The following is a 129,578-nucleotide window of genomic DNA, read 5'->3' on the forward strand; positions in this document are numbered from 1 at the left end:
TAAAAAGGACTCCTAATGCAAATAGGATTCTCAAATTATCACAAAATTTATATAAATGTCAATTAATGAAGACTCCTAATTTAACTAGGTTTCCTAGTTACACAAGGAAACCTACTCTAAATAGGACTCTCGATAATTTTTGTGTTTTTCAACCTGTTTTAGCACCAAAATGCAACCAACGCCACCATAGACTCCTAACTCGACTAAACGATTCAATACTACGACAATAAGAGCTAAGCAAAGTACAACTGAAGGTAAAAATATGTTAAGAACGTCGCACAAAATGCTCATATCAACTAGTCTGGGCAACAGATAGGGTATTTGAAGGGCGGCTTGAGATGTGCTATCAGAGATGGGTTGATCTCTACACATAGGAGGATATTGGTGCCCATAGTGAAATTTTGGGTACCCAGAGGCAGAAAAGGATTTCTGTTGTTTTGGTTTTTTGTCTTCTTTTGCAATTTTTTTTGGTTTTCTTCAACAATTTCTTTTTTTGTAGAAGGATTTTTTTTTTAGAAATTAGGGTTATTGGCTATCAAGCCACATGGTTAAAATTGCGTACTGATAACGTATTCTAGGAGAATGTAAAATGCATAAGAATAGAGAGAAACATAATTTTTATTCATTGATAAGGGAGCTTTTATATAAGCATTACATCAACATACTGTAGAATTAGAATATATATATATATATATATATATATATCATTGCTTATCTAAATTATTTTATACTAATTAAAACAAAATACACTAAGATACTACGAAGAGTAATTCTCTTACAACATAAACAACTTTTTATTCAAGTTATATGCATGTCTTTAACAGTTCAACCATGGATATCATCACCTCGGGCAAATCAAGAAAACGATATAATGTATGCTTAGCATGATAATTCAATTGGAGCTAATGTATGTCCTGCATAGCCTTTGAATTGGAGCTCATAGGAGTTCAGTGGTAACCAATTGGAGCTGGAGATTCCTTAAGTTCACGTCCATTATAATGTATGTCCTGCTAAGTAATTCAATTGTATCAATTAGTATCCAAATAAAAATATATAGAACCTTAGGAAAAGCAGTTGCCCAAAACCTTGAAGAACGACATCGTATTGCTAGAGTGATGGTATCTTCAGTCTTACCGAAGCAAAGTGATTGACATCTCGGTGGTGAGCCTCGTCTGCCCTAACAACCGTAACAACATCTCTCAAGTTGGAGTTGGGTGGTAGCTGCCAATAATCAATAGCAATTGCTGGAGCTGGAACATTCTCGATGTTTCCTTTGTCCAATTCCTTGAGGAACTCAGTATACGAGTGAATTGCTTCTTCCTCAAGGTACCCAACCATTCTATGAGCAAACTTGGGTGAAATCATATATCCCAGGAAGTATGCATTGAAGAAAACACCTTGGACTGCAAGGACGAGTGCACGCTCGTACCACCTGGGTTTGGAAACTTCCATGAAGGTCATGAGATGCATACGCTCGTTCTCGGCTTCTTCTAGAAGAGCTTTGATCCAACCGCCGCTGTGCTCGAATCGCCTGAGCGATTTGCAGTGCAGCAGCATCCCTCCTACCATCCCAGGCACTGCTGCCACTGTCTCCAGCATCATTGCCCTGCACCCATATCGCCTCTGCGGAACAAGTGCTTAGCATATTAAACATAACTACGTATGGACCTAAAATTTACAAATCGACAATCAGATTTGAATGTTGATAATACCTGGAAGAACAGGTCGGTAGGCCATCGGAGAGACTTGATAGTCCAGTAGGCCATTTTATCCATCAAAGTTGTTGGCAAGTGATGCTTGTGGAGATCTATGGAGGTGTCTGCTTTGTAAGTCTCCCGTGGCTTAGAATTCATAATATTAGAGGTTAGTTACGAACTAATTTCAAAGAAGATATAATAAGGAAAATGTTTTGGTGCAACAATATTAAATCTGACGTCATAAGCATATATGTGGCATGCCATGTCTAATTATTATCGCAAAATTTCATTTTTAAATAAAATGACAATCATATCCTTGTAAATAATTTAATTTTAGGAGTTTTTATTTATATCTCCCAAAATAGCACTTAAACCTCTTTCTTTCCAACTTTATTTTCACTTTTCTAATGCATGTGAAATTATCAAAAAGACATATAAGAATGAAAAAAGGAAAAAAAAACAAAAGAATTCCAACCTGCCTATTTTAAACTAGAGAATATAAATAACTTTTTTCCTTTTTTGTCAATCCTTTATTTATTTTAGCAAAACCCCAATTTGGAATAAGAAATTGAATAACATGATTTAATTAATTTTATTTTTTTATTGTTAAAAAATACAATAAACATTATTATTAATCTTCATGTATCAATTGAAAAGTTACATATAATTTTTGATAAACTTTGGTTAGGATCTGGGAGAAAACATTGTTTAATAGATGTTAGAATTTTTTGAGTTGCTTTTATTATTTGGTGAGTTTCAAATCAATGAATGAAAAAAATAGAACAATATTATTAATTATGAATTTAGGAGTGAAAGAGAAAATTAATTTGAGAAGATAGATTTATTGGATTATGTAATTATTAAGAATTTTCGAGTTTTTTATATAATTGAATAAAATTAGAATTGGAAAGATATTAGTATTAATGAATAGTAGATTTATTTGGTATCTAATAATGATATATTGATTATAGGCATTTTTAGAAAAATATGGAGGTCTAAATAGCATTTTAAGTATTTATAAAAGTAAAAATGAGTTCTACTAAATGAGAATGTCCAAATACCGTTTTGAAGGTATGAATAGAAGCTCCTTTTAATTTTTTATCTTTTATTTATTAAAAATGATTTCAGCAATAATTAAAGGATAATTAATTATCAAAACAAAAGAATCTTACTAAAAAGTTTTCATCTAATTGAATTGGTCAATTACCTTTGAATTTGTTTATCCTCCTAATTCATGACTTCCCTTTTTTATTTTATTTACATATACGAATTTTATTAATAAATTTTATTTTGAAAATATTTTTGCACACACAAAGATATATATATATATATATATATATATATTTCAAGCATATTTTCATAAATATTATTTTTTAAATAATATTTTAAAAGCATTATCGTGATGAAAAAAAGAAATGATAAAAAAATCATAAAAATATAATTTTTATAATAATTTAGAGTCATTAAATTAACAAGAATAATTATATTTTTATTTAAAAATAATATTTTATAATTATTTTAATCGTGCACGACACATATGATTAAATTGTGGCGCCCGCTCATATACCAATCGGTCAAAATCGACATATATTAGTAACAAACTAACGTACTCTGAAGCAATTCCATTGCCATTCAGTACCGTCTTCCTTGGTAATCTTGTTTGGTCCTACACCCCAGTAGCTGGTAATCATCTTCTCTTCATCATCCTTCTTACTACCACTGTGTCCGGCAACCGAGACAGTGGAGTTGCTACGATCAGCCTCCTCCTCCTGCTTCTCCGGATGGCCGAGGGCCAGAGTGGTAGCATTGCGGACCCTCTGACCGGGGTAGATGATGCTGCCGTAATTCCAAATTACGCCCGCGGCCGCATCCCTTGAAGGAATAATTACAGAGGACAAATATTTTGCCACCAACACATTAGTGGTAGCAGCTGTGCCCGAGGAGAAGAGACGCGCACTTGCTACGTGCGCTGCCGACATCGCCATGTGCCTGTACGCTTGCGTGCGAGTCACCGCCATCATCTTGACCAATATATACCTGATAGATCGATGGTCTCAAAAACAATGACAGAGAAAAAAGGGGAGATCGCTTTTCTTGTTTGTTTAGAAGTTTGGTTTTCAGGGTTTAAGGCTTTTTGTGTGGACTTCAGAATCGGCTCTCTAGGGTTTATATATTGAACCGACTATGTTGATTCCTAGTTGGCAAGGATCGGGTGATGATGGTGACTTGTATGATAATTGAGACACGTACTTGATGTCTATCGTTTAGGCTGCTTGTAGCCTAAATCGCCGTCCTTTCTTATATCGATCAAACGATCACAATATGGCGGAGGCCAGAGAGCTCTACGAAGGTTCTAGATGTTCTAGATAAGAGCACGAAGTAGTACTAAAAAAGTAGTACTAAGATTCAGAATTTCTTGGTATATTCGAGACAAACACTTAGCCAAATTGGCTACGTGATGCAATAGTTAAAGGTACAAATTGGCCAACTAGTTAATAATCAGACATATCTTTCACTCTTTTCCTCCTTTTGTCCTTACCATATTGCTGGACGAAGGTACTTTGAGCCCGCCTTTGTTTAAACTTTGGCTCTGGCCGGCTTTCTTTGACTTTGAGGAACCCGTTGTCTTTGTTCTTCTACCTGCAAATTTTTTTGGCGAGTTTCCGATACATTCAATCTAATTTGACCCAAAAAAAGAAGAAGAATCCGTTTTGACCAAATGTCCAATTTTTGCTCAAAACTTGACCAAACCAATTATAATAGCCGAGTTCAATGACTCATCATGAAAAGTCTAAAATACCCACACAATATGATTTATTGAAACCACTCTCTTGGATGTCAATAATTTAGTCTGATGAGTGTGTACGGTGGTCGGAGTCCCGCGATCGTTCCCCAGAGTCCAACAGTTAATGATTGGTATTTGGCGATCGGCCGCCGGCGTCCGACGAACAATGCTGGAATCCGATGACAGTCGCTGGAGTTCGACGGGTGATCGGAGCTCAGAGTCCAACAGTTAATGATTGGTATTTGGCGATTGGCCGCCGGCGTCCGACGAATAATGCTGGAATCTGATGACAGTCGCTGGAGTTCGACAGGTGATCGGAGCTCGGAGTCCAACAAGGTTCTGGTAACGTGTGTTCTCTCATGAATTCTCTCTATGTGTTTAAGTAAATAAGGGTAAAATTATTTCAAAAATATACAAAACCATAATTTTTGTACTATTTGGTCAAATAGGGTTAGATCCTCTTAGTGTGTATGATCACATTTTGAATTGTATCATTATAATGGGCAACAAAGGGCCCAAATTAGTATCAAATTGTCATTTTCAATCTAAACATTCAAGACAATAGCGTCCCGTACGTTCAGCTAATACTTTCTTAGTCAACATATTATTTTGACGAGTGTAGATATGTACATATTTGAGTTATTTCTCAACCACGTATTGTATCCGGTGGCGTAAGTTTAGTAGATATACCAGTACAATACATATTGGGAATTCCGGTTTATATGTTTGGTGTTACAATCTCAAAAAAATGTTACATATCTCAACAAATGTGGTTTATACCCTATACGATAGTATACAATGCCAGTTTTCTTTTTAGATATGTGACATTTTTTTTTTGAATTGCAACATCTCTAATGACAACACATGATGTCATAATGTTGCTATTGCCCAATATTGTAATAATTATCTCATGTCATAGCGAGTTTTATAGGTACACATGCATCATTATTACGTACATTGACGATTGCGAGGGTACTTGTGCGTCATTTAGGTCATTATCTGACTAGTAGTTTACAGCTTTTGATGGTTATTAATTCTGACTACAAGGCCCTTCGGTTCCCATGCTCCAAATCATGCGACCTTATCTGCTGCTTGACTGCTTGCTGGCTTGCATTTGTCTTGTTGCCCCCACAAGATAAGGGGGATGTATTCAAATTTCACTGACCTTTTATAACCCACAGACTCATGGATTCTGTGGATTGTTTGAACTCCATACAAACGTCAACAGATTTATTTGGATTCTTATGTATTTTATCAGAAAAATTTGTTTGGATTTATGAGATAAGTTCGATACAACAGGGCCGCAAAAATACTTATGTCTACATTTCCATATTTCATTAACAATTTTAGCTGTAAAATTGTACATCCATTCAAATATACTACACCAGCATGGGTCAGCTGGAAGCCAAATTTCAAAAGGTAACTAGCGTAGCAAGAATTACAGCTCCAAAAAAATATACAAGACTACACAGAGTGCCAATACAATGCCTACATATACATCCTCCTAGTCCACAATAATTATCTTCCACTGTAAGGCCATGGTTCTCCCCATGCGTAAAATGAGACAAACATGAACTGAGTGATAGATTGCTCTCCGCAAAACATTTCGAGGCTAGGTAAAAGAAGCAAATCCTGTTTCAGGAGAAAAAAAATTGTACGAGATACATATGTGATGTTTATAAGAAAGTTAAAGCAGGTCCCGGCAATGCCGGCACGAGAATCTATCATATCCCTGAAATAATCATCTTCACATGATTGACAAAACATAAATGTACCCATATCAAGAAATAGGGGGCAAAAAAAGATTAGAGAAACTTAAAGAAACTGAGAGTTTTTATTTGCCTTACCATTTGTCTCCTAAAAAAGTAATGAAAATGCCAAAAGAGGCAAAATCAATATAAAACTGGAAAAAGAAGAAAAAAATCACATATAGATCATACAAATCCCAGGTCCCTGCATTACAAGCTAAGCATGATAATGTCGAGAACTAAGATATAACTGCCGGCAAGAATTCCATTAACATAATCAAGTATAAAGCAGGCTATCCTCTATTAGCATCCAGTAGAACAAAAATGTTATCTGACAGATCATATCAAGATATGGGAGGGAGCTATCTATATATTGTCTTCAATTCTCACAAAACTTACAACTCGCTCTTCTAGTGATCCTGCCATTGGTCGGCTTTCTACTCTATTGGTCCTTTTCAAAATTGTTCTTCCTTGACAGTTCTCATAATAGCATATATATATATATATAGCAAAAATGTCAATTTGCATCCTAAATTTAGCCATAATTGTCATTTTACACCTCAAATTTGCATTTAAGTCAATTTACCTTCTAAACTTGGTCAAAATTGCCGATTTGCACCTCATCCGTTAAATTTAATGTTTTCCATCCAATTTTAAGTCACATGTCATGCATTTGAGGGGCAGTATTGTCATTATATAATTATTCATATTTAATAATGAAATAAATTAATAAAATTACTTAAGAGAAACACTTGCTACTATATTTTATTATTATTTTTGAAACATAAATTAATAAATTTTACGTGATATGATATGTTAAAAGATATTAGAAAAATATAAATAAACACATACAAAATGAAAAATAAATGTGTACATATAAAAAATATATATATACACAATACACTATATTTGAATGAGTGGGTAGGTTGAATATAGGGGTGGGCACGGGACGGGATGGGACGGGATGAAGCTCATTCCAAGTCCCGTCCCACTCTTTTGAATCGGGACGGGATCGGGATGAGACGAGGGTTTTTAAGAATGCATCTCACTCGGGATTAATCCCGGTTGGGACAGGACATGATCGGGACGGGAGAAATCCCACCTTCCTATGAAGTTAAATAAAAACCTATATTTTTACTTTTTCATTAACAAAGTAACATTCAATAATGAAATTTTAATTAAAAAAATACATATTATGTTCAAAATATTATAATTTACCATTATTATTTGAGTTAATATAATTTTGGAGTTATTAAGAACATAAATTAGTTTCATTTTGATACAAATATATAAGAATTTTTAAGTTTTCATTAAAGGTGGGACGGGACGGGACGAAACGGGATATAAATTATTCGTCCCACGTCCAATCCCACTATTATGAAACGGGACGGGATCGGGACGGAACGAACGTTTTTAAACCTCTGTCCCGTCTCGTCCCTTTGAATTTCGGGACGGGATCGGGATTTCCATTTTTTTATGCCCACCCCTAGTTGAATATATAATTCAAAGTAAGGCTAAGTATGTAGAAAAAAGATGTAAATAAATAATTTGATTAAAAAAATAATCTTTTTTTTTTGTAAGCGTAGAAAGGACCAACATCCTCCTACGAAAATTTATTGAAAGGAAAAAAGATACAAAGAGGAATAAAAAATAACAAACACAATTATCCATCAACCAACTAAGAAACTGTTAACGAAAACGAAAATTAGGAAATCCTAATCGATCTTTATTACAGTGACTTATATAAGAATATTTATTTGTTTTTAAGAAAAATATAAATAGAAAATGACAACAATACCCCTCATGTGTATGACATGTGATGCAAAATTGGATAGAAACAGTTAAATTTAACGGATGGGGTGCAAATCGGCAATTTTTAACAAGTTTAGGAGGTAAATTGACTCAAATGCAAGTTCATGGTGCAAATTGACAATTTCAGCCAAATTTGGGGTGTATTTCGGCAATTTTGCCATATATATATATATATATATTTGTCAGTCTGGTAATTTAAATGAATAGAAAAAATAAAGAGAAAAGGAAACATTGGATTAGGGTTCCCAATGGAAACTCACACCTTTAAAACGAAAAGAGCATATCAAGCATGGTGTTTCAGACTTGATCAAGGCATTAGCTTTCTAATATAGTTACCCCTATTCAACAGTGTGCCACTCAAATGGATCCACAGGTACCCCTATTCAACAACACAATTAGATAAGTAAACATAAAGATTACTATTCTCTATCGTCATATATAGAGTTGAAATTCTTAGGAACTTTTCTCAATCAACAAGCAAAATACATTACACAAAGACCCAAAATTTGAACTTATTTAACTATTATAGTACTAAATCTAATCTCAAATTTCTCAATAGCATTTGGATCTAAAATCAGAAAAGAACCAACCCATATCTCATCTTGAGTTTCATGAATTGGTTATTACCTTTTTTTAGGGTTTTAGGGTTTTCCTCCGCCGCTCAGTCGTTCAACAAATTTGGGGCTGAATGATTGATGGTCAGAATGAAGAGAAAGATCAATCGATTAGAGACAGGAGAAAGATCAAGATGCTAGATGTGGTTCGTTCGTTAGTCTCGTTCTTTTCATCTTCGCTCAAAATGGAGAGAAACGAAGTACGTCAAAATCTCATGTCTCGACAGCATATTTCTGATTGAGTTTGTTATTTATATCAAGAACCTTAAAATCCTTCATCTTGTGAGTGTGTTGTCTTCATTTGTTCTATAGTATGAGATAATTCAAAGTTATACTAGAGAGTCTGGTGCAGTTACTAATTTTCGTAAAAAGCTAAACATGCTCTTTAAATTAGCTTAAAAGTTATAATAGAGATTCTGCTGAAAATTCTCTTAGAAGATATGTACCAGACTTGCTACGAGTCATTTTCACAGTTTTTATCTATAACTATCTCCATTTTGTTTTGGATCAGTTCTTAACATTCATAAAATTATCTCAAGGCAAATGGACGAGTCTTAGGGGGTGTGTTCAATTAGGAGTTTGTTAGATTTTTTTTAATTTTATAAATCTATAGGTATTCAATTTAGATTTTAAAAAGTCTTTTGAAATCAATTTTGATTTAAAAAAGTCATTCTAAATCTTAAGGTATTCCAAAAACTCAATGACTGTAATGGTGTGTTTGAATGAGGGAAAGAAAGAGAGAATTTAATTGAAAGTTGTTCCGGGAGAATTACTATTCTACCCTTGTGTGTGTCTTAGCCTAATAGGTTTCCTGTTAGGAGATAGATTAGCATCTCCGTAATAGATTAGGACCCCGAATCCTACCGGATTGTGGTTTTGTAATGCCTATATATAGGCCCCCATATCATTCAATAATACACAATTATTTCATCCTGAAACACGTTATCAGCACGTTGCTCTAAAACCCTGAACTTTTAGAGCCCTAGAAATTTTTTTTCTCTTATCCACCGCCGGCCACCGTCGTCTCTGGCCTCCGACATCTTCCCGTCGACGTTCCTCGTCGGCGCAGCCCCTCCCCGCAGCCCCCCCTGCAGCCCCGCGCGCAGCCCCTGCATGCTGCCCCCGCAGCCCCGCGCGCAGCCCCTGCATGCTGCCCCCGCAGCCCCGCGCGCAGCCCCTGCATGCTACCCCCGCAGCCCCGCACGCTGCCCTGCCCTGCAGCCCCCGCAACGCAGCCCTGCACGCACGCACGCACCCCTGCTGCCCCCGCATTGCAGCCGCACGCAGCCAGCCCCGCACGCAGATTCTGCCCTGCAGCCCCTGTGACCCCCCCTGCTGCCCCTGCACGCAGCCCCGCAGGGTATCCTCCGCATTCGCTCCGCAAAAACATCTTTTTGCCCCGAAAAACCCCGCATCAGAGGATTCAAAATTGCTCCTCCCGCATATATACGCAATGAACGCGAACTGCACAAGCAAACTCTTCGCTCAAGAGAAGCTACTCCCGTCTTCTCTACCCTTTTGGGCCTTTAAATTATTTCTCTTTTTTCCTTTTTCTTTTCCTATTGCTTATTAAATCATTTATTTGCACGTTTTCGTTTTCTAACTATGTTTCGCGTGCTTGCATAGGAAAAGTGATTACTCGTCGTACTATGGTGATGACATTCATGCCGAGATGGACGATACTTTTGCCATCTACATACGATTCCGATCGTATCCTCCCAAGATTTTTATGTCATCGGACGAAGATCGAAAAAGGAATTCAACAAGCAACTTCATGCATGACGATCGATTTGCAGAGTAATTTACTTATATGCGGTCTATTTGGCAGACCAACAAGTATGTTTTTCTTAAAGTTGCTGCTTTTGAAGATATATATATAAATTATCGAGCGCTATTAGCCTTTTTCATGTCTTCTTTTCCGGCCTTTCTTATAACGCCGATGAGACCAAAGAGGGATATGATTCCCCTCTTGGTCGACGTTTTTCGTGTGACGGTCCTGGGGGAGTCACGTTATTATTTAAAAAGGAAGATATCGATTTCATGTGGTCGCCTGAGTGCACCGCTGTTTTGGGTGCGATCATGAGAATCGCCGATATGCATCGATTATTTTGTGACCATATACATCACAACCCTTCTAATTCCGGTTACATACTTGAATATTTCGATTATTCGAAACCTATACGACCCTCGTTTCTTATGGATGCGTCGCCATCGCGACTGTTATTTGAATGTTTGAGTTTTCTTAAACTCATGTCTATAAACGATAATCCCAAGGTCTACGTACTCATTTATTTGAGTTGATTCATTACTCTGATGCAGCACTATTTGTTGACAAAAGATCCCAAAAATAAAGAATTCTATGGGACACACTTAAAGTGATTTAATGAACGTCTATGACGTTGTATTATCAGAGTTGACCTTGATGCATACTCCACATCCAAGACACGCTTGCCATTTTTGGCACATGTATCTATTTCTTGAGGGAATTTTGGAGATGGAAACGTAACATTCTTCCATTCTCAAGTAAGCACATTTTTGAGCCTCAGGCTAAGGCTCCGCCCAATCCGATATGCAAGATTTTGTTGCTACAGACTTTTGATTAGTCAATCTATTTTGACTATGTCTTCTGCTTACTATTTTTCAAGTATGACGTTGGCATTGCCATGATTATTGCTCGACTTTAGCTTAAGTCGTCTATTGGAATTGGAAGCTTGTTTGTGTTGTATTAAATATTGGCATATTCTATAAAATTTCTCGTCTTTCTTGGACTCGTGAGAATTTTATTTGCCTTGGCTTAGCATGCATGGTCAACGTTTACAACTCACGTGGTTTTTAAATTGGCCGCTTTTGGGTTACATGGGACCCCAATAGCATTACATTGTGATTTTGGACTTTGATGTCGTTTTTTCCGGTTACTGTTCCGGCGTTTCCGGAACGTTTTACCGGCGTATTCGCCGCCTTCCGGCCATTTGCCGGCGTTTCCGGCACCGCCATCCGGTTCTGGACGGCGTTCCCTGTCGGACCTGAAGTTACGGCCTCCATACCGGCCAGATCCGGCCACCGCCGACCGGATTTCCGGCAATCGGTACCGCCGGCTTCCGACGAGTTTTTCTGACGTTTTTTTCGTCGTTTCTCGTCATTTTTCCGGCATATCTCAGCAGTTCTTGCTGCCATGTTTTCCTAGTCCAAAATTCACCCGGTTTTGAGTAAATTTGACATGGTTTTCCGGTTAATTTTCCGGTTTTCTCCAAGTCGTTTCATAGCTCAAATGATTTTATTATTATTGGTGACCACCCGCACCAATTGGATGGCTTTTACCACCCAAATTGTTTGGTATTCAACTGCTCCAATACCATGTTTTTCCAAGTCTTGAGTTGAAGAATGTAGTTCTATTGCCATGTGATACATTCGATGGGATTGCCATTTGTTTCAATCCCCTCTCTTACAATATCCTACGGCGTATTGTGTAGAGAAGTTCACCGCGTCGTTGACTCTCTTAATCTTCATTTTGAGATTGTCCCGCCGTGAAATCGAGTGTCTTGCTAATTGCGTAACCACCCACACTGTCCTACGGCGCAGGTAGTTGTTTTACGGATCTCGTGCGGAGATTGTGTTCTATATCTTCGTGCCTTGCTAAGTTTTAAAGGCCATACATGCCAATGATGGATTTTCATCTTGATATTTGTGTTAAGAATGGAGAGGAATAAATCTGTCAGATTTTATTGACAGTATCTTTTTCAAGCTTCGACAGTAGCTTTGTTAGCCTGCAGACATCGTTTTGCTTGCCTGCAGCAGTAGCTTTATGTAACTCAAGATTCTTTGAATCATGGGTTCGGTTTTACTGTCTTCTCGGTTTTGACATGATCGTTTTTTGGTCATTTTGAACAAGATATGATGATTCGAGTTCTTTGAAATTCACATTATCATCTATTTTTCATGTTCACGAAGCGATTGGAGGACCACCTCACCCATGCTCCACACGATGAGGCCGAGCCTATCCATGCCATGCACGGTGAGGCCGAGCCTGCCTATTTCGGCGGCTCCATGGCATTAAGGCCGTCGGTGGCGGCATCCCCTCCTTCACAGGAGCTTGTGATGCCTCCCGTGTCTTCTAATGCCTCCATGACAATCTCTGATGCCCATCGCTCATTTTGCAAAGCTTGTTCTTTTGCTAGATTTCAAGTAAGTCCTTATTTGCTAAGGCTCCAACCGAGAACATTCTATTCTTACGAAGTATTTAAGGTGACATTAGTGGACCATATCCAACCGAATACGGACATTTTTCGGTATTTTTATGGTATAGGTTAAGAGCATCGACGCGTTGGTCACACGTCGTTTTGCTTTCCACAAGAAACGCTGCATTCGCTAAAGTTTTTAGCTATGATCATCATCCTAAGGGCTCACCACCCTTCTTATCCTCTCAAATCTATTTGAATGGATACCGTTGGAAAGTTCACCCCCACGACTTTGATGATTTCGTTTTGCATGTCTACTGGGATCGTCGTTGAACATATTATTCCTCATGTTCATTCACTGCACGATCTCGCAGAGCTCGGACTTGGTTATGGGTACTAACCTGCCGATTTTTGCATGGGGATATGTAATGATGTTGCATGCAACGACACTTATTCGTTTCAGACCCACAACTTGCCAAGAGTTTAGTGCGTACCAGATGGTCACTGGATACGGTCCCAACGTTCTTTTCACTAACGCTTATTTGGTTAAAGTTATTTATGGTGCCTATATTGTAGTTATCTCAATGGGTCTACTTGAAACGATTAAGTATTCTGGTTGGTTATGATTTATGAATCACCAACACTTGTCCGCTATTTCCAATCTACAACCGTTGATCTCTATCCTGCGATATTAGCAGACGGTCACTTTGATGAGACATACTTCCCGTCGTTAGGGGGAGATATGGAATGCTCCCATTCTGGTTTTAACGCCAGGAATTGACGTGGTGTGTCACTATGTCTCATTAAGATCCCGCACTACTCAAAGTCTGCAAATGTGCAACGCATTATCGACCTCCAGAAAGTCAAAGATTCGATGCTCAATGACTTTACCGATATTGCGAAAGTGACGAGATCGCACATAAATGCTGTGATGTGCCGGTAAGGTTGGGACTCTCAGAATATGAGAGAATTTCATATGACCTGGTCCTAGCACCGTTGGCACCATCCCTGACAGTGGGAAGGAAGCCGGCGATGGCACCATCGTACGCTGTGGTGTTGTCGGCGCCCGTCGCATTGCACCACAGAACAAGGGCGGCAAACGCAAAGATGGACTACTAAGGGTCATAGCTTCGGTCTTGGCTCCTGCCTAGATGAGGGGGAGACCATTATTCTCTAGAATCAAATCTAGAAAGAAGCGAAGTGCGTAGGCACAAGTATTTCGCCCATCATCAAGAGATATCCTCTAAACAAGTGTATCAACTAAGTTTCTGTGGGACACTACAGACTCATTTTGTTGATGTTAGAGAAGAATAGAACTCTCACGAATTGATCGTATACAGCGCGCGCGTGTGTTTAATGTATTGATCTCCCATGATTGATGATGTATTCGCTTATGCTCTTATTCCGTTGTAAAGCATCAACGATGAGCAACTTGACCGAAGTGGAAAGAATCAATACATGCTGAACTAGACTTGTTATGTTGGTCGTTGTTCGTAAGTGTAATGAGAAAGATGAAGTCATGCAATATATGCAGGACTTATGGCGCAAAGATTGTCTCATTATCCTAGTATTGAGTACGATGAGTTATATTCTCTCGTTATGGACATAATTGCTTTCCGCTACTTGATCAGTAGTAGTGTCCATGAAAACTGATTTGCAGCATATAATAGTGGTCATAGAATATCTGTAAAGGGATCTTGACGCAGATATGAGAGTGCCCGAGGGACTTTAAATGCCTCCATACCACGGAGAGCTTATGTAATCAGATTGTGACGTTCGAGAGAACGTAGTACAATCGGTTGCAAGAACTCATACCCATATGTGTTCATATGAAGCTAATTCTTGATTCTCTATTCCGTCTAAGTATAGATGATGAAGAGATTCAATGAGCTATACATTCATACATGTTAGTGTTGTTGGGACACTATTGCTTTTATTATGACGTGATTAACTATGCGCCTATGCATTGTCATTGGACTTGCATTGCTTCTTTGACATGGGTTTAGTTCTACACTTAGTGAACCAACACAAATCCTATCCACACCAATGCCGCCAGCAGCTCCAGCAACATCAACGTACTCCTTGGTGTAGCAGTTGACACTGGTAGCGTAGAGGATGCGTACGGTTCCGTCTTGGACCAAAATCAGTCCTTCATTGGTCGATTCCCCCATTCTTTTTGCGAGAGACACATTAAATGTGACAAATCAGAATCTGTCCAGTTTCGTAGGTCAACTTCAACGAGACCTACATGACAGCTCGCTCGATGAAATATGGTGAAATTGGTACCGTTGGAAAGTTCTATGTGTCTACTTTCCAAGGACATCAACCATTCGTTCATAGCTATCATCTTGAGTGAGTTATGGCCGTTTTAGCAAAGTAGGGCAGTCCTGTCCGGAAATGTGCAAGTCAGTCAACTTCGACAGAGCATTGTGAACTGCTCCGATCGGATGAGGTTGTGAACCTTATGTCACTAGAAAGTCACGGGTGTCTACTTTTCAGAACATTTGACGGTTTGCTGATACCTATTTTGACGAAGAAGTTATGGCCGTTTAAGTGAGTAAAGGTCATTCTACCCGAGAATCTGATTTTCATTGCAAACTCTTGTTTTGAGTTGTTATGCAATCTTGTTTCCTAAGATCTAAATTTGGCTAAGTATAGCATGTATGATCTAAGGATGTGTGACTAGATTAATGATTAATCATTAGCCCAAGGCTACGTTTGAGAAGCATGTAATGAACGTTGTATACGTTGTTTTTGTACTCTATGATTATGGCACTAATCAGGGGGAGTTGTTTCGTAGACTTCAGGGGGAGTCTAGCTCACATGATGCTATCAAATGTAGACGGTGCGTTGTGCTCTTTTTCCCTTCGATCAAGCTTTTGTTTTTACTCAAGAGGTTTTTATTTTGCTTGACAAGGTTTTTACCGAGGCAACGATGTGTGCACCATGCAATCTAGGCATGCGACACAAGGGGGAGTGTTCCGGGAGAATTACTATTCTACCCTTGTGTGTGTCTTAGCCTAATAGGTTTCCTGTTAGGAGATAGATTAGCATCTCCGTAATAGATTAGGACTCCGAATCCTACGGGATTGTGGTTTTGTAATGCCTATATATAGGCCCCCATATCATTCAATAATACACAATTATTTCATCCTGAAACAAAAGTGAGATTTTATAATTTTAAATGACAAATATCTAGTTTGAGAATTATAAATTAGAAATTCTAGATTTATGTGGAAAATAAAAATAAGAAATTCATTGTTTAAATTCCCCACAAAATAGATGTCATTTACAAATTCTTTTAGTGTTCAATTATCTTTTTAGAAAAATACTCTTTTTATATTTCATTTCTTTAATTTATTTCAAATTTTCTTAATCTATCACAAATTTTAAATTCCACATAAATATACAACTAAACAGTAGAATTCATGATTATTAATGGATTTTAAGATGTCTCATTTATAAATTTTTATGAATTGTATCTCTATTACTATAAATCCAGCACCAAAATCTTCATCAAATTGTGAACTACTAATTTTACTCTTATCTAATTTTATTTTCACACATAGATAGAAGGACAATTATATAAAATATAAATGTTTTATCAATGTGTTTTCCCAAAACTATCATTCATAACAAATAAAATTATATAAAAAAATGGGTTGTCAAGAATAAAAAATACACTTCAAATTAAATTTTGTAAACCTGTACCACTGTACGATGTGATTAAAACACGTGTATCTCACGGACATGAGACTAGTAATTTATTTATTCATGCACCATTAAGCTTCTGGCCAAAATAAAAAAAATTTAGCGCCAACGTCGGGGGCCCAGCTCAAAATTTTCCGCACAGTTTTACCAAGAAATAACATACTCTCTCTCTCTCTCTCTCTCTCTCTCTCTCTCTCTCTCTCTCTCTCTCTCTCTCTCTCTCTCTCTCTCCTCCGAACGATTCCAAGACTCAACTCCGGCTCGTCCGATATGGAGAATCTCATCTTGCTTGTCAAAAAAATCCAGAGAGCATGCACAGCCTTCGGCGATCACGGCGATGAGAGGCAATGCCGACTCTGTGGGTCTCCCTCCCCGCCATCACCGTCATCGACGGCCAGGTTCGATCTCCCGATTCACATTTCCGTCTTACAATTTCAATCCTCCATTTTCTCATTTCCGAATTCCTTTTCTATGCTTTGCGTAGAGCACCGGGAAGTCGTCGGTGCTTGAGAGCATCGTCGACAAAGACTTCCTACCTCGCGGCTCCGGTAATCTCCTCATTCCTAATCTCACAAAAACGACGTCGCTTTCTGTTTTCATTTTCATTTCTAGCTCGGAATTGAATGGAGGCCTGGAATTGCATGCACGAATTGTGACGCGGCGTCCGCTTGTGTTGTAGCTGCATAAGATCGACGATGGGAGAGAGTACGCTGATTTTACGCACCTTCCGAGGAAGAGGTTCACCAATTTCTATACACTTTTTTTAGGGGTGCCATTGAAATTGTTAGACTTTGGTAGTTTATGGTTACTTGTAGAGTGATGTTGATGTCATTCTTTCAATGTAGCTGATGTTACTCCCGTTAGGCAGGAAATATCTAACGAGACTGATAGAGAGACCGGCAGGTTCAAGGCGATTTCGAGTGTGCCAATTCATCTCAGTACCTTCTCCCCTAATGGTGAGATTTCTCATATTATCATATATTTTTTGGCATAAATGCCGATTTGCACCTTAAACTTGGCTGAAATTGTTAATTTGCACCCCGAACTTGCATTTGAGTCAATTTACCTCCTAAACTTGGTAAAAATTGCCGATTTACACCCCGAACTTGTATTTGAGTCAATTTACCTCCTAAACTTGGTAAAAATTGCCGATTTGCACCCCATCCGTTAAATTTAACTGTTTCTATCCAATTTTACGTCACATGTCATGCATTTAAGGGGTAGTATTGTCATTATATATTTATTCATATTGAGTAATGAAATAAATTAATAAAATTACTTAAGAGGAACACTTGCTACAATGTTTGTTTTTTCGAAACATGTTATTGATTTATATATTTATTATTTTATGTGATATGGTATGTTAAAAGATATTAAAAAATATATAAATAAATAAATTGAAAATTAAAAATAAATGTGTGTTCCGAGAGAATTACGATTCTATCATTGTGTGTGTCTTAGCCTTATTAGGTTTCCTGGTAGAGATAGATTCGCATCTCTGTAATAGATTAGGACTCAGAATCATACGGGATTGTGGTTATGTAATGCCTATATATTGGCCTCATTATCAATCAATAACCGGTTACGTTATGTTCTATTACGTTGTTATTATTCTCGTTTTGTTCATCCTCCAACAATGTGTACATATAAAAATATATTTATACACAACACACTATATTTGAATGGATGGATATATTGAATATATAATTCAAAGTAAATAATTTGATTAACAAAATAATCCTCATTTTAAACAATATTTTTATTTGTTTTTAAGAAAAATATAAATAGAAAATGACAACATTACCCCTCATGTGCATGACATGTGACGCAAAATTGGATAAAAGCAGTTCAATTTAACGGATGTGGTGCAAATCGGCAATTTTTACCAAGTTTAGGATGTAAATTGACCCAAATACAAGTTCGGGGTGTAAATCGGCAATTTTTACCAAGTTTAGGAGGTAAATTGACTCAAATGCAAGTTCATGGTGCAAATTGACAATTTCAGCCAAATTTGGGGTGCAAATCGGCATTTATGCCTATATTTTTTGGTAAATTATAAAAAGTACCATCTCTTAACTTATATTAGAAAAAAATCACTACTTATGAATTAATTATAAAAAAATCATCACATTTAAGTGAAAATTATAAAAAGGTCAACAAAATTAGAAAAAAGTCATTTTAAAAATATTTTATGGACTATTTTGTCCTTTCTTACTTTTTTTTTCATTCTTTTTTTAATTTCGGTCATAACTTTCTCGTCCGGCGATAGATTTTGATGAAATTGGTACCGTTAAAAAGATCTTGCTCCCCTCTTTCATTTGATATACTACCCACTCCAAATCAACCAACCGTATAAGGCGCAACAACCATCGCAAAGGGTTGCCGCCATCAATGGCGGTGCTTCAAGCAATTCCGGCGAAACCGAAGCTCAAGATTCCCTAATTCCTGCTATTCTCTTCATTCTGAGCATACTTATACCAATCACATTTTAATTTTAACAAAATTTTGCATATTTCCACATTTCCTCTCGGCATGCCACACCTATTGTCACAACACATGTCACATGCGCTGTCACAGACACTGTCACAAGCGTTGTCACAGAACCTGTCACACTATCTATTTACACTAACTGTCACACCCACTGTCACAACTACTATCACACTACATATTACACTAACTGTCACACCCACTGTCACACATACTGTCACAACCACTGTCACACACATTGTCCTTGTCACAACCCTTGTCACAACCACTGTCACAACTTCTGTCACACTACCTGTCACACTACCTGTCACACTACATGTCACAACCCCTGTCACAACCTCTGTCACAAGCAATATCACACTATGTTGTGAAAAGAATAAGAAGAAGGAGAAGAAGAAGAAGAAGAAGAAGAAGAAGAAGAATGACTAGAAATAACAAACCTTTGTTTCTTGTTATGTGGTCTTGAACTTCTCAAATCAACTAATACGATCCACATATCGACACTTATATTGTTATACAGAACACCACCAGTCACCTTACCTATCATATTGTCTGTCACACTACCTGTCACAACACAAAGCTAGTGTGACTGGTAGTGTGACGAGTAGTGTGATAGGTAGTGTGACAGACAATGTGACAGGTAAATTGATAGTCACACTATCAACCACACTACCAATCTTACTTGTCACACAAACATTGTTCATGAATTTAAACACATATTACAATGAGCCACCAAACATGCATGGATTCATCATCATCATCATCATCCACCCACCGAGCCACTCTTTATAACCACTATTCCTCTCCCCCTCGTAACTCCTATCTCTTTATGTCTCTCTTTTCGAGGCCTTCACTTCTCTCTCTTCTGGGTCTTCAACCAAATATTGTTTCTACAATAAATAGTAGCAGCACAACCAACATTTTCTCTGATATGCATCAGTAGCAGCATAACACAACCCCCATCTTCTCTTATCTGGTATGGTTCCAAGCTAAATTCAATTCAAATTTGAAATCTCAATACTGATCCGATCAGTATGTTATTACCTAACTCATTGTTCATAACCTATCGTCACTGATGATCCAGATTCCGGGTCGAATCACCGGTGGCGCGGTGCATGGAGGCTGCCAATAGCGAGAAGCGAGGCGGCGATGCTGTGGAGCCGAAATCAGATAGGATGGAGCCGGATTCCCGTGAAGAAGCTCGGTGGCGATGCGGTGGAACCGAAGTCGCCAGATTGTGTGGTGTGCCTCAGTGCTTGAGGTCGGGGTCGAGAGAGAGAGGAAAAAGTTAGAGAGGAAAATTTTTAACCAGTGGCATCGTGTAAATTTTGTCAAATTCATGGGCAACGGTATAAGAGTTTTGGGAAAGTGACCATTTTATAATTTGTAATCTTTCGGTGACTATTTTATAATTAAATAGGCATAAATTGACCTTTTTATGAGAAGTCCTATATTTTTTTACAGCATTTTGCTGAGTTGAATAACTTCAAAATTCAGGCAATTAGGGTCATATCGCTCATATGTATATGTGACTCCTTGCAAGCATTGCTGGTATAGATGCTTAATTTCACCATTTTTGATGAAGCACTGAGGATGTTGATAGATATCATGGACATTAGGATGTAGGACTTCGCTAGCTAGGACATCTCAAATTTAGGCAATCGCATCTCGAACGAGGAGTCTAGTTTGTTACAACTTACAAGAATATTTACAAGTAGATATTAGACTGTGTCGTAGACTCCTGCGAGTTCTTTGTGGGAAAACTATATGAATGATTCATTCGAGATGCACAAATTATAGACCCTGCTATAATAAACCACAAGGTTGGAGATGGCTTTTGAAATTGTAATTGTGATTGAAGAATTCTTTGTGGTTGTTCCTTGTGCCTAGATTTCACTGTTTCATGTACTTCTCACATCGCTATCATTTTATCTGCTTTATTTATTTTTATTATTTGTTTGCACTTGGCAGTTGTGAACTTGACACAAGTAGATCTTCCTGGACTGACAAAGGTAGCTGTTGGTGAGTTACATTCCTCAAAAAAATTGCGTGTGCTACTATTGTTACGCACTCTTGGCACCTTACATGAATTAAACTTACGTTGTGTTATTGTGATGGTCTTGTAGAGGGTCAGCCAGAGAGCATAGTGCCGGACATTAAGGACATGGTTAGGGGCTTGGGCTTCATTGACAAAGTACTTTATGCAAACAGTGAAGAATATCTACAAAAAACAGGTTATGAGATTGCATAATAATGGATGTGCTGGTTTGGTTCCTCTATGATTATATGTGAGCGTTTCCTATGTATGATAAACATGCTAAGATATAGGAAAGATGGAGATAAAAATTTGGAGCAAGAGTTGATAGGAACAATAGTTTAATTATGTGTAAGAGGCTTAGCCGCTTAGGGCTACTGATGGTTAACAGAGATTTTTACATTTGTACAGTGTAATATAAGCAGATGCCTGACTCATCATTTATCTTCAAGTGATTGTTTGTTTCTTACCAAATTGCTCCTTTTGACTGTATCATTCTGGTCATTTCCCCTGCCAACCAAGATCTTGCTACGTCTGATGCAATTAAGATTTCTCGTGAAGTAGATCCCAAAGGTAAACTTATGAACACTGTTCTTACGAACAATATCCTGAATTTTGATATATGAGGTAGCTAAAATATTGTGGGTGGAATAATGTACTTCCTCAGACTAACATATTATACTTATAAGATAATAGGGTGCAGTTCAGGAATTTAAAAAGTTGAAAATTGCAAGGGTAAACTCTGTTGATGTGAAGATAAAGATAATCTCAGCTGAGGTGAATGCAAGCCGAACTGTACATATTTCAAAAATGTTACTCTGGATAATTTTTTCAAACGGTTGTTTGCATGGAAGTATCATCGGAAAGGTGATTACTACTGTAAAAGCCTCGTATGTTTGTTCTGTTGGTTCTCACTTTTGTTGGTTTTGTACATATTTCTCACATCACATGTGTCCTGGACTTTGGTAAAAGAAAAAGGTCAAAGCGTGAGCTTCTATCTATGTTTGTGGACATAACAAGAATTTTGACAGCAACGCAGGGCATTGCGTTTGATGTGGTTCATTTTATGTCACATAAATTGAAAAATGTTACGCGGTTATATTCAAATGATAGTGTGCATGCTGTTTGAGAGTTGCAAATTGCTCCTATTAGGGTTCATCTTCCTCTTGTGACCGTACATTGGCTTTAAGTTGTTTGTATTATGATTCATCAGGGGAGAGGACATTTGGAGTTCTCACAAAGATTGATCTCATGGACAAGGGTACAAATGCAGTTGATGTAAATGTTGTTATAAGCCCCTTTAGATTTTAGTAGTTATTCGTGATATAACCAAAGAAAAGTAAACATAAACACACTAAAAATTATAGTGGTTCAGTCGAAGCCTACCTCCACTTAGATCTCTCTTGAGAGATTTACTAGTACTGAAGAATTTAGGTACAAGTACTTATTGCAGACCTTAACCCCTCTTTGTCTAGTTCCTATCTCTCTATCACCCTTTATTCTCTTAAGGATATCTGTCTCACTATCTAAAACCCCATGCAGCCTTATTTATATCAATAGGGGTTGCCGATACAATATGGACTAGGATTATTAAACCTAACAAAAATCCTAAAAGAATATTGGAAGATATACTCTCCTAAAACATATAGAAAAGCTGTGCTAACTTCTTTCATTTCTAAACCTGGATTTAATTAGTGAATCCTAACTCTCTAGCATGTATTAACGAGCCAAAAACACAACAATCTCCACCTTGGTGAGTTGATACCAAATGATTGCTGCAATCTTCATGATGTCTTGCATCTCTTGAAGTAACCCTGAACAAACCTCCAAGATCATTCACCTTGGCAATACTCCTCTTGCCTCATCGCACCTCAAGTGAGGAGGTGCTCCACCACAACTCAGCATATTGTGATACTAATATATCCAGAAACTGGTTTGGTTAGACAATCTGGTGCATTGTCATTTGTGTGAACTTTCTCCACAATAATATATCCAGCTTGTATCCAATCTCTGATCCGATGATAGCAAACATCAATGTGCTTTGTCCTTGCATGAAACACTTGATTCTTCGCCAAATGTATGGCACTTTGGTTGTCACACTTCACTACCACACCTTCCTGGTGAATACCAAACTGACCTGCCAGACCATTCAACCAAATAGCTTCCTTAGAAGCTTCTGTCAACACCATATACTCTGCCTCAGTAGTATATAAAGTTGTAACCTCTTGAAGATTTGCTTTTCAGCTCATAGGCCCTCCACCATAAGTGAAAACATAACCTGTTGTAGACCTTCTTCTATCTAAGTCTCCTATAAAATCAGAGTCAACAAAACCAGCCACACATGCTTCTTGTTGTTTTCTTTCAAACTTGATTCCAAACTGCCTCGTTCTCTTTAAGTACCTCAGAATCCACTTCACTGCTTCCCAATGACGATTTCCCGTATTTGACATGTACTTAGAGACAACACTCAATGCTTGAGCTAAATCTGGTCTTGTGCATATCATTGCATACATGAGACACACTACTGCATTAGTATATGGAACATTCTTCATCGCATCAATCTCCTTCTGATTTGATAGCCTATGCTCTGCCCTCAGCCGAAAGTGTGCAGCTAATGGGGTAGAAACAACCAAAGCTTCATCCATGTTGAACCGTTCAAGTACCTTCATAATGTACTTCTCTTATGACAGCCATATTTCACTTGTGTTTCTATCCCTTCTTATTTCAATTCCAAGGATCTTCTGTGCAGCTCCTAGATCTTTCATGTCAAATTCAGCCCCCAACTTTCCTTAAGTTTCTGAATTTTCAACATATCCTTGCATGTAATCAGCATGTCATCTACATACAGTAGTAGTAGAATTACCTCCCCATCTTCGAATACATGGTAGTAAACGCAACAGTTATATTGACACCTTGTGTAGCCTATCTTCAGCATGTATGTGTTGAAATGCTTGTACCACTGCCTTGGTGATTGCTTGACTCCATATATGGACTTCTTTAGTCGACAAACCAGATTCTCTTTCCCTGTTTCGACAAAACCCTCCGGCTGCGACATATAAATGTCTTCTTTGAGATCCCCATGAAGAAACACAGTTTTAACATCCATCTGCTCAATCTCTATATCATACTGAGCTGCTATAGACAACAACAACCATATTGAAATGTGTTTGACGACCGGAGAGAAAATCTTGTCATCCACTCCCTCTTTCTGTGAATACCCTTTTGCCACCAGGCGTGCTTTTTACTTTATGGCATCATCTTCGTGTATTCCTTCTTTCTTCCTAAACACCCACTTTCAGCCAACAAGTTTTCTTTCTTTGGGTCTAGGAACCAGCTCCCACACAGAATTCTTATGCAGAGATTCTATCTCTTCTCCCATAGCATTAATCCAACCATCCCTTTCTTTGCTTTCTATAGCTTCTTGATAAGTAGTTGGATCACCTTGACTTACGGTCAGAGCATGACTCATATCTTCTTATGTTTCGAATCCGTATCGTTGTACCTTCTTTAAATTCCTCTTTGGTTTGTCAAGTGCTATGACTCTCCTCACTGGTTCAGGTTCTTGTGGGATGAGAGGATTTTGACCCTTACGTGGGGACTGCTCCACCTAAGCCCTAATTGGTGACTGTTGTTGCTGCTCTGGTTCTTCAATGACTACTTGATCATTCTCTACTTGCTCCACCTGAGGTTGAGAATCTTCAACTGATCGTTTAGCTAATGATATTTCGATTGCTTCTTCATCTTTTTCAGCAATAGTCATCTTTCTCCTCCTTGCTATTAGCTTCTACATTTAACGACATAATCTTCTCATCAGAAACAACGTCCCTTCTGAGCACCCTTTTCTCGTTGATTATATCCCACAACTTATAACCTCTTACTTTTCTATGAAAATCAATAAACACACATTCAAGTGACTTTGGTTCCAGCTTGGTTCTTTCATCCTTGGGAATATGCGCAAAGGTGCTTCATCCAAACACTCTCAAGTTGGAATAATCAACTGGTTTTCCATACCATACCTCTTTTGCATACTTGAAGTTAATAGCCTTTTGAAGGTGATCGATTAATCAAGTAACAAGCATGATTAAGCGATGCTGCCCAAAACTCTTCATGCAACCTTGCATGAAGCCTCATGCTTCTTTCTCTCTCCAAGAGAGTTTTGTTCAACTTCTCTGCAACACCGTTTTGCTGGGGAGTTTTCTTAACAGCAAAGTGTCTTGTAATAACTTCATCCTTGTAGAATTGTAAGAACTGATTACTTCTATATTCACCTCTATTGTCGCTTCTCTCAACACTTTGATTTTCCTGCCTGTTTGGTTCTCGATTTCAGCCTTCCACTCCTTGAACTTCGGAAAGACCTCATCTTTTGTCTTCATAAAGTAAACCAAAACCTTCCTTGAAAAATCATCTATGAAAGAGACAAAGTATTTGGCCTTACCCAACGATTTTGTTGATGCAGGCCCCCAAACATCTGTGTGAATATAGTCTAATGCTCCTTTGAATTTGTTTTCACTGCTGCTCACTTTGAATGATACCTTGGTCTGTTTACCGAGTATGCAATACTTGTAGAAGTCAAGGCTGCAACTCGTTATGCCTTCTAGCTCATCTTGCTTGTGTAATTCTTGCAGCCCCCTTTGACTCATGTGCCCTAGCCGTCTGTGCCAGAGCTCAGTCTTGTCTTCTTCCGTACAAAGTGATGCTCCACCTACTATTGTAGAACCTGTGAGTTTATACATATAATCAGGTTGCAACACACCTTTCATGTAGACCATCTGACCCTTTCCAACTTTGAGCACTCCATTGTTACCATTATGCCACAATCCTTCCCTATCCAATAAACTTAGAGAAATCAGATTTCTGCTCAAATGTGGAATGTGTCTGACCTTGCCCAATGTCCTGACAATGTCATCATACATTGATATCTTTACTGTATCGATTCCCATGATTCTACTTGGTGAATCATTCTCCATCAAAACTGATCTGTTGTCCCTCTCTTCATATGTGACAAACCAATCTCTGTGTGCACACATGTGAAATGTGCAGGCTGTGTCCAAGGTCTAATGTCTAGGCGCGCGGGAGCTGGTTGAGATTGCAAGGAGTTCTCCATCATCGCTAGCATTCCCAATAACGACATTGGCTGACTGGGAGCTTCCTCCAAGCATCTGCGCCTTCTTCTCCTTCCATTGTTTGCAATTTATTTTCCAGTGGTCGGGTGAACTACATACGAACAACCATCATTCTTCTTTTCTTTGTCTTTTCCCTTGGATTTAGACATGCCCTTTTCTTCAAATCCACCACCTTTACTCTTAGACCTTCCTCTCTCCTTCCCTCTGAAACTCAGTGCTCGTGCTTGGGAATTATCTTCTTCCCTCTGCATCCTGACATATTGTTTTAGGTTCTCACACACTCCTGCAAGTGTGATGGTCTCTTTGTTGAATATCATGGTGGTCTTGAAGTGTTTGAATGATGATGACAAAGACTGTAGCAGCATCATAGCCGAGTCCTCATCTCCTATCTTTGCTCCAACCTTCTCTAAGTTAATTATGCAGTTCTGAAACTTGGATATATGATCAATAAGATCATCATTTTCCTACATCTTGAGGCCAAAGAGTTGTTCTTTCAAGAGTAGCTTGCTGATGATGGTTGTACCCATATAAACGCTTTGCAGTTTGTCCCATGCCTGCTTTGCTGTCAGCTCCTCTCCGATCTGAAGCACAACATTATTAGCAAGATGTAACTCAATGCAGCTCTTTGCTATCTTATACTTTTTTTCCCAATCTGCATCAGACATTGTTGTAGGCTTTGATTCTTCAAGAGCTACATCAACCTTATGCTAGATCAAAACGTTCCTCATCTTCCTCTGCCAATGTGTGAAGTTGTCCTTGCCATTGAATAGCTTTATGGACGATCTCATCTCTCCTGCCTCAGCCATTCCTTTGCCAATCGACATCGCAAAATAAACCAGCTCTTGATACCACGTGTTGTTATAAGCACCTTTAGATCTTAATAGTTATTCACGATATAAGCAAAGAAAAGTAAACCGAAACACACTAAGGTTATAGTGGTTCAGCCGAAGCCTACCTCCACTGTGATCTCTCTTGAGGGATTTACTAGTACTAAAGAATTTAGGTACAACCCTGCAACCATATTTATATCAATAGGGGTTACCGATACAATATGGACTAAGATTACTAAACCTAACACAAATTCTAATAGAATATTGGAAGATATACTCTCCTAAAACATATAGAAAAGTTGTGCTAACTTCTTTCCTTTCTAAACCTGGATTTGATTAGTGAATCCTAACTCTCCAGCATGTATCAACGAGCTAAAAACACAACAGTAAATTTGCTTCGGTGATGTTTTTTAGCTTTATTTGCTCCGGTTGTCCTATTTAAGTTTCTCATTTTCCATTGATCTCTTTACTTTACATCTAGATTTTGGAAGGAAGATCATATAAACTACAATTCCCTTGGATTGGTGTTGTCAATCGCTCCCAAGCTGATATAAACAAGAGTGTTGATATGATTGCTGCTAGGCAGAGGGAGCGTGAATATTTTGCAAATAGCTCCGAGTACAAGCATTTTGCTAACAAGATGGGATCTGAGCATTTAGGAAGGGTGTTGTCTAAGGTATGTAGATTTGTTCTCATTACTTAGTGCATTATTTTTGTTCCACTACTTTACTGAAGTTTCATGAACAGCTACTTGTGAAGATTATACAATCACTGAAATATAAGATGGGTTTTCACTTTTCAATTAATAATAGTTTGGCAGCACTAACTTTTTTCTTTTTTGCTTCACCAAAAGATTCTTATATGACACTAAAATGTGATCAAACTTTCAGCATTTGGAAGTTGTCATCAAGTCCCGAATTCTAGGCCTTTAGTCTCTTATAAGCAAAACTTTAGGTGAACTGGAAGCAGAAGTCAGCTGACTGGGAAAGCCCATTGTTGCTGATATTGGTGTAAGTTACAGATGCACATAGCACCGCTGATCTCATATTTTTTTTCCCCTTCCAATTGATGTAACCATAAATCAGAGGATTGTACATATTACTGTTTGATGTTTTCATTAAATTGGTTGATCATGTGAAATGCAGGGAAAATTGTATGTAATAATGGAAATCTCTCATACTTTTGATCAGATATTCAAAGAACATCTTGATGGCATGTATGCATTCTTTTGTAGTTGCGTTATGTGATTGATTTAAATTATTTTCTCATCTAATGTTGACTTCTTTATTAAACATTAGGCTGATGATATAAAATTAGGTCTACAAGCGCTCTGGTGGTTATAAAGTTTACAGTGTGTTCGACAATCAATTTCCAGCTTCTTTGAAGAGATTGCATTCGACAAGTATCTCACAATGGAAAACATTCGAAAGTTAATTACTGAGGCAGATGGATATCAACCTCATTTAATTGCTCTTGAACAAGGATATCGTCGTCTCATTGAATCTGCACTAATATCTATCAAAGGTCCTGCAGAGGCAGCTCTTGATGTTGTATGCTTCCTAAATTTATCTGTGATCTCCCTATGAATTTAAATGGAGGAATTTTTTTTCCCATTATCTAAATTTATAACTAAATTTTTTTACGTGCCTAATTAGTTTCAACCTGTGCAAAACAGTGCACATGTGTTGTACGGTTCAGTGAAATGTTTTTCTGAAAGGATATGAGTAATGACTTTTGTGTTTGTATTCTGGACAAAACCTTTTTATCCAAAGCTTCCAGTGTTGTTACTCCTGCTGTTTCAGTGACATCATAAAATGCCCCATGTATCCTCTTCAGATTATTTTGCTTGATATCTTATTTCCTTGAAATTTCAGGTTTATGCCATATTGAAGGAGTTGTCTCAGTAGTCTATCAGTGCGACCTCGATCTTCCTAAACATACTAAAAATATCTAAGAGGCTATTATCTATTCATTATACCTAAATTGTTTTCTTCTTGGATGAAATATCCTACATTTCTTTAATTCTCTAATTATAATGCGATATTTTTCCTGTGGTGTGTTGGAACTAAAGCAGTATCCCACTTTAAGAGTGGAAATTGGGAATGCAGCATTTGAATAACTGGATAGGATGAAAGAAGAAAGCAAGAGAGCAACTATGCAGCTAGTCGATATGGAATGTGGTTATCTGACTGTTGAATTTTTCCGCAAGCTTATTGAAGTATGGTAGCAGTAGTATGGTGGTGTGGTGCAATGGTGGAGTGATCTTCACTCTTCTTCACTGATTTCATGGATCTTGGTTTTCAGCATGGCTGCTTAGGGTTTGGTTTACCTAATGCTTTACCTTATCATGGTAAAGCATGCTTTGTAATTGTTAGAGTATGTTGTGCATAATAGTGCTCTAGTTTTGTGTATAAATACACAACCTTTGTACTCAGTTTAGATTATCAATCAATATACTCAAGAGAGAAAACTGCTCCATATGCTTGTATTCATGCCTATGGAATTCTACATGGTATCAAAGCAGGAACTTTAGTGTCCTGCCTTTGCTTATCTTCTCTTCTCTTCTTGTTTTCTTTTCGTGTTGATTGAAATTTTTCTTTAGTTTCAAAATGTCTGGAAGCTCTTCATCAGTTGAGGAAAACCCTTTTGGTTCATCTGGCATATTAACTCTAATATGGCTAGTTCTTCTGAAGCTGATCCAAACACATCTCAGCGATTATGCTCAACCTTGTTAACTCCATTCAACTATCTTAACTATTCTAGGGTAGTTACCTTCACAATTGTTGGTAAGTCAAGGCTTGGTTTCATTAATGACAATTCTCCCATGCCAGAAGAAGGATATGAGGCTTATGATGTCTGGATGGGCAAGGATCAGCAGGTGCAATCATGGCTACTGAATTCCATGGAGCCTTGTGTAGCTGAGATTTTCAGCTATTCTGGAACTGCCTTGGATATCTGGAACAATGTCAAGGAGATGTATGGCAACCAGAACAACTCAGTTCGAGTATTTCAACTCAAGAAGGAGATAGCCAACCTGGAGCAAGAAGATGTTTCATTTGTCCAGTATCTTGGAAAACTCACAGCTAAGTGGAATGAGTTATCTCTCTATCTTCCGCATACCACTGATACTCTGATTCTGGCGAAAATGGCTGAAGAGGATAAGATTTTCCAACTTTTGGCCAATCTCAATGCTGATTATGAGGATCTAAGGAGTCACATTCGTATGAACTAGGAGCTGCCATCTTTCAAGTCAGTATGTGCTACTGTTCAGAGAGAGGAACTTCGCAGGAAAGTTATGAATGCTGAAATCAACACCAACATGTCAAACTCAATGGCTTATGTTGCCAATCAACAATCATCTACTGAGGTTATAAACTTCCAAGGGAAGTCAAAAAATTTTAAATGCACTCATTGTAATGCAACTAACCATGTGGTAGAAACTTGTTGGATATTACATCCTGAGTTAAAAGCCAAGTTTATGAAGGAAAGAGAGAGCAAGAAAAATCAAAAGAATTGGACCAGTCCATTTCACAAGCCTAATGTGGCTACTAGTGTGGCTTCATCTTCTTCCACTGCTTCTGAGGGTTTGATTGACTTCACTACTAATCCTACTAGTCTACTCAATGAGTTTGCAACTTATATGCAACAGAAACAAAGCAAGGGTGGCAATAATAATGGAAAAAAATCCACATACAGCTCTCCTTGGCAAGTTTGCGGGTTTTTTGGCTCAGACAAACATGGTAAAAGACAGTGATATTCTAGGTATCATGAAATCTTTTAAGACTGTCATTGATATTAATAGTGAGCATGATTATTGGGTTATTGATTCAGGAGCCACATATCATATGACAAATTATTCTAAAAATTTTCAAGATTTTGAAAAAATGTCATCCTTTGTATCTGTTGCAAATGGGAAGGGTGCTCAAGTTTTAGGAAAAGGAAAATTAGATTTTTTCTTAGAAAATATCAAATCTGAAGCTTTATTCATTCCATCATTTCCTTTTCAATTACTCTATGTTGGTAAAATCACTAAGCTTCTAAATTGTCTAGTCATTTTCTCTCCTTTTGGTGTCATTTTCCAGGATATCACCACCAAGAAGAAGATTGGTGAAGGGTTCTTTCTGAATGGCTTGTATTATCTGTCAAAAAAGTTACAAGCCTTCCAAGTCAGATCTAGCAGTGTCTCAGATCTCCAGCTTTGGCATCAGAGATTAGCTCATCCCTCAGACAAAGTATTGTCTATTTTGTTTCCATCTTTCAATCAAGGAGTCAAGCACTGTGATGTGTGTTATCAGTCCACGTTTTCTAGATTACCTTTCAATTTCTCTGTGTCTAGAGCTTGTAATCCATTTGAAATCATCCATTTTGATATTTGGGGACCTATTAAGCAGTCCTTTGATGGTTTCAAGTACTTTGTAATTTTTGTTGATGATTTTACAAGGATTACTTGGTTGTATCTCCTAAAACACAAGAGTGAAATCTATGAAATATTTAAGAATTTTCATAATCTTATTCTCACTCAATTTTCATCAAAAATCAAAATCCTTAGATATGATAATGACTCAGAATACATGTCTCGAAACATGGCTAATTTTTTGGGGCTGCATGGAATTATTCATCAAACAAGTTGTGTTGGTACACCACAGCAGAATGACATAACAGAAAGAAAAATAGGGATTTACTTGAAAAGAATAGAGCTATAATGTTTCATGCCAACCTGCCTAAGAAATATTGGTCACAAGCTATTCTTACTGCTACTTATCTCATAAACAGACTTCCAAGCAGGGTTTTAAAAGCCAAGTCATCTTTGAAAGTTCTTAAAAATAGAAAAATTGATCTCTCACACTTGAAGGTGTTTGGTTGTGTGTGCTATGTTCATGTTCAGTCCAATCACAGAGATAAGTTAGATCCAAGAGCAGTAAAATGAATTTTCTTAGGTTATTCTTCTACTCATGATGGATATTGATGTTACAATCCTTTAACAAGGAAAATGGTAGTATCAAGAGATGTTAAGTTTGAGGAATCCATGAATTATTTTTCAGAGAAAATCCAGATTCCTAGTCAGGGAGAGAATTATAGTGATATATTTTCTTTCCTAAATGTGAGCACAACAATTGAAGAAAATGCAGACAACTCAGTTATTTCAGCAGAATTTATCTCCACGGATTCTACTCCTGACAATCCTGTAGGTCATGACACTGATGATTTTTCTGGTAATAATGATAGATCTTTGCATATTGATACTACATATGTTGTTGGTCTAGATGAGCATGTGCACCATTCCCCAGCTCCAGTTCAGCCTAGGAGAAATCCTCCTCGAACTCGGAATCCTCTTGTGAAAATGATATATTATGTGCCTTACACTTCAAAATATCCCATTTCAGATTATGTGAGTTACAACAGCATGTCATCAAATTTCTGTGCTTATCTCAGCAACCTACATAGTCTTCATAAACCTTAAAATTTTGAGGAAACATGTCAGCATGAAAATCGGAAGCAAGCAATGGAAACTGAACTCTCAGCTCTTGAAGACAATCAGACTTGGAGCATTGTTCAGCTTCCTAAAGGGAAGAAAGAAGTTGGTTGTCGATGGATTTATAAAAATAAATTAAATGCAGATGGTTCTTTGGAAAGGCACAAAGCCAGACTAGTGGCTAGAGGATTCACTCAAACATATGGAGTAGATTATAAAGAGAATTTTGTACCAGTAGCAAAAATGAATACAGTGAGAGTTCTATTATCTGTTGCAGTCAACAAGAACTGGTCTCTTCATCAAATGGATGTGAAAAATCTATTTTTGCATGGAGAATTGCAAGAAGAAGTGTACATAAAATTGCCTCCATGTCACTTACATGCTAATATTGATCCTAACTTGGTATGCAGGCTGCATAAAGCCATTTATGGCTTAAAACTCATCCTTATTTGTCTGAAATGATGATCATGGAAAATTGGTTGTTCTCATTTATGTGGATGATTTAATTGTCACATGTGATAATGTTGAAGAAATTGTTGCTCTCAAATAGTCACTTCTGTCAAAATTTGCCATGAAGGATCTTGGTGCTCTTAAATATTTTCTCGGCATAGAAATGGCTACTTCATCTAAAGGCTTGTTTCTAGCCAAAGGAAATATGTTTTAGACTTGCTTGCAGAGGTAGAAGTGACAGATTGCAAACCTGCTCGCACACCTCTTGATAGCAAAATCATGTTTGACACTCCTGGTGAGGCTCTCTCCAATATCAGCTCTTATCAACGACTGGTTGGAAGATTGATTTACCTCACCATAACCAGGCCTGACATCTCATTTGCTGTAAGTATTGTGTCTCAGTTCATGCATGCTCTTACATCTTTTCATTTGAGCATTGTGAAACGCATTCTGAGGTACTTAAAGGGATCGGTTGGCAGAGGCATTATATTCAGGAACAATGGTCATACAAGCATTTCAGCTTATGTTGATATAGATTGGGCTGGTAATGTTATTGATAGAAAAAGTACAACTGGTTTATGTACATTTGTTGGTGGAAATTTAGTAACTTGGAGGAGTAAGAAACAAAGTGTTGTTGCTCGCTCAAGTGCAGAGGCAGAATATAGAACTATGGCCTCTGCAGTCTGTGAAATGATTTGGTTAAAAGGTCTCCTCGGTGATCTGGGATTCCCTTGTCAAGTGCCAATGTCCTTTCACTGTGACAATCAATCTGCCATGCACATTGCCTCAAATCCAGTCTTCCATGAGCGCACTAAACATATTGAAGTTAATTGCCACTATGTTTGAAATCAGGTCCAGTCTCTAGTCCTTACCACTTTTATACTAAGAGTGAAGATCAACTTGCAGACGTCTTCACAAAGTCTTTATCCTCTGCTCGATTTCTCTCTATTCTTGGCAAACCGGGATCTACAAACCTCCTAGATCCAGCTTGAGGGGGAGTATTGAAGTATGGTAGCAGTAGTATGGTGGTGTGGTGCAATGGTTGAGTGATCTTCACTCTTCTTCACTGATTTCATGGATTTTGGTTTTCGGCATGGCTGCTTAGGGTTTGGTTTACCTAATGCTTTACCTTAGCATGGTAAAGCATGCTGTGTAATTGTTAGAGTATGTTGTGCATAATAGTGCTCTAGTTTTGTGTATAAATACGCAACTTTTTTACTTAGTTTAGATTATCAATCAATATACTCAAGAGAGAAAACTGCACCATATGCTTGTATTCATGCCTATGGAATTCTACAAAGCTTCCTAAGGATATTGAGAAGGGGGGAAATCCAACACACTCACTTTTCGATAGATATAACGACTCGTATCTTCGGCAGGTTGGTAAGTATTACTTAAAATTCATATTAAACAACCTCAATGATCTCCTTTGTCTCATCATTCTAACAACCCTTGTATACTTGATTTAAATTTTACTGATACTGATGTTGGCTCAATTTACATTACATCACCTGCTAATTTGAGTTACAAATGATGTGTAATAGTATCGTTTGATGTTTGAAGTCAGCGACTTCATTCACTTTTTCTCATCTTTTGTCTCTTGAAATAAACAGGTTTCAATGTGTTAAACTATGTGAACTTGGTGTGCTCAAGTTTAATGAGTGCCATTCCAAAGTCTATTGTCTACTGTCAAGTACGAGAGGCCAAACGCAGCTTACTCGATCATTTTTTTGCAGAGCTGGGTTCAAAGGAGGTGAGTTGAATGGAGAGAGAGAGAGAGAGAGAGAGAGAGAGAGAGAGAGAGAGAGAGAGAGGAATGTAGCTGCTTAGTTGAACTATGCTAAATGAAATGTACTGTTATAAAATTTTGCAGAAAGGACACAGTTGTCTAAGATGTTAGATGAGGATCCGGCAGTGATGCAGCGTCGCACCAGCATTGCGAGGAGGCTAGAGTTGTACAGAAGTGCTCAGGCAGAGATTGATGCCGTTGCGTGGGGCAAGTAATAAGTCGAGGTTGCAATTAATTGTCAGGTTTTCTCATTTTCTTAGGAGAATGGGGATTGGGGAGATAGCTGTAGTTATATGGTAGCAGTGACATTGTTTTGATTCATCAATTACCATTTCTTCCTGCATTACCATTACGAAAGAATGAGGTTAGTAGGTTAGCTTTTTTTGTCACGGCATCGCTGAGGTAGCAAACTTTTGGATCATTTCTAAAGATGATCAGCTCGATCTGTTTGGAGGTTGTTCCGATTCCAGATTCATCTTAAGAACCCAATTTAATTGGGTGGTTCGGACGTTCGGTGCTACAACACCTGACATAGAACAAGATTAAAGGCAGGAGCATAATTCAAACATAAAAGACCATATACTGGTAAAAGAGGGTTCATCCCGATTTACAAAGGCACTTTTCAAATCAAAGAAATGGCCGCAAGAAATTTGACATTTGAAGTCCCCAAAAGAGCCAAAACCGAACACTCAAAACTCGATCTCAGAAGCAGTATCATGTAGACCAAGCAAGCGCATCCGACCAGCAAGAGCTGCAAAATTGAGAAAGTTGATAAGAAAAATGTGTATGAACATCGGTTCACAACCAAAGAAACACCCAAAAAAAGATTAACAGCATACAAAATTACCATGAGAAAAAGACAGCAGATCACATATACAACTCTCGTTCAAGCAGCTCTCGTTCAGCCATGTACCACGACAATGCATGAGGAATGATTTGCTTTCGAATAGCAATGCTAAAGATCACAACCACCAGCATGTCATTTCCATCAAAACCCATAGATGAATACAGCATAATTAATTGTATGGAGCATTAAAATTTAAAACAAAAGAGAGTACCCAATCATATAATCCATTGGTAGCGGCCCTCCTTTGAGTGGGACTTTGAGTTCATCCTGTACATCACATCCATCAAACAAAAATTAATTGAAGCCTTTGATCTCATCATTACATTAACTACATTCAACACCAAGACCAAGAACTTACAGCTTCTTCGTCAAAGGTAAAAACCCCTTTATAAGTTACTGTTTCGAAGAAGTTGAAGAAGCTTTGGCACTTCTCTATAGCTCTGACAGACTCAGATTTGTGCATGCTTACATCAAGAAGTTTTTCTGTCAGGCATTGATCGTCATGCCATTCAATATCCGTCCTACATAATACCATACAAACTTGATCAGTAAAAAAAAAGAGAGAGAACAAGACATAAAATCAACAAGAGAGGAACTAGAATTACCCAATGTTTTAAAACGCGAAGGCGTACCTCAAAGCGTTTTAATTTGAGACGTAAAAAGCGTAAATCTTACTATATAAAAATAATAAACAAACTTATTTAAATGTAATTATTATTCGTATATATATCACTTCAAGAATACCTTATAAAATATAACAATTGTTATGCATACATATAATATAATAAGTAAAGTAGTAAAAGTCTAGAACCATACAATTCAACAAATTTACCAACATAACTTGAGATCAAAGTTCTAAAGTCTCAAAATTCAACAACCAAATATAAAGAACAATTATTAAAATATGCTTCATGCTTCAAAATCATCATCTTCATCAACTAGGAAATTCAAATCAATGATATCTCATAACTTGTAACTATCAGTCTTAGTTATCGTATAATTCAATTACCTCCTTGTCTCATCCTTCATTCCTACATGCTCGTCTCACTCAACTCCAGAACGAAAATTTTACTTGGCTCATGACACGGTAAATTTCAGAACATGCTCTCTCTCATTACTGAACTGTGAACATACCTCACTTTACCACACCTCATCAAAAATATATGCTTATCCAACCTTAAACCATACCTAATTAAACTAATGCAAAATACATGTTGCTTACATGTATAGAACAAATGAAGCAAAGTTCAATCAACTTCAATGCGACAATACGTAACATACGTCCTGTAGCTTAGCTAGGTGCGAATTTCATTCTACATTCTAACTCTAATCAGATTCAACAACCTAATATATAAAAATACCTATTCAGTTAATAACACTATTATCTTGTCCCTCCTTTGGCTTAACAACGCTTGTTTAGTTGAGAACTTAGGATCAAACAGAGCAATACAGTGTGTGCTCACTATTCACAACTCACAACATTGTGTGCTCACTAGCCACAACTCACAACAACTAGCTCTCCAGAACCCTAGCTAGTACTTTTTTTTCTTTCGAAATAAAGAAATTCATTGATAATAGGCAAAGCCAAGAGCCTAGAATATCAAAAGACTATGGCCCCAAATATACACAATTACACATGCCTCTTACTTTTATACACAATCTCATATCAGTATATGCAAATAAAAGAATGCTTGGAGTGGCTTCGGATAAGAGAGGCTCAAGTTAAAGCAATTTGTATCATACCTTCAAAACCAATAACAGATCAATCAAACAAAACTCCTGAAGAATAATAACATATCGATCAAGCAAAACTCTAGAAGAACAAGAACAAGTCGATCAAACAAAACTCCAGAAGAACAAGAACATATCGATCTGGATTCAGCAACTCTGCGATAAGGCTTTGCGGTGTGGTTACTTCAATAGATCATCGATTTAATTATGCGATGCGGTCCGAGAGTCTCCTCTTATGTTCTCTTTATTTTGATATTTTCCTTAATCATCCAAAACGACACCGTTTTGGGTCTTTTACGTTTAAAAAAAAAAACTGAGAACGCGCACAAATGCGCGTTTTTTTACGTTTTTTGCGGCTTAATGTGTGCCTCTACACTTTTTTCAGAAAATGCTACTCTCTTTCGACTAAGGCTTCAGTTTTTTAAAACATTGGAATTACCCATTTGATTTCAGCACCACAAAGGTGTTATCACTAGTCACCTCAAAAGTTTAGAAAGGACTACATTTTTAAAGAAAGGAGTATCACGAAAGACAAATTCAAGCTTGAATCCTCTCGGATCTGGTATCCTGTGACACCTAATATCACTGAGATGACAGAGAGCCGGGACATCACGGTCTGACACCTTCCTAGCAGCAACCTGATTTGCCTGGAGCGCAGTAACCCAGAAGCCAGCCAGTCCCTCTTCTACATTACATTACAAAAGCCATCATTACTCACAAATCACAATTCCAGTGAAGGAGTTAAAAGATAGAACTGGGCTTCTGAGGGGTACTTGTAATCGGTTTTGAATATCCTCCTCCATTAACAATATCGCATCTCACTTCATAGAAGGGCTCAAAGTGATCCTTCTCGTATTGTGCTTCCCATTTAGATTTCTCTGCAAACAAGTTCTTTTTCAACTCATCCTGCAAAATAAATATCATCAAGTCGAGAATATGAGATATGAGACTGTTACTAGAGGAGGAAGATATGAAAGAAGAGAAATACCTGGCTGCGGCCAGACTGATTCTTCCAGTACTCGTCGACCCATTTCTGTTTCTCCTCTTTAAATATCTTTTCCTCTTTTTGAAATTTCAGTTGTAAGCGCTTCAAATCGATTTGGCGTGCCTTAATGTTCTGAAAAATGAGACCAAAATCAATAAATCACAACCGAAAAGATATATTTGTTCAACCTTGATGATAAGGAAACTTACCAAGGAAAATTTATAGGAAGGTTTCCAGTACTCGTAGTAAATACGGTACTTTTTATGACTATCCCAGTCGAACCCGTCGTCGAACAAATCAGGAAGGATGGGTTTAGGAAGCTCCCGGACCTGCTCCTGCTCGGTTATCAACTTTTTTGATGCGCCGCCGGGATATGGATCGGGAACGTTGAAGGAAACTGTTTTCCTCTTGCACTCAATTGTTGTCATGTTTCACAAACAATGGCAAACACTAACTGAAAATTTTGCTCTTTATACCCATATATGGCAAAAATCGAAAATTTTGGGCTTTTAAACAGTTTGGTAAGGATGGTAGGAACCACAGGGATACCAGTTTTCTCTAGGAGATCAATGTTATTACTTTATTTATCTTCCAAAAAGCACACCCATATGCACAGATGCACCTTTAGAGTTAAATTTTCCGGGAATATATAATTGTACCTGGCCTAAAATAGCTTTGATAATCAAAATATGATGTCGAATCCTTGCAAGCATGTTAGCCCGTCCCTCTATCAAGAAGAAATAATTTTCTGATCATACTAAGTAACTTAATTCTATTGACTTAATGAGAATATATATATCTCATATAGGAAAATGAGACCTAACATGTGAGTTTATACGAGTTTAGACTATTATGATCCATACATTGTTATTTGGTTTTCGATGTGAACCTTAAATTATTTTATCATGATATCAAAATCAGCTTACCACGTGTGAACACATACTCCACGTTATCTAAAACTGTTGTCCACATGTGTGGCTTGAAAATTTACAACACGTGCAGGGGTGTGTTGAGAATATACATCCGACATTGAAAAATGAGACTTTCTTTATCAAATTTTACGTACAGTCTAGATCAATAGACACATAACTCTCTCAACGCGAATGAGTTTTTATCATAGAATCATGAATTAATGAGTAATCTCAATATCATATTTATATGCACAAGAATTATGAGTGATCTTGGTTACACGTACTCGGGGTACGTTTACTTAATGGGAGTGGAATTGAAAGATCAATCCCTGATTCCGGATTCCTTCATTCTAATCCTTTGTTTTTCTTTGCTGTCATTTTTTCCTAAGTAGCATCAAAGAGATTTTCTATATTGTAGAAGAAACTCATTTTCAAATACGAGACATCAATATTATAGATGATTGTATTTCATCTCCAATTATTGATCTTTTGGCCCTTCATAGTATTTTCATGTATCTCTTTTCTTTCACGCGTATCTATTGAGACATAATAAGAGGCTTCTGATCTACACCTTTCATTTGATACAACAAACTCTCGAAGATCAGATGGTAATTGATTTGGCTGAAAATTTACATAATTTAACGACTCATAAGATCTAAATAGAGTGCCAATGTGTAACCAAAGAACACATTTCTGGATTTCTTGAGAATTCAGACGTACTCTCTATAAAGAGTCCTCAAACCATCTGATAACCAAAGAACACATATCTAGTTTTCTTGAGAACTCAGACGTACTCTCTGCTATTTAGAATGGCTTTGTAGTACCTGTTTTATTCTTGTAACCAGTATATTCCAGAAACAAGCAGATACAACAAGTAGAACCAGACAAGCTCTAGCTCTTATTATGATGAATTATTCACACAATAAACAAGAAAGTAAACGCGTTACTTTTCACCTTTTAAGAACTTTAAGGTTTTAAAAAAGGGAAAAAGGAACAGATGCTGTGTTTGTGTACCACAAAAAGAAAGAAAAAGAAAGAAGTAATGGTCACGCTCCAGCATACATAAATATGTGCATACGAAAGGAGGAGGTCCCTTTTGGATATAAAGAAGGGCATAACTTTTGAACCACTCATATGTCTCACCCCGCAACCACTCCATAGCTACGAAGCTTTCCTCTTCATTTTGGTTTTCTTAAAGATGTGGACGAGGGGGCGACAATATTGGAGACATTTGTTTCATAAAGTTGTAGGCAACAGTCTGATATGGTTCATAATTGTAAAATACGAGTGCAATCGTGAAACAAGAATTCTCCATCATGAAGTTTTTAATGACTTGAATGAGAAATTTGGGACGTCAAGGGTTTTGCAAGAGTTGTTCGTGCAGTAGATGGTTCACTCTCTTTGTGATTTCTATGTAATTTCTTGAACAATGTCTCCAACCCATTAGTCTTGCACATGTTATAACTACATTGGCTCAACACCACCGAAGTGACTCAACCATAAAAAATTAAACATTATGTGATTCCACTTACGATTGAAGATTCGGCGGAATGAAACTCACACACCCTTATTTGTACATTAACATGCACTGTTTCTTCGATAGTAGCATGATTGCCAAATAAAAGCCCAGTAATGATATATTTCAAGAAAATCGTCAAAACTCGTAATTGAAAACAAATAAGACATTGGAACACAACTATTAGTACATTTTTAATCAAAAAAACAAACCAACTATGAAGATGAAGCAACTTTATATTTAGATCACAATGAACCCACCTTGATTTATACCCTAGTGTGTGTCTACCGTTACTCTCCTTTCCATTTCTTCCAGCAGCCACCCATTAAAGCTCCAAAAGCCTGCAACTGTTCTCACCCGCCATCTCTCCAAACCCACCCTGGTTCTCATCTTTTACTATACTTGTACGGCCACGATCCAACCAATATCCCAAATCCAAATCCAAAGGGCAGGAGACGACGTCAAACACCCCAACTGGTACGTAACGGACTCTTATTAAAACCTTCCTCCCTTGAAAAAGCTATGGCTTGGCAGCAAGGCACCAGCTTTTATCTTTTATTTTCTTCCTTCCACTCTCTTTACGACTCTCCCCCACCATTTCTGCTCCCAACCTAAAGTCTCCGCTCTTTTCTTCTCCCCCCCCCCTTTATTGCTCTCCCAGATTTCCAAATCTGATCCAATCCTATCTGAATTTTCTATGGCCAACTCCGCACCGGAGGTTTCTAAACGCAGAAGGTCGACTCCGAATCAGCAGCCCCTCCTGCCCGGACTCCCCGATCACATAGCCCAGGCAATTCTCTCTCGAGTCGACCCGGCTTCTTTGTACTCCGTCTGCCGCTCGTGGCGGCGCGTCCCCTACACGCGCCACTTCCCTCCTTTCCTGTCCCTGTATGTTCTCTTGTCTTCCAAGTCTTCGAACTCGATCGAGTTCCACCACTTCGACCCTGTTTCCTCCAAGTGGCGGGCTCTTCCCTCCACTCCGCCGGACCCGCCTCTCCGCCTGTCTATCCGCCACCCGGCGTTCATATCCCGCAACCTCCCCATCCAGTCCGTCTCCGCATCCGGCAGCCTGGTCCTCCTCGCCGCCACCACTCATAATTTCCACCCTGCTCTGTCCAGGCCGCTCATTTTCGATCCCGACAGCGGCCGATGGCTGTTTGGGCCCCCACTCACCAGTCCTCGCCGCTGGTGCGCGGCTGGGGCGCTGAGAGGCGTGGTGTACGCGGCGAGTGGGATCGGATCCCACTTCTCGGTGGACGTAGCTCGCTCAGTCGAGAAGTGGGACCTAACTAACGTGAAGAGCAATAGTCCGACCAGTAGTACCGGCCGGAGTGGGAACGAGTGGTCGGGATGGGAATGGGAGAGAGTGAGCTCCCTAAAAGACGGCAGGTTCAGCAGAGACGCGATCGACGCCGTGGGCTGGAGAGGGAAGCTTTGCATGGTGAACGTGAAAGGCGACGCCCTCAAGGACGGCGTGGTCTACGACGCAGAGAAGGACAAGTGGCAGGACATGCCGGAGGGGATGATCGCCGGCTGGACAGGTCCCGTGGCGGCGATGGACGAGGACGTGATGTACGTGGTGGAAGAGGGCAAGGGAGCTTTGAGAAGGTACGTTCCGGAGAGGGACACATGGCATAAGGTTGTGGAGTCGGAAAGTCTCAAAGGAGCGGATCAGATTGCGGCAGGTGGCGGAAGAGTTTGTGTGGTGTGCCGCGGCCGGATTGTGGTGGTGGACGTGGCGGCGGCGCTGCCGAGAATATGGGATGTGGAGACGCCACGGGGGCTGGAGGCGGTGGCGGTCCATATCTTGCCGAGAATGAGTCAGCTGGTTTGATATTTTTACCAATATTTTATTTTCTAATGCAAAATTTTTATTCTTTAGTGTGTTCTGGATATTGGTTTTTTATTCATAATATCATGGGGGCGCCAATTCTTTAATTGATTAAAGCCGAAAGTGAGAATTTGTCGAATTAGGGGAGAAGAAGTGGATGCAAATAAGACAGGAGTGCAGTGGTTGGGTGCTGTTTCTTTAGTGATAATGTCATGTGGGGGAAGATGTTGAGATTTGGATACAACTGGGGAAGGTCAGAACGTGTGGCTTTAGAGTAGAGTATTGATTATTAAAGCCAAAGTGTGACCAGATCAGAGAAATAAATGGGACTAGGAGTTAGGAAGAGGGAGATATTCTATATACATGCTTCCAGTTTTCACCTTTTTATCGTGTCACCAGAGACCATGACCATGAGTATGGACAAGAGCAAATGCTGCCCTCTAGCGAAGCAGTCTTCCTTGCAGATAGGATCATAGGAATTTCCTCTCTTAACTTTTAGTTTTCTTCCATTGTAACCAAAAATAAAAAGGGAAGAAGCGGAGGAAAGTAGATGTCGGAGGGGGGAGAGAAGTCGCCGGTCTGAAGTGCTTCATGTTTTTTTTTCTTTATGGAGTAGAGAAGTGTGTTTACAATCATGAAGCAGTGTCCAAAATGCATCGTGGGATTCTTAACCATTCAGAATTATGTGTAGGATTAAATGCCAGGGCTACTTATCGGTGTGCTACGCTATTACATGGTACGTCTTGGGGTGTGAGAGATAGAAATACATTAGGCATAGTTTGAATCAGAAGTTCAGAACCTTAATGCCGTCAATCAGATCATAGTTTGATCCACAGAATGCAATGTTGGTAAGTTCCTGTTGACGATCAGTATGCACTTCCGCATTACTAGCCTGCATTATTTGTTGCAGCTCCAAACCTCCAAACCTTTTTTGAATGCCAAGAGCTTAAGATATTTGGCAGATCATACATAGTGGCAAGTATGCATTAAGTTGCCTTTGTCATCACGAACAACTCATCCCCTACCTCCAATAACAACATTATGTTTGCCTGTGGACGCCGGCTTCTATTTAGGATTGATAGTCGGCGTTTAGCTCATATACAAACCTTGTCAATGCGGAGTTAAGATTGAATATCATTATACCAATCCTCCTTCATGCTTTGTGAGACACTCTCGCTCCTTCTCAAGTTAAGCCTAACAAATCATTTTCATGATCTGAAATTCTACCCCAAGTGAACACATGCCCTCAAGCAGCGTAGATTGTCATGATCACTGCTCAAGTGATAGGAACTCTTAATTTGGGTCGAAATGGTAGAAAAGCTAAAATCCTGAACCATGTATCATATGAATGCTCAAGTCCCAAGTTATCTCCCTAGGCATACTATGATCTATTAAGCTTCAGGTCATCCGTGTGGGTGGTAGATCGAAGACTAAGCATGTTGAGATATGAAGTAGCAAAACTACAATAAAATGTTATTCGAATGGGACAATTTTTATAGCGTGAGTCAACTAACATAAATAACTGTAGACACAAGTATTTTTCCAAGTGCTACGCCACCTGACGTAGGAAACCAAGTTCTCACTCGTTCATTTTAAAGCTAGTCCAATGAGCGGTCCGTATCTCACTTTAGTTCTATCAAAATTAAAACATTCATTAATCCTTATTTAACTATTGTCACATCAAGCAGTGTATGGCTATTGTTATGAACACAGATCAATGCTCAAGTGATGTAGATAAGTAGATAAGGTTTAAGTAGGGGAGAAATGGTAGGAACTTCAGTCGCTAAGGGATTGATATCATTCACTTCCATTCCTGCTAGAACTACACAAAAAGCTGACGTCTTAACGCCCCTGCTACTGGTTTACTAATGTGCAGCCTTTCTTCGGATTAGAAGATTTGAGGTTCCCGGTTACCCACAACTAATGTGCAGAGAATTTTGAATTGCGAGGTAACAGTTCTGAGGCATGTATCAGTCATATACAAATAGCCATATTCCGGTGTTTATGCCCACCTTAACAAGACGTAGAAAACCAATATCGAAAGAGGAAATCTGTGGAATCATGAGATCAAGTTTCATTATAGAGGAAGTCCAGTAAAGTACGTAACCGTCTTGTCACAGACTCACAGTGAGTAGTTTTCATACTGGAAGAACGGAGAACGGAGTCCAGTAGGGCAGTAGAGTAACTTCGCTTCACGTCGCTTGTCACAAGACGTAGAAACAAGTCCAGAATAAGAATTCCGTAGCAAGGATCCGATGAAGCTTCATTTTAGAGCTAGTCAAGTTAATACTAAGAAATTACAACGTCCATCAGTCCTTGTTCAAATTATTACATTTTTGTGAACACATGACATCAAGCAGACAAGATCACTGCTTAAAGTGATGAAGATAAGTTCTGAATATGCTACTTCATTTGCTAGGGGTGAGATCCATTCAGCAGAAAATAGCACTAGCTTTTGTCCGTCATATCGCCCCTACTAGGCTACTACTGATGTGCAATCTTTCTTTGACAAACTACTAATAAGTAATTTTTCTGGTTCGTAGTTCCCGTCTGGTAGAAAGCGCGAGCAATTTTTGAATTGCGAGGTAAAATTTGGAGCTCAAAATGTACGGCTCCATCCCAAAATCAGGACTTTCCCTACAATCCTGAGACACCTATCATTCATATACAGATTATCAGATATACACAAGTCCCAAGTTATCTCACTAGCCATAAGATGATAGATTATGCAATAGATTATTTGGTTTAGTAGTAGTCTGGGGACTAAGCGTTAAAGATCCGACCAAGCTACAACTATAATAAGCGTTTCAACAACGATTGGTAAACTCCGAATGGCTAGGGGGATGACCAAAGTAAAAGAGAAATATATGGACTGGGACATCCAAGTCTTGCAACATGAAACACACGCATGGACAACTCCTAGAAATACTGATGTAATAAAAAATAATCCTCATAAAAATTAGATGTTTAGATCACACTGAGTTTTGGTCATTACAATGATACACACGAACAACAATTCAACTGGAAGCATATAACAGTGCTTTTACAAGTACCCATCACATCTTTTATGCAAGAAGCAGCAGCAGAAAAGAGATGGTGAAAGAAAGGCCTCTTATTTCTATAGGTATATTGTTTTGCAGATGTACCATGACCAATCACCAAACTAATCACCAAACTGGAAGCATATAACAGTTTTAAGAGTACCCATCACATCCTTTATGCCAGATGGCAGCAACAGAAAAGAGATGTTGGATACAGACGCCTGTTATTTCCGTAGGTATATCGTTATGCAGATGCATGAACACCAATCAACAAACAATGCAGTATGGAGACAGAAACAGCATCCTTTAGCTCTCAGAGCTGTAAGAGCTGTCCCCTGAAGATGATGTTTCTAACTGGAGACGCTTCATCTCCTCATAAGCCCACTCAAGACCAGGGCAGTAATGGAGTGGAGGATTAAACCTACAATCATACATGTCATCTGGCAAGAATGCCCCATTCTCTACTAGAAATTTGACCGCTTCCCTCCTCCTCTCTTTGGCTGCATTGTGAAGCGGAGTCCCTGTTTTAACAAATACAATAAACATCAGCATAAGACATATTTTAACTTATCAATCGAAATAAAAACACGTTAACAGAGAGGGAGGTTAGCCAAGTGACTTACAGCCGCAAGCACCCTTGGTTCTGGCATCAATGTTAGCACCACGCTCAAGCAACTCATCCATAACCTCAACATGGCCACCCTCAGCAGCGAGATGAAGAGGGGTAATCCCTTTAGATTTGGGACCCCAAGCGACTACATTCACATCCATTCCCTCGTCAAGAAGTCGCCTCACCTGTCAACAGAATTGAATGAACAGAAAATTTTGAAAATATTAGAGACCAAATAGATGTTAACTGATTATTGCAACCACAAATAGATGACAGAAAGTTCAAGGGAGCTAAGCTTGGATTCCAACTTATTTTTAAGGAAGCTTAGAGTTTAATGAAGGGGCTATTTGTCAGCAAAATAAAATAAAATAAAAGGCCAAGCATAAAATAACGGGTTGTACCTCTAACATAAAAGAAGATGAATATAAGTTGGTTTGTGGTAGGTTCAATACAAGCGTCATAAAAGTTGGACAAAAATATGAAAGAATCCTCCAAAACACATGAATACATGTGCCAAAGTCTTCCAAGGTCTCTACTTTTTGTTTACCTAGGCCTGATCTTTGGCCGATCAGATTAATCAATGAGATCAGAAAAAAAAACTTTAGAACTTTCATTCTGACTATAATTAAAAAGCTTCTGAATATTAAATTAACTCTCAACTTAAGCTTAACAACTTCTAGATGCTTTAAGAGATCAAAGTGTGTTCATGTAAATGTTTAAAGCCTACGAATCCTTACATGACATCATACAGTTTGGATTTTGCATTGTCACAGATTGTGCAGTCTACAAATATAACAATTAAACATTCAGATCATTAAAGGACAAATAAATGATGCAGTGACGAGATCAAGTACAACCATCAAACTTAGTATGCATGAAAAAAAAAAGCCACAAGAGAAACTAAATTTCTAATTCAAGTCAGCAAAAAATAACAAACAGTGTACAAAGAAAAGAATTATATATGTGAAAATCACCCAACATCAGAAATATAGATTGCAAAGAATAAATGATGAGTACGGCAACAAACTACTTCAATCATCACTGTGCCATACATTCCACTAATATTAACATGGCCTTCACATATTTCAATGATTAATGACTTAGCTAAGTTACAAGAATAATTGCAAGTGAAGATTAATTTGATTGATGAGTTTCAACCAAAACCTCCTGTCACTCTGTCAGAAATCAAGATACTACCTTAGATTGAAATAGTAATACTTAAATCTAACTGAGTTCCATATTAAATTGATAATCCTGACTCAGGCCACGAAATCACACGGCCTATAAAAATTCATTTGATGTAACAGAACCTCAACCTAAAAAGTATACCATTATTTTTCTGGCTGTACCCAAACGATACTGGCAGCAATATCCTTATTTGGCCAACCTATTTGGTGTTGTTCTTGCCATATCATTGCCTCCATCTCACCAAAGCATTACCATATTTGGGTTTTCACAGTGGTTTCATCATGATTTTGCTTAATGATATCTCTATAGGGTATTGCTCAGGCCATATCCCAATATCTGTCTCCTCTCTCCCACCAAAACATTACCACAATTGAGTTTTCACAATAATTTCGACATGCGTTTGCTTCACGATACTCTACAACCAAATAAGATCTACAGCTAACAATAAATACACAATGAGCTTTCAAATATTACCTGTTTCAGGTCACCCTTGCGAGAACCGATATGCAGCAGAGTCCAACCCCTGTCATCCATACCCACCCCAGACCGGAACGAACGCCTCCTCGACAAGCTCCGCCTGGGCGACCCTCCCTCCTGCTCTTGCAGCATAGTTTCTGTTATACTTAAACCCACAAAATAAAGATTCAAGAAACTACAGTCTTTGAACACCAGCTCTTCTTCTATTACCCACTTCAAGATTCAAGATTCAAGACTCGAGACTCGAGACTTAAAGATTTACATGATTTGTAGGGAAATCACTGCAAATTGAAAAGGGATTGAAAACAATTGAGGAAGGAAAGAAAGAAAAACAAAAAGAAAAGAGAATTAGCGAGAGTGATTGGCGATGCAGTAGGGATTCAATCCGGGACCGAAGACACGAAGATTCTCAATCTCGAAGATGACGACGGCGGAGACGATCAGCGGAGACGAGATTATATTCATTATTTGGATGCAAAACCCTTAACAATTTGTTTTTTTTTTTTTTGATGAAAGAAAGGAAAAGGTTGAATCTCTCTGGGGATGGGTTTCAGATTAAATTGAGGAAATGGATCGGAGGTCTCGATGGAGAGGAATATGGAAAGCTTGAATAGCAACCAAACCCTAAGAAACAGGGGAAGATGAATAGAAGAAGAAGAAGAAGAAGATGGTGTCCGAGAGGAAGTTCGTCCAATCTTCACACGCGTGGTCAAGATTGTTGATTTATAGCTCTAATTTTCCTAAAAAGAAAAGCACTTTATTTCGCTTTAACCCCAAAATTGTGTGCAATTTCAATTTGCCACCCCCACTGTTCAAATTTTTATGATGGTCACTTCTCTTTAACCCTACTGGCATATAAATTATCGAACCAAATCAAATGAATTTAAATTTGTAAAAACAAAATCGACTAGGTTATTCTCTCAGACCGGGTGGTGGTTGCGGTGGTGTGGCGACGGCACTAAGATGTAGGCTAAGAAAAAAGGATCTCTTTCTCATCTTTTCAGCTAAATTGAGGGCGGCGGGCGGGGCTCGGCTTCCAGTGGTTGGTCTTAAAATTATTCTCGAATTACAACATCTTCTTATCGCTTCGATTCCGTGTTCAGAGTCACATTTTACGACAATAGTGATGCTGAACTTGAGCTGCAATTCAAGAAGGCGATGATTAGTTGTACTTTTGGACAAACTAATTTAGTACGGGAATTGGGCAAGTACAATAAATTATTTTGTTGATATTAACCCAAATTATTTTGTCAATATTAATTGAAGGAAAAACTTAATTATCAGAAAAATGTAGTGAGAATAGACGATTGAAGTCCATTGATATATTAATACCGGACTACAAGAGCTTCAGCGAGCAATTATATATTTTAGGGTTTGAGAAGATCCCAATTTTTTTACGAGGAGAATCGAAGAACTTAGAAAGTGAAATCGCTCATATAAACCCTCCCAACTGAAGAAACGTCGTTAATGTCATGGGAGACACATGCAGTGTACTAAACATTAGCATCCCCTTTTGTTGGTGAGCAATGACATGATTATTAGCTAGCCTAACTAACACCGTTAGGCGTTAACGTGATGAGTTCAAATCTCACTGATAATTTTAGAGGCCGCAATGCTACATTGTGTCTATCTCGATTTAGAGAAATTGCATGTGTATATTATAATTATGGTCATATTAAGATTTTAACACTCCATTGATTAACATTCCTTGTGTCCTTCTGGCTGCTGTATATTTCCATGCCACTTATGATTTCAAAGTTGAAAGAAAACTGTAGTACGTACGTTGATGGAGTAGCGTACGGATAACTAAGTTGATTAGTTCACCACTTCACCTGTATCAAGAACAAAGGAGAACCAAGAAGAAAAAACCTAACACCGGCACGCAACATCGAATGGGATCGGATCTCTACACAAGCTTCTTCTTATGCCCTTTCCTGAGTACTCCGCGAACCCTTAATCACCTAAAGATGGTCGTGGTTTGGTTTCTACAATATTGTAGGATTCTTTTGTATGACATGATGGAAGGAACAAAGAGCATGAGCCTCGCTTGCTGGTCGTTGATATTCGAATCTCCGACAATGGTTTTGGGTTTGCCGGCTTTATAAATTGCAGCTCGGAGCGATTTACCTTCAAATATGCGAGATAGCACGATCAGGCCATCTTAACAATCACAGACTCCGTCACTCAGTGCCTCTCTCTTCCTTTTAGCTTTGGTCTAATTAAGCTCATGTTGAATGACACAGTACTTTTTCTATTTAAGGGTTGTAAGGAGGTGCTATCGTTTCAGAATTAGTCCATCCATAGTTTTGGTTTCTTGTTAATTTTATGGAGAATATCTAGTTATCTTGTTAATTTCATGCGTGCAACTGTTGGGTACTGGAAGTAAGAATTGAAACAACCGCTGGTGGGACTTGCAGTAAATGTATATATGTTTTCAATGATGTTGCCGGGAGATATTTAGGTTTTAGCTAGTGGTCTGGTTTTCCGCACAGGTCACAGTTGTAGGGTTCGGTTGTGCATGCATTGTTCGGGGAAAACCATGTTCACATGCATGAGGATTGAGGAGCAAATAATTGGTTAGGGCTTGGCTCGCGTAGTCCGTAAGGTAAGAAACGAGTTGCTTATGTATTTCACAACGTACATAAATACCGGAGAATTTTCACACTCGCATGACCGAGTTACATCACTATAATACTTATATGGATGATATCAAACAAATTCCAGGTGATAAACAACTAAAAGTCCCGAAACAACTAAAAGTCCGTACATAAATATATTATGACATCTCCACTTTGTCCAAACTAATCATCTTCGCCACTTCTTGCTGAAATCTCTCCATGGACGAGAATGGCAAGCACACTGGTACCAATATCTCATATTTCTCTTCTTTGTTTGTTTTCTTGACGTAGAAGCTTATAAGATCGATGGACTTGGCAACTCCAGCATATACTGGCTTTCCCCAACCGAAATCAACTTCTCCCAAACCTGTTCTAGTGTTATCCGAAACTATAAAGTCACTCATGCCTTTCATTGCGAGTGGAGGTCTTCCTCGTATCTCTGCAAAATCCGCCATAGATCTGAAGTACTCTTCACTCATTTTAGCTTTCGACTTCTTCACCAACTCCACTGCATATCCGAATGGACTGTTACATAAGCGTTTGGCGGTTGAAGCAACAGCTGGATATGCAAATGTGTTGCCGTAGTATCCTCGAGGGAGATACACATTGTTGCGTTTACCAAGTGCACTAACTGTACAGGACAGGCGAACAATCTGGTTCGGCTCCATTTCGAGTGAGATTGTTCGACATTTCCATACGCAAGCTGTGATTAATTCAAATGTGGATGAACAAGTAGCAACGTGTGATGGAAGATGCTTCCTCAGGGCCTTAATCTCATCTGGACCAAAACAGATTGATCGTTGGACTGTTACAGCAGAGTTCACATACAGGTCAATGGTATCATCAAATTCATGATGTGTACATGAAATTTGTGGAGGATCTCGGGCGTTCAAGAGCTCTCGTTCCCACACTGGTGGAATAGATGGTGCATCTTTGCCTAGAGCAATCTCGCCTACTGCTTTCAGGAATTGTACCAAGCCAGGTGAGTCACACATTGTGTGGATTAAGCGAAGTGCAAATATGAAACCTCCACATGATAGACGAGTCACCTTTGTACATGCAAAAACAAAGGACATATTATGCAGATATATATGTGAGGAATTTTTCAGTCATCCCGTAGTACCACGTGGCAATATCTAACGGTCTACAATTTGACAGACATGATTTAATCAAAAAACTTATATTTCAACTTTTTTTTAAATATATTTAAGCTATTTTGTCAAATACTATTTTAGATTTTCTTTTTTTTGAAATCCTACACCCTGCACTCTAATACCTTGAACCATAAACCCTAAAACTCTACACCCTAAATCCTAAATTCTAAATTCTAAACCCGAAATTCTAGTTTATCATCAATACTCATAAATGTCATTTCACTAAATATAAAAATATGTTAAATTATAATTTTAGTGTAATAAATCCACATGTTAAAATATAACAGGTAAGAATGACCATTATGCATTGTCATGTGGTACTACAAGAGGATTGAAACTTTTCTCATATATATGTAGGGTCGTAGAATTTTCCGTGGGTTCTTTGCTCTATTTGATGGTTACAAAATTTCCGCATAATTTGATATCTAAATCAAATTTATTTAGAAAAAAATGTTGTTTTTCCTGGAAATATGATTCTTTTGAAATAATATTTATTAAAAAGGGAAAACTAACAGAAGCTACAGCTAGTATATCAGTGAACACTTAATAATCTAATTAATAGTTGTGTACTAATTCTAAGGTTCAGCCATGAATTGTGAACGAGCATAGTCGACTTTCCTATAATGTTGATCAAAATTACCTTAAAACAATATTCATATCTTAGCTTTTAAAGATGATTCTTGTAAAATGTCAATTAATTTCTGATTGTTATATATGATTGATTTTTGGAAATCATCGAATAACTTCAATTAGATTGATATTTTGCATAGCTGATCGATCTATGTATTACGCTGTATATACAACACGTACAAATGGTACAATGAGCCTAGGGAGTTGTGAATATATAGAGAAATTTTTCAGTGCTACTGTAGTACCATGTGGTAATGTCTAATAGTCTATATTTTCAATCACAATTTGACATACAAGATTTAATTAAAAAAATTATATTTAAGCTATTTTATCAAAGACTAGTTTGAGCTTCTTTTTAAAACCCTACATCCTACACTCGAATACCCTAAACCATAAACTCTAAACTCTAAACTCCAAACCCTAAACCATACATCCTACATTCGAATACCCTAAATCAGAAACTCTAAACTCTAAACTCTAAACCATAAACCCTAAATCTGAAATCCTAGTTCAAAATTATTAATACTCATAAAGGTCATTTCACAAATAATTAAAATATGTTAAATTATAATTTTGGTGTAATAAATCCACGTGTCGAAATATAACAAGTACGAAAGATCACAAGACATTATCACATGGTACTTATGGTAGCATATAAAAATTTCTCGAATATGTGATATGGTATCCATTTAATTAGTATTTTTGAAAAGTTTGAAAGAAATTATAGTGGATGCAAAGATTGGAGTACGTAAATTTACTTAATTAACTTGATCACCTCACCTGTATTAACAACAAAGGACAACCAAGAATACCATCAGATCCTGGGATGTTAAAAAGGAACTCCTCCAAGAATGGACAGGGCGGTAGAATTGCGTCACCGAGTGCGTCTAGCGTGACGTTAGCATCAGCCTCGACGAACAAGATGCCTTCTCCGGTGCAGTCCACCACAAGCCTTTTATTATGCACTTCCCTGAGCCTACCAGCCAAAGGGTAGTAAAACACCAGTGCTCTACTCAACGCCTCACTAATCACCTCCGCAGGGTCATTTTGTTTCGACAATCTTGAAGGATTGTTCTTGTAAGACATGATGAACGGAACATGGAACCAGAGGCCTTGCTGGTTGTCGATGTCCGACAGCAGCTTTGTTTCGTATGGTGTTGGTTTTGCGGGTGTTATAAGTCGCGGCTTGCTGCGATTTACCTGGAATGCGGGAAGGCATGAGTAAACCATCTCTCTCTCTCTCTCTCTCTCTCTCTTTCTCTCAGCACAACTAAGCTTTACTTATATATATATATATATTTCATATATATATATATTTCATTGCCGTTACGTGAATCACGTCATTCTATGACTAGCAGAGTAGCAGGCTAGGTCACTTTGGCCAAGCTTGAATTGACTTGTCCATTCCCCAAAAAAAACTTGAATTGACTTGTGAAAGCGAGATTCTGGCACTCGAGTGTGAATAATTTGCTTGTCCTGGTAGAGCGAGTGGCTTCAAATCAGTGACAGAAAAAATTCTCGTCTGGACTTGCAGTTTGCTATCCACTATTGCCGACATGTTTTAGGTTTTTGTGGTCTGGTTTTCCTCTCAAATTTGTGCCCACGTGAGTAGATTCAGAGACCCTGTAATATTATGCCACAGAGCTTGTGCCCTCTTGACATGTGACCCAGAACCTTCTGAAAATCACACAAAAAAAAAGTACAACTAAATTCTTAACAATTTATATATATACTGGACCACAACAATATTCACCATTAATTATTGTATATACAGATAATGTATGTGTGCATTCTTATAAAAAAACAAGGATAATGTGTGTGTGATGATGAAAAGAGAAGTAGGTGGATATTACTCATATTATTATGACGTTATATTGAAGTAATTTTTCGGTTATATTTATACATTTATCGTATATATTTTAGAATATAATGTATAGATCATTGTGGTAAAATTTTATACAATTTGATGATATATATATATAAACAATAATTAATCTGAGAGTTCATAATTTGGTGATTTTTTAAGGGTGTTAATTTTATAGTAGTAGAAATATATTAAAAAATCAATTTAAAGTTCACACATATATATAAATTGTAAAAAGAAGAAATTAGACCGGCCTGATCGAGTAAATAGATATATGTTGATTTAGTGATATCTGAGATTCTAATTATTGGATATGCGAGTGCCTCAGACTGCTTGGAGTATCATCCCGAAAGTTAGCGAGGTCGTGGATCTTTGACTAGCTAGCTAGGAGATTAATACAATCATTTCCTGAACGCATTTGGGAGGGACAATGTTTTATGTCATCTTTAGCTAGCCAATTTTTTTGTAGTGTACGTTTGATGTTAATATTCGTGCTATTTCTTTTATCTAGCTTCTTTTTCAGCAATGTATATTAGTTGCTCGATCACAAGATTTTCCAGTTGTCTTTTGATCTCATGCATGTAAGTAATCAGAGAAGCTTAATTAGATTGACATTTCTCTTTTACTTATATAGAAAACTTAAGGGTTTTTCGGTTATATTTACTCTTACTTCCAATTTGATTGTTGTCCTATATTGGTTGTTTAAGATGAACTTACATGTCTCTAGTTTTAGGGAAATATATAGGCAAAAATGTCAATTTACACCCTAAATTTGGCCATAATTTGTTAATTTGCACCATGAACTTGCATTTGAGTCAATTTACCTCCTAAATTTAGTAAAAATTACCGATTTGCACCATATCCGTTAAATTTAATATTTTTCATCCAATTTTAAGTCACATGTCATGCATTTGAGAGGCAATATTGTCATTATATATTTATTCATATTTAATAATGAAATAAATTAATAAAATTACTTAAGAGGAATACTTGCTACTATGTTTTTTTTATTTTTTCGAAACATGTTATTGATTTATATATTTACTATTTTACGTGATATGGTATGTTCAAAGATATTATAAAAATATAAATAAATACATTCAAAATAAAAAATAAATGTATATATATATATACACATCACACTATATTTGAATGGGTGGGTATGTTGAATATATAATCCGAAGTAGGGTTAAGTATGTAGAAAAAAGATGTAAATAAATAATTTGATTAAAAAAATAATCTTTTTTTTAAAGAATATTTTTATTTATTTAAAGAAGAATATAAATAGAAAATGACAACATTACCCCTCATGTGCATGACATATGACACAAAATTAGATATAAACAGTTAAATTTAACGGATGTGATGCAAATTAACAATTTTATCAAGTTTAGGAGGTAAATTGACTCAAATACAAGTTCGGGGTGCAAATTGACAATTTCAGCCAAGTTTGAGGTGTATTTTGCCAATTTTGCCAAATATATATGATAACCTATTTTACTCTAATGATGACATTATTCACCGTAGCGGAGAAGTTTTATTGACTCACATGAGTTCTTTAAAGTTTATATAGTGATAAGAATTCATTAAATGATAACTTACTGCATATATAAGTCTTCAGATTAGTTACATAAAATCTCAAAGAAATATTAACATAACATATAACATACGCATGCATGAACAAAGATCGTTAAATTGATCCGGTCTCATGTTTAAAAAAAATGTATAGCCCTGATCGAGCCAACGTATATTGTTATCTCATATGTGAAGAATCAATAACTCTAAAAGTAAATAAGGATATGAAAACCAAATTCATATACAACTATCCATTACCTTCTGAAATATATATATATGATACAGGTGTATCTTTTAGCTTTTAGGAATTAAAACTTTAGTTGGAAAAGTAATAGATAGTTTGACTAGGATAATGAGTAGTTTTATAGTTGGATTAAGATTTATGGAGTTTTAAACTCTATAAATAGAGGGATTCGGCCTAGAGCTAAAGTCAGAGCGAAACAGAGTGGTCTTGTAGTAAAGGCATAGAGAACAAAGATTGTAACATTTAAGCACAATAATAAGAGAAAAATAATTTTTTCGACCTAAATACTTGTGTTGTGTGTCTCTTTTGGTTGTTTTCAATTCTGTAGCTAACAACCTTGAAGTGTTTCGTATCAAGTTGGTAATCAGAGGTAGCCGTCTCCGTGGGGAGTCTGGTGGTGCATGGTCCTGACTCTTGCACCATGTTGCATCTGCTAAGGGGTTACAATGCTAGACATCTGAAGACTTGGGATGAGAGTCTTCCATATCTATAGATTGCATTCAACATGGCAATACACAACTCTTCAAAAACGTCACATTTTGAAACGTGCTACTAATATATGCCTCTAAGTCATTTTGACGTGGTGTTCACGGTTTGAGATGGTCACCAGGAAAGGGGGGGGAGTGATAGGCTTCAAGCACATCGTTTCCTGGAGATGATTAGTCAGATTCATGCAACCGTACAAGGCTAAGCATGACAAGCATTGAGTGCCTTGTAATTTCGCATTTGGTGACCTTGTATGGTTAAAACTGAGTAAGGAACGCCTTAAGGGGGAAGGTAGGAAGATCAAACCACTACGGTATGGTCTTTTTCGTATTCTTGAGTAGATTATATTGGAGACAATGCCTTCAAGCTAGATTTGCCACCTTACCCGGATGTACTCGGTTATCAATCCGAGTACCTAAAGCTATTTGAACCGCCACTGCTTGATGATGACGGCGACAACGATGACAACAAGACGATTCTACCATCAGTTGAAGACTGTGGTTTGATCGAGAGGATCCATTAGTTGAAGATTGCATTTTGGAGCGAAAGGTGACTACAACACGTAATTGAGAGCTAATGGCGTTTTCTGATTAGACATGGTAGTTAAGCTCCAAACAAGGCTAAATGATTCAATAAGGAAAAGGGAACTCTTGAGTTTCCTAATCTCCAGTTTTAATGTTTAAGTTCCTATAAGAGGGGAAACCATGATATAAGTGTATCCTTTAGCTTTTAGGAATTAGATTTTTTTTTCTAGTTGGAAAAGGAATAGATAGTCTAACTAGGATGAGTAATTTTCTAGTTGGATTAGGATTTATGGAGTTTTAGACTCTATAAATAGAGGGTTTCAGCCTAGAGTCAAAGCCAGAGTGAAACAAAGTATTATTGTAGCAAAAACGTAGAGAACAAAGACTATAACTTTTAAGCACAATAATAAGAGAAGAATAATTTCTTCGACCTAATTACTCTTGTTGTGTGTGTCGTGGTTGTTTTCAATTCCGCAGTTAACAACCTTGAAGTGTTTATGTATCAATATCCTATGTATAAGAACATGTAAACAGGACGGGAGCATAAGGCCACATACAATATCTTGTACGTATATTATTGTTGGTATTGGTCTATTTAACTAGACCCACATTATACCCCAAAGCAAAAGATCTAGAAGCCATAATTAAGATGAAGAGATAATATAGAATAAGTTAATAACAGGCAAAAACAAAGTAGAAGTCATGGTGAAGATCGAGTAAGAAGTTTCCCATAAAGATGGTAATGAGAACCTCATATGTTGATTTGATTTAAAAGCAAATAATCCATCTTACTTTACGACACTAGGCTCCTCATTTCCTGCTCAAACCTATCCACACATGAGAACGGCAAGCATATTGGTACTAAGATCCCACATCGGTCAACGGAGAGGTGGTGATATGTCTTATATGTACATGTCCACCTCCATCTAACACGAGGCCTTATGGGGGTTCAATGGCTTCGGAAGGAATGAAAACTCTGAAGTTAAGCTTGCTCAGGGTAGACCAATCTTAAGATGGGTGACATACTGAGAAGTTGCTCATGAGCTTCCAGAAACAAAACCGTGAGGGCTATGCCCAAAGCGGACAATATCGTGTTACAACGAAGTTGGTTCCGAGATGTGACAATTTGGTAGTGACAACCCCCACTATGGCCTCTTCAGCCCCTGCTTCTCTTTCGCCTCCTCAGGCGGAGCTAGTAGCTCGTCCGTCGCCTCCCCATTTACAGATCAAGCTCCGCCGCCTAGAATCACCTCCGCGGAGGCCGAATTTAACTCCTTCGAGCTAGTCTTGAGCTTTAGGTGCTCCAACAAGTTAAAAGCACCAGGTAAATCTCTTGTCTTCTTGGTTCATGGTTGAATTTCTTGGTAAATCTTTCTTTGGAACTATGTAATATGTCCTTGTTTTTATGTGTAGTTTGTTTCTGCTAATTCAATATGAACTAGAATTAGTGGCTATGTTTGGTTATGATCATGGCTTTTATATATTGTCTGTTGGAATAGTTAGGGTTGGTATTAAGGATGAAAATGACATGGGATTATATAGGACGAGTTGAGGGGAGTTGACTATAGGAAATCGATGAACAACTTTTGTAGTTCAAAGCCTATATTTAGTGATACGGTGATTATGGTCATACACAAGTTTGGGATATTCTAACATCAAGTGCTAGTTGTAGATTACATTGGACTTTTCACATCTAATTATAATTATTCATCAATGATATATACAGTTCTCTTGTAAACTGGAAATGATCTGGCTATATAGGATTGCAGATGATGTAGTCACTTGACATACTTATAGTTTTAGACTCAATATATGCTATTTGTTGAGTGTTGAGTTGAATTGTTCTGGTATATACAGTTAGGAAGTGATTGGGGTCACTTATTCTAGTGAGTTAGGCTAGAATGCTTGCTTTGGTCAATCCAACTGTTCTGTGAAAAATCCTGATGTTATACGTGTCCTTCCAAGGCATTATTTCCATAGAACATGTGCTTCAGCTGTTTTCCGTTACCCATGAAAGAACCGCCTCCAAAGGTTACGCGCTAGAACTAATCCTTACATTCAATTGGCTATATGCAACTATGAATGTGATGGTGAACTTATCTTTTATGTGAAAAATATTGATAGCTAGGGTTCGTCTTCAAGTTGGTTAAATGTTATATCACGACACTCGTGGTTATATTGGTTAAAATTTTCAGTAACATAGGGAAATATGAGGATAACTGTGTAGTTAGATTTTGTAGAGACTACGGTTGATTTGTATTAGATTAATGGGTATTGCTACTGGGGTCTCTAAATTTGCTGACTAGACCTCTCATGCTATTTATATCTCTATTTTATTTTTGAATATAATAATTTGCTCACTAGACTTCCGTTTAATTTACCAAAATAACTTTTAATATTTTATTAACTTATATTTCAATTAGCTACTTATTATACCTCTTATTCACTCACATGACCTCAATTTCATTTTTTTTCTTTTTTTATCTCATCATTCATTTCAAGCTCCACATGTTGCTAAACCTGTATTCTTTGCTCAACTATAAATAAGATTTTACAAGATATCCGTTTTAAACTATTTTATTCAAATAAGTATTAATTCGAACAACCAATGGTAATTAATAATATACATCAACTCCAGTTAATTATTATTATAAGAGTCTAACAATGAAAAATCATTTTTAAGTATGTAAAAAATATTAGAAAAAATGAAAGATTATAATTGGGAGAAGAGGGAGGGAGATACGTATATGATGTTGATAATTAGGGGTTGAGAGGTAGAAGATGGTGGTGTCTTTGATGTCTTCACGTTAAGTCTAAATCTTGGTTGACAGGATTTGTAAACAACCTTATTTTAATTATTATTGAATGATAATTACAAAAAGAAAATAATTAAATGTTTTTATTATTATCGAATTTAACGTTTAAAATTGTCTGTTTATAAGAATACATATATGTAATATAATAATTAAAAATTAATGGAGGTTGGTGAGCAATTGTGAAGGTCTAAGTAGAATCTAGGCTTTTGAACTCTGCAAGTTCCAAACATACGGGTTTGACAGAATTTCTTATTCTACAAGTACTTTCTGTACAACCCGTTTAGTAGTGGACTACCGGCCCAAGCCCAAAGACAAGAAACCCGAACTATATGTTTTCACACTACAAACCAGAAAATAGAGCATTTCTCTGTATACAACTCCTCTGAAATTGAAGCCACCCTTCAGAATAGTCAGAACACAATCGAAAACCGGAGCTGATTGAAGCAACTCTCACCCCCAGAAACCAGATTCGAAAATCCCGAGGTTTCTTATTTTGGGAGCAAAAACGGCGTCGTTGGCGGAGGAAGAGATGTACGGCGGCGGAGGAGAAGAAGATGATCAGAGCATGGGATTTGAGACAATGAGGATGATGGTGACTAGTCCTACAGGGCAGTGGGGCCCGGAGGAGACGAGGGAGCTGATCGCGATCCGTGGGGAGCTGGAGAAGGACTCCTCTGTGGCCAAGCGCAGCAAGGCTCTGTGGGAAGCCGTCAGTTCTAGGATGAATGCCAGAGGCTTTAAACGAACTTCAGAACAGTGCAAGTGTAAGTGGAAGAACCTTTTGATTCGATACAAGGTAATGTGAGCTTGAAACCCTCTATGTTATGTTTTTCATTTCACTTCTTTCACCAACTGATCCTTATTCTTTAGTTTGGTTGCTAGGTTATCCTTAGTTTGATTACTAGGTTGTCAATGATTGAGTTTAGGAGATCATGGGATGTAGTTTGATTAGTGTAGTGATATTTATTCAGGGGAAGGGGACGTCTGATCCGGAGACGGGGAGGAAGTGTCCATTTTTTGAGGAATTGCAGGAGGTATTTACTGAGAGAGAAAGGAATATGCAGAGATTGCTGCTTGAATCCGAGGCTGGTGCTGCGCGTTTGAAGAAGAGGGTGAAGAAAGGGAGGTCAGGGCGATCCTCGGATGAGTTATCGGAGGACCCTGATGAGGATGAGGATAATAACAATGGAAATGTGAAGAAGAGGAAGGTTGAGAGAGTGGAAATGCCGAGAGTCGTGAATGGGAATGCAAGTTTTGGGAGTGGGAGTGGTGGTGTACCGGAAATGCTTAGGAAGTTTTTGAAGCAGCAGCAGAGGATGGAGATTGAGTGGAGAGAAATGATGGGGAGGCGGGCACAGGAGCGGCACTTGTTTGAGCAGGAATGGCGACAGAGAATGGTGAAGGTGGGGAGGGAGCGGTTAATGGTGGAGAAAGCTTGGAGGGAGAGGGAAGAACAAAGGAGGGTGAGAGAAGAGAGCAGAGCTGAGAGGAGGGATGCTCTCATGACTAGCATCTTGAATAAACTTATTGATCAAAGTAACTTCTGACTTTGTCAAGTAAATGCTTGATGTTTTGATTTTGTTTACAAGTTTGAGAGTCCTTTTATCATTCCCATGGACGTGAAGATTTTGCATAGTGCATAGTTCATAGTTCATACATGATTTGCAGCTCTAGGCAGTTAGTGTAGGGGCACTTTCTGTTTGCCTTGACAGCCTTGTCATGTAGTTTATATGTTCAGAAAATTGTGTGCAACTTCTCTTTTCCTTTCCTTATTTTTATATATCTAACAATGTAACCAGTGTTGCATTTCTCTTAATGCAAATGGAAATTGGATACTGAATTATAAGTACACATTCTAGATTCTGTTTCATATGTGGCAACAACCTTAATTTGCATCACTGCCTGCAAGAGAGGTGTTTCATTTCTGTGTTATGTAGTGTTCGTGTAGAGAGTTTTGTGCTCTTAATGCCTGATAACTTGATGTTTTAAATTGGTTATTGTTCTGTGCGCAGTAAGAAATTGTGAAAAATTTAGGGGTTTGGGGCCTAGTGCGGTGCCATCTTACCTCCCTAGCTCTTTTAAGAAACTCAATCAGACTACCTTCTCACTTTTTTGGTACAAAGGTTTATTTCGTTTAATTTCGACTACAAGTTTGATAGCCCTTTTTCAGCTGCGAATTTTCTTGATGTTCATGCTGAGCTAGTGCCACCAAAGATGTACAAGCACCATCAATCTTCATTAGAAAAATACAGTTTCCCTTCTCAACAATCACGTTGTACTTGACAACAGCAATCATGTCTGTTTCTTTTATCGTGGCAAGGGCGTAAGGCGGTGAGCAACGCCGATAATTCTGCTAAAACATCTTGCACTATACGTTCCGAATTTGGTTAGCACAAGGGTAATTGTAAGTTTGGAAATACGAATGATTTTATGTGTCGTCCTACGAACTTTACTTTTATACATTCATTCTTCACATTGGGAGCATTCGTCATTTCATTAATTCATATGCGATTGATTCGGTTGACAGTGTTCCAAAACCGTTGAATCTGCTGCAACATGCATGCTATATATGTTGGGATTGCATTACATACCGATTCTTAAACTGATACACCCCCTCCCCCTCCTCCTCCCTCATCAGTTTTGCATTGTTCTAATTAATTTACAGCATGTGTTTGTGTGCATAAATTGAACTTATGGTATATAAGACAATTTACACTGGGAGAAATAGAAAAAAGATATATAAAATTTAAACAAAGATTTAATCGACAGATACAACTACGTTGCGAAAATTAATGGGCTCACAACCATCTCATATGATTTTTCATACCGTAGTCATGTCTTTGCACTAATCTGATCGACTGTTCTTTTGTGAATGCGATCAGGCCTTCATGAGCACTTAGAGGCATCCCATACAACTCATTTGAACCAAATACATCTAATTCCTGAAGAGTTGTCAACGACTTGAGTCCTTTTGGAACCTTCTTCAATTCTGAGCAACCGGCTATCGTCAGCTGCCTGAGCTTCTGGAGTGCCTTTTCTTCCACCGTCCAAACCTCAAAATACTCCTCAATTAGGTGTAGGACTTGCAGTTGCGGAAACCCTTCCGATGAGCAAAGCAATTCACTGAAGGGGTAAGACCCATACCCCAACGAAAGCATCTCTAAGTTTGGCAACCTCTCTAATATATCTGATGCAGGAGCATTTATGGGGCAATATTAAGTTATTACTTAGCTATTTAATTATATATTTACAATCCTTAATATTTCATTATTTATGATTCTTAGAGAATACATTACAATTATGTAGGATTTATTTATAATTTCTTTCCATATTAGATTTAGTCTACTTATGCTCCAAGTATTGTAAACCCTATATATATGGGTATTGTAATCGTTGTAAGGGGGCTTATTGTTTATGAGATAAATCAGTTTATTTGTGGCATGGATTTGCCCTATTTTGGCATGGATTTGCCTTGTTACGTGAGTTTGCTGCTCCTTGTTTCTAGTGTCTTTTGAGTGTCTGTTTGAAGCCTGTTTTCGATACTTGATCCCCATTAGTTGGTATCAGAGCTCTGGGAAGAGCTTGGTGGATTCCATGTCTCCGATCGGGTTGCCAAGGGGAGGTTTTAGAATGGAGGGTCGTGACGTCAATAATGACATGGCTGAAATCAAAAGGATGTTTAAGCAACTTGAGGAACGTATCGATCGCATCGAAACTCGATGAAGGAGTCGTAGGAGTTCCGACGGGGAGAGAAACGTTACCACCTATCATCAACGTGTTGATCACATCGAAACTTTTTACCGAGATGGTGACGGTTTTGACAAGGAGATCTACGTTGGCCCTTTTCATCATTGTGCTCCGTTATGTGAGTCGGACGAGAGGGGAGAACCGGTTAGTTTCGACTATGCAGGTTCACAATCTATCTTTACTTTTCCAGTTAATCAAAATTTAGAAAAAAAAAATAGTTTCATGGATTTTGATGAACCACCAAAGTATGATGTTTATTCATATGAAGATTTAGAAGTTTGGGAGAATGGTGTTGTTGATCGAAATTTTGGCGAGCTTAGCAATGATATTCGCATGGGAAGCCAACTTGAAGAAGATGGAGTCGTAAGTTTCGATAAAACACCTATTTATGATAATTATTTTTGTGGGGCTAATTCTTGTGACAATTGTGGTGCGGGGAAAGAAAAGGTAAACAACAAAGTTGGAAAAACTGATGTCCAGAGCGCGTTGCCTTCAAACATAAATGTTGGAATTCGATAGGAGTATGGAACTGGAGAGGCAAGGAACGTTGTCATCACTGACCATGATTCCTTAAATTACATTATCATGCCAATTAGTTGTTTACTTGATGAAGACAAAGGGTCCGATAAGGAAGAATTAGCTGTACAATTTGTACCTCCAATAAATAATTGTATACCAAGTGACTCACTTTCAAGTTCGAGCATCGAAGATCCAACACCCTTCTCTGCAGATGTGGCCGCATATTCATATTCGATGAGGTTCGGCCAAGAAGTAGACTTTCTTGGTGTAGAAGGTTTCTTTTGGAAGGCGTCAATAAATCTCGTCAATTTTCTCAAGAAACGTGGGAAAGCCTTTGGATTTATGAATTCAATTTTGGAGAATAAATTGTCGAGGTCAAGGTATGGCAGGTATTCTAAATATTTATTTATATGGAACAGACAACTTCAATGGCAAGCTAAAGGATCGATCAAGATTTGGATGTCGTGGAAGATTTCATCAGGATTCTCTCTACTTCATGGCTCGAATTCGAGGGAGAATTCTTTCCAACCTGGAGAGTCTGATGCAGGAGCATTTATGGGGCAATATTAAGTTATTACTTAGCTATTTAATTATATATTTACAATCCTTAATATTTCATTATTTATGATTCTTAGAGAATATATTACAATTATGTAGGATTTATTTATAATTTCTTTCCATATTAGATTTAGTCTACTTATGTTCCAAGTATTGTAAACCCTATATATATAGGTATTGTAATCGTTGTAAGAGGGCTTATTGTTTATGAGATAAATCAGTTTATTTGTGGCATGGATTTGCCCTATTTTGGCATGGATTTGCCTTGTTACGTGAGTTTGCTGCTCCTTGTTTCTAGTGTCTTTTGAGTGTCTGTTTGAAGCCTGTTTTCGATACTTGATCCCCATTAATATCTATGGAATTTTCTGGGAGGTTGGATCTCATCAGAACTAGCTTCACGAGGTTTGGAGGGAATCCATTTGCATCAGGTAGCTTCTCTATCTTTCCACATAAACGAAGCTTCTGAAGATGGTCACATCGAGACAGTCCGTCAAGTGATGGAAATAATTCTCTCTCATCTTCAATATTGCTCAGCGACAACGATTGAAGGTGGCACAAGCTTTCTACGATAGTGATCACTTTGGTCACCCCTTCTCGTGATAGTGTTCTAATCTTCAGTCGTCGAAGATTTATCATTTTGGCCAAACCATCTTCTATCCATTTTCCACCCTCTATGCCCTTGAGAGTTTGTAAATGAGTCATGGTACCCAATGTCAAATCAATTGGATGCATCTCAGGTAAGAGTAAATGTCTCAGATTCTCTATCTTCAGCTCTTTGAACATCCATAAGAACCACAAAATTGTTAGCATGTGTAGAAATTGACAAATAATCTTTGGTTTCATACCTAATAATTGGTAGTCTAGAATCCTATAAACATTTTGTAATTATTCAGTTCAATATATAAGAGATTGTAGCTTATTCTACTTGGTATCAGAGCATTGCTCTGTTTTTTCTTCCTGGGTTTTTGGTTTTTACCTTTTGTTTTTGGGGAAGCTCGGCACCGTAACGTGAAGTGCTCCTCCGCTGCTCTGCTGCCGTGCTGCTCCACTACCGTACTCCTCCGCTGCCACGCTCCTCACCGAAACCCGACCGGACTTCCGGTCCTCAGCGCCTCCGACGTCGCCATCGTCTAGCGGTCCTCACTCAAAGCTCCGGCGTCCAGCGGCTCTCACTCCTTCCGGCGCTACATGCTGCTTGCTGCTCCGCCTCTTTCATCGCCACCGTGACCTCGTCGACATCGTACGCCTGACGCCGCTCTTTGGACCCCGGCGCCGCTCCCTCAGGCCAAGCCCGCCGCAACACGCGCGCCTCATTCCTTCTACCTTCAGCTTCGTTTTTGGATCTGCCCAGCAACTTCCGCAGCTGCCTTGGTTTTTGATCGAATTAACGACCTAGCTTCGTTTTTGTATTTGCCCGGTCCGACCCACCCGGCCCGCATTCAATTTCGACCCGGCCCTCATTCAATTTCGACTCGGCCCGTATTCGATTGCGACTCGACCCAGATTGCAACCCGACCCGGATTGCGACCCGACCCGGATTTCATATTCCTTTTCAATGGGTTCTGGAGACGAAGCTGATGTTCCGAAATTTGAGGTATCTGTCAAGAGTTCTGACAGTGGGTCCTTAGGGGGAACTAAACTCAATGGGACCAATTACTGCAAATGGAAGCGACTTATGACGGCTCATCTTCGAGGCATGCACAAGATGGGGCATGTAACCGGAATTACTAAGGCTCCCAATGCAGATGATATTATTGCCTACACTAAGTGGGACGCCGATGATGGCCTTGTGATGTCCGTCTTATGGAAAGCTATGAACGAAGAGATAATTGATTTGGTGGAGGCATGTGACACTGCGCAGGCAATATGACTGACACTTGAAGGCTTATATACTAATGACTCTGATTTCATACAGGTTCATGAGTTAATGTGCACCGCTTTGGCGATGCAACAAGATGGGCAACCGGTGGCGCAATATTTCACCAAACTAAGAAATATTTGGGCTGAGATTGATGCGAAACGTTCTTGCATGATCAAACATCACGAGGATATTATTTGGTACCAACGTGAGAAGGAACTTGAGCGAGTTCACCATTTCCTGAAAGGTCTTGATACTAAACATAACAATGCGAAAGGGGAATTGCTCCGCCAGACCAAGCCACCTAGCTTAATTACATCTTTCACATATATATGTAAGGATGAATCTCAGCAGAACAGCCTTCATCAGACACAAATTGAAGTTTACAGCCTTACTACTCGTGCTAGATCTTCAGCACCACCCCTTCAGCAGGCCACTTCATCTCCACTTCATCACCGAGGACCACCACCAGGCTTCGGGAATCAGCCTCGCCCTCCTTGCTCTTATTGCCAAGATACAAGCCATGCGCGTGCAACCTGTTGGAAGTTGTATCCACACCTTAGGACCCAAAGGCCTAATTATCGTCCTAAAGAAAAAGCAGCTATTCAACTGGTCCAGGAACCAGATATTTATGGTGTGGTTGGACACGATCATCATACAATAGGAGGCGTAACACCCACATCATCAATAGCTGGTCGTGGTAAGATTGGTATGGCTTTACATATTTCTCACTTTGGTGGTTTTGATACATGGATTATTGGTTCTGGTGTGTCCGAGCATATGACTTATGACAAATTTTATTTTACTATATTATCTCCTCCACTAGTACCATATGTTACTAATGCTAATGGTGAGGCATTCCCCGTATTAGGGAAAGGGTCAGTTCGTATTACTCCCACAATAGAGCTTCACAATGTGTTATATATACCTGCTTTATCTCATCATTTGATATCGGTCCCACAATTAGACACTGAAGCTAAGTGCTCTGTGACATTTTTTCCCATGTATGTGATATTTCAGGATCTTCTCACCGGGGAGTTAATTGGTCGGGGGTATCAACAGGGTAGGTTGTTTCATCTGGATCAGACATATGCGAGAGAGAAACCAAGGGCACAGTCCCGGATCGCTTTACTCTCCACTTCTGATAAGCTAAGTGAAGTTTGGTTATGCCATCGTCGCTTGGGGCATCCTTCATTTAGTGTTATGAAAACATCCATGCCTACTTTGTTTATTGGTGTGGATGAGTCAGTTTTTCGTTGTGAAACATGTGTTTTAGGCAAGAGTCATCGGTCTACTTATTCCCCTAGTACTTCTAATAAAAGTATCCTTCCTTTGAATTAATTCATTCTGATGTTTGGGGACCCTCCAAAGAGTCTATTGTTTCGGGAATGCGGTATTATGCGTCATTTATTGATGATTACACATGTCTTTCATGGATTGTCTTTCTGAAAACCAAAAATGAGGTTTTTCCGGCTTTTCAAGCCTTATATACCACTGTCCAAACACAATATAATGCCACAATAAAAAATTTTCGTTATGATAATGGGGGGGGGGGGGAATATGTGAATCGTGTCTTTCAGGAGTTCTTTAACGCACATGGCATTGTTCATCAAACAACATGTCCTTACACACCTGAGCAGAATGGAGTTTCCGAAAGAAAAAAATCGTCATTTACTTGAAATGGCTCGATGTATTCTCTTTAGTGCCCATATGCCTAAATACCTTTGGGGTGATGCTGTCATAACTTCTGCTCCCCTCATTAATCGTCTTCCATCTCGTGTCCTTAAAGGCAAAGTTCCATATGAGGTGCTTGCATCCCATGTTTCCTTACCATCTTTTCATAATTTTCCCGCCCGTGTTTTTGGTTGTGTTGCTTTTGTCCATCTTCCAAAACATCAGAGGTCTAAGTTGGATGCCCGAGCGGTTAAATGTGTGTTTGTTGGATACAGAGGGCATCAGAAAGGGTACAGGTGCTATCATCCACCTACCAGAAAGTATTATGTCACTATGGATGTTACTTTCTTTGAGGACATGAGCTATTTCACGTCTTCTGATACTGCCCTTCAGGGGGAGATTTCATATTTTGAAGAGCTGTATCATGGAAATGGGGAGACAAGTCAGCCAGGAGATATGGTGACAAGTTCGGTTGAGATTACTGATGACTCTGGTATAGTCACTCCAGAGATTCAGGTACCAGAAGCTAAGAGTACAACTGCCCCTCCTGCCTCTCCTACTGTTGTTTATACCCCTGACCAACGTTCCCCTAGTACAGAAGATCACTCATCTGAGGTTAGTCATTTCATTGGGGCTAATACTAGTGAAGCTAATAGTAGACAATATGTCTTGCCAAATAGGTATACTCGAGGTCAGCCAACAAAAAAATATGAACCTACCCTTCAGGCTAAAGCTAAGTATCATGTGGCAAATTTTATGTCTACCAAAAGAGTGTCTAAGTCATATGAATCATTTTGTGAATCAAATTTCTGATGTATCAATACCTAATAAACTGCAGGATGCATTGGGAGATCCAAAATAGAGGAAAGCGATGGAAGAAGAGATGGAAGCATTATAGAAGAACAATACTTGGGAGCTTGTATCTCCACCACATGGCAAGAAGGCAGTGGGATGTCGTTGGGTGTTTACAGTGAAGCATAATCCAGATTGGTCAGTAAGCCGGTATAAAGCACGCCTAGTAGCAAAAGGGTTCACCCAAACATATGACATAGACTATGATGAGACATTTGCACCTGTTGCAAAGATGAACACTATTCGGGTATTGCTCTCTTTTACTGCTACTTTAAACTGGTCACTTAGACAGTTTGATGTTAAGAATGCATTCCTTCATGGAGAACTTATAGAGGAAGTGTATATGGATCTTCCTCCTGGATATATGGCAGCTTCTCCAGATAACTTTGTATGCAGATTAAGAAAGTCTTTGTATGATCTTAAACAGTCTCCTCGTGCTTGGTTTGGAAGATTTTCACAATTCATGAGGAAAATTAGCTACAAGAAGAGTAATTCAGACCACACATTATTTCTCAGACACCAACAAGAGAAGGTAACAGCCCTAATTATATATGTTGACGATATGGTAGTAACTGATAATGATACTATTAAGATGGATAGATTACAGAAGCAGCTAGCCACAGAGTTTGAGATGAAGGACTTAGGTACACTCAAGTACTTCTTAGGCATTGAGGTAGCCCGGGGAAGTGATGGTATCTATCTATGTCAGAGAAAGTACATCCTTGATCTACTAACAGATACAAGTATGTTGGATTGCACTCCAATTGATACTCCTATTGAGCAGAACCATCGGTTGGCAGAGTACCCAGATCAAGTGCCTACTGACAAGACTCGTTATCAGAGGATAGTTGGACGTCTGATTTATTTATCACATACCAGACCAGATCTTGCGTATGTAGTAAGTGTAGTGATCCAGTTCATGCATAATCCTAGTATGGATCACATGGATGCTGTTGTGAGGATTTTGAGGTACTTGAAGTCAGCTCCATGGAGAGGAGTGATGTTTTCTAATCACAACAATATCATTGAGGTTTGTGGTTTCACAGATGCAGACTGAGCTGGAAATATTACAGATCAGAGATCCACATCAGGGTATTTTACCTTTGTTGGGGGTAATCTTGTTACTTGGAAGAGTAAGAAACAAAAGGTAGTAGCTCGATCTAGTGCTGAAGCAGAATACAGAGGTATGGCTCAGGGAGTGTGCGAGTTGTTATGGCTTAGAAATTTGCTACAAGATTTGGGTGTTAAGCCTAAGTGTGCTATGCAGCTGTACTGTGACAACAAGGCAGCTATTGATATTTCAAAGAATCCTATACAACATGATCGTACAAAGCATGTGGAGGTTGATCGTCACTTTATAAAGGAGAAGCTAGATGCTGAGACCATTATCTTTCCTTTTGTTCATTCGGAAGATCAACTTGCAGATATACTCACAAAAAGAGTGTCTAAGAAGGCTTTTTATGACTCACCTAGCAAGCTGGGCATGGTCGATGTGTATGCACCAACTTGAGGGGGAGTGTTAGCATGAGTCAACATACACCAACCAAATCTCACCAACCAAATCTCTAGCCGTAGAAATTGACAAACAATCTTTGGTTTCATACCTAATAATTGGTAGTCTAGAATTCTATATATACCTTGTAATTATTCAGTTCAATATATAAGAGATTGTAGCTTATTCTACTAAAATCTCATATCAAGTGTTTGTAGGTTCTTCAAGGATGACAAACTTGTACGATAAGTTACATGTCTAACTCCCAGAAACCTCAACTGAATTAATGAGTGTCCAAAAACTACACTATGATCCGTGCGATCACGCTTCCCACGACTCTTGCAATATAATTCTAAGATTCTTAGTAGTTTGAAATTCTTGCAAGTAAAGTCTATGTTTTCATCAACCTCGACGGGAATATGGAGGGAGCGTAAATGGGTATATGAGTTTAGAAATGCGTACTCATCAAGTGTAGCGTGGATGGCAAGCCTTGGAGATTTGGTCAAGTGGTGAGATGCTGCTAACACATGTTCTTTCCCCGTATATACTTCAAGAAAATTTTCCTCCCTCCCCTTTGTGAGAGAGAACCCTCTCAGAACATCATGGATGCGAATGGTTTTAACGCTGCCAAGATATGTTAGCGTTCCCACCTGGATCATGCACCTATCTAGTAACTGATTAAAGCAATTTTCAGCCACCCCTTCTTCGATTTCTTCTCCTTGTTGTGGTAGGAATCCTTCTGCAACCCACAATCGAATCAGATACTTTTTCTCTATGAGGGAATCTTCGAGAAATATACCCAAATGGAGAAAACATGATTTTAAATGGACAGGCAAGTCGATGTAGCTTAGGGCTAAGATTGCAGAGATTTGATCTTGAGCAGTGATCAGATGCCAAAGGATGTTTTGAAGCACGCGCTCCCATTCCACTGTGGTTCTCGATTTCGTGGACAGTAATCCTCCAAGCACAACTACTGCCAAAGGCAGACCACCGCATTTAGCCACCATCTCTCTTCCAAGTTTCTGCAAGTTAGAGGGGATATCATCCAGTCCTGGGAGTGCTTTATTGAGGAACAGTTCTAAGCTCTCATTTTCTGTTAACTTCCGCGGCTGGTGCGGACTGCTTCTTGGATCTGCATATACAGCAACATCCTTAAGGCGAGTGGTGAGCCTCACCTTACTTCCCATCTCCCGACCAGGAAATAGCTTTAAGACCATCCCAACCCTCCTTCCATATATCATCAAGAACCACCAGATACCTCTTTTCTTTCAGGAATTTGTGCAGCATTTCTACCAGTCTCCTCTTCTAGGTTCCAGGGCATCTCGATCGTGAGGACAACCAACATCTTTAATGATTTCTCTGAAGGATCTCTTTCCTATTGAACTCTTGGGTAACATAGACAAAGGATCTACAATGAAACTGGTTCGCAAGATCATGGTGATTGTACAATTTCTTTGCAAGAGTGGTCTTGCCCAAACCTCCCATGCCCACAATAGAAATTACAGATCGGCTTCTTTCCATAGTACACAGTTGTGATATCAGTGCCATGGTGTCCTCGACAAGGTCAACCAACTCATCTTCCTGCATGTTCGGTGACGGTTGTCTCCACCATCGCAACCTTTCATTTGTTAAGTTCACTGCTTCACCTCCTTGATTGTTGATGCTAGTTATCCCGAAACTTTCCTTTTGTTTGGAGATGTTGTCCATCCTGGCCTGAATCTTTTCAATCTTTCTTCGGATTTTGCGAAGATGAATTGGCTTCAGGACTTTTCTACATGAACCTTGTGCTGCTGCCTCGCTGATGTAAGTCTCTATCAACACTTCAGCATCAGATGCTACTTCTCTTATCTGTGACATCCAAGCCTTAAACCTTTCTGATCTATTTCGCACAGCATCAGCATCCTGGAGGAAGCCTTGCATCCAACTCAGTGTGTCTCTAAGATGCTGAACCTTCTCACGCACACCTTTCAGCAGAACTGCTTCTTCAACCAACCAACTAGTGAGCATTTTCACAGCAACTGAAACAGCTGCATATTCCGCCATCTCTCGCCTTTTCCTTTCTGATTTTTTCTCACTTTGTGGAACTTTTTTTTAAGGTACAGTAGCTATTCACATACCTTAAAGTTCTATTGCGGAAGGCTTGCCGAAGATATACGTTCAAATTTGATCTAGTTATAACATCCACGAGTTGCTACGGACTTTCTTAGAAACTCTGCAATTTTGTTTGGATCGATTGCAACAGCGAAAGTGACTACTCCTCAGAATATACAACTCTCAACTTGGTGAATCTCACGGAGATAAGGTAATCTACTCCACCGCGACAGCTTCTTCTCCAGTTTAATGGTTATCCTAGCGTTAACTTTTGGCAAGTCAGCTGGATCGTTGTCCGGGCGCTATCACAATAATTCAGCAGACTTGTACTACTTAAAATTGACTTGGTCTTGTAATAACCCTCGTTTTCAAACATTATTTGAATTGAATTAAATTCTATAAAGTTGTGAAGTTTGATTTAAACCGAATATGATTGCTTGCAAACGTTACGAAACGGGAACGGAAACGTTCCGAGAACGTTTAATAAGAAAACGTTACGTTTCCGAACGAATTTATCGACTTTTATTTCGTCGCTCGGTTGTGAAAACTTTCTTCACGGAAGTTGTAGAGCTCGTCGATACGAGTTCGTGGATATGTGACGCGTCCTAATCGGACGACGTACGTAAAAGTTATTAACGACGGAAGTTGGTTTCCGATTTTGGGAGGGGGTATATAAGTAATTGGTTGCAACTAGGGTTCCCATATTTGGAAACCCTTCACCCTCTCAACCCGCCGCTCTCTTCTCTCTCACTCCCTCACTCTCTCGACTTTCTCTTCCTCTCCCTCACTCGGTTCTCTCTCCCCTCACCGATCAATCTCACCTCTCCCTCTCGAACCCGAGTTCCTTCCTTCCCTCTTCTCTTCTCTCTCTCTCGAGGTCCTCTCTCTTCCTCACGAACCCGAGTTCCTCCCTCTCGCCTCTCCCCCGATCCCACGCGACAGATTGAAGCTTGGGGACCTCACCGCCGGCAGCTACGACCTCACCACCACGACGTGACCACCCCACGAGCACGACGCATCACCGGCGACGCTGCGAAGCTCGGCGTGACTCTCGGACGCAAAACGCAGGCGGTCCGAATCTACCAAGGAACTTCAACGATTTCAATTCGTGATTTAGGTAAGGGTTTTGGTTAGATCGATTGTTGGATTGTTGTTGTTGTATTTATGAATGATTTGGGGAAGTTTGAAGTAGATCGGAGAGGGGGAGCGGAGGAGAAGAAGGAGGAGATACCGCCGCCTAGAGGCGGCGCGTGAGAAGGCTAGGGATAGCCTAGGAGTCGGCGGAGGCCGTAGGAGGATAGAGGTGGAGGAGGGGGAGAGTTTAGGCACGGCGGTGGCGTCACACGCTCCGTGGTTAGCCTCGGCGCGTGGAACCCACGCGCAGCCGGCCGGAGGTGGCGCGTGTGCCACACGCGCCGCCGTGTGAGGCGGTGTAAATAGTTTTGACTGAAAGGGGTATTTTGGTAATTTACTGTGTAACGGTAAATGTAAATGTAAATTTTAATTACTACGGTAAATGTAATTAATTTTTACCTTCGGTAAATGTAATTATAAATTACTTTCAGTAAATGTAAAAAGTAATTTGTAAAAGGGTAATTTAGTAAATTTTATTTACTGAGTTGTATTTACATTTAAATCGTACGTATACGTACAAAAATACGTAATAATATTTATACGTACAGAAATACGTATTAATATTTATACGTACAGAAATACGTATTAATATTTATACGTACAGAAATACGTATTATTATTTATACGTACAGAAATACGTATTATTATTTATACATACAGAAATACGTATTAATATTTATACGTACAGAAATACGTATATAGTATTTATACGTACAGAAATACGTATTAATATTTATACGTACAGAAATACGTATATAATATTTATACGTACAGAAATACGTATTAATCGTATATTTGCACAGTAACCGTGAATAGTGAACAGTGAACAGTAACTTCGTATAAATCAAAATTGCTGAACAGTAGCTGTTTATTACTGTTTTGGCATTTAAAGGTTTACGAAACGATTCTGAATGCTTGTCTTATCTCTTTAAGGTGATCGCTAAATCGAGGAAAGGGATTATTATCGGAAATTGAGGAATTACGCTCAAGTCAATAAGGTGAGTAAAATCTCACTGAATTTACGAATCTACCCTCGTGGTGATTCAACATTTTGCAAGTGTGTTTATCAAATGAATTATAACATGTATATAATTTAGTGGACTACATATATATAGTATAATGGTAATAGGTACATAATATATATATAGTTCATTAAACTACGTACTGTTAGTAATTCATTAAAAATAGTCATTTCGATGACGGAAGTGAGAAATGAGCATGTGTAGTGAAATATGACATGTATAAGATATAGTGGATTATATATATATTGTATAAATGGTAAATAAGTACGAATATATATAGTTTGCTATATAATATACTGTTATGATTTTATTGTGATTATATTGAGCATGTGATTTGAATTGTACAATATGATGTGGGATTATTGTACGTGATTTTTAACATTGAGATTGTTAAAATGTGAATTGTCTTCGGACCTGAATTTTTGGTACAATATGATGTGAGATTATTGTACGTGTTTGGCAAGTCGAAACCTAGCCTTTGGCCGGGCGAAAGTTACGATACAGTTAGAGCTATAGTCTGTCTGCCTTAGTACTGCATGTGAGGTAACGGGTGGTTATTTGCTCATGGGTACTCGGTGTATTTGGATGTTGGGTAGCGGGTGGCTATCCAATATCAACGGTGTATTACGAGAGGGGTAACAGATGTGTACCAGCGTTCTTGGTACCCGTATTATAAATGCATTGGGTAACCAGAAGGGTTACTTAATTTCCTCATGAGCTTTTTATTTCATATTTCTTGGGTCAACCAGATGGGCTGATCATTGGCTCATGGGGGCATTTATATTTGTTGTTTGTGATCTTTCGTATATTTTGATATGCGAACTGTATTGTGATTTTACTCATACGAGCTATAAGCTTACCGGGTTTGTGTTTACAATCCCGGTGCACCAATTCGATGGTGTAGGGGATCATTCTGCAGGTGCTGATTAGTGGGAGTTGAGTGACGACTACAGAGGCTTGAAGTCGTTCTTATCCTACTTGTGGTGAGGTTTTAGCGTGGGTTTGTGTGTGAGATGTTGTGTAATTTCATTTGTGAGATTTGTGAGTGATTTGTGAGGATTATTACACTTCCATTTTATGTATGGATTATAAATTTGGTTTGTAATAATTGGTTGACTGAGTTGTATTGAGAACTCAGAATTGATCCGCTGTTACACTTTAATGATTTCGAGTTATTTGAGATTATTCGGTGTTTAACGACTTTAGAATTTTGAGTTTTAAAGCTCGATATTTTGGGGTCGTTACAGTTGGTATCAGAGCCTAAGTGCGTATTTGGCGATTATCAATATTATCCGGGAGCGATGATCCGACTGCAGGCGGGCCCCCATCACATGCTCATCGGTATTGATATGTCGTCGGGTACGCGAGAGTGTTTTAGGAGCCATACCTAATGGTTTGGTCCTCCGAGAAGTATCGTGATGATACTTCGATGATTCATCATATCCTGAAATTTCATGTTAATACCTATTGAGTCTGTTTTAGTTGAATTCGAGATTTCACAAGTATTGACTAAGTGTTTCGTTGTTTGAAGGTGATGAACGCTGATAAGGGTCGAGGACAGGGCCGAGGACGGGCGAGAGGACGTGGTCGAGGTAGGACCGCGGGCCGAGTCCGCAACGTGGAGAACCTTCATGAGGAGGCTGCTCCACAGGTAGAGCGGGTAGGCCGAGGTCGAGGTAGGGCCACAGGTCGAGTCCGCAACGTGGAGAACCTCTATGAGGAGGCTGCTCCGCAGGAGGAGCAGGATGAGCCAGCTCCTGCGGTTAGAGATGACGGTCGAGTGTTGAAGCTGATCAAGGATATTAGTGCACTGTCAGCTCCGATATTTCATGGGGGACTAGATCACATGGTAGCTGACCATTGGATCGAGGGTATGGAGGCTTATTTTGAGTTGATGGAGTGCACAGAGATTGAGAAGAGAAAGATAGCTACATTCTTTCTCAAGGGTGATGCTCTAGATTGGTGGAAGAGCATGAGACAGACTGTGGATGTGTCTACATTCACATGGGGAGATTTCACCACCATATTCCAAGAGAAGTATTTTCCAGCCTCAGTACAGGAGGACTTAGAGTTGGAGTTTCTGGCATTGGTACAGGGAGACATGACCATTAGAGAGTATGATGCTCGATTCTCGCAACTGTATCGGTATGTCAGGCCTATGGGTGCGACTGCTTTGGCTCAGAAGTATCTACGTGGGCTGAAACAAGAGTACAAGACCATGATATCAGTCCTTTGCCTGACTTCACGGGAGCAGATATTTGAGAGTGCTATGAGTTTGGAGCAAGCAGAGAAGACTCGAGCAGGTGATGTGGGGAACAGAGATGCGAAAGGGAAAGGCAAGGCAGTCTATACAGGCAGCGAGCACTCAGGGCCGAAGGATAGGTCATGGAAGAGGCCAAGACCCCACTATCAGGCCCCGACAAGGGCGCCACCCTTAGCCATCAGAGCAGCACCAGTCAGACCATTAGCAGCAGTGAGGTGTTATAGCTGCAATGAGATGGGACATTACGCCTCAGCATGTCCGAAACCGAAGAGAGCAGGCTGCCACCGGTGCGGGCAAGTGGGACACATAGCTCGAGATTGTACCCGACCACTTCCGGGTAGACAGGAACGGCCGCAGAGACAGCTACCAGCGGGCCAAGCTAGAGTGTTCGCAGTGGGTCAGCGAGATACAGGGGTGGAAGGTACATTATCACTTTTTGACTACCTTGCTAGAGTGTTGTTTGATACGGGAGCATCGCATTCATTCATTGCTAGTTCAGTAGTGGAGATGCTAGGATTGATTCCTACACCTCTCGGGGACGCCTTATGTGTCACTTCACCCCTTGGAGTGTCACTTGAGTTAGAGACAATCTGCAAAGCTTGTCCTATTTTGATTGGAAGTAGAGAGTTCTCTGCTTCGTTGATTGTGATTCCGGACCACACTTATGATGTGATCTTGGGGATTGATTGGTTGAGACCACAGCATGCTGTGATTGATTGTTTTGACATGGTAGTGTCCTTTCATAGACCTGGAGAGCCAGTGTTTCGTTATCGTTGCCTCAAGTCCGACAACGCCATGAGATCAGGAGTTTTGGCACATGTGGAGTCAGTGGATCAGGAAGTGACTATCACAGACATTGTGGTAGTATCTGAGTTTGGTGAAGTATTCCAAGAGATACCGGGGCTACCTCCTCGAAGAGTGGTAGATTTCTGCATTGATGTAGTACCCGGTACAACACCTGTGTCAAAGGCGCCATATAGAATGGGGCAGAATGAACTTAAGGAGCTGAAGGTGCAGATCGATGAGCTATTAGACCAAGGGTTCATTAGACCTAGTGTTTCACCTTGGGGAGCACCTGTTTTGTTCGTGAAGAAGAAAGATGGTTCTCTGCGGTTATGTGTGGACTACAGAGAACTGAACAAGGTGACCATCAAGAATAGGTATCCCTTACCTAGGATTGATGACTTGTTCGATCAGCTCAAAGGTGCTACAGTGTTCTCTAAGATTGATTTGAGATCCGGTTATCATCAACTCAGAGTGAAGGAAGAAGATATATCGAAGACAGCCTTCAGGACCCGGTATGGACATTATGAGTTTGTCGTCATGCCATTTGGTCTAACGAATGCACCAGCTGTCTTCATGAGTTTGATGAACCAAGTATTTAGTCCGTACTTGGATGAGTTTGTAGTGGTGTTTGTGGATGATATTCTGATATACTCCAAGACACGAGAAGAACATGTGGTGCACCTGAGAACAGTGTTGCAGACTTTGAAGGAGGCGAGACTGTATGCCAAGCTAGAGAAGTGTGAGTTCTGGAAAGAAGAGGTCAAATTCCTTGGTCATGTTGTCTCAAAAGATGGAGTTCTAGTGGACCCGTCAAAGGTGGAGGCAGTAAAGAATTGGAGTCGTCCAAAGAACCCTACAGAGATACGTAGTTTTCTCGGTTTGGCAGGATACTACAGGAGGTTTATTGAGGGGTTTTCTAGTATCGCTTCTTCATTGACCAAGTTGACCAAGAAAGATACTCCGTTTGTGTGGACGGATGCATGTGAGGATGCATTCAACAAACTAAAGACTAGACTGACCACAGCTCCAGTGTTGACGATTCCCTCTAGTGGTGGTGGCTATGTCATTTACAGTGATGCTTCACTCCAGGGTTTGGGTTGTGTGTTGATGCAGGATGGAGGAGTCGTTGCATATGGCTCGAGACAGTTGAAGATTCATGAGAAGAATTATCCGACACACGACCTAGAGCTTGCGGCAGTTGTATTTGCCCTGAAGATTTGGAGACATTACTTGTATGGTGAGAAATTTCAACTCTTTTCAGATCATAAGAGTTTGAAGTACTTGTTCTCACAGAAGGAGCTGAATATGAGGCAGAGGAGGTGGATGGAACTCCTCAAGGACTATGACTTCACATTAGAGTACCACCCGGGGAAGGCAAATGTGGTGGCCGATGCCTTGAGCAGAAAACCGAGAGGCATAGTAGCATCACTTATGGTCCAGGAATGGTTCATGCTAGAAGCGGCATCAGAATTCGATTTGGTACCATCGGGAGGAGAACCAAGGGTCTTTCTTGGTAGTGTCACAGTACAACCCACATTGATCACGAGGATCATACAGGGTCAGGCGCATGATAGACACTCACGAGCTAAGTTGGCGGATCTAGTAGTTGATACGCTTGATGAGTGTCCTTCTGAGTGGAGAGTTGGACCCGATGGAGGGTTGAGGTTTGGGGCAAGATTGTGTGTCCCAGATTGTGATGATCTTCGGGAGGAGGTTCTTCGTACGGCACATCGCTCACGCTATACCGTCCATCCAGGGAACACCAAGATGTACAAGGACCTATGCAGACAATTCTGGTGGAACGGTATGAAGAAAGATGTAGCAGAGTTTGTATCGAAGTGCCTTACATGTCAGCAAGTGAAAGCAGAACACCAACGACCAGCTGGCATGTTGAAACCACTGACTATTCCTCTTTGGAAGTGGGAGCAGATATCTATGGATTTTGTGACCGGGTTGCCCAGATCGAAGAAGGGTCACGATGCCATATGGGTGATTGTCGATCGGTTGACGAAGTCGGCTCATTTCCTCCCAGTGTCGATGAAGTACCCAGTGGACGTGCTTGGGAAACTATATGTGGATGAGGTAGTGAGACTTCATGGTGCTCCAGTTTCTATTGTTTCCGATAGAGATGCACGTTTCACTTCGAAGTTCTGGGGTGGTTTGCAGAAGGCGATGGGCACTACCTTGGATATGAGTACAGCTTTTCACCCTCAGACGGATGGACAGACAGAGAGGGTGAATCAGGTGATGGAAGACATGTTGAGAGCATGTGTGTTGGATTTCAAGGGTAGCTGGGAAGATCATTTGAGATTGATTGAGTTTGCCTACAACAACAGCTACCATTCTAGCATTGGCATGGCACCGTATGAGGCACTTTATGGTAGGCCATGTCGATCTCCGATCTGTTGGGCCGAAGTTGGTGATGAGGCACTGATGGGTCCAGAGGTGGTTCAGGAAACCACGGAGAAGATCTCGATCATTCGAGATAGAATCCGGACCGCTCAGAGTAGACAGAAGAGCTATGCAGACTTGAAGAGGAGACATGTGGAATTTGAGGTCGGTGATCATGTGTTCTTGAAAGTTTCACCTATGAGAGGTGTAGTGAGATTCGGCAAGAAAGGAAAGTTGGCACCGAGGTACGTTGGGCCCTTTGAGATATTTGAGAAGGTGGGCGAACTAGCTTATCGACTAGCCTTGCCTACTAGTATGTCGGGTGTTCACAATGTCTTCCACATTTCCATGTTGAGGAAGTATGTACCAGATGAGTCACATGTGATTGATCATAGCACCATTGAGGTGAAGGAAAATGCTACATTTGTGGTCGAACCGGTTTGTATCCTGGATAGATCCACAAAGAAGCTTCGGAGGAGAGAAGTTGGGCTAGTCAAAGTGTTGTGGAGTCACCATGATGAGGGTGATGCATCTTGGGAACTAGAGTCAGACATGATGACCAGATATCCACAGTTGTTTGTTGAGTGAGCTTGAATTTCGGGACGAAATTCCTTTAAGGGGGGTAGATTGTAATAACCCTCGTTTTCAAACATTATTTGAATTGAATTAAATTCTATAAAGTTGTGAAGTTTGATTTAAACCGAATATGATTGCTTGCAAACGTTACGAAACGGGAACGGAAACGTTCCGAGAACGTTTAATAAGAAAACGTTACGTTTCCGAACGAATTTATCGACTTTTATTTCGTCGCTCGGTTGTGAAAACTTTCTTCACGGAAGTTGTAGAGCTCGTCGATACGAGTTCGTGGATATGTGACGCGTCCTAATCGGACGACGTACGTAAAAGTTATTAACGACGGAAGTTGGTTTCCGATTTTGGGAGGGGGTATATAAGTAATTGGTTGCAACTAGGGTTCCCATATTTGGAAACCCTTCACCCTCTCAACCCGCCGCTCTCTTCTCTCTCACTCCCTCACTCTCTCGACTTTCTCTTCCTCTCCCTCACTCGGTTCTCTCTCCCCTCACCGATCAATCTCACCTCTCCCTCTCGAACCCGAGTTCCTTCCTTCCCTCTTCTCTTCTCTCTCTCTCGAGGTCCTCTCTCTTCCTCACGAACCCGAGTTCCTCCCTCTCGCCTCTCCCCCGATCCCACGCGACAGATTGAAGCTTGGGGACCTCACCGCCGGCAGCTACGACCTCACCACCACGACGTGACCACCCCACGAGCACGACGCATCACCGGCGACGCTGCGAAGCTCGGCGTGACTCTCGGACGCAAAACGCAGGCGGTCCGAATCTACCAAGGAACTTCAACGATTTCAATTCGTGATTTAGGTAAGGGTTTTGGTTAGATCGATTGTTGGATTGTTGTTGTTGTATTTATGAATGATTTGGGGAAGTTTGAAGTAGATCGGAGAGGGGGAGCGGAGGAGAAGAAGGAGGAGATACCGCCGCCTAGAGGCGGCGCGTGAGAAGGCTAGGGATAGCCTAGGAGTCGGCGGAGGCCGTAGGAGGATAGAGGTGGAGGAGGGGGAGAGTTTAGGCACGGCGGTGGCGTCACACGCTCCGTGGTTAGCCTCGGCGCGTGGAACCCACGCGCAGCCGGCCGGAGGTGGCGCGTGTGCCACACGCGCCGCCGTGTGAGGCGGTGTAAATAGTTTTGACTGAAAGGGGTATTTTGGTAATTTACTGTGTAACGGTAAATGTAAATGTAAATTTTAATTACTACGGTAAATGTAATTAATTTTTACCTTCGGTAAATGTAATTATAAATTACTTTCAGTAAATGTAAAAAGTAATTTGTAAAAGGGTAATTTAGTAAATTTTATTTACTGAGTTGTATTTACATTTAAATCGTACGTATACGTACAAAAATACGTAATAATATTTATACGTACAGAAATACGTATTAATATTTATACGTACAGAAATACGTATTAATATTTATACGTACAGAAATACGTATTATTATTTATACGTACAGAAATACGTATTATTATTTATACATACAGAAATACGTATTAATATTTATACGTACAGAAATACGTATATAGTATTTATACGTACAGAAATACGTATTAATATTTATACGTACAGAAATACGTATATAATATTTATACGTACAGAAATACGTATTAATCGTATATTTGCACAGTAACCGTGAATAGTGAACAGTGAACAGTAACTTCGTATAAATCAAAATTGCTGAACAGTAGCTGTTTATTACTGTTTTGGCATTTAAAGGTTTACGAAACGATTCTGAATGCTTGTCTTATCTCTTTAAGGTGATCGCTAAATCGAGGAAAGGGATTATTATCGGAAATTGAGGAATTACGCTCAAGTCAATAAGGTGAGTAAAATCTCACTGAATTTACGAATCTACCCTCGTGGTGATTCAACATTTTGCAAGTGTGTTTATCAAATGAATTATAACATGTATATAATTTAGTGGACTACATATATATAGTATAATGGTAATAGGTACATAATATATATATAGTTCATTAAACTACGTACTGTTAGTAATTCATTAAAAATAGTCATTTCGATGACGGAAGTGAGAAATGAGCATGTGTAGTGAAATATGACATGTATAAGATATAGTGGATTATATATATATTGTATAAATGGTAAATAAGTACGAATATATATAGTTTGCTATATAATATACTGTTATGATTTTATTGTGATTATATTGAGCATGTGATTTGAATTGTACAATATGATGTGGGATTATTGTACGTGATTTTTAACATTGAGATTGTTAAAATGTGAATTGTCTTCGGACCTGAATTTTTGGTACAATATGATGTGAGATTATTGTACGTGTTTGGCAAGTCGAAACCTAGCCTTTGGCCGGGCGAAAGTTACGATACAGTTAGAGCTCTAGTCTGTCTGCCTTAGTACTGCATGTGAGGTAACGGGTGGTTATTTGCTCATGGGTACTCGGTGTATTTGGATGTTGGGTAGCGGGTGGCTATCCAATATCAACGGTGTATTACGAGAGGGGTAACAGATGTGTACCAGCGTTCTTGGTACCCGTATTATAAATGCATTGGGTAACCAGAAGGGTTACTTAATTTCCTCATGAGCTTTTTATTTCATATTTCTTGGGTCAACCAAATGGGCTGATCATTGGCTCATGGGGGCATTTATATTTGTTGTTTGTGATCTTTCGTATATTTTGATATGCGAACTGTATTGTGATTTTACTCATACGAGCTATAAGCTTACCGGGTTTGTGTTTACAATCCCGGTGCACCAATTCGATGGTGTAGGGGATCATTCTGCAGGTGCTGATTAGTGGGAGTTGAGTGACGACTACAGAGGCTTGAAGTCGTTCTTATCCTACTTGTGGTGAGGTTTTAGCGTGGGTTTGTGTGTGAGATGTTGTGTAATTTCATTTGTGAGATTTGTGAGTGATTTGTGAGGATTATTACACTTCCATTTTATGTATGGATTATAAATTTGGTTTGTAATAATTGGTTGACTGAGTTGTATTGAGAACTCAGAATTGATCCGCTGTTACACTTTAATGATTTCGAGTTATTTGAGATTATTCGGTGTTTAACGACTTTAGAATTTTGAGTTTTAAAGCTCGAAATTTTGGGGTCGTTACAGGTCTTGGCTTTGAACTTAATCTTAGAATAGCATCTAGCCACTCCCGAAAAACACAAAAGGGCTAACTAGTTGAAAAAGAAGATACAATGGTAATGGTATCAGTTATCCTTCAAACAGTTCAAAGTGACACAATGGTTCACAAACAGGGGGGAGGTTGAGCAATTTCTTACAAGTCGATGTATAAAAAATTTATGATACATTGTTCAATTTCATACAGCAGATAACCACGGATGTTTTACTACTTTTTTCATCAGTCTTCACGTGATTGAGAGATCATTATCATTCTGTTTCAGCTGGTGGCTGTTCTCTGGGATGTTTGGAAGCATAGTGATCCGCAAGTTGCTTTGCATTTGCAAGTTGCGCCTGGAAACACCACATTTTGTCAGACTACGGTGCACACTAAAATGGCGTCCTTTGTAAGTTTTCAAAATGAGTCCCGACAGAAACAGACCCTCTTAAGCATGATTAACCAAATGATATTCAGGTTTTAGAGTCAAGGCCATTCCCACAAAAGAGAAGATGATCCAGGTCCAATTGTCAAAATGTAGACAACCACCGGTCCACCACCAATTACTGCCAAATAATCGTTTGATCACTAGGCTCCAGAAACAGGCAACAACATCTAACGTTAGGCAGACCCAACACACCACCCCTATCTATTGTATTACCGCACCTCTATCAATGAGGTTAAAGGTCCTTCACTCCAGGGCAACTGTATGGCAGGGTTAAGAGAAACACTACTTTATTAACAACTAAAACTAATCACAGCCATTACAAGCAAGCAGTCAACCGTCAAATATAAGGAAACTGATCAGATTCATTGGAGTGTGTTTAAGCATGCCTGTGAGAATACATATTATATAGAACTAAAAATATATGAATAATATTAAAATACACGTCAGTAGAAAACCAAAACAGATTTGCTGCTAATAACCAACTATAATTCTTTCCATTGTTGCTAAATATTTGTAGTTGTAGAATTGGTAACATTATGATCTACGCAGATACTAAAACCTTGAACCATCCAGTCGTGAATATTTGCCACCACTCTATCCTTCAGCGATTATTGACACAGGAAAAATCATGTTGGCTGAAGAAAATGATTGATTTGCTCATGGTATTGTCTTCAACTGTTGATAATATCCAGCTACTATTTTTATTATCTATTTATCATAACAAGTCATAAGTAGAGCAAAGCTGAAATGGCCTTGGGTCCTCCAGACACATGCTATTATCTGCAAGTACAACATTAGGATTTTAGTGGAAGGAGAAAAGCAAAAGCTTTATCGAATTCTGGGAGTTGGCTATTAATTGGTCATCTCGCCAGATGGGAATAAATGGATATTGCAATGTCATAGAGTGGAAGAATTAAGGTACAAAGTTGTTTATCAGTCCACCTTAAATGATTCTGTTTCATTAGCTTTAAGGTCTGAGAGTCATATCAGGTTTCAGCAGGTCATTTCTCTAGTAACTTTGGCTATATTGTTTCTCTGCAAAACTTCTCATCCAAAGTTTGATTTTTCTTCCTTCTAAAAAATAAAATAACAGGGTCCTCCCTCAGATTGAATCTAGAATTCAATAACAATCACAAATAGATGAAGCTGGATCTTAGTCCAAATGATCAGACCTGAGGTATTATCCATCAAGATTACTGACCCCCAAAAAAATGGGGTTAGTTGATAGAAATTTTTTCATCTTTTAGGAATTTAACAAGAACTCTTTGTTTACTGCAGACCTTCTAAAAAGAAAACTGGGAAGCGTGGGGAATGTTATATTAACTACAGAATAACTAAACAATAAGATGCCCATTAGGATTCTAGCATTCCTATGTCTAGAAGATGCTAAGGCATCATCCCATCCTCCATTACATGTCATATCCTCCAATTCTTATTGCTCTTCAAAAGGGGATTATGACTTGGCCCAATACAATGTCTCTTATTTTATTACTATTTGTTCAGACCCTGTGGCTCTAACCACTGAGGTATGTGACGCTCCAAGATAAAATGGGAACAGTTGAAACTTGAGAGGAAGGATGGTCATCTGATCACTCTCCAGTACAATTATATGAATGCCAATATGAACATATGGACCCTCAGGCAAGCACCTTTTGAATTCTTGTTTATGGTCAAGTGTTAACTAGGCAGGGAGAAGAGAAGCCTAAATGGACAGTGCAAACAGAAACCTAACTGGAAAGTGAGAAGAGAAACTCAATAGATTAGGGAGAGATGAGAAGGCAGTGTAAAGAGCGGAGAAATTTGTGTTTTTTTCTCCAGACTATTTGTTCATTAGGTTGCTATAAGATAATGTAATCTGTAGTTACTGCTGAAAATAATTGTGAATTAGGTTGAAAATATGAGTATAAAAGGTCATAAGTAAAACAATTAGGAAAACCTTCAGCACACGCAAAGCGCGTGTAGGAAGGCTAGTAGATTATAAAACCAGATTATTTTGGTTTACTAGACCATACAAAAACAAGACTGGGAAAACGTTTTATTCCATGCAAATTAACTAACTAACAGGATAACCCTCTATTGTTCTTGCATTCATATGTTAGTCAATCTTGCCTAAAATCAACCAAACCTCTCTAGTATTACATCTTATTCCTCCGGTTCATATTCTTCATCAGAAGTATATTAGGACTTGCACATATTACTCCATCACTAAACTTAATTTCTTCGTACAGTCTCTCTACAATCCTGTTGTACTTTTACCAGGATCACCCCTATATTTTATAAACAACCTCAAATGGATGCATACTATCAATGAAAGCAGCTCAGAAAACTGTAACTAGGAAGTTGGGTTTATTGAACTTTCCGAAGAGAATTCACTTGTTCACTGCAAATGCCACATGAATCATAACGCACATGAATCCACAGAGACATACACACATGAACACCTGACATGCAGATGCTCACTACCTAATCAGATGACAGCGAAATCAAAAGCGCCAATAAGATTTGGTCCACATACACCTTAACCCTCCCCCAGATATCCTTGACCACCACCATTAAATTTCTCTACTGTAACCAGTGTTTTCAAAGACAAAAACGAAGGCGAAGGCGATCAGGTCGAGCCTCGCGAGGCGAGAGCATCGGCACGCTAAGGCGACTTAAGACGACCGCATTTCCAACAATAATTATTTTAATTATATATATAAATTATTCTAAAATCAAAGTAGATGTATATAAATCCAATATTTCTTTTGTCGTAAATTGATGGGTTCAGATAAAAACGAAATAAGGACCGACCCAAACAAAAACCAACAATAAATGCCCACAACTCTTGGAATGGAAGTCCATAAACAAAAACAGAAGAGAAACGTAGAAGAGTTTGAGGTATTTATTGTTGTGGGCATTTATTTGAGGTAGCGGGGCTTTTCTTGGTCGCTCCGCACCGGAGTGCGCACTTGCATCGCCTCGGCGTCGCCTTTGAAAACAGAGACTGTAACATCAGAACCATAAGCCAATCTTAACACTTACTGCCAAATATCACCATCAAATCCAATCACATCAATTTCCCAAACATGCATCACTCTTTCCTTATCCCCGCCTTCTTAAACCCACACCTAACAACCATTGCAACACCATTGCTCCTTTGATCACAACGAGAGAAATATGGAACCAGATTCTGTCGACACCAGTGTACGCTGAGTGCATAATCACACAAACAAAGACCGGCTAATATCTTCTACGTCATAAACCCTATCAATATCCTATAAAATAAACACCACTAATATCTTACATGCTGATCTTGGAAGCTACTCCCAAACCACTTCTACAATGTACAATGTCGTTCCGCTCTTACTCCTCCACACAGTATCACTAAGCAAAACAAACTCACCTACTTGTTACTCCTCTACAATATCAATCCTTTGACACTGTAATCGAATCATCAATTGGTAATACACCCCAAAACTCTAGATAATAATAATTTGAGTAATCAAAAGCATAAGAATTGCAATCCGATCATGGAACTGAAAACAAAAGCTGTGATCAAAGCGATACAAGGAATTGAAACCTATGATGCACGAGTACGGGTACGAACATGGGATACGAGTACGGAATGATACGTGATATGTTTTTTTAAATAATTTTTAATATATATATATATAATAGTTTTCAGTTTGAGTTTTTAATCTTTGGACATAGAAACCCAAGACTAAAGACCCGAGCCCTTTCCTCTCTCCCTCTTTTCTTCTTTTTCTTCTTCTCCTTCCTTTCTTTTTTCTTCTCTTCTTCCTTCTGCTTCTCTTCTCTCTTCCTGACACAGCAACACAACTGCAGTCTTTGACCGGCTGCGCCGCCACCTTCCAGCCACGTCAGGGCACACCACCACCGCCATTCTCTCTCCCTTGACGAGCTCTACACAACCTAGTCCTTGGATGTCGGATTCGAGCCACATTCCGGCGACATCGAATTCAAGACAGCGATGCCGGTGAGCTTCTTAGCGTGTTCCTGGAGCTCCGGCGATCCAATCTCCTTCCCTTTGGTAATCTCGGTAACTTCTATTCCATTTTCAGTCAAGGATACGTGTATGTAGCGTATCCAACCCGTACCCGTATCTGATACGGATATGATACGGGTATTCCTCTTTTACAACGTATCTGTGTATCATAGATTGAAACTAAGAATATAAAAGGGAAGGAGAGCACCTTGCAGATATGGCAGCTGATTTTGAGAACTACGGCTCTGGCCTCGAACTGAGAGCCTTTAGGCTTCTGGTTCCTCTCCGCATTCTTTCTCTGGGCTTCGATCTTCTGCTTTCCCCGAGTCATGGCTCCTTCTCTGTGTGCGTCTCTCCCTCAGAAAGGCAGAGATAGCAAAGTACCGGTCAATTCCCTCTTCTTTTTATTCCACCCGGTCCAGACGAAGAGAGTCCGGTCTATATATAGTCAATACCCGGTCCAGACAGAGAGAGTCTGGTCTATATATAGTCAATGATCTAAATAGTGGTTATTGACATCGTATCATTTTTGTAAATTAAGGATATAACGATAATATATTGTATTTGTTATTTTTAATTAAATTTATTATTTTTATGAATTTTACTTCAACCAAGTACCAAATAAAAAAACACAAATGATTTCAAATAATAAAAACAAGTGTCTAAATAAGGATTTATTGGATTTGAGGTAGATAGTCAGTGGTTTGGCTCCACATATGAAGTTAGAAGTTTCGCCTGATGATGTTTTCGACTTCCCTGATTAAGATGTCGACGTTCAAAATCACTTTGAATATGAATAAAAAGTTTTTGTGTTCGAATAAGATAAAGTCTTTAACTGATTTAAGGCGCATTGCGTCTCAATTTTAAATTTTGTCATTTTTTCTTTCTTCATAAAAATAAAACAATGACATTTTTATTTGAAATAAAATTAAAAAAATCTGATATATCGAGTCAAAATCGGGTTGACCCGATATATCAGATTTTGACTATGAAATTATTGGTCAACGATAACTTGAAATGATATCTAGAATATCGTATAGTTTTCTTAATATTGGTGATATATCGATGATATATCGGGATTTTAGGACATTGTATTGCTACCGATTTTTTTTCATTTTTTTTTTCAAAAAAAATCCTCTCAAATGGTATCTAAATTATGTCTCGATGCACATTTTAATTTTTTTTAATGATAATAAATTATATTAAATTAAAATTGAAAGTACATGGAGCGATGCAACAACATCGAATTGAAAGAAGAAACTAACGAAATGTGCAAGTGCACTTATAAAAATAATAAAGGATAACAAGATGCATAAAAACGTATGAAGTTGATAGTAACCAGAGTACTTGTTGTTGCACGATATCATTGCACTGCATAAGTCAAAATAGTGTAAGTTTTGTGATATAAACCATAAGTAGAATCTTAACGGTAATAAGGGATATAATCTATTAGATGTGAAAGGATAATGAAATGAGACCCGAAAGAAACGAAGGTGACCATGTGTGTATTTACCCAGATTGGCATCACAAGGGAAGGAGAGCTCACCGGAGACCAAAGATCTCGTTAATCCTATGGTGAAGGACGACAACTGCCAAGCCAGAGAGACATTCTCATCATTAGAGTTTTCACTCAATAGTACTTGGATTAATGATTTTTTTTTTCAAACTGACCAACGGCAATACCAAGGACAAATTAAGCGGTAATCTGAACAATATTTTTCAAAATTCAAATTCATCTAATTTCTTATTCATCTCATGAAGTCATCTTTGTGTCTCATCACTTGTTAACTGTGTATGATGGATGAAAAATACGTTGGGGGAAAAACAAGTTTGACGTAAGATACTTAGTTCTAGAAAACAAGCAAGTAACCTCATAAAAATATCTAAAACACAAATTATCCCTATTTTATCTCATTCATCATTTAAATGAACAACACTTGATTAGAATCAATTAATGTAAAGTTAATCAATTGCATTTCAGTCCGTTCAACTTCAAACCATTGCCCACTAATGATTATATTTGTTGTAGTGAATGACACAAGTAGTAAAATTCATCTTCCTCCATATGTCTTCATGTCTTCGTGAAGTGCAAAAAAAAAAAACCAGTTGTTGCTTATATAAAGTCTATCATTCATTCAGTATGGCAAAAGTTGTCCAGTCATATTGAGCGACAAAAGTTGTCCAGTCATATTGAGCGACAAAAGAACAATATGAATCATTTTTAAGAAAACAAATTTACCTATGAATCTACAATACTTACCCGAAGAGCGTAATCTACATGCTAACGGAGGAGGAAGCTGATTAAAGTTAGAATGGCTTTATAAAATCATTATGTTATAGTTTCTATTTTAGTTTTAGGAGAAAACTAGAGATATACCCAATATTTAACCCACCCCCCCCCCCCCCTCCCCTCTATTAAATCAAACCCACACCTAATGGTACGTTTGGATGAGGAAATTATAAAATCTCTAGGAGTTTATAAATGATGTCATCTTAAAATCCATCAATTTAAAATTCGTTAATTATAAATTCTACTGTTTGGTTATATTTATGTGGAATTTGAAGTTTGTAAAAGATTAACTAGAACGTTTGAAATAAATTAAAGAGATGATTGACTAGAAAGTTTGAAAGTTTAACTAGAAAGCTTGAAATAAATTTTAATATAAAAGAGTTTTTTAAAAAGATAATTCAACACTGAAAAAGAATTTACAAATGACACATATTTTGTGGGGAATTCAAATAAGAAATTTAAGCAACGAATTCCTTCTTTTTATTTTCCACATAAATCTAGAATTTCTATTATATAGTTGCCAAATAAGAGAATTGTCTTTTGAAATTATAAAATCCTCACTTTAATTAAATTCCCTATTTCTTTCCCTCATCCAAACACACCACAAATGGTTTTTCAATCTAAACCCAATTTTTTTTATCTACAAGCATATTTTGCCCTTTTGATCATTTTAGTTTCCTTAATCGTAGCTTCTATTTATTGTACATGTTTAATTTAATCATTCTATTGATTTTTCATTATTTTAAATTGTTGAAAGATTTGATTTCAAATTTTTATTGAGAAAATTTTCTTTATATAGCTCATATGAGAGTTTCATAATACAAACGCCACTCCAGTTTTTGTAGATCATACGAGAGAAAATAAAGTTTATTGTGTACTTATACCATTCGTCTTTTTTTTAAATCTACCAATAAGGTACGTATGTTATCCATTGTATATAAGTTTTCTCAAATACTTTCTTTTCATATCATTGTACCATGAATTTTCGTGTGATAAACCTTTTGTTCTAGGTTTCAACTTTTCATTTTTTTTCACTCTCTACTATTATCTAATAGATAGAAACATGCATATTAGTATAAATTTCAAATTCAACCTATGAAAAAGATCTTTAGAATGATAAAATACCTAAAAAACAGGTTGATGTAAAAATTCCTAGAAGAGATATTAACTATAGAAATACATACATGTTTCGGAAGAATTACTATTCTACTTTTGTGTGTGTCTTAGCCTTATTAGGTTTCCTGTTAGAGATAGATTCACATATTTGTAATAGATTAGGATTCCAAATCTTATGGGATTGTGGTTATGTAATCCTATATATAGGCCTCATTATCAATCAATAAAGGGTTACATTTTGTTCCATTACATTATTATTATTCTCATTTTGTTCCTCCTCAAACACGTTATCATGCACTTTCTTCTACAGTGTCTGAGCGACGAGGCCACCACCAGAAAAATATAACCCTAGCCCTGAAATCTCGTGTCTTTGGCAGCCTTGTTATTATTAGCATCGCCTGAAATTGGACTTGTTACCGACCAATTGTTGTCAGAAAAGGGCACATTTAGAGATCAAATTTTCTTGGGACACCTAGCAAATTTCTCTTGGCACCCCAACTTCTCCCTTGACCTGAGTTGGTTGACTCCGGTGACATCTATTTCTCCAACCCCGGCGTCATGTTTTCTCGCCATGCTGTCGTCATTTCCTGCACCGCATCATCGCCGCCTCGTTGTGAAGCCCAGCCCATCCCCGACGTTGTGATTCTCCACTCGGCTTCCCCGACGTCGAAAGCCCCTGCTAGACAATCCTTCCCTTGTCCAGAATCATGGTCGTTCTTCTGGCGTCTGCTTGACTGTTGTGTCGCCCCCGCCTAACGTCGCCGTTCTTGCCTGATCCATCAACCCCGACTCGGTTCTTCGTCGTCGATATTGACCCAATTTTACAGATCCATAACTCAATCGGACTTGTTGAATCTGACCCGTGTCGACGGTCCCCAGACCCAACCCAGTCCAGCAGCCCGTTGGGCCTCAGGCTTCCGAGCCTAACAACCATCTTGGCTCTTTTCCTTTTCTTCTTTTTCGTTTTCCTATTTATTTGTTTAATCGTTTATTTGCACGTTTTAGTTTTCTAACTATGTTTCATGTGCTTGCATATGAAATGTGATCACTCGTCGTACTATGGTGATGACATTCATGCAGAGATGGATAATACTTTTCTCAACTACATGCGATTTCAATCGTATCCTCAAAAAACTTTATGTCATCGGACGAAGATCGACAAAGGAATTCATCAAGCAGTTTTGTTGCATGAAGATTGATTTGCAGAGAACTTTAATTATATGTGATCTATTTGGTAGACCAACCTGTTTGTTTTTCTTAAATTTGCTGCTTTTGAACATATATATATATATATATATATATATAAATTATCGGGCCCTATTAGCCTTCTTCATGTCTTTTTTCTAGCATTTCTTATAACGCCGATATACATCTGATTCCCCTCTTGGTTGACGTTTTTCGTGTGACGGTCTTAGGGGAGTCACATTATTATTTAAAAAGAAGAAATCGATTTCGTGTGGTTGTCTGAGTACACCGTTGTTTTGTATGCGATCATGAGAATCTCCGATATGCATCTATTAATTTGTGACCATATACATCACAACCATTCTAATTCCGATTACATACTTGAATAGTTTCGATTATTTGAAACCTATACAACCCTCATTTCTTATGGATGCGTCATCATCGCGATTGTTATTTGAATGTTTGAGTTTTATTAAACTCATGTCTATAAATAATAATCCAAAAGTTTACGTACTCATTTATTTGAGTTGAAATTCATTACTTTGAAGCAGCATTGTTTCATGACAAAAGATCTAAAAATAGCAAATTTTATGGGACATATTTAACGTGATTTAATAAACGTCTTTAACGTTGTTTTACCATAGTTGACCTTGATGCATGCTCCACATCCAAGAACCACAAGCCATTTTTTGGCACATGTATCTATTTATATTGAGGGAACATTTGAAATGGAAACATAAGATTTTTTCATTATCAAGTTAGCAAATTTTGATCCTCAGACTAAGGCTCCGCCCGATCCGATATGCAAGATTTTGTTGCTACGGACTTTTGATTAGTCAATCTATTTTCACTATGTTTTCTACTTACTATTTTTCAAGTATGATGTTGGCATTGCCATGTTTCTTATTCGACTTTAGCTTAAATAGTATATTAGAATTGAAAGCTTGTTTGTGTTGTATTAAATATAAGTATATTCAATAAAATTCTCGTATTCTTTGTTTACAAAATGATCTTGTGAGAATTTTATTTACCTTAAACCTAGCATGAATGGTCAACGTATGCAACTGCATGTGGTTCTTAAATTGACTGATTTTAGGTTACATGGGACCCTATTAGTACTACATTGTGAATTTGGACTTTAAAATTTTGAAAACAGACATCGGAATGTAAAAAATTGACGTCGTTTTAGTCTCCTGGCATTACCCGGTTACAGTTCCGGCGTTTCCAGAACGTTTTCTAGCTTTTTGGCCGCCTTCCGGCCACTTTTCGGCCTTTTCAACGCCACCACCCGGTTCCTACCGGCGTTCCTTGTTGAACCTGCAGCTCCGGCCTCCATACTGGCCAGCTCCGGCCGTGACCAGGTGGTTTTCCGACAATCAGTGTTGCCAGTTCCTGGCGAGTGTTCTGGTGATTTTTTCGTCATTTCTCTATAGTTTTTGATACCACGTTTTCCCAGTTCACATTTCACTCGGTTTTGAGTTCTTTTGACATGGTTTTCCGGTTTTCTCCAAGTCGTTTCATAGCTCAAACTATTTTTTTATTATTAGTGACCACCAGCACCAATTTGATGGTTTTTACCACCCTAATTGTTTGGTATTTAACTGCTCCAATACTATATTTTTTCAACTCTTAAGTTGAATAATGTAGTTCTATTGCCATGTGATACACTCGATGTGTTTGCACTTTGTTCCGATCTCCCCTCTTATAATATCCTACGACGTATAGTATAGAGAAATTCACCGCGTTGTTGACTCTCTTAATTTTATTTTGAGAATGTCCCACAGTGCAATCGAGTGTCTTGCTGATTGCGAAACCACCCACACTGTCTTACGTCCCATGTAGTTGTTTTACGGATCTCGTGCAGAGATTGTGTTTTATATCTTCGTGCCTTACTAAGTTTTAAAGGTCATACATGCCAATGCTACATTTGCATCTTCATACTTGTGTTGAGAATGGAGAGGAATATCTTTGTGTTACCCCTAAGAAAACAACTCGGTGTCGTATCTTAGGGAAGATGAAGAGTCTCGGAATGGTTTGTATCTTACTTCCATTCGAATTTTTGAATCATATGCAGTTGAACGCCACTTTTGTGATTTAGACTCTTATATGATTTGGCATGGCCATATCGGGCACCCTGGATGTGCTATGATGATTAGAATTCTTAAGAATTCATATGGTCATATATTTTTTCAAGTCCTGGAAGCGATTGGAGGACCACCTCACTCATTATCCACACAGTGAGGTCGTGCCTATCCGTGTTATGCACGGTGAGGCCAAGCATGTCCCTCTTGGCAGCTCCATGGCATTCAAGCCGTCGTTGGCGGCATCCTCTCCTTCATAGGATCTTATGATGCCTCGGTATTTTTATGGTATAGCTTAAGAGCATTGATGCGTTGGTCACACATCACTTTGCTTTCCACTTGGAACGTTGCATTTGCTAAGTTTAGTTATGATCATCATACTAAGGGCTCACCACCCTTCCCATCCTCTCAAATCTATTCGATTAGGATACCGTTGGAGAGTTCACCTCCAAGACTTTCGATGAGTTCGTTTTGCATGTCTACCGGGATCGTCGTTGAACATATAATTAATTATGTTCATTCACCGTACGATCCAGCAGAGCTCAGACTTGGTTATGGGGACTAACATTCCGATATTTGCTTGGGGATATGTAATGATATTGCATGCAACGACACTTATTCGTTTCAGACCTATAACTTGCTAAGCGTTTAGTGCGTACCAGATGGTTACTGGATACGATCTCAACATTCTTTTCACTAACGCCTATGTGGTTAAGTTGTTTATGTGCCTTTATTGTCGTAATCTTAATGGGTCTACTTGAAACACTTAAGTATTTTAATTTGGTTGGTTATGATATATGAATCACCAACACTTGTCCGCTATTTCAATCTACAACCATGGATCTTTATCTTGCGATATCCGCAGACAGTCACTTTGATGAGACATACTTCCCGTCGTTAGGGAGAGATATGGAATACTCTCATTCCGGTTTTAACGCCAATAATTGACGTGGTGTGGCACTATGTCTCATTAAAATCCCTCACTACTTCCAGTAAGCAAGAAGTGCAAAACATTATCGACCTCCAAAAAGTCAAAGATTCGATGCTCAATGACTTTACCGATATTGCGAAAGTGACGAGAACACACATAAATGTTGTGATGTGCTGGTAAGGTTGGAACTCTCAGAATATGAGAGAATCTCATATGATCTAGTCCTAGCACCATTGGCACCATGATATGTGTTAGTTAAAACGTATATAATAAACCCTGTAAAACATCATCGTTAGTACATAATAAGCAGATATCGTTCAGTCCGGGGAAGTGAAGGGAACTCTAAACGTTTAGTGTTTATAAATAACAGGGGGTTTGAGATTGATTATTAACTACTAAAATAAAACATAAATTATTATTTACATGATCGACTTCTCTTTAACAAACTTAAACCAAATTTACCATTACACCACATAATTACAAGTTCGAACCTATAATGCATTCAAATTCGACTAATTACATATTTGTTTAGACACTAATACAATTATAGCCTTAGGAGATCATCTAACTCCTCAAATGGCTCATTCACCTTGAATGTCTTCCCTGTTGTATCACTTTGAATCTCAACTGCACCATGAGCAAACACGTTAGTAACAACAAATGGGCCAACACAACGAGAACGAAATTTCCCTAGAAACAACATAAGCCTCGAATGGAATAACAGAACTTTCTGGCCCACTGAAACTTCTTTCCTCTAATCATTTATTATTATTATTATTATTTTATTTTATTCTTTATTTTTTATTATTTTATTTTAATTATTTTTTATTTTAATTTTTAAAATTTTTTTATTGTTACGAAATCTACAAGTGTAAAATATTACTAAGTCTAATTGATTTTATTCACACACAATCCTAACATTTAAGGTACGTGAAGCATAAGAGCTAACTGTATAATGGACTGAAACAGTCTCAGATAAGGGTCTTGCTTTATCCGATATACCTTAAAAGTTAGAATATCATTTTCTTTTGAAACTATATACATCTATTTATACAAAGTTATTTTCTAATTTATAAAGCGAGATGGACGTGCGGCCTAAGTACGTCGTCTAGACACAAACTCATTTATTTGTTTCAGAAGGCTGGATAGCTAGAATCAGAGATAGTCACAAGGCATGACTCATTTGTTGGACACCACAGAGGCCACATCCTCGAAAGGATGTTTTCCCAAATCGACTCCATCACTGAGATGTATGTTAGTCTATGGGCCTTTGAGATCCAATTTTGTAAACCTTGAACCAGGGTAATGAAAATAGCATGCCCCTTACTCAGCTATAAATAACTTTGTGTGTTAGACTGGCCCCAAAGTGTTAATAAAAGCCGCCCTCAACCCTAAGGTGATTTTAGCAAGGTACAAATGGAGAGTTAAGGCTAATATTAATAAAATAGATTTTACATATTTCGTTCACTTTATAACTTACAATAAACTAAGCATAAATAAATATTTTAGCTCTCTTAAAAATTTATTTAAGTGTAACAAGTATCATATATGCATACTACAACAAAATTTAAAATATATCACAAAAATATAGACTAAAAAATATTTTTTACAAAGTACTGTTCACGTTGTACTTCACTGTACACATATTTTATTTTATTGATTGTTTTTTTTTCGATTTACTGTTTACTGTACATAAAATTTATTTTTACAAAGATAAAGTTTTTTTTTCTTTTACACTTTACAAACAAAATAATAAAGTAATTTTTTTACAATTTACAAGTATTTTTACATTTTATAAAAAAAACAAAAACAAAACGTAAAAAAACAAATTTACAGAGATTTACTTTTTTTTTCTTTTTGTAAAGATGAAAAAAAATACTTGTACATTTTTTTTACAGAGTATTACTGTTCACCATATTGTTCACAGGAATTTATTTTTACAAATATACAATATAGTACAAGATTAACACTTCAAAGAATTGAGATTTTATCAACTCACTGGCAACAACGCCAAAATTGATGGGATATTCTAAGACGTCTTATCACTCCATCCCTGATAGTGGGAAGGAAGCCGGCGATGACACCATCGTATGCTGTGACGTTGTCGGCGCCCGTGGTATTGCACCACAAAACAAGGGTGGCAAACAAAAAGATGGACTAGTAAGGGTCATAGCTTCGGTCTTGGATCATACCTAGATGAGGGGGAGACCATTATTCTATGGAATCAAAAACCAGAAAGAAGCGAGGTGCGTAGGCACAAGTATTTAGCCCATCATCAAGAGATATGTTCAGATGTATATCAATTAAGTTTCTGTGGGACGCTACAGACTCCTTTTGTCGATGTTCGAGAACAAAAGAAATCTCTCAATTGATCATAAGAAATGCGTGCGTATGTTAATAGATTGATTTCCTATGATTGATGATGTATTTGCTTATGTTCTTATTTCTTTGTAAAGTATCAACGATGAGCAACTTGACCAAGGTGGAAAGAATTAATACAGGTTGAACTAGACTTGTTATATTAGTCATTGTTCGTAAGTGTAATGAGAAAGATGAAGTCATGCAATATTTGTAGGACTTATGGCGCAAAGATTGTCTCATTATCCTAGTATTAACTATGATGAGTTATATTATTTCGTTATGGACATAATTGTTTTCCGCTACTTGATCAGTAGTAGTGTCCATGAAAACTGATTTGCAACATATGATAGTGGTTATAGCATATCTGTAAAGGGAACTTAACACATATATGAAAGTGCCTGAATGACCTTAGTTCTTGATTAAATGCCTCTAGACCACAGAAAGCTTATGCAGTCAGATTGTGACGTTCGAGAGAACGTAGTACAATCGGTTGCAAGAACTCATACCCATATGTGTTCATATGAAAGCTAATTTTTTATTCTTTATTCCATCTAAGTAAAGATGACGATGGGTTTCAATGAGCTATAGATTCATACATGTAAGTGTTGTTGGGACACTATTGTTTTTATTATGATGTGTTAAACTATGCGCCTATGCATCGTCATTGGACTTGGATTGTTCCTTTGACATGAGTGTTGTTCTACACTTAGTGAACCAACACAAATCCTATCCACACCAACGTCGCCAGCAACTCTAGCAAAATCAATGTACGTGTAGTAGTCGACACTAGCAGCGTAGAGGATGCGTATGGTTCCGTCTCAGACCAAAATCAGTCATTCCTTAGTTCATTCCCCCATTCCTTTGTGAAAGACACATTGAATGTGACAAATCAGAATATGTCCAGTTTCGTAGGTCAACTTCATTGAGACCTACATAACAGCTCACTCAATGAAATATGGTGAATTTGGTACCATTGGTGTGTCTACTTTCCAGGGACACCAACCATTTGTTCATAGCTATCGTATTGAGTGAGTTATTGCCGTTTTAGCAAAGTATGACATTTCTGTCCGGAAAAGAGCAATGTGAACTACTCCGATAGAATTAGGTTGTGAACTTTATATCACTGGAAAGCCACGGGTGTCTACTTTCCAGAACATTTTACGGTTCACTGATACCTATTGCGAGGCCATTTAAGTGAGTGAAAGTCATTCTATCCAAGAATATGATTTCATTGCAAACTCTTGTTTTGAATTGTTATGCAATTTTGTTTCCTAAGATCTAAGTTTGGCTATGTATAACATGTATGATATAAGGATGTATGGCTAGATTAATTATTAATCATTAGCCCAAAACTATGTTTGAGAAACATGTAATGAACGTTGTATACGTTTAGGCCTCATCATTTAACCCGCGGACCCGAAAAGCCCGCGGAGGGCCGCAAGCCCGACGGGCTTTTACCCGGCTCGGCCCGCGAGAAAGCCCGCCAAAGCCCGCTTCCGTGGGTAGAGGGCTGGGCTTAAATTATAGGTGAGGCCCGGACCATCAAAAGCCCGCAAGGCCCGGCCCGTAAAAGCCCGCCAAATAATAAAATATTATACATACATATTTTATTAGGTTTAGAATAAAACTATTGCATTATGAAGCAACTATATTAAGGAAACTTCTTGGGATCGATCGACACCAGTAGATATGATCGGTATATATATTTAGTGACCCTGTAAAAATTTCATCCAATTCGGAACTCGTTTAACCGTCGGAATTTCCGATAAACTGAAAACAACACTAATATGTCATAAGGGAATACCCATTACCAAAATGCGAACACCAAAAGTCGTTTGCATATCTGAAGTCACCTAATTTTTTTCACCGATTGTGTGTGGTCGCACCAAGGAAACCAATTTGGCAAAACCTCGTTCAAAGAGGATTTTAATATGTCAAAACGCTTTTTTCTTTGTTCACCGTAGGTACGGACGGTCAAACAATATCCAAAACGGACAAAATTTTTACGGGTTCCCTAAATATATATACCGATCACATCTACTGGTGTCGATCGACCATATTTTAAACTAGAGTTATTGATCGCTGAAGCGTCAACTAATGTATCATATCCTTTATATTAGGTTTATATTAAAACTAACGCATTATGAAGCGACTATATGAAAGAAACTTGTCGGAATCGATCGACACCAGCCAATGTGATTGGTATATATATTTAGTGACCATGTAAAAATTTCATCCAATTCGGACTTCGTTTTACCGTCGGAATTTTTGGTAAATCGAAAACACCACTATTATGCCCTAAGGGATGGCCTATTACAAATATGTGAATGCTGAAAGCCGTTTGCATATATGAAATCAACTAATTTTTTTTACCTATCGTGCGCGCTCGAACTGAAGAAATCTATTTGGCAAAGCCTCGGTCAATGAGGTTTAAATATGTCAAAACGCCTCTTTTTTAGTTAACCGTTGGTACGAACGGTCAAACCATGTCCAAAACGGACGAAATTTTTACGGGTTCCCTAAATATATATACCGATCACATCTACTGGTGTCGATAGACCATATTTTGAATTTGAGTTGTCGATCGCCGAAGTGTCCACTAATGTATTATAACCTTATATTAGGTTTATAATAAAACTATCACATTATGAAGCGACTATATGAAGGAAACTTCTCGGAATCGATCGACACCATCCGATGTGATCAATATATATATTTAATGATCATTTTAAAATTTCATGCAATTCGGACCTCGTTTAACCGTCAGAATTTCCGGTAAACCAAAAGCAACACTAATATGCCCTAAGGGGGGACCAATTACCAAGATGCGAATGTGGAAATTTTTTTACATATTTGAAATCACCTAATTTTTGTTACCTATCGTGCGCGGTCGAACTGAAGAAATCTATTTGGCAAAGTCCCGGTCAATGAGGTTTAAATATGTCAAAACGCCTCTTTTTTAGTTGACCGTTGGTACGAACGGTCAAACCATGTCCAAAACGGACGAAATTTTTACGGGTTCCCTAAATATATATACCGATCACATCTACTAGTGTCGATCGACCATATTTTGAATTTGAGTTGTCGATCGCCGAAGTGTCCACTAATGTATTATAACCTTATATTAGGTTTATAATAAAACTATCACATTATGAAGCGACTATATGAAGGAAACTTCTCGGAATCGATCGACACCATCCGATGTGATCAATATATATATTTAATGATCATTTTAAAATTTCATGCAATTCGGACCTCGTCTAACCGTCGGAATTTCCGGTAAACCAAAAACAACATTAATATGCCCTAAGGGGGGACCAATTACCAAGATACGAATGTGGAAATTTGTTTACATATTTGAAATCACCTAATTTTTGTTACCTATAGTGCGCGGTCGAACTGAATAAATCTATTTGGCAAAGCCCCGATCAATGAGATTTTATTATGTCAAAACGCCTCTTTTTTAGTTGACCGTTGGTACGAACGGTCAAACCATGTCCAAAACGGACGAAATTTTTACGGGTTCCCTAAATATATATACCGATCACATCTACTGGTGTCGATCGACCATATTTTGAATTGGATTTGTCGATCGCCGAAGTGTCCACTAATGTATTATAACCTTATATTAGGTTTATAATAAAACTATCACATTATGAAGCGACTATATGAAGGAAACTTCTCGGAATTGATCGACACCATCCGATGTGATCAATATATATATTTAATGATCATTTTAAAATTTCATGCAATTCGGACCTCGTCTAACCGTCGGAATTTCCGGTAAACCAAAAACAACACTAATATGCCCTAAGGGGGGACCAATTACCAAGATGCGAATGTGGAAATTTGTTTATATATTTGAAATCACCTAATTTTTGTTACCTATCGTGCGCGGTCGAACTGAAGAAATCTATTTGGCAAAGCCCCGGTCAATGAGATTTTATTATGTGAAAACGCCTCTTTTTTTTGTTGACCGAAAATTCCGACGGTTAAACGAGGTCCGAATTGGATGAGATTTTTACACGGTCCCTAAATATATATATCGATCACATCTATTGGTGTCGATCGATAATATTTCGAAACTAGAATTTATTTGTGACTTTTGTTTTAGAATGTTTTCTAACAATTCTTTTATTGTTTCAAACCCTTAAATTAGAGTATTATATTGTTTTGCTAATACAAGCCCGTAAGGCCCGGCCCATAAAAGCCCGCAAGGCCCGCCTTAGGTGGGCGGGCTTGGATCTTCGTATTTTTGAAAATACCCGGCCCGGCCCGGCCCGCCACTTATTTAAATTTATTAACATCCGGCCCGGCCCGTTGACGAGCCCTATATACGTTGTTCTTTATACTCCATGATTATGACACTAATCAGGGGGAGTTGTTTCGTAGATTTCAGGAGGAGTCTACCTCACATGATGCTATCAAATGTAGATGGTGCGTTGTGCACTTTTTCCCTTCGATCAAGCTTTTGTTTTTCACCCAATAGGTTTTTATTTTATTTGACAAGGTTTTTATCGAGGCAACGATATGTGCACCATGTAACCTAGGCATGCGACACAAGAGGGAGTGTCCCAAGAGAATTACTATTATACTCTTGTGTGTGTCTTAGCCTCTTAGGCTTATTAGATTTCTTGTTAGAGATAGATTCACATCTTTGTAATAGATTAGAGCTCCGAATCCTACGGGATTGTGGTTATGTAATGCCTATACATATGCCTCATTATCAATCAATAAAGGATTACGTTCTGTTCCATTACGTTGTTATTATTCTCGTTTCATTTCTCCTCAAACAATACCTAATTTTTAGGTTGTAATTAAAAATAAAAAACCTACTAAATAGGAATAAAAAACTTATATCTCTACGTCAAACTATGGTTGTAAATAAATGGCTGAAATGAACTAAAACTTATAAATGATAAATTAGTCAAAAAAGAAAAAGAAAAGTTAAGGAAATGCTTCATTCACTACCATAAAAAGTAACTTAGATGACAACAACTAAAGACGTTCGTCACCTAAGAACTAGTAAGACGACGATTCTGGTTTCGTTAGGTAAGAAAAACAACTCGTCATCTAAGTGACACTTAGACAACGAAAGGTAATCAAGTCAACGATTTTGTTTTTTTGTCATTTAAGTAATACTTAGGTGACGAGTTGATTTACTTAACTGACGAATTGTTTTGTCGTCTAAGTAAAAATGATTTAAATTTGGATTATAGTTTCCATATCAATTTAAAATGGAGAAGAAGAGGAAAAAAGTTTTCCCCTCGAATTCTTGCGCCAGATCACACAAATGAATTAAAAAATGGAAGTTATTGTCTTCAAGTTTGAAATTTAAGACTAATTAAGGATTTATTTATTTATTTCATTCTATTAAAGTTCTTAAATTTATTTTAAAAAAAAGTTTCATAGATAAGTAATCCTAAATTTGGAAATAAAAAGTCAATTTAAATTAGTTTTAAAGCTATCTTTGCCGGCACTATGATATTAAACTTTGGAATATAAGAATAATAAAAAGGGGTGATATTGAGAAAAAAATTTTCATTCCATTAAGGTTCACAAAAAATTAAGACTTTTTAAGGAAAAAAATATGATACCACAATTCAACCTATTTCATTCCATTAGGATTTCAAATTAAAGATTAAAGTAAGAGAAGGTTGAAAGTTTCGTCATAATTATTATATATCTATATATAGTATATTGTTTATTTATTGTATTATTATTATTCCACTGAAATATTTCAATAATATAAATGAAATCATGCATTAAACAAGTAGAATATAAAAATTTATTAAAAGTGATGGCTGATGGCGTGGATCCAATTAAAGGGTGAGTGGAACATTGCATCCAATTAAAAAAAGTGGTGCAGATCAATTGTTTAAGCCGTCAGATATCCTCGTTCCAACAATTGATATTCATTCAACAAAATTTCCCCTCATGCCTAATTATTTGCTCTCATTATTTTATTCTTGTCGATCCATTCTTTCCTTCCTCCTTCGTGGAATATGGAGATCAACTTCCCTTTTTTCTTTCTTTCCCATTCTCTTCTCCCCTCACTCCCTAAAATCCCTTTTAACATATCTCCTCCATTATTTCTTTCCTCCTCCCTGAAAAGCATTTTTCGTCCTCTTTCTTTCTCCACTCTTCTCCCTAAAGATCCTCAAAGTTCAACCATTTCCATACACCCATAAGCAAGAATTTTCTTTTTATCCCTTCACATCCTCATCTTAGTCATTTTTGCCAAAAACCGATACCCAAGCTAAAGAGGCCAATCACTTGAAGGTTTTTCTAGATCTTGGTTGTCTTCATATCGAAGGTTTTTCTAGATCTAGGTTATCTTCATACTAAAGGTTTTTCTAGATCTGGGTTGTTGGTGAGCTTGGTGGTTGTTGTGGGTTTGAGTTTGAGCTCGGTGGTTTTAGTGGTGATGAGTGAGTGGTTATGTTTTGCAGATTGAAAAAACGAAGATGGTGGTGATGGGTTGTGATATTTGATTGTTGTTGTGGTGGTGGTGGTTGATGGGTGATGCGGCTAGGAAGAGTGGTATTTGACAATGGTATTTGATTGTCGTGGTTTGGAAGATGTGATATGTGGAAATCGAATAAAAAATAATTATTACTTAAATAAAAATGGAAATGAAATAATGACCAGGTAAAAAAAAAAGGGAATCGTGTATTAATAAATAAATTTTATTAATTGATTAATATCACATTGATTTTAATTAATGATTTATCTACATATAAGCGATAAAATATATTGTCGTCTAAGTGGGAAATTTTCGTCTAGTAAGTTTCCAAGTGACGAACACATTTTCGTTGCCTAAGTGGTACTAAGGTGACGAAAAATGTAAATTTTGTCATATAAGTACTTTGGTGTCAGCACTTAGTTGACGGAACTTAGACGACGATAATTTCGTTATCTTATGCTTTAAGACGACGAAATATGGCTTTTAGGTGACGAAATATCATTGTCGTCTAAGTTACTTTTTCTGGTAGTGATTATTTCTAAATTATGATGAGTAAAAGAAAATTATAATTAAGGCGGTTAATGAGAGCACAATTTATTGATTGACTAATCACTAATTTATCTCAGCTTTTAATAGTGATATTTTATAATTTAGATTTAAAAGAATGATGATAATTCATTGCATAATGAAGAAGAAAAAATGTGAGTTTATCTTAAAAGAACTTCTAAAAATTGGGTATATATTGAAATACCCCTAGTTTTAATGAAGGCAATTTTAGTTTTATGTTTACTATGAACGACAAATGGTTTCTATTAATTAATGATTTTTGTGAATGTTTTATGCTTTATCTTTATAATAATAATAATAATAATAATAATAATAATAATAATAATAATAATAATAATAATAATAGGGAGACAATTTTCCTTACCTCATGCAACCTCGACAATGACTGCAAAATTACCAAAACTGTGTGGAAGAACATGAAGCTTTCAGGCTTGATGCTCTCTCCTTACTTCTGGTAAGTTTCAAGCTTGAATCATTAACCTCATTGTGTCTAGAAATCTCTGAACATCTACAAAAATATCAATACCAAAAAACCCAATATTAGACCATGGGATTATATCCATTACTGATGCAAAATCCATATACTGCAATTTTGATGTTTTCAAGAGCAAAATGAAGATGTCATCGATATCTTATGGGTGTTCAGTATGATTGGTGGTTAGAGAAGAGAAGATGATTTATAAATGAAATTAGAGTGTGTTTGGCGGTAGGGAAGTGACTGCGTCAATGGATGTCTTCTCAATCTCATAGTCTTCTTTTTCCGTAACAGACAATACCCTTGTAACATTGACAGGAGTCAATAAAACTAACTGTCAATTGACAATATGTATTTAAGTTGTGTCCGAACCTCATGGACCGTTATGATATTTTTTTGTAAAGTAAATAAATTTTAATTCTTAGTGGCGCAAAGTTTCGTAAATTTGTTTTGCCTAAATATAATTGGAAAAAAATGTAACTGATGTGTATTAAGTAATTGATGAAGTGTATTTAAAATTTATCTTACAAATATTATGCGGGCTGCATGCACTATAATGACTATACTGTACAATAGAGAAATTAATATGATCTGAAATTTGAGAAATGGGTTTGGATCAAGGAACACTATATTTACACAAATTTTGTCACATCTTGTAAGCCATTAAAATCTTCAACGTTTTAGATTTATTGTATAAATGATGTCAGCACATCCACCAAATGATGTGGAAATTACATGACATAATATATTTCTAACCTGATATTATTTTTCTTCATTTGAAAAAACAAAAACAAAAATTGGAAAATCAAAATCAAGAAACCCTATAAACTAAAACAAGAAAAGAAGGAAGAAGAATAGAATAACAGAATAACAAATTGAACCTAAATTAAACATTAAGAGCAATTAACAAAACAAATAACAGAAGAACCCAATTAAGCCAAACAAACATAGTCTTCTCCAACTTCAAGCTTCATAGAATTTTCCAACTTCAAGCTCCCATCTCCATCCTCCCATCACTTTGCTAATTGGAACTAAACAATCCAGATTACTAGGAGAACACAGTTCAAAATTCCATGTGCCATGATTAATCATCTACCTTTTGGTTTTTGCGATACTTTTAGTCAAACATGTTGTTCTCTTCAATAAGTATTGTGTATTTTTACCCCAAAATCATAATATTGAATGCTTTTGTTGATCTCATCTGCATAAGTTCTATTACCTCATTCAATTAAAGATCATGTCAAAATTTTTTCTTTTTGAAGAACATCGACAAGCAAATTCCAACTCTTCCGAAAGTTATATGTTATTATGTTTTTTCTATATCTTTTTTTCTCTCTTGATCATGCACAGTAGGGATGATACTCCAACTTACATTCATCATTTTTCTTGTTTTAATGATACGTCCCGAATCTCATTCACCTCCTTATGGTTTTATTCATATATATATTTTTGTACATTTTCGGGGGCCGTTTTTACTGATTAAGGCATTAAATATGTTCTTTAGTTAAGTGATTCTTCTTTTCTGGAAAGATAAGGATGAGGGGATTTTGGCGGTGTCGGTGAGAAGGAGGGAGAAAATAAATAAGAAAAGAGGAGTGGAGAAAGGGGATCACTGAACACTGACTGCAAACTTTCTCTTTCTCCTCTTTGCACTTCCCGCATTCGGCGGACTGAGATCGCTACACCTACACCATCGTCTTTGTCTCTCATTCATCAAGCTATAATTGTATGCACATCTGGAGAAGCCAAATTGAAGGAGAAGACCGACGACCTCCTTCCGGCGATTCTGCCGAGAATAGTATTGTGTTCCAATTTGTGTTTTCGAGGTTGGTTGGTGGTCCGCTTAATTGAGTTAATTCCAGTTGAATTCACCCTATATGTGGATTGTCATCGGGTAATCTAGGTGCATGTAGGGTGTTTCATTTAGTTTTTAGGGTTTCTTGATTTTGGTTTTCCACTTTTAGTTTTGTTTTTTGTTATGAAGAAAAAATTTAATTAGAAATATGTAATGCCATGTAATTTCCACATCATTTATACGATAAATCTAAACTATTAAAAATCTTAAACTCTAATAACTGACAAAGTGTGAAGATTTGTGTAAAATATAGTGTTCTTGAATCGGACCCTTGAGAAATTAAAGGAAATAGTATTAGTTGGACAAAGAGCCGACCACTAAAAACTTACAAACGTTTTGTTTATTTTTTTTAACAAAAGCGTTAGAACGGTAGCATTCATAATGTAAGAAAATTGTAGAATACAATTGAAATAACTTCCTCGAAAAACATCTAGAAAATCTTGTATGTATACGATACATCACACAATTTTTAATTATTGAAAATAATTTATACTCGGCGTTTATGTATATTAAGAAAATCTTCTAATTTGGGCCGTTGTGAATACATGCCAGCACCGAAGATATTCTGAAAAACATCAACTAATTTGAGAAATGAAACCCTGATTTGAGAAAGTAAACAAGAACCGGCTAGACAAAGTGCCGGTCATTAACAGCTACAAACTTTTGTTTTTGCTCTCCATAATAATTGAAAACTCGCCACGTCAGCTTTATGTGCATTACAACTTTCGTGCACCCACACTCTAACGACCCCTACAATTAGGCCAGGCAATTTCCAATTTTAATTTTCCGTTATGGGGAGCGAGACTTAGGTGTCGGTCGATGCCGGCACGTGCGCGTCGTCCACCGCAGGCACGTGCGAGGCCCCCAATCTTTTGTTTTTAATTGGTTGTGCTGATGCCCCCTTTTTAATTCCAGAGCATCTAAATTCCACACACACTCTGCTTAGGCATCACACAAATCTCACAGCCTATTCTCGACTGGTAGTGGCGGAGAGTGCTGCGGTGGCGCTTTGGATTTTTCTCGGCTGGCCTCTGTTTCACATCTCCGGCCTGCATTCGCCTCAGATCGAACCTTCTGCTCCTCCGTCTTCGCCGTTTCTCCGGTAAATTTCCACTTCAATTTTCACCTCGTGTGTTTTGCTTCACCTGTTCTCTTTTCGAGTTTCAAACTGCGTGTGAATATAACCGACGGTAAATTGAAGTGTAATTCACTTTGTTTGAAGCTTGGAGATGAATTTTTGAATGTATTAGTGGATTAGCGAAATTACGTTTCTAATTTTTCATTTGCTATAGTTAGGGATGAGGTTAGTTCATTAGGTATTTTACAGTTTAATTAGTTGTTCAAAGGAGTTTGAATTTGGACTTGAAGTTATATGTAGTTGACTCGATCACTATGTAAAGTAGCTTGGTGACTGTATCGGGATTCTTTTAATTTTTCGATAAGAAATGTAAATTCATTGTGTCTAGCTCAGGTTTGTAGCTGTAGGATGTGATCTGAACATGTGAAGGATTATAAACAGAGTACTTAAAAAGTTAGTTGATGTGCTAGAATGGATAATTGTAATAGATAACTAAAATGTACACCGATGTTAAATCATTTGGTAGATTTACTGAGCTTGTTGCTGAACTAAGTTATTCTCTTCCAGGCATTTGTTTATATTTATTGCATTTTCTGGCTGCTGGATGTCGTCTTCAATTAGAGGGACGTGTCCTAAAGATTGGTGCGCCAGATGAGTTGTAGTAGCTTTATTATGCTCGACAAGTGCCACCATGGGCATGTTTTCGGTGAAATGGAGAGGACTGTGGCTTCTTTACATTCTACTGCTTTATGTTACGGTGAACAAAGGCAGAGCTATCAGTGTTGATGGTAATTTGACATCTCTTATATATGTATGTTTTTCCTTATATTTTGAGTAGTCCACTGTAGAATTATCAACGTACTCATCATCACTATAACAATCAGTGCAATTACCAAACCCTGAAAATTTTCTTTTGCTTAATCTTTTCCATAAGCTTCTGAGGAGTGTGGTTGAAATCACTAATTAGCATAATTGTCTTTTCTTAATCCAAAAATTGCCTGCTATATGCTATGTGCCTGTGTGGTATTACGGTAGTTGGTTAGGTAAAGGCTGAAGGAAGTTGGATATCTTGCATAGTTTGCAAACAAATTTTAATGACCGGCTCACCAGATTTTTCCAGTGAGGCACATTGTCTTTTACTGCTCAGCTTACACTATTGATCAAGCAAAGGAGTTAGACACGGCATAACAAAGTAGCAAAACAATTGTCCTACTACCATATGCTAGGAAGTCATGAATATTGCATAAGTTTACAGCCATATTCATGGTCTGGTGATCTAGATTTTTGAGTGAGGCATATTTGCTTTTACTGGTAAACTTAGCACATTTTGGCTATTGATCAAACGAATGTAGTGAGACATACCACAATCTGCTTTATGTTGGATGTTCTTTCTGTTTTTATTGATCCTATTAGAATGATCAACTTATTATATGTTGAATCTTTTTCCAAATTTGTAGGTGAGGCACTTTTGAGCTTTAGGACAGCAGTTGTTAGTTCGGATGGCGTACTTCTTCGGTGGAGACCAGAAGATCCTGATCCATGTAATTGGAAAGGAGTAAAATGTGAAAATAAGACCAAGAAAGTAATCTACTTGTGAGTTTTCAGCACGCCTCTGATTATGTCTTGTGTTACATGGACTTGTATCTTGGAGTTTAGGTGTATAACATATTCAGGATTTTGCAGTTGGTAATTGGGATGGAGATTCCTTTTGTTCCATATGTTTGCTATACATATTCTGTTTTCTTTCCAGTTGTGAACAATTCCCTCTACGAGTCACCATTGTGGCCTAATTTTCCTTGTTTTATTTGGCCAAGTATGATATTACATGTCGTTTATATGAATCCGGTTCTGAATAAAGTTGTACTTTAATCTAGTGTGTAAATTTTCTAAACAGTTGGTAGTGTATTGGCATCATTGAAGTGTTATTAAAGCTACCAAGTTTGTTTGTCATGACTTATCTTGCAGGAGTCTTGCTGGTCATAAATTGAGTGGATTTATACCTCCTGACTTAGGAAAGCTAGATCAGCTAAAGATTTTGTATGTATCCTGGAGAAATATATTCTCTTTTCTGGTAATTTGTGTTTATCTAGTTTATCAAATATTCTCTTACCGATGGTCTATTGTGTTATCTGTAGAGCTCTTCACAACAACAACTTCTATGGTACTATTCCTTCAGACCTGGGGAATTGCACAAAACTGCAGCGAATGTAAGTACACATCCACCAATTATTAATACGTAAAGTGTGTTCTCACGTTCACTACTATGGTGTTTGGCTGTTTGCTCAATGTTCCCTTTCTCTGTATTTGGAGATTATCAAATGAAGTTATTTGACAAGAAAAATGTTTAATAACAGATATGGACTCTTTTTTTTCTTTTTACCATTCCATCACTGCTAGAAAATGGATTACCAGAGTAATTGATGTCTTTCGGGAAGTGTTTAATTGGTTATCAACCTTTGAGTTTATGCCAGCGTAACTAGTTTGATTCCAATTTAACCTTGAGATCATAGACATTAACTGCATATTAGTGAGTTTTCTTTATCTTTTAATTATTCCATAATAGTTTTTGTTTATTTCAGGTACTGTTAAAGCTTAAAGTTAATTTAAATTCTGCTAATCACCTAATCTTGGAAGCCAACATATCAACATGAACTGAAATTCCTTCACAATGAAAATGACTGGTTGTGTTGTAGATACAACCTACTATATCTTTTACATTTTCTGTAGAAAAAAGATAAATGCTATTGGTATTCATAATTCTGTAGTTTTTGGAGTTGTCCTGTAGGGTCATGCTGAAAAGGTGACTTTTGTTGCTACAGATACTTGCAGGGTAATTACTTAAGTGGATTAATCCCCAGTGATTTGGGAAAGCTGTCTGACCTCCAATATTTGTGAGTTTCTAGTGTCGTAAATCCATTGTTTCTTCTTTTTTATTTACTTACAGTTTGTATATTGTGCATCCTTCAAACTTTTGCATCTTATTTCTGTGTTTCAGGTATTGTTTGTGGGCTGACAAAATTTTCTTCTAAAACAGTGTAGGATATTTCAAGGATGACAATACTAGTTATTAAAAATTATTACTTATTAATGCCTCCAATATTAGTATGAGTAGAGTACTTATTCTTGCCCGCAAAAGACTTCTTTCTCTTATGTGAATCTACTTGAAATTATATTACAGCAATTATGCAATAGACCTTGTGATTCATTTCTATGAAACTGAGAATACATGGATGTTATTAATTCATGATTGATACCTCTAATGTTTTGTCTACAAAAGTTACTCTAGTAATGTTCTTGCTGGGCTTCTAGTAATGTTTTCATATTAATCCCATTTAATTGATGTTATATATTCTCATTCTTAAAAGGTTATTGAGGTGGCATGATATTTTTTTTTTGCTGCATATCACAAACTTTTAACTTTCGGATCTACGCATTATTCTGATGTTGGATTTTTAATAACTGCAGATGTTTTGTTGTCGTAAATAAAGTCCAATTCATCAAATTAATTGGTTCCTGATTCAAGTGTATTTGTTGTTAAAATTTGAAACTCACTATTTTATCTTCCAACATTACAGAGATATTTCAAGTAACTCCCTGAGTGGAAGCGTCCCTCCGTCACTGGGAAAGTTGGATAATCTTGTCACTTTGTGAGTAGCCTAAATTTTCTCTGAAACTCTGGGATTTATTGTGAAGACCAATCTAATATAGTTGTTGTTCGTAAATATTCTGTAGCAATGCATCAAACAACTTTTTGGTTGGACCGATACCAGGCGATGGCATCCTTACCAACTTGCCTGAAAGCTCGTAAGGGCTTCTCATTTTGTAACTTTATGTGTTTGGCATAATCAAAAGCTGATAATTCATGTTGATTCAGGATCCTGGGGATGCTAGTTCATTTCAAACCTCATTGTTTTCTTATTTGTCCTTTCTTTCTTGTCTTCTCCTAAGATGAAATACTTCTATAGAGGGGCCATTGTAAACTATAAAGGTTGAAAAGATTACTCTCATATCATCCCTTCCCTTCTCTCTACTCAGATGGACTTCATTTGCTTATGACCGAAATCTTATTGCATACATTTCCATGTTTAAAAGTGAATTAATACATTTCCCTGTAGGTTTGTTGGAAATCGTGGTTTGTGTGGGAAGCAAATCAATGTGATATGCAAAGATGACAATGGAGCATCTGCTCCTAATTCCCAATCTCCAAACTCAGGTAAGCGTCCTTGGACATGAAATAGAAGGTTTCAATTTTGTTAGCATCCAGAATTTTCTATGGAAGCGTAACTTTTGAAGTTGGTGAACTCCTTGCTAAGATTGATAGTTTCGCTCCAGAAAAGTAATTTGTTTACAAATTCATGTTAATCCAACACCGTCCTTTTTCCATAATTCTGATTTAACTTTTGTAGAACAAAGTCAAGGGGGGAGGAAGAAATACTCTGGTCGGCTACTAATTAGTGCATCAGCAACTGTAGGAGCACTGCTTCTGGTGGCTCTTATGTGTTTCTGGGGTTGCTTTTTGTATAAGAAGTTTGGTAAACTTGACAGTAAAGGTCTAGCAATGGACGTCAGAGAAGGTGATGTTCTTAGCTACATTCTGGGTTATCATTTGATTTACGTTTATAGAGTCAAGTTCATAGATTTCAACATCTATTCTAACTGTCTTGTTTCTTCAGGTGCATCAATTGTTATGTTTCATGGAGATTTGCCGTACTCTTCTAAAGACATCATTAAGAAATTAGAGACTCTAAATGAGGAACACATAATTGGTGTTGGGGGTTTTGGAACAGTGTACAAGCTTGCAATGGATGATGGCAATCTATTTGCACTAAAAAGAATTGTAAAAATGAATGAGGGTTTCGATCGTTTTTTTGAGAGGGAGCTAGAAATTCTTGGAAGTATAAAACACCGCTACTTAGTTAATTTAAGGGGATATTGCAATTCTCCTACATCAAAGTTGTTGATCTATGATTTCCTATCTGGAGGAAGCCTTGACGAAGCACTTCACGGTGAGATGCCTCCCTGGCTTTTATCTTTATTGCTTTTGTCATGCTTACTTGTACATCTGGTACAGTGGAAATGAATTTTTTTAACTTTATTATAGTTTTAACTTGTCAGATAAAAATAATCGTTGAAATACTGATATATTGTAATGCATTGTACAGAAAGATCTGAGCAGCTAGACTGGGATGCGCGCTTGAATATTATAATGGGAGCAGCAAAGGGCTTAGCTTACTTGCATCATGATTGCTCACCCAGGATCATACATCGAGATATAAAGTCGAGCAATATCTTACTCGATGGAAATCTTGAGGCACGAGTTTCTGACTTTGGACTCGCCAAGCTGTTGGAGGACGAAGAATCTCATATTACAACTATTGTCGCTGGAACATTTGGATATCTGGCCCCAGGTAAACGCTGGACATTTGACCAGGCATTCAAATACTTTATACAGTAAGACAGTTTAAGAGAATAAAATATTAGAATATATCTTATCAGAAAAGGAAACTGAAAAAAGAAAATAGAATGTAGTTTATTCGTTACATTTATATACATTCTGAATTATAAGATGTGATTGGCAGAGTATATGCAAAGTGGTAGAGCAACTGAAAAGACTGATGTTTATAGTTTTGGGGTCCTGGTTCTTGAGGTGTTAAGTGGGAAGCGACCCACAGACGCAGCATTCATTGAGAAGGGCCTCAACATCGTTGGCTGGGTATGTCTCTTTTACTACATATAGTGTTGTCAGAAACTTCTCTTTTACTACGTATGTCTCTTATGGAAACCAAATTCTTACAGAAACTTCTCTTTTCCATGGATTTTTAGGATTCAGTTTTTCAGAAATTTGAATTAGGCTTAACCCAGTGATGACATTACGTGCAAAACGACAAATATTGTCTTCCGCGGCTACAGTCTTGGTTGTGGAAAACTGTCGATGCCTATGTTATAACTTGTTGTGTGTCTCGAGTTGTTTTGGATAGTGTAGTATGGTTTCCATGCAGTTTCAATTCTAACAAGGCACTGTTTTAGTAATGGTTTAGAATATTTTGTAGGTATCTTTCCAGTTACTGAACTTGGTAAACAGACCTTAAGGCTCAGTTTGGTAATGCGTTATGGGGACCAAAAGTACTTAATTTCAACATGTTATATACATTTGTGTTTGTTAAGGACATAAAATCTGCGTTTTAAAAAAGCAATGGGCTCATTGACCGTGATTTAATAGGGGTATGAGTTGCTTGTTTACAACTGATTTCTTTATCTCCATGCAGAGACAACAGTATGATGAAACTTCTAAAATGTCAACTTTGTCCATCCATTCTCTGAAAAGGATTCTTTTAAATTTGTTTTGCATTCTTCTATCTCCCCTCTTGTTTCTTCTTAATCCTCAATGAAAACCAGTTTGAGCCATTTATTCAATTCTTATTGTTTTTCCATCCTCTTAGATGCGAGGTATATACCAAAAGCCAATAATCCAGCATCCAAAATTCTTCGTGTTTCACTCCCTTACCAATCTTGTAGGCTTCTTATTCTGGGTTCTGCTACCAAAAGCTCTAAATGATACTTTGTAATTCCAATTATTCATCTTCATCTCTTTTCTCTATCTTAGTTCTTGTTTGAGATTAAACTACCGGCTGATTTAATTCTTGAAATTTTACTCTCTTTTTTCGATTAGTTTTCGGTAGAAGATTCATGTTGATTCCAGTTTTGTCAGTACCTTCAGGAAGAACCATGTCCATTTTAGTTATTTATGCTTCTCAGCTATTATTTACTAAATGTTCTCACCATAAATTTTAGACTCGTTTTACTTTCAAGACGGTAGTTTACCAAACATATTATCAATTTATTTTACAGCTGATTATGTTTACAACTGATATATAATACTGCTGGCACTGGATATTCTTCAATACCAAGCTAAGCCTAACGTGTTTGTGCCATCAAATGTGCTTGAGCACTAAAATAATTATATACTTCTTGAAATACGTTCTTAATTTAATGAGCTCGCAGAAATGAGGCCTTTGATTGTAAAATTCTTGTGAGTGGCCGAATGTTAGCTAGTTTAGCCGTCTTATCTTTGAAAGGAAACTTATCATTAAACAAGCAATAGGGAAGGGCAATCAAGTTTGAAAGTACAGAGGATTATACGTCTGAAATTAACTGCAATAGGAAGGGCAAAGGAAGAAATGGGTGATGTGGATAGTTAACTTCAGGTGTTTGTAATTAGGACCATAAAGATGCTGGTGGTAAAATGTGAGGCTGATATAGTTCTTGTTCTGGGAATGGCTGTTACTGGAGGGATGGGCTATCTTCAGTAGAAGGTAAAAATTGTTGGAAAGAAAGCTAAAGGTCTTGGTAGGAGAGAAATATGAGCTTTGAGGGAAAATTAAGGGAGTGGTTTTGGAGGAACTTCCTGAAACTACTGGACAATAAATTAGGACATGCTTTACACCTTTCTTTTGACACATTTTGCACCAATTTGGGAATGATATGGCTATATACATTTGGTTTTTGTATGTGCAATTTAAGTAGTCTATTATGTGAGCCTTTTTTAAAATACCCTTGAGAACGAGCTTTCCATTCTTGGTAGCTAGAGTTTTTCAATTTTTTTTTCTTCATGAGACCGAAGGTTTCGGGAATCATATCTTATGATAACACCTAAGACCATAATCGGAGTTGTCCTTCCAAGAAAATCTTCTAATATATTTATTAATGCACTTTGCAGTTAAATTTTCTGATCACAGAGGATAGGCAAAGAGACATTGTTGATTCGCAGTGTGAAGGAGTGCAAGCTGAAAGCCTTGATGCCTTGCTCTCTGTTGCCATTCAATGTGTTTCTTCAAGTCCAGAAGACCGACCGACCATGCACAGGGTGGTCCAGCTGCTTGAATCTGAGGTTATGACACCATGCCCTAGTGATTTCTACGATTCCAACTCTGATTGATGTGAAAAGTTGTGATTTGCATATACGTCGCACAAACTGCAAACAGTTGGAGCATTGGACGGGCCCGAATCTGCAAAGGTACAGTGTCAGTTTCGTTTGTTCAATTTTCTCAGATGACCTTCGTCCTAGCAATTTATTGATCATCTGTTAGATATCTGTCCCCATTGTTCTCATATCGGATGAATGCTTCCAACTCTTCTCCATGTGGATGATAATTCCACATGGTCGAGTCATTTATCGATTGTTCTCTTTTGTTGTTGCAAGTCCACTTGCCTTCTCTACACTTGTATATGATAATGATATGAACGATGGAAAGGTGGCCTCTTCACGAGTGATTCTCGTTGATGTCATTTTGTAAAATATGATTTTATGACAATAATCAGTTAGATGAATATATATAAGTAGCGTCCGAGGCCATCATGGTTTCTCTGTTGTAATCTTACATTTTTCCATACAAAGTCAATCATCAATTCTGCTCTAAATTTGGTTCACATTACAGAAACTAACAGCATTTGCCATTTGGTAGCAAATAGTTTGGTCTCAAAACTCATTCCGAGATGTTTTGATCAACCGTAGCAAGGATTGCAAAGGCACTTTAGGGGGTTTAGGGTGTTGACGTGAGGCCGTAGACGACCTAAATATGCAATTCCCACATGGTTCTTTAGTTAGTCACTTAGTCTCAAGTCCCAAGTTCCTAACCGTAGTTTGTAATTTTGTATGTGCCTACTTGGGCAGCAAGTGACTTTTCCGGCCCTAGCTGCGCGCCTGCATTACCTCACCTCACCGCAGGCCCTCCGGCAACCTACTGTACCGTCTTGTGCCGCAGCAATCTTTCTTGGAAGTTGAAACTGTTGATGCACATTGTAAATGAGGAAACTCCAAGGGCCTTGGTAGACATGTTATTGCTATATGCAAAGAAACAAAATTTTGTTTTCTCATCAAAAACCCTAACTGTAATGTCACCGATGCCACTCAAGCCCTCTTGGTTCCGATGACAACCTCTGTTCTTCCCATGGGGGTTGCACTATTATGCTGACACGATTTTCCGGCACGCCTACGTACATATTCTGCTCATCATACTGACGCAAAGATTGAGGAACATGGCACTAACAATACATGAAGGTTCACAGGTACCTATGGCTTTGCTAATAGGAGTGCCAATCTTTGATAGCAGGGGATTTCAATATCAAGTGATGTGTTGCGGCAGACAACTCTGGTGCCCTTCCTAGATCTAACGCTGCACCGGACTTATTTTACAACACCATCACTGATTGTGGATTCGTAGTTGTGAAACTTACAGGCAAACAAGTATGGAAAGGAGCAACGTGCTTGTAGTCAAAAAAAATTCTCTACAAGACTACGGCTTCCAGTACCTTACAGTGCGCTCATGAAGCTAGAGTTTCTGGTGCTCCTGGCAGACAATGACATTGGGATGAAAAATTCCTTGAAGACAAGGTGGCCGACGTCCTCCTTGGTTCACAACATATGCTTTGTGTCACGGCGAATGTGACTCAATTTGATAGCACCATTTGTTTTAGAATGTCTGGAGAAAAGTGAGACTTGATAGTTTGGATGATTAAGAATTAAAGATGGTTATTTCTAGAGCCTTGATCACTTTTAAGAATGCTGAATAGCTCCGCATCTCTATCATCGAGATCGCATTGTCAAGCGATCAGAGATGAATCAAAACCACCAGTCCACCAGGGTGGAGGCTGAAATGAATTGTGATCATATCCAAATTTGTTTAAGGTCAAATGGTGATCATATCTTGTACTCAAAAGTAGACCTAAAACTTAAAACGATTTGTTTAGCAATTAGCACTAAAAAATCTCAAAACTGATAACTAGGCAAAGAGCGAATCCTTCCCTTTACTTGAGAACTGCTTGGCGCCAACGACTTCCGCTTAGGATGCTCCTCAATTACAAACATAAGATTTGGAGTTCAGAAAATTTGAGGAAGTTTTCGGAGTTCAGACATTTCACGGGAAAAGGTAGGACACATTAATTGCTTTATTACCCTCAAATAATACAAAGATATATATATATATATATATATATATATATATTTAGATATGCACAAACAATGCTAGCCATAAAGGGCCAAGCATTTCATCCAACTTGAGAGACTATTATACAGCCAAAATCGTATGTACATACAGTTTATACCGAGTTTAGTATAGGATATGCGAACTGAAGATTGTTGAGATGAACATGCTTACAATAATTTGCTCACCAGTGCTTTTTCCTGCTTCTCTATATATGCAGATGGAAACCACCCAGCATTCCCATTGCATTTCCCTTCAGACCATCCATTAGGGCCCACCTATAAAACAAACGAAAAGAAAGTATATAAAATACTACATATTAAATAAAAGCAGAAAAGAAACTGATAAGAATTCTTTCTACGGTGGCTTTGCAATTGTACAATTATCTGTTTCATCTAGTAAATTGACAGGTCGCATTCAAAGGTTGAAACAAATACTCAGATGATATACTTCCAGCTCCAGAAAATGAAAAACTCAAATAATCTAGTCATCCCTTTCCCATTAATCATCCAAAATGAAAGGTTACTGGAACTAGCAGCGGTTGAAGTACCTCACGAACCACAACATAATCATCAATTGAGAGATTTAACTCTCCATCTGCTTGAGCATCAAATGGATGTATAGCCTGCATATGATATAGTAACTAATATCAAAGTTTCATGTATGATTCAGCAACTCTTGTGATGAAATGAGACTGCATTTGCTCCAACACCCTGTTAGTACTCAAAATCGCAGACACCATGATAAAAATTAGGCATTTAATTTCACTATCTATTAGCCATCTTGCTCTACTTTCGACGTCTTCTTCCAGTTTTCATCTCGGTTGATATCAAAGATGCGTAATTTGATACAACAATCCAAAAAGGCGTGAATTTTGGTCAATGTTTGCAACTATTAAACAGAAACAACCCAAAACTTGAATATTCCACATACATCAAAATCAGTCTAAAACCAAAACCAACAGGACAATCCAAAAGAAGTTAACTTGGCCATTGTACCAGAAAAACCAAACTGAACAAAGGAGACAAAAAGAAAGAGTTAGAAGCTAAGCTAAGTTGAAGGGAATCAGTCGAGCTGGACAGAGATAGAAGCAGATATGAATGAGCAGACCTGCTGTTGCTTAGCGACTTGCTCCCTGAGCTTGGTGGCTTGCTTCCGTATGGACTCCATAAACAGCAGAGAAAGCTATCTAACTAAGCTAAGATTGATCGGTCTGAGAGAAGAGTCGTTCTGGCTTTTTGAAGGGGACAGAGAGAAACAAGAAAATGAATATTAGAAAAAGTGGGGACTTTTTGGTTTTGTTCCTTTTAGAAGTGATGGAATATGAGCCCGTTTCCTCTTCACCGGTGATTCTAGTTACACCTCAAAAAGAATAAGGATTACATTATTGAAGTGGTAAACATTTGATACTCAAAATTTGCTATTATGTATTGAGTATTTGAATATTAGGGCCTGTATCGGGATGACTCCCATGGGTCATAAGAACTAGCATCCGGCAGTATACACAAGTCGGTGGAAGTGGCAGTGGTTAATGAACAAAACTTCCACGAAATAGGATGGTGAAACGAGGAAACTTCTCGTTGCATAGAATCTGCTACGTAGGTAAACGAAGGGGAAGAAGACTCTGATAGGGTCAATCACTTCTTAAGGGAGGTGAGAAAACTATGTGATGTTCACATGAGTAAATCAAGCACACATTAATTGATGACCCATTAATTGATGAAGTTGATTTTGTTAAAACTTGGAGCAGCATTTGTTAAAGGTAAGAAACAAATCTACAACCTTATAGTGGTAGGTGACTGATTTGTTTGACAAATAAAGAAGAATGCATTGATGAGCATGTCAACATTGAGCATGAATCAAGGAACAAGCTTGACTTTCCTTCCATGCTTGTTACATGCAAATACATGAATTGCACAAAGATGTTTGCCTATATAAATGCATGAGAAATGGTGCAATAAACATAGAATAACAATAAGGGAGAGATCATCTTGTGTGTGAACAAGAGTGAGAGATAGAGAGAAAACTCCAAGTAGAGAGTTTTGGGTGTGTAACAAAATAAAGTGTGTGAGAGTGTATACATTCAAGTGTGAGTCTTGAAGTAGTGTTTCTCTCGGTATAACCTTTCTTCGTATAATGGAGGTTTTTTTATTGTTGCTACCCGTGGACATAAGCACTTTGCCAAACCACGTTAAATCCCGGTGTTCTATATCATTTTTATTTTTCACTTGTGGTTGTGAGTTATTTCGATTTCTATTCTACTGTTCATTCTTTCGCATTCCCTAACAGTGGTATCAGAACTCCTGGTCTGACTGGGAGTTGCTAGAATGGAAGGATCACATAGTACCATGATCAGACTCAACCACTCCAATTGGATTACCTGGAAGCCGAGAATGGAGGATATTCTCTATTGTAAAGATTTACATGAGCCGATCGAGGGAGACGATGCCAAGCCAAGTGAGATTTCACCAGCAATTTGGACGAAGATGAACCGCAAAGTTATCGGTCATATTCGTGAATGGGTGGACGATAGTGTGTTTCACCATATTGCCAATGAAACCAGCGTGCATGAGCTTTGATTGAAGCTGGAGTCCTTATTTGAGAAAAAGACTACTGCCAAGAAAGTTTTTCTCATTAAAGTGCTCGTTAACATGAAGTATCGAGGAGGCGTTCGAGTGACCGTGCACCTCAAAAACTTTCAGAGTGTACTCAATCAATTAGCCACGATGAGCATGAAGATTGATGATGAGTTACAAGCGTTGTTGCTGCTCGAGTCGTTACCAGATAGCTGGGAGACATTTGTTGTCATTGTAAGTAACTCTACTCCTAATGGTGTATTATCTATGGAAAATATTAAAGATAATATGTTGAACGAAGAAACACGAAGGAGTTCTTCATCAAGTTCAGAAAATTGTCAATTCTTCGTTGCAGAAAGGAGAGTAAGGAGTAAGAGCAAAGGACCCAGAGGTCACAAAAGGAGTCTGAGCAAATCTAGAACAAGGTTCAACGGAAAGTGTCATCATTGTGGTCTTCCAGGCCACATGAAGAAAAATTTTAACAAATTGAAGCGGGAATTCAAAGAAGCGAGAGAATACGCTTCTCATCAACAAAAGGAGGACACAAACAATGTTGCTGCTGCGGTGTCTCATGATGAGTGTGAGTTCCTATCACTTGGAGGTGAATGTCTAGTAGTAGATATTGTTGGAGTTCAATGGATCATTGATTTTGGAGCCTCGTTTCATGCCACCTCTCACGTAGAGTTCTTCACTACGTATGAAGCATGTGACTTTGATAAAGTGAAGATGTGCAATGACAGCTACTCCAATATTGCTGGATTTGGAGATATTTGCTTGCAGACAAAAATGAGATGTTAGTTATTGTTGAAAGATGTGAGACATGTTCATGGTCTACGTCTCAATCTTATGTCAACTGGTGTACTTAATCGACAAGGCTTTCATCATCATGGTGGTGATGGAAAATTGAAGCTTACCAAGGGATCTCTTGTAGTTTCCAGAGGAAAAATGTGTTGCACACTCTACAAGACCTATGAAAAGATATGCAAGAGTGAGTTGAATGCAGTCGAGGAATCTTCTCCGAGTTTGTGGCATAGACGTCTTGGCCACATGAGTGAGAAAGGACTGCAGTTGTTGGCAAAGAAGTCGCTAATTCATGTTGCCAAAGGTAACTCACTAGACTCTTTTGATTATTGTTTATTTGGTAAGCATAAGAAAATTAGTTTTTCAAAGACTATCACTAGGAAAGAAAATATTCTAGATCTTGTACATTCAGATGTGTGTGATCCGATGGAAGAAGAATCATTAGGTATGCATAAGTATTTTGTTACTTATATTGATGATGATTCACGAAAGGTTTGGGTTTATTTGTTGAAATCCAAAGACCAGGTGTTACAGACGTTTACAATTTTCCACGCAATGGTGGAAATGGAGATTGGAAGAAAATTAAAGTGCATTCGTAGTGATAATGGCGGATAGTACATAGCGCTCGAATTTAGATATTATTGTGCAAAGCATGGCATCAGACATGAGAAGACAGTTCCTGGCACCCCTCAACATAATGAGCGGACGAACCGTACCATTATGGAGAAAATCAGATGCATGTTGAAGATGACAAAATTATCAAAAGAATTTTGGGGAGAAGCTGTGAAGACTGCGTGCTACCTAATCAACAGAGCACCATGTGTACTTTTAGAATTTAAGACTCCAAATGAAGTCTGGATCGGGAAAGATGCATCATACTCACATTTGAGAGTATTTGGATATAAAGCATTCACACTTGTATCCAAGGAGCAGAGGAAAAAGCTGGATGATAAGGCAACAACATGCATATTTTTCAGCTATGGTGAAGAAGAGTTTGGCTACCGGTTGTGGAATCCAAAGACTAAAAAATTCATAAGAAGCAGAGATATGGTGTTCCTTGAAGACCAATCTATTGAATATTTCGACAAAAAGGTACTACCACAACATGTGATAGTCGCATTTATGATTCACCGTTGCATCAGGAATCCAATGTTGGACTGCAAGGTGATAGAGTTGAAAATGTACATGACATGGGGACATGGGAGATGCTAAAGTCGAAGATGAAGGGGAGTTTGATCAGGGGTGCGAGCATGAATCTAGAGGTGGAGCAGATGGACGTGGAGACTGCATTTTTTCATGGTGATTTAGATGAAGAAATATATATGGAGCAACCAGAAGGCTTCAAAGTCAATGGAAAATGAGCATATGGTTTGCAAGTTGAAGAAAAACATGTACGGATTGAAGCAAGCACTAAGACAATGGTATAAGAAGTTTGACTCTTTCATGGTGAGTCATGAAAGAGAACGTCAGCAGATCCATGTGTTTATATTCAATAATCCGCTGGAGGTAATTTTATCATCTTACTACTTTATGTAGATGATATGTTAATTGTTGACAAAGATACTGCTATGATTCAGCAGTTAAATGAAGATTTATCAAAGTCCTTTGATATGAAGGATTTGGGACCAGCCAAGCAGATTGTGGGCATGAAGATTGCCCGTGATCGTGGGAACAAGAAATTGTGGTTATCACAAGAAAAGTACATTGAGAAGGTACTAGAGCGTTTCCACATAGAGAAAGCTAAACCAGTTGCTACTCCACTTGCTAGTCACATGAATCTCAGCTCAAAGCAGAGTCCTACGAGTCAGAAGGAGGAGGAAGAAATGGCACAGTCTCATATGCCTCAGCAGTAGGGAGATTGATATATGCGAAGGTTTGTACTAGACCAGACATAACACATGCAGTTGGTATTGTTAGCAGATTCTTATCTAATCCAAGCAAGGAGCACTGGAATGCTGTCAAGTGGATTCTGAGATACTTGCGAGGAACTTCAAAGATGAGTCTATGTTTTGGAAGTGGCAAGTATAAATTAGTTGGCTACACAGATGCAGATATGTCCGGGGATATTGACACGAGACAGTCCACATCCGGATACATGATCACGTTTTCAGGGGGAGCTGTCTCGTGGCAATCAAAGCTACAAAAATGTGTTGTTTTGTCAACTACAGAAGTAGAGTATATTGCAGCTACGGAAGCGTGCAAAACTCTTGTTGTGTATGACCCAATTCATGTAGGAATCTCTTAAACCACAAAATATCTTTGCTTGCATTGTGACAGTCAAAGAGCGATTCACTTGAGCAAAAATTCGAGTGTTCACTCGAGGTCAAAGCACATTGATGTGAGGTATCACTGGATACCTGATGTGCTGAAGAAAATTCATATAGACAAGAACAGTTCGGATATGATGACGAAGTCACTATCGAAGGAGAAGTTCGAGTTCTGCAGAAGCGCGTCTGGAATGGCGCATCCCTCCATCTAAGTCGGGAGGGGGAGATTGATAGGGTCAATCCCTCCTTACTGGAGGTGAGAAAACTATGTTATATTCACATGAGTAAATCAAGCACACCTATTGCTTTGGTGACCAATTAATTGATGGAGTTGATTTTGTTGAAACTTGGATCAGCATTTGTTGAAGGTAAGAAACAAATCTATAACCTTATGGTGGTTGGTGGCTAATTTGTTTAACAAAGAAAGAAGAATGCATTGATGAGCATGGCGACATTGAGCATGAATCAAAGAACAAGATTGACTTTGCTTCCATGCATGTTACATGCAAATGCATAAATTGCACAAAGATGTTTGCTTATATAAGTGCATGAGAAATGGTGCAATAAACATAGAAGAACAATAAGGGAGAGATCATCTTGTGTGTGATCAAGAGTGAGAAATAGAGAGAAAACTTCAAGTAGAGAATTTTGTGTGTGTAGCAAAATAAAGTGTGTGAGAGTGTATCCCTTCAAGTGTGAGTCTTAAAGTAGTGTCTCTCTCGGTGTAACCTTTATTCGTATAGTGAATATTTTTTATTGTTGTTTCCCGTGGACGTAGGCACTTTGTCAAACCACGTTAAATCCCGGTGTTCTCTATCATTTTTATTTTTTGCTTGTGGTTGTGAGTTATTTCGATTTCTATTCTACAGCTCAATCTTCCGCATTCCCCAACAAACTGATCATCCAACTTAAATTCCAACATGGTTCCAAAATATGGAGCTGCATGATATTCGACCACTATAAAAAGAGATCGACGGTTCTGCTTCATCAATCAATGTGGGCAGCTGTGTTGGCCTTGGTTTCTGATTCAAAGTCGCAACCCTTGGTTCTGGAAAAGATGTTACGCTAGATTGACACTCGGGTGATGACCTTCAAAAAAATTGCCGCTACAAAATGAGAGGCGATAGAAGTGGACTTTGTCGCTTCAGTATGCTGGGGCAGCGAACTTCGACTGCCCATACTGAAGCGACGACCTTATTTCGGTAATTATGAGAAACAATTCTTCTAAGACGGTCGTGGCTGCATGATATTGTAAAATTGTAATCCTCATTGATTTCTATTGTGTACAATTGGTGATATTTATAGGCACCTTATGCATTACAATTGGTGATTTTTATATTGTAGAGAATCCTGTGATTTAGTTTATACTTTTTTTTCTTCCAAAACCACTCCTTGAATATTCTGATATCTACCCAACATCAAAATCCTGCTGGGATCCTATATAACTCGATCAATTTTATATCTAAGAACAAGTTAAATTATTTACTTATGGATGGAGCTGTAAATTTATGCCCTAAACACAAGCCAAAGAAGATCAATTTGTGTGTACGTACGTTGGTCACTTACTCACTTGATTCACTCTATATCGGTTTATGCGATCTGCATAACGAAAGATGGTTTCAAACTTTCAAATTGTAAGCGGAGATTAAATTTCATGAGATTTCTACCAGATGAGAAAGAAATACCTAAAATTCAGTTTCAACGTCAAACAAAATGCCATACTTCATTGGATCACTTAAGTGGCTCTAAGCATAAAAAAGAAAGCTAGCTATAGCAAACTAAAATAACATTCTGATCATCATAGAATTTATATCATAATCAAGTTTCATCTGATTAACGATGCTTAGTGCAATCAGTTGGCTTGAAGGAAACAGTTCTCTCGTCTAGGTCATAGCCCACCAGGAAGTTGATCTGAGCCAGGTTCCCAAATATGGCCACATCATCGGACGGAATCATTGTAAAGCAAACCATGTCATCCTCCACCCTCGCAAACGTGTTCAAAGCGTTCAACTTAACGTCAGCCCCACCGCTAAAATGTGCCGTTATAAACGGTACACCAATGTGATCTCTCTTGCTCTTAAAACAAATACTCAAAACGCCTCTAGGATCACTAACTCTCTCTGCATTAATAGCTGACTCGAGAGCCGAAACGACGTCGTCGTGGAAGCCAGGCGGCAGAAGGGTCAATGTAGTACCAGAATCAATTATAATGTTACCCTCACTTTCGTCGATGGCCTTGTTTGATGGGCTCTTGTAGAGTAACTTCTTTTTTCCTACGCTAATGGCCTCGAGCGTGAGATAGTAGAGCGTGTTGGGCTGTTTGGAGACTAGAAAAGTTGATACGGCGCCGGCGCCGGAGACAATGCTAGCTGTGCCGAAACTGATCTTGCTCGCTTCATTTGATTTGGCACCGTTGGGAACCAAGCAATAGGAGAACTTCCCTCCGTCTGTCGATTTTGATAACTGAGAAATGAAAGAAAGTGGACCGCCACCGAGACCTATCAGACCGGAGCCGGACTCGTCGAAAGTGCCACCGTTATCATGGCCGCAACCGAAGATGATCTCGGAAAGGGAGACCTTATGGCTGGAGGTTGATCCGATAACGAAGGTTTCCTTAGCTAAACTTCCACGTGTGTAGGAGCGGTCCGTAATGGTAGCTGTACTGGCATGTGTCTTGGCCGTCGGAAGACTCGGCAGCGGTGGCACAGGTGGCTTGATCGAGGTCGGAGCATGAGCTGGACTGGCATGGTAGGGTTTTGTAGGTAGATGAGCGGGCCGGGTCAAAGAGGGGAGGGTTTTGGTCGAAGCACTGCTTGCATGGCTTGCATTGGGTCCATATGAGGTCACTGCCGGTGTCGGCTGTTCCGAGGACTTGCACCGGTGGGGTTCCAACAGAGACGTTCATGAGATACTCCCTGGAGCTCGAGAACACTGTTGACTCGACTGTGGGGATGGTTGTGGCGCGTGTTAAGCGAGAGGCGCGTGCAATGGAGCGGAGAAATGAATCGCGGAGACGGTGGAAGTTGATGGTTGAAGAATCATAGGAGGGAGAGAGTTGGGAGTCGCGGTGGATGAGATAGAGGGTGAAAGAAGTTGTAATAGTGGTAGTGGCAATCACTAATATAAGAAGAGCGAAGCATGCAAGAGTTGGTGAGGCCATAATGAACTTGAATTAGGAGGATGATAATCGATGAAGATGGATTGATGGTGGTGATAGAATTGCTTGGTGGTATTTATAGGGATGATTTGGGAGGTCAAGAGGGCAACGTAATAATTCCTCACGTACTACAATGGAAAATTCTAGTAGTCTATATATAATGGTAGATTATTATTATTACATAGATGGATGTTTATGGTGATTTTCAATGTGGCAAATATGTGGAAGTGGTGATTCATTCATAAGAACCGTCATGGGTGATCGATTGAATGGAGGTGTTAACTAAGAAAGAATGGAAGAGTTGACTAAGAAAAAAATGGAGAGTCAAGAACTCAAAAGTTCATTAACTAGCTTCCTCTCATTGACCGAAAAAAAAACAGGTTCCTCTCATTGAAATTTGAAAGTGCTTATTTTTCTCTTAATCTTTTGGTTCTCTAGCTATAACTTTTCATTTTCCTAGGCCTATGTCGTCATGTATCTTCGAAATATACGAGTACAATTGTTCTTATTATAATGTATAATACAAACATCAAACTGGTTTCCATGGTTTAGATGTGCATTATTCATCGCTGTAGAAATATTGGCTGCGTGAAAAAAAAAGTTGAAAAATGATAACGCCGTTCCTGGGAAATTTAAGTGTACAACTGGCGGAAATACTTGTATACAGTACTATAACAACAAAGGTATCAAGAATGTGATTTACTTAGCATATTGTGAATAAGATTCTCATGTATTCCTCTAAAACTGCAATTTCCTCATTCTCTTGTGAATAGGATTATGTTTTCTTGTTAGCAAAAGGAATACTGTACATTTGCTAAATTCCCTATATATATATATATATATATATATATTCACAATTATGTTTCCTGGTTAGCAGTGGATTCTATCTTTGTATTTCTCTATAAATAAGAGGCTCCGATTGATACAACATCAATATCAGATATCTTGGTCTTTCTCATGAGCTTACGCTCTGGTTGCAAAACGGGCAAAAGACCATACATACGAGTTCCTTGCCACAGATGAGTTTACCTTGAGTCGAGGTGTGTTGTCATCTTTCCCCTCCGCGAAATCCGTGAAGGATCAGATATATATCTGGGGAAAAAGTATCGAAGAATGGGTAGGAGAAGAAACAATTCAGAGATGAAACAATCACCCTCTAACAAAATATTTTGATAAGAGTATATTGTTATCAAACGAGTCTAAGAACTGTATGTTGGGCATTCTTATCAAATTATTATGTTCGAGGTTGAATGATCAACCAAATTAATTGAAGTTTTTTGCATCTTCAATATGTCTCCCCAATTTTGTCCAATACTTCTCTCTAGTCATGTCTTTGATGTTCATGCATTCAGCGGGAGGGGGAAGATAAGGTGGTGCTTGGACAGTTGGACTCCTATAACCACAAAAGGAACATATTTGACTAAAAACTGAAAAGCTATGGAAAACGACTTCTTTGCTGTGTGCTTGATTTTGTAAGCTAGAGAAATAAAAAGAAAGCAGCGATGTTCGCTTACGTTTATTAATAATAATGAAGATTTTCAGTTGATCCAGAGTGTTTTACAATCGCTTTTGCTGCGAAAACCATGAGGAACTGTTTTACATCGTTCAGGAAACTGTCATGGACTCTTGAGTTTTGGCAGACGTTGAAGCAGAAGACGCGGGGAATTTGATAGAGGTAAGCGAAACGTAAGTGATGATTCTGCATGGATGAGAATGGGAATGCTAAACCATATGTGGAATGGAGTTCAAATCAGAGGATGCTGCCAAGGCTCTCTATGATGGCAAATTGGGAATGCTAGGTGTGCTGATTAGTGGTTATAGCACCCATGTTGGTCAGTTCAGGAGATAATGTCATTATGGTTGCAACGGTATTTATCATTGTAAATTTAAGTGGCTCTCTTCCCTTTCAAAAAAAAAAAAGTGGCTCTCTTAAGAGAAGGCCAAGAAAGATTGACTCGTACATATCTTGCTAATCTTTCCTTTTATGGAGTGCTGTATAAATGCATCAATATCAAGACAAGGATATGAGTCTCAGGGAGATGATTGACTGCAGGCCTAATATAATGCTCGAAAGACTGTCAGGGAGTTAAGATCTAATGGCTATG

General features: G+C 38.2%; 9 protein-coding genes and 1 pseudogene across 9 annotated transcripts; 4 read left to right on the top strand and 6 right to left on the bottom strand.

The window, feature by feature from the left end:
- Positions 1 to 814: 814 nt before the first annotated feature.
- On the bottom strand, positions 815 to 3,804 carry LOC126793229 (ubiquinol oxidase 2, mitochondrial-like). The gene is made up of 4 exons (XM_050519692.1): positions 3,308 to 3,804; positions 1,713 to 1,841; positions 1,135 to 1,623; positions 815 to 1,007 (listed from the first exon to the last, which is right to left on the bottom strand). Exons 1-4 carry the CDS (start codon positions 3,716 to 3,718, stop codon positions 948 to 950), a joined length of 1,089 nt encoding a protein of 362 aa, XP_050375649.1. The 5' UTR covers positions 3,719 to 3,804; the 3' UTR covers positions 815 to 947.
- Positions 3,805 to 16,812: 13,008 nt separating this feature from the next.
- Positions 16,813 to 34,944, top strand: LOC126793215 (phragmoplastin DRP1A-like; annotated as a pseudogene).
- Positions 34,945 to 35,596: 652 nt separating this feature from the next.
- Positions 35,597 to 38,720, bottom strand: LOC126795573 (nucleosome assembly protein 1;1-like). The gene is given in 8 exon segments (XM_050522384.1): positions 35,597 to 35,684; positions 35,788 to 35,843; positions 35,935 to 36,097; positions 37,747 to 37,798; positions 37,801 to 37,992; positions 38,081 to 38,213; positions 38,296 to 38,424; positions 38,502 to 38,720. Coding segments are annotated over 8 exon segments (1,032 nt in total).
- Positions 38,721 to 41,325: 2,605 nt separating this feature from the next.
- LOC126793227 (F-box/kelch-repeat protein SKIP25) lies at positions 41,326 to 42,605 on the top strand. Its single transcript, XM_050519688.1, has one exon. The coding sequence runs from the start codon at positions 41,417 to 41,419 to the stop codon at positions 42,551 to 42,553; it is 1,137 nt and encodes a 378-aa protein (XP_050375645.1). The 5' UTR covers positions 41,326 to 41,416; the 3' UTR covers positions 42,554 to 42,605.
- Positions 42,606 to 45,476: 2,871 nt separating this feature from the next.
- Positions 45,477 to 48,511, bottom strand: LOC126793242 (phytochrome-interacting ankyrin-repeat protein 2-like). Its single transcript, XM_050519705.1, has 3 exons — positions 47,864 to 48,511; positions 46,215 to 46,386; positions 45,477 to 46,112 (listed from the first exon to the last, which is right to left on the bottom strand). The coding sequence occupies exons 1-3, from the start codon at positions 47,996 to 47,998 to the stop codon at positions 45,898 to 45,900; spliced, it is 522 nt and encodes a 173-aa protein (XP_050375662.1). The 5' UTR covers positions 47,999 to 48,511; the 3' UTR covers positions 45,477 to 45,897.
- A 1,539-nt stretch (positions 48,512 to 50,050) lies between these two features.
- LOC126795574 (alcohol acyl transferase 1 allele RGb-like) lies at positions 50,051 to 53,498 on the bottom strand. Its single transcript, XM_050522385.1, has 3 exons — positions 53,049 to 53,498; positions 50,650 to 51,533; positions 50,051 to 50,117 (listed from the first exon to the last, which is right to left on the bottom strand). The coding sequence occupies exons 1-3, from the start codon at positions 53,496 to 53,498 to the stop codon at positions 50,051 to 50,053; spliced, it is 1,401 nt and encodes a 466-aa protein (XP_050378342.1).
- A 6,667-nt stretch (positions 53,499 to 60,165) lies between these two features.
- LOC126793236 (trihelix transcription factor GT-3b-like) lies at positions 60,166 to 61,608 on the top strand. Its single transcript, XM_050519698.1, has 2 exons — positions 60,166 to 60,573; positions 60,749 to 61,608. Exons 1-2 carry the CDS (start codon positions 60,307 to 60,309, stop codon positions 61,322 to 61,324), a joined length of 843 nt encoding a protein of 280 aa, XP_050375655.1. The 5' UTR covers positions 60,166 to 60,306; the 3' UTR covers positions 61,325 to 61,608.
- Positions 61,609 to 70,668: 9,060 nt separating this feature from the next.
- Positions 70,669 to 72,520, bottom strand: LOC126795575 (putative disease resistance protein At1g50180). The gene is given in 2 exon segments (XM_050522386.1): positions 70,669 to 71,694; positions 71,696 to 72,520. Coding segments are annotated over 2 exon segments (1,851 nt in total).
- Positions 72,521 to 108,519: 35,999 nt separating this feature from the next.
- LOC126793212 (LRR receptor-like serine/threonine-protein kinase FEI 2) lies at positions 108,520 to 117,070 on the top strand. The gene is made up of 14 exons (XM_050519671.1): positions 108,520 to 108,716; positions 109,260 to 109,480; positions 110,150 to 110,285; positions 110,658 to 110,729; positions 110,828 to 110,899; positions 111,512 to 111,583; positions 112,268 to 112,339; positions 112,425 to 112,496; positions 112,808 to 112,905; positions 113,099 to 113,266; positions 113,366 to 113,698; positions 113,855 to 114,100; positions 114,272 to 114,405; positions 116,410 to 117,070. The coding sequence occupies exons 2-14, from the start codon at positions 109,384 to 109,386 to the stop codon at positions 116,626 to 116,628; spliced, it is 1,791 nt and encodes a 596-aa protein (XP_050375628.1). The 5' UTR covers positions 108,520 to 108,716; positions 109,260 to 109,383; the 3' UTR covers positions 116,629 to 117,070.
- Positions 117,071 to 126,149: 9,079 nt separating this feature from the next.
- Positions 126,150 to 127,476, bottom strand: LOC126795576 (aspartic proteinase CDR1). The gene is given in 2 exon segments (XM_050522388.1): positions 126,150 to 126,963; positions 126,965 to 127,476. Coding segments are annotated over 2 exon segments (1,326 nt in total).
- Between the last annotated feature and the right edge of the window lie 2,102 nt (positions 127,477 to 129,578).

Source organism: Argentina anserina, chromosome 5, assembly GCF_933775445.1.
Source record: "Argentina anserina chromosome 5, drPotAnse1.1, whole genome shotgun sequence".
Lineage (NCBI taxonomy): Eukaryota > Viridiplantae > Streptophyta > Magnoliopsida > Rosales > Rosaceae > Argentina > Argentina anserina.

Bases quoted from the DNA above. Each gene is read 5' to 3' on its own strand.
- LOC126793212 (XM_050519671.1), top strand. From the start codon at position 109,384: ATGGGCATGTTTTCGGTGAAATGGAGAGGACTGTGGCTTCTTTACATT. The intron at 112,340-112,424 runs GTGAGTAGCCTA...AATATTCTGTAG, and splicing joins TTGGATAATCTTGTCACTTT to CAATGCATCAAACAACTTTT. The intron at 112,906-113,098 runs GTAAGCGTCCTT...TAACTTTTGTAG, and splicing joins TTCCCAATCTCCAAACTCAG to AACAAAGTCAAGGGGGGAGG.
- LOC126793236 (XM_050519698.1), top strand. From the start codon at position 60,307: ATGTACGGCGGCGGAGGAGAAGAAGATGATCAGAGCATGGGATTTGAG. The intron at 60,574-60,748 runs GTAATGTGAGCT...ATATTTATTCAG, and splicing joins ACCTTTTGATTCGATACAAG to GGGAAGGGGACGTCTGATCC.
- LOC126795574 (XM_050522385.1), bottom strand. From the start codon at position 53,498: ATGGTTTACTCATGCCTTCCCGCATTCCAGGTAAATCGCAGCAAGCCG. The intron at 51,534-53,048 runs GTGAGGTGATCA...GCATGTACAAAG, and splicing joins GTCCTTTGTTGTTAATACAG to GTGACTCGTCTATCATGTGG. The intron at 50,118-50,649 runs GTCATAATATAT...ACCCTTAAATAG, and splicing joins AGTTTGGACAAAGTGGAGAT to AAAAAGTACTGTGTCATTCA.
- LOC126793229 (XM_050519692.1), bottom strand. From the start codon at position 3,718: ATGATGGCGGTGACTCGCACGCAAGCGTACAGGCACATGGCGATGTCG. The intron at 1,842-3,307 runs GTACGTTAGTTT...ATGAATTCTAAG, and splicing joins GGCAATGGAATTGCTTCAGA to CCACGGGAGACTTACAAAGC. The intron at 1,624-1,712 runs GTATTATCAACA...CTTGTTCCGCAG, and splicing joins CTACCGACCTGTTCTTCCAG to AGGCGATATGGGTGCAGGGC.
- LOC126793227 (XM_050519688.1), top strand. From the start codon at position 41,417: ATGGCCAACTCCGCACCGGAGGTTTCTAAACGCAGAAGGTCGACTCCG.
- LOC126793242 (XM_050519705.1), bottom strand. From the start codon at position 47,998: ATGCTGCAAGAGCAGGAGGGAGGGTCGCCCAGGCGGAGCTTGTCGAGG. The intron at 46,387-47,863 runs GTAATATTTGAA...TTCTGTTGACAG, and splicing joins GCAAGGGTGACCTGAAACAG to GTGAGGCGACTTCTTGACGA. The intron at 46,113-46,214 runs GTAAGTCACTTG...TTGTTAAAACAG, and splicing joins AACCAAGGGTGCTTGCGGCT to GGACTCCGCTTCACAATGCA.